We start from the raw sequence: 144,179 nt of genomic DNA, 5'->3' as shown, positions 1-144,179 counted from the left end.
CTAGAATCCTAAATTTTGTTTTGTTTTTCTCAGGTGATGCTAAGTTATATTTTTTCAACCCTAAGCTTAGCATTTCTTCAGCCGATTACATATAGTTCATCATGTAAGTTAATGGAATCAAAGAGATCTGATTTTCTCACATTTTAAATTTTAATATCTTATATCTGAACAAACTCACTTTGAATTGGATTCTCAAGGAAAAAGGTTTCTTTTTCTAGAGATTGTATTTTAGACCTTTTAAATGAAGGGTTAATTTGTTCCTATAGAAAAATAGATAACATAATCTACAGAAATCTCAGGCTTAACAAACTTGGAAAGATTTGTTATTATAATGTTTCAATGTTTCTGGGTGTTTGGGGTTCAGTAGAAAACCTCAGTCATACTTTGCCCAAAGCAAGTCTTAAATTTTTAATTATGCGTAATAAATCCAGGCATATTTAATCCATATATTTCATGATTCATTTACACTTCAATCACTACGTTGTTATTTTGAAGAACTATTTGATGTCTATAAGCCCTTTGAGGCTTTAATATATGCTTATAAAACCCAATGCCTCTCCATACACACACACACACACACACACACACACACACACACACACACACATGCTATTTGAAAATAGATCATTATATTTTGCTCAGGGGGAAAAAAATCAAATGCATATACTTGGGGTGTGGTTTTTGGCCTTTATACTGCACTTGGCTAGATATTATATAGTCAACTAAAAATCATTTCTATCTGACTTCTTTGTTTTTAAATACATTAAAGTTGAAATGTTTTAAATAATATTTTGGAGATTCATGGCTAACAAACTAGATGAAAAATGTGATTAAAGGTCTAGAAGAGAATTTATAAAACCTGCATCTCCGTGTATATCACCATGTATATCATAAAGAAACATTGCAAAAGTCCATCCACAGTTCTTAACTCTTTCCTGATATTTAGACCAAAATATCCAGCTGGCTGCTACACTTTTCCACAAGGGCATTCAAGTATAGCAGGACCATGTAGAGAACTGATTTGATTCTACCCTCATGTCCTTTCCCTCCAAAAAATCCTACACCCTTCTACCATCCCTTTCCAAAGAAAGCATTGCCTCCTTTGCAGGTTTCTAACCTGGGAAATTCTATTGACCATCAGCCCAGCTGCCTGCTTCAAAGCTGACGGAGTTATGAAGCAGGAAAGAATTCCCATTTCTTCTGGTCATTACCCACACTACGAAATCTTAGGACTTCTGTCTTCCATTGAGACCCAATACGTGTGTCTGAATTACTTTAATAACTGCCAAGTTTTCACTTTGTTTCTAGTCTTAATTTCATGTAGTCCATTTTTCCCACAGCTATTCAAATAATCATTCAAAACTGACTCTAATGACACCCCCTGGGGCCTTCAGAGTTCATTCAAATCCTGACTGTGACTCACAGGCTTCCCCAGGATCATCCCTCCACCTCCTGATCACCCTTCCTTGCATCTTTTTCTGTGCACTTCATGGGAACATAATGTTCTTTCATTTCCTTCTCTCACTTCCAACCTTCCCAAAGCCTGTCTTTTGCTTGGAATAAGTTATTGCCCTACCTTACTGAGGTATTTTTCATAAATCAAAAGAGTAAAGTTTCTCTGTGATTAGGGGAGAGGAGAGGAAGGAAGGATCTGAGAGAGGATGGGAGGGAGAAGCAAAGAAAGCTTATGAGAGAGGACACACAGGCTTTCTGTAGATCAATCCATAAAGCCACTGTCCTCTGGGAATGTTGATGTCAATGCTCCATTTTTAAAAAATAAATAATAAATCAGTGGTTGTTATAAAAATAAAGAGAGAGGATGGAATACCCATAATGAAAGTCAGTACACTGCATCAGGTTTGAAGGGCATGATGAAATGTCCTTCCAACCCTGAGAGTGTCATCAAACATAATAATAAAGCCAAAAGTCACTTTAGGTGACTCCTAGATGAACCCCTTTTTTTTCTAGAAGAAGAATTAAAAATATATGTGGTTATTGTTTATTTCCTTTTCTGCCTTTCTCTTTTGCCAAAACATAAGAAAATGTTACATTATCAACTTTGTCAGAAAGGTAGAGCATTATGGGAGTTTTAACCAAATTGTATATTAGGATCTTGCTTCAATATGATGTACACATTCAAAATCAAGTAATTTCCAACAGATCGATCGATTTACACAGTCAGATGAGCAGACCTATGGCACGGTTTGGTGACCATCTAGGGGCACACATTCTTCTTTGAGGAAGTCTTGCTACTTAGTTGCCCTCTTTAAAAGATGTAGAATATGCCACTGGTGATAGCACAGACTCCAAAGCTTCATGAGTCAGTGACTTTTGTTTCCCATCCCTAAGGAGAAAGATAAGGCGTCCTACCAACATTAAATACCAAGAGGAAAGACACTGAAAGTGGAAAGGAACGATCACTTGTTCTGGAAGAAAAGGACTTATACAAGAGAGGGAGATAGACAGAAAAGTGACGAATACTTAAAAAAGAAAAGAAAAAAAGCACAATTGGGTCCTACTAAGTACTTAGCAATAGTGTAAACAATAAAGTGACCTAAAAAGATTTTGAGACTCAGTTGTCTAATCTGTACCTAAGAATTTTAAAATCAGCTCTAAACATTTAGGCAAATGACTAAAACTCAAAATTAATAATGTCTATAATTTTTAAAAATTGTTTAAGTGTGAACAATGGTACACTTGTAAAGTACATAATAATTCACAATTCTCCCTGTGTCCACTCCTGAGAATGGGTGATTATAACTGATTTAAAAATATGCAGATATAGGTATTTTGATGCCCAGGTCAATGAACCAAGCTCCAAATTTGAAAATGAGAAAGATGAGAGCAATTTTAGAAGATATGTAAAAGAGAAAATTTCTCTGTACATCAACATTTCCCAAATATTCTTGAAGAAATTTATAGGAGTTTTGGAAAATATACACTTGAAGAATTGTAATCTTTTCTGGTCTATAGACACATTCATGAAAATTCTCCAGAAATGGGGGATTATTTCTCACTAACTTCTTGCCTCCCTAACAGTGAAAAGTCAAAGATGATTCCAAAAGCTATGAATTAATTCATGTGCATGTCACTAGCTTAAAACATCACCAAAACAAGGGCCTGGTTTGGGGATTCAGATAAAATAAAGAACTCAAATTTTATTTAATCTACTTTATGGGAATTTCTTTTCAGAGTAGAAAAAGTGAAAATATGTGCTTATCTTTAAAAAGTAAAGCAGTTTTGGAAGTGTATCTCTACATTACAGACACCTTCATCATGAAAGTATTTGCTTGTTATCCCCATTGTGAAGTCTTTTTTTTTTTTTTTGGTGGGGGGGGTGCTGTGGATCAAACCCAGGACCTTGTGCTTACAAGGCAAGCACTCTACCGACTGAGCTATCTACCCAGCCCCTGAAGTATTAAAGTAGTTTATTTAATAGTCTATTCAATAACATGGAAAAAAATACCCATTTCTGCCTCCATGAGATCAATGAAAAATATTCTCCCAATGTTGTAATCTCTTTACTGTAGTAAGTGGTAAGAAAAAAGTATTCTTCTTTTTCTCTTTATTCAGTGGCATAAACAACTTTAATTTTATGTAGCCATTTGGAGTCACTAACAACAGGCAGATTGAGGCTGTGGAGTCACAGCCAGGCCATCAGATGCTGTCTTTCTATCTGTCTCATAGCTGGAAATCAGGAATCACAGCTCTGAATTATTGGTTCACTCTGGTCACTAAAATTGGTCTCCATATTATTCCTTTCCTGGTAGTCCCCAGGGCCAGTAGTTACACTAGGGGACTCCCTCAATGGCATCTTCACTAGTAGTCCCTTGACTCACATGGGAATATGCACCGGGACGCCCCTGCAGGTGTATGAAAAAGGTTCACTTTTCTGGTGTTCGAGGCTAACATCTTGACCTAATGAGTGCTTGTCTACCAGCTAGGAACCAGAGTCCCAAAGGCTTTGCAGATGCTGCTATTTGAAATATGACACACCAGGGACTTCATCATATCTTGCAGCTGATGCTCCCTTCTCCCTCTCAATTGGGTTCATCCAGAGTTTTGGAGAACCATGCATGTTAGACAGAAGTTCCGAGCCCAAGTTTCCCTCTGAAAAGGGAAAAGAGCAAACACTGGGATAGCACCTCTATTCTCAGGCGCATACCTCCTAATTATCTACAAAGCAAGTAAAACAACAATATAATTTATCATTCAAACCAGATATTTCGAGAATGAAATGAAGCACTCATAATACAGACATAGGAAAATGATGGAACTGCGTTCTTCTAACTTTACCTGGTGGGGAAAAGAAAAGTGACTTGTGAGTGAGGGGTATTTGAGGGAGGGGGCCATCACTTGGGCTGTGTGGAAGGCTTTTGTCATCGCCATCATATTTAACTAGGCAATCAACTCCTGCTCTTTGCACTGGTCATGTTCTGTGAAGTTACTGTGAACTCTGAATTGTGAACATCAATACATCGCTCTTAGGAGAACTACAGGGAAGCTTCCTGTGAGCCTCGGATCACATTTTCATCAACTAATACACACATGTCCTCGCTTTATGTGTGTTTCTGTGTATGACACCTCATTTAATATTTACTGATTTTTGAGGGGGTATGGGGAATTGAATTCAGGGATACTCAACCACTGAGCCACATCTCCAGTCCTATTTTGTATTTTATTTAGAGAAAGGGTCTCACTGAGTTGCTTAGCCCCTGGCTGTTGCTGAGATTGGCTTTGAACACAAGATCCTCCTACCTCAGCCTCCAGAGCTGCTGGGATTACAGATATGTGCCACTGCACCCTGCAATATTTACTGATTTCTTGACATTGAATTCCTGGCTGGTAGTGCCCTAATGCCTGAGCAGAGTAACGACACATACTTTCTGCATAGGACGCATCACAGTCTTCTTGTGCTTAGATCCTTAGAATACCAGTACTACATTATCCTGTAACTAGGGGGCAATTTAAATAGTGAAATCAGCAACAAAAAACACATAGTGAGGAAAATGTGGCACTAAATGGACCACAAAAAGGACACACTGTTTACAGTTGAGGGAAAAAGCAAGAACAAGGAGACATTCCACCTTGTTCAGCCTCAGCTGGGAACTTGCACTGTGGGTGACTCAAGTTTTTCTCCTGCCCTGCATGTGTTCTTGAAAGAATTTGAAAGCACTGTGACTACTGATTGCAGTTTACAAATAAAGTTTGGAAAATAGGCAAATGTATAACTATGAAATCCAAAAATGATGAGAATTGACTGTAAGTTTTTGGTTGATTCCAACATGCATCTTTAAAACTAGATTCAGCAAGTAGATTTCAAGTGGCTTCCAAGAGGTAGATTTGAAATGGAGAACAAATGACCTCGGGAAATAGAGATAAAAGGTGATTTTCAAGCTGTTTATCAACCAGTAATGAGCAAGAGATGCAGGTTCTCGGCATCCTCACCAAATTTGGGATTCATTATGATAGGTACATGGTGACATGTCACAGGGATTTTAATTTGCATTTCCCTAGTCATTAACACGATGAAGTTTCTTAAACAATTAAATATACAACTGTCATATGACCCAGTACTTGTACCCCTGAGCATGTACCCAGAGAAATGAAAACTTAAATTCACAAAACAACTGTCCATAAATGTCCATGATGGTTTCATTATAATAGCCCCCAAACTGGAAACAACCTAAATGTCCCTTGGTGGGTAAAGAGTTAAACAAACTGTGATCTAATTTGCCATGATTTATTACTTACTAAAAAGGAACAAACCAGGCTAGGAATATGGCTTAGTCTCTGGATTTCATTTCTAGCACCACAAAGATAAAATAAAATAAAAAGGAACAAACTACTGTTATAGTCAGTATATATCGGTCTAAATCTCCAAAGAATTATGCTAACTGAAAAAAGCCAATTTCAAAAAGGTACCTGCTTTATAATATATATAAAGTATATATTATACTTTATATAGTGTCCCTACAGTAGAGAAATTATGGAAATGGAAGACAGGGCTGAGGTGGGAATGCAGGCCTGAAGGAAGTAGGTGTGGCTATAAAGGGCAACAGGAGGAACCCCACAGTAGTGGAAAAGTCTGTATCTGGAAGTACCAGTGTGGATGTCCTGCTCGTGATTTGTATTACTGCTCTCCAAGATGTGACCATGGGGCAGGCTGGTTCCATGGTACGCGATTCCTCTCTATTCTTGAGATTATTGACACCTCTGGCAAAGGTCACTGCCTTTCATTGGGAACACATTCTTTAAATGTGTACATTTCAAGATTTATGAGAAGCTTATATGCTCATAGTCAAGCAGATGTATATGTATTACACAAAATAATCATCAAACTGGTGAAGAAAAGACAAAAAAAAAAAAAAAAGAAAGAATCCAAGTCAGTAATTTAAAAAAGTATAGACCAATGAGTTGATTGACTTCAGGGGTTTTTCCCCACTTTTGAAGCAGATATGCTGACATCCTGTATACAGATCCTGAAATGATTATTCAAAGTGCAAATTAATGTCACACCCCACACATTCAGACCTCTCTGGCTTTGGTTCTTTGGTCCTCTCACTCATGTGCTCATCAAAGTCATTTTGTAATGGGAGTAATGGAACTTTGGTACCTAGGGAAGACCAATGAACATTCTGCAGAATACTACTTTTTAGCCATAGAAAAAAAAATTTAAAAACAGGTGGGTGGCTTTGAATGTAAGTAGGGGGAAAAACAAATTCTAAGAACTCAGAAGGTTTGGTACCCATTTGGAAAGACATGAGCTAATTTTAGATGTGAAGAGGATGTGGTGGTTAACGTGAAGCCTAAAGCCATATAAATCCAAATGCAGCACTTTCAAATGCACTCTTGGGCGTTACCATGCTACTATCAAAATATGGTGGGGTAAAGAAAATTACTCTCCATTTTTTACCTGAAAATGTCAAATTATAAGTGGAAGATATAGTCTATTAAGCTGATAGAGAAAACGATCTCAAATTTTATTGATAAAATTACTTAATGGGTGAAATGTTAAAAACAATTACCTAAGAGAATCATGTGTGTCAAACATTGAGCAAGGCTGACTCCTAAATGTCAAACAGGTGTAATGGAAATAGAATTATTTTTTTGAGTCTTAGTAGTTTCAAAAGATTCTGCCAACTCACAGTCATTGGTTTATCACAGATGAGACTCTGGAGCTGTCGACTCAAGTAATTGTTTTCTTAAAAAAAAGGTGACAACTCAAGAAAGCCTCTCTAGTGTGTGCCCACCGTGTGGCAGTGATGTGTCCGCAAGCTTGGCTTTCATGTCCTTAACCCCTTTCCATCCTTTCCCACCACTAACCAGCTCAAGGTCACAGCCTAATCCTGCTATGCTTTCAGTTTATTTTAAACAGATTTCAATCTGATAATAAAAATTAAGAGATGTTTTATACACTTTAAAAGGAACATGGAAAAATTACAACTTACCATAAGGAGACAGACCTAGATTTTCAACTGCAAATACTCTTAGGCTCTTGTTCATCTGTAAAATACGTAAAATAATTAGCATTCAAATTGTTTTGAGAATTAATAACACTAGAGATGAAGTTTGGTGAATGTTACAAATCACAACATTGTGCATATGTGATTCTGTGTATAAGGAGACTATTACTGTTGGTCTATGATGGTACTTTGGTTCTTATTGAAATCACAGATTAGGGCTTCATAAATTATAGGTTAAAAATTGCAGAAAAACAAAGCAACTAGGAGCGTACCCAGTAAATACTACCCAGGTCTTCAACTGAGATTCTTCTTGGCAGAATTTTGTTCACAAAGCTGAGTGCTTCTTTGACCACAAATTTCTTCGGGCTATCTCTTTACAGTCACTTGGTTTATCAGGCTAGATGGTTAACATATTCAAAATATTAACATATTCACTATTCTCACAAGAAGTGATAATTTTATAGCACTATCTAATTTATTATCGTGAAGTAGGAGGTGAAAACTTATTTTTTTATTCTCATGTTTTTACTTAATATTCTCTAGGGAAAGATTCTACCAAAAATCCTTTCTTGGAAGCATTTCAAACAATTAATAGGAAAATGAATAATATCACATTTGTAGTGAAAAGTTGGACTTACCCTCAAAGTATCTGCCCTGAGGGGTCTGTGACTCAGTCAAAAATATATAACTTTGAGTTTTACATTCTCTGTTTGATCTGTAGCATAAATAATCATTATACATTTGCATTTATAAAATATACTTTCTTCATAATTCTGTTAAGTCTTAACTTTATTAGATAAGCCGTTTTTACTGAACTTAACACATGCACTTGGCTTAAATTTTTCAGTTTAATATCTCCTTCAACTTCTCTCTCCACATCTCTCACTCACTGTCTTTCATTCCTCATAGTAGAGATGTGTAACTGTCAATCTTAAAAATCACCTTCCTTGCCATATTCCTCATGGAAGTGTTGATCTGGCATCTAGGATTGTGGGGAAACCAGGATGACCCTTCACTAGAAGCAATGTCCTCTCTCAGTTATCTCTGTTAAGACAGAGAATTACTTGAATCCTTGTCCTGCTAGAGCAATAGGAGGTAAATTATATATTAAGTCTATTTCCTACGGGAAAAGAGATTGAATGGAAAAGGAAGTATTTTTGATACATGATTCTGCTATTTCAAATTATTATTTTCCTGAGAAAGCCAGTGGACTAGTTATTTTACAGGAAAAGCCTGTAACTTGAAAAGCATAAGAACTAAAAAAAAGAAGAAAATTTGTAATTAAAATTTGGAATGAAAGAAATGACAAATTAGCGGAGAAGCAAAAACAAAAGATTTTGACACCAACCAACCCCAGCCAATTGTGCTGTACAGACAATAGATTAGCTTCTGGGTTTTGAGACTGGAGTTCTTGACCATTTCATTTGGAGACCGGCAGGGTAGTTTCTTAAGTGCTTTTCTTAGGTTCTTAAAAGTCTGCAGAGGTTTCTTCTGACAGATCTACCAGAGGAGTTACTTTTATGCTGTTTTTGGTACTCTTTCAGTATACCCATTTAACTAAAAAAAAAAAAAAAAAAAAAAAAAAAATCCCTAAGCCCTTGGGGACCAGAAACATGGGGGTTTTATTCTCAAACAATTTATGTCACTGCTGTTCATGTTTAAATATTGCCATTAGTCTATTGCTCCCTGTTTTATCAGACTCTTAGTGGATAAAGATTAATTTCTTAGAGAGCATTATACAAAACTGATTGAAAGATGAGATAGTTTATATAACCACCATTTTCCTGGCAGGATGAATTCCCAAGCAGAGGGACTCTGATTTGACAAAAGGCTCATGGCAGTCAACAGCATATTAATATTCAATCATATTCCCAACTTGAGTAGAAACTGTTAGGACTTGAATATCAAGAACACGTGCCATGCTAAGATTTGATGATTGACATTTCAACAGTTTTTGTGAGTGATTCACCTTTCATTTTAGAGAAAACACCTTCTCTGCTAAATTAGAAGTCAGGTTTTCACATGTTTTTCATTATTTTTTTTTCATAATACTTCCGTAAAGGCAACACCAATTAGTCATAATACCCTTTAAAGCTTTGCTTTTGGGGCCCTCTTCCTTCAATGAAATGGCCTGTTGACTAAGAGACACTCTGTGCCTTTGTTTACCCTCAGAAAAGATAGCCCTCACTTATGAAGTGCTTAGACAGTCTTTCCTGGAACATTCTTTATGAAGTGCAAAGGATTCTCATTTGCATTTTCTACTGTTGGGGTGAGGCGATATGTCAGGTATTGAGTTTACAGTGGTAATGGGAACTCAGTTCTTTTCTAAACTCGAGGGAGACTCTCAATCATGAAGTGGCAGAGTGACTCCACTGGAATAAAACAGAGTTATCAGGATACTCTGTCTGGGCATTTCAATGACTCTGCTGGTGACAGCTTGTCTGCTGCCTGGCGGTGTCAAGAAAGAGCACTTTTTCTGGGGAATCACTGTGCTGGTATTGCTTTCATCTGCCAAAGTCTATATCCTGTTAAGGAGAGCCACTTCACACTTCATTACAGACAAAGGTACCTTGGAAAAGAGCACCGGTAATTTTTTTTTTTTTTTGAGAGGAACATTTTAATCATTTAAAATAGATATTTGTTTCCACCACCCAAAGAAAACCAACACTAGCCATTAACATCTCTTAGCTTAATTGTGGCCAGATCTCTTCTATTTTCACTTGAGTGCTCACAAAGCACGTATGTTTGAAATTGACAGGACTCAAATATATCTTCAGGACCTAATAAACACGACTAGTAGTAAGTTCATGTATATCAGGTTCAATAGACTAACTTGAGAGGTCTGAGGTGCCCGGTTGGGAACTTGGGAGAAAGTCTTAGGAACACATAACCTTTTTTTTAAAAAAAGGCTTCTTTTGCATGGAGGAAAACTAAATTTCATTCGATTCAGAAACGGTGACCCAATTCAATCTTATCTGAGGTGCAGAACAGCTTATTTCACTTGTTTTTGACAAATGGCACATTTTGTTATCCTACAAGGTTAATGAGAGGAAGTCAAGATTATAATGAGAACTACGGATGATAAATACCACAATAAAGTCTTTTCGTTTTTGTGGTGATTTGACCTAAAGAAAAAGATTCAGAATTTTCATAAAAATCTATACTTAATGAGATAATAAGATCTATCAATGGTAATTGTAAGAAAAAGCCAGTCTCTGAAGAGTCTCTGCATTATTTTTGTAGCAGAGACATTGGCTGAGTTAGGTAATCCACCATGCAAATAGACATTTAAATTCTTACTCCATGTAAAAGAAATCCCAGAGGAATTAAGTTCTTTGTACATACCATCATTCAAATAGAAGATAAAATAAGGAGAGGAGAAAAAAAGAGAATATGGACATGAGATATTCTGGTCTTAGAAGACCATTTATTTGGTTAAGGGGCCAGAATGCTTCTTATGATTTCTGCATGTGATTAATTTGAAAGCAGATGTTTTGCTGAGTTATGTCTGTCTACTTAACCTAAAATTCCAGTTCACACTCAGTGACATGGAAGGAAGCAATACCTGAAGGCACCAGAAGGTGACATTATCCCCCCTGGTGGGCCACAGCAGGACTGGAAGCCACTTATCTAAGAGGACTCAAATACAAGTCCTGAAACATAGTCACAGAAGCTGTAAGGTTTCTACCTCTGACTGACCATCTGTGGGTGGACGGATATCTCAGTATTCCAAAATATTACATAAACATTTGAAAAGAGAAGGAGGGCCAGTGTATAATTGCCCCAACCTCCATAGTGAAGCTTTAGCTTAATTCTTCTTTACTCACATCTCATTTCTTTCTTTCATTGTTTGCAAACAAGGAACAAATTCATGACTAGGTCCTAGAAGGAAAACTGAACCTGGTTTTGTGGAATCTGATGAATGAAGCTGTGAGGAGCAGTAGGAATGGGGAACCCTGCTGAACATTCTTCCTTGGCATATCTCATAAAGATGCCCTTGTTTTAGATGGAAATTAGCCACAACGTCCTTATACTCTAATATATAAGACAGAATTATTGTGGACTATGTCTTGTCCACTAGAGTGAGAGGATGTATTCAAAGGAGTGGTAAATTGGATTACACACAATGAAATGAGTAAAAATATAAATGAATCTATCACATATCTTGCATTTATGAGCAAATGCTATTATTAAGTGAAAGCTCAATCAAAGAGAGCAAGGATGAGTGAAGAAGGAAGTCAACTTGCATAATACTTAAGAGAAAAAAGAGTTTAAGTTACCAACAATCACATCAACCCTGTTAAACTCCGACATATATGGAAATAAAATATCCAAATCCAACTAAATTATCCAATTCCAATGATTAACCTGAAATTAAACCATCTCTAGGTATGTCAAATGTATCCTAAGTATGTGTGTTGTCGTCTTACCTTTCAAGAGGGCAAAATTTATTTGAGTGTTTGTGTTTTTATATGCTCTTTTTATTATGATTTATTTTAGTAGAATGTTGAACTAGTATTCAAAATTATTTCAGGGACAAACCAAAGCAAATTTATCAGTGGAAGAATCTGTGCCAAATAGTCATTAAAGCAAACCAAAAATGAATAAATAAATAAAGTTCTAGTGGACAATTATTCTAGTTGATTTCCAATTTTATAACCACTGTTATTTCCATGCTTCATATTGCTGAGTCAAAAGTTATATTATTCAACCAATTTACTTTTATATCTGTTGTATCTTTCATTATTTTTATAATTTTCAAATCGGAAAAATACATACTTTAAATTGACACTTTCATTGAAATGTAGAGGGATATAGAATACTTAACATATGCATATGTACTTATGTTTGATTACTTAAATATACTAAGTTATACGCACATATTCAAAATTTTTTAACATAACATTAAATCACATTATTTAGGAGTAACATTACACTATTTAATACCAAGTTCATATCTTAGTGCAGTTCTTTTTGAAAAGAAGGCATGAAAAATACATTTCAATAATTTTCAATGCAATTTCAAACCCATTAAAAAGATCAGCGCAGTCATAATGCTACATGTCTGAATACTGAACCATATGGATAGAAAAAAAATTTTGCTACACAGGTACAGAAAACACCGGCAAAATGAGTGAACTAAATTCTCAGCAGCATTTACGAGAGGGATTCTTTACCTGTGTCAAGAGAATTCAGATTAAATACATACACATGCATATTCACAAACAGGACTGCATTATCTTTTTTTTAACATTAAGATTTTGTCTACCTATCTACCAACCTAACTCCCTATCTACCTGATAATGTCAGATATGAATTCACAATAAATAAAAAAAAAAATTTGAAATATGTGTAGGATTTCAAAACTAGTAGACCTTAACTTTTATTCAATGTTATTGTCAATTTTAAAATAATCTTACCTAGGACTTCTATTTTTAAAAGGAGAAAAGAATCACAGAGAAAAAAGACACACTTAACAATGAAGTTCCAAAAAGTGAGCCAACTTCCCCTGGGACAATTTTCTTTCAGTAGATCATTACTGGAATTTTGATGAGTCAGACATTGAAGTCTCTAATACATGAGCATTGGTTAGTAAGATCGGAGTTATTTTTAAAACTCTTTGCTATCCTAGGTTATATACACCGTTTCCCTGTGTAACTGTGTATTTGCAGAGCAAGTTTATTAAATAGTAAATAGGAGTCATTTTAATAACTATGTAGTTATTACTATTCCATTTATTTATTTTAAAGTTGCTCAAAAAGTAGTATTACGTAGAATAGTCCCAGTAACATTGCTATTTCTACCTTTGATAATCTGTGTTGGATCCAATTAATTAAAACGGTCTCCAGTCGACTGACATGTTTTCAGATTATGCAATGTGCTTCTAGATTACTGTTTCTTATGCGTGCACAAACTTGGCTTCTGTTCTCTTCCAGCCCTACCTGTTTCTTCTTTGAAGTCATTGCCTTGTTAATCAAATGAAGGAAGAATACTTCTAAAAGTAGGGCATCATGGATGTGCTAGCCACTTACCCCCCACTTTTTTTGGGTGTGCTCTGAATGGCAGAAAGAGCTTCCTAATCTACAGGGAACATCACTGGCTCATGTTCTAGGTCCTATTCCTACATCCCACACAGCTTTGTTGCCCCTATTTTATGGGAGAGCTGTTTGCTAAGTCTCCTGAAAGCTCTACAACATTTCCCAAATGAAAACTGGGTACTAGTCCATGCCCCTGAGAACCTTTCTGCTCATTCACTGCACTAACTCCTACTGTATACCTTGTATGCAATGATTGCTGTGCAGACGGCCAGCGATGAAGAATACCTAACAAAAATAAGCAAACTACCGTTCCTGTCTTCCAGAAGTTCACAGGTTGGTGAAGGCAAGACACCAAACCAGTGAACCAAGTTTAATAGCTAAAGAATTGAATTTGTCTACTAGCTGTGTGACTGTGGGCAAACTACTTTACCTCCCTGCACAGAGATTCTTCATCTGTAAAATCCAGGTGACATCCGTTCTCATCCTGTGTGTTTGCTGTAAGGATTCATCTAGCTTATGCAATTAGTACAGTCCGTGGCATGGAATTGGCTCTCAGCAATGCTGTGATGCTGTGATGTCATAGGCACACACATGGATAATTCACACGTAACTGCAAGGCCAAAGGAGGGGTAGTCCCTTACATAAAGACATCGAGAGATTACCTCTGGTGGTTGCTCAGGAAGACCTGGGGATGCAACTACTATTTAATTTGCAAAGAGTGATTAGAACTGAAAATATACTTGCACCTTGCTTCATGGGGAAAGAAACCATTAACCACCTGATTTAAACTCTCCGTTGATGAAGTTAAGTGGCCAGGATTCCTCAGAATGCCATTTTATTAGTACCCCAGAAGCAGCAGAGTCCAGATTAGAGAACGATGCTAATACATCTTTTGTCATTGGCTCCTTCTCACAGGTGCCTCCTTTACCATTCAATCATATACGATACTTAGGAAGATAAATGAACTCAAGGAAAGCAGGAAACAAGACTGCAGTTTTTTAATCTGTCACAGTTCTTCCCCCTCTTCAAAGTTGATTTGACAACTGCATTTATTTCTCATTCCAATTGCTACAGGTTAATAATATTGTGTTATCAGGAAACATTTATCTTGGGGAAGAAAGTTATCCTAATACAACAGATAACTTATCCAAGGACAAACAGAAAGGGGCCTGCGTCTAGAGGGTAATGCTAATGTCTGGCGTGCTATAAAAATAAATGAAATCTGATTAACACTATTGCAGGGAAGAATAAGTCACCATTTCTATGAAATATTATTTTCCTGATTGGAACCATTTCCATCTTTTGTCAGCTTAAAACATTGTATTAAAGATGAGATGACTTTAAAACTGTGACAGATATCTCCAGCCCTATGATTATAAATGGTGTTATAGACTTGTAATCCTGAGGGTTTAGTCTAAAGTATTTTCTCCATAAATTGAAAGAGAAACACACTAAGAATTCAGAAGATTTTAATTAAAGTTGTTCAAAAAAATTTAATGGGAATTTTAAAAGCCAGCTCACTAAGTATTTTTGATAATGCATTTAATTTATAGAAGAAATTTCTTAGCAAATTTGGCAATTCCAAAAGAAACCATATAGGCATGATATATATTTTCATGAACGCATTGTTATTAATTTTCCTGCTTTTCCTAGTCCACAAAGGTCAGCTCATTTTTAGTTCCTTTCAAATATGTATTATTAAATCGTCACTTAAAAAATGGTAACGACTGCCTTTAAAAGGAAGAAAACAAGCCACAAAGGGTTAGCCAACATTGTTTATTGTCCTAACCATGCACTAACTTCATTTAAAAAATTCATTAGTGTATTAAGTGAAAATAGTTTGAGTCTCAAGAAGGAATGTCGGGGCAGGATTTATTTTGAATTGGACAGTTGAAACACACATAGTATAAAATCACTTATTCTTGTTTTTCTATAAAGTTGCTTGCAGCATTGGACAGCATCTCTCAAAATGTCACTCAATTCAGCAGCACGAAAGCAGAGCAATGCAGAAGAGAGCATGAGGTTGGATTGACAAAAAAAATTAAATTAAAAATTAAAAATCAGACAGGTTGTTTATAGTTCTGATGCAGGTGTGGAATCAGTAATAAATCAATCTACTAATAATGATAATGGCTTCTGTTTTTGCAGATCCTTTCTTTATGAAGCCCAATGTGTTTTAAAAATATGATTCTGTTCATTCGAAACACATCCCTGTGATTAGAAAGGGTGCAGGTTTAATTAACTCTCTTTTATGGATGAGGAAACTCACAATGCCCTCTGTTGACAGGCTAGGATTGCAATATGCTGGATTCAATATCCTTTTCTACTATTTAATAAGGGTAGGTAAGGCAACAGTAGATCCCAACTGGTGACCAAGACGTGTCTCAAAGGGGGACAGCAAAGGGAGGGCAAAGAATGTCATTACAGAAGCTGCATTGTGGTAGCAGCCTACCCGCTGCTGGGCTTCTGAGGCAATCTTCCAATGCGTAAGAAAATGTTGACATTTTTGCATTGGAAAACCTGAAGAATGTGTTTAAGAAAAAAAACGACCAAAAAGTGGTAACTGGGTTATTTGAGATGTTCTCAAGCTTTCATGTGCACAAACCAACAGGGAAGAGTTATATTGTTATAAATCTCAAGTTGTAATTTTTGCCTTCCGGAAGGAGATATACACATGGTGAAAACTGGACATTCTGGTCACTAAGGCTTCAAGTGTCTCTTAAGTTTCTTAACAAAGCGGAAGAGGATAAAATAGACTCAGAAGGTGGAAAGAAGGCATGGCTGCCTATTGGTGCCCTTTGCTCATTCTGAGGGAATTTGTACTCTTCATCCCCAATAAATGCCTTCCTTTGTGCCAGACTTTCAACAAGAAACCACTGCATCGGGAAGACATTCAAGTCTTTCTGTCTTTATTTAGTTTGTTTCAGTGTTGTTTCCTCTTTTTTCCTGTGCTTATGAAACAGGATTGTTTCTGAAACTTCTGTTGATAATATACAATTTATATTCCTGTGTGTCTGTGAAGTGGGAGAAAGGACACAAAGCAGAGGTAAATTGACTACTCTTTTGATGTGGAAAGTGAAGAAGGACAACTTCCAAACTGGACCAGGTAGCTCTCTCCTCCCCTAACCCCAGCACCAATCTCCAGGTTCAGAATTGATTCTTCAGATCAACTTGTGTATTTATTTTTATTGAATAGCTCTTACATGTCAGGCAGCCTTCTAGGGGCTGAGATACAGCTGCCAACAGAGCAGACGTGGCCTTTGCTTTATGGTTTAGGAGTCTGAGTATGATGTAGCATTTTGCCAATAGAATGAGTCCTAAACCCTAAAGGTTATCAGCTCTCATTCTGAATATCTGGAATGACCTGTAAATTGCACAATGTTAATAAATTGTTTTTTATAACAAGGTAGTAGACCAGGTCTTCAATTCCAAGCCACGTTAGGAAAATGGTCCAGTGAAAGATGACTTCCTTCTCATATTCTATTGTGAAGACAATCAATATGGTGCTAGCCAGAGAAAATATACCAGTGAAGAAATGGACACTCATATTTTTAAGGGACATTCTTTTAGTTCTGTAGAAAATATAAAATTATTCCACCAAATTTTGGGGGAACAGGCCTGTACATTTCTATTATGGTGACACTTTTGGAGAAAGATACTGAGGTTGCAAGAAAAAGACCCCCTGGTGACACTTGTACTGCAGTCCCCACCACTTCCTTCGTTGTCTAGTACGGCTCTTGTAAAAGTCCTTTCAGGTCATCATAATAAATCTCCTATTTTTAGGTAGCAGTTGGTTTAGAAACATTCTTTTTTTTTTTTTTTCTGCAATAACTCAAGACAAAAAAAGGAAACAGAAGTTGGGAGTCGGGTGGGATATCAGTGGAGGACTAATCAGGAAACAGAATCTACTTGAGAATTTGAAATGGATATTAGGCTGAGGAATTTTTCACAGGGTGATACGAAAGTTCAAAAGCAAACCTGAATAGTGAGATGACCCAGAGTTTATCAAAGCGGCAGTGACCATCACCTCCAGGCTGCAAGGACAGAAGGAGGATGTGGTATTCATGAGGCCAGAGGCCCAGGGCTGCCCTAGGGGGCTGGCACGGTGGCAAACCTGTTAGGCAAGAGGTGGAGTCACAGAACAGGGTCCCGTTGTCGTTGTCATGGAAAGCAGAGGGGAAGAGGTGTATAGATCAGTTTCTTCTCACCTTCTTTATCCCGGGTTCCCCACTAGAGTTCCCAGGTGAAGGGAGTGGGTAGATGGGAATTCCACCTGTGACATGCAGCAGAACACGGGAATAACAAGTCACGGGTCTACGGGCAGACAAGCTCGGAACTGGCACCCAAAGGGTTAGCAAAACAAACTCCTCAGCGTTAGAGACATCTGCACAGACAGCTGAGAAAAGGAGCTTTAAAATATTTCAGGAGAGTCTGGGGTGAGTGGACTTCGGGAATATGGGTCATCTCTGTAGCTTCCACTAATTTTAGTTCTATAGAAAATATAAAATTATTCCACCTCAACCACTCTTAAAAATAAAACTAATTACAAATATTATTTTAAAATTTGACAAAAAAATTACCTGGCATGTTCAGAGAATAAACTGAGGATAAGATGAAGATGTAAAATATCAGCAGCTCTGTACACCAAAAATAAGTCAGAAACCATGATTTTTAAAAAAAAATTACAGTTAGTTAAAAGATAAAAGACTTTTCACATTACCTTCACAAACTTTTTTTTTTCCACTTTTTAAATACCCAGGGGATATAAACAATGAGAAAAACACTACAAAGTGTTTATGAGGCAGCGTGAAAACGGATTTTAATGAGTACAGATAAACATGTAGTGTCTGGATGGTAACACTCAAAATGATAAATATGCTTTTTGTCACAAATGATTGTGAATCAATACAAATCTGAAGTAAAATGCCAACGCTGGCATTATTTCTTTTCTTTGAATTTTTTGTTTTGTTCGTAGAACTTATAAAATTTACTTATGAATCATGTGGAAGAAAAAAGAAAAGAGAACAGGTCGGTCATGTTTATAAATATCAGAGTGATAAAGTATAATAATATAAAATGTTAACAAATATCCCAAAGCTGCGGTCACTAACATAGTAAGATTTTCTTGCAAGAGTAAAGTGGTACATCAATGGAACCAAATGAAAAAACACAGGCACACACCTCTATACACACAGGCAAGCAAAACATTTAATAATTTAAAATCGCATGACATATTACTAAGAAGGTGCACGATCATTCCATAAATGGCATTGAGCATGATAGAATTTTGAATATATCATACTTACATTGAATGAGAAAATCCAGGATGTCAAATTGTATTATACATGTTTATGTATTTTTAAAAATAATTATGTATGTGAAAAATTGAAAAAAAAATCAAATATCTCATTAGCCCTTAACACTGTCAGCTCCTTTCCACATTTATTTAGTCTAATCACATGTACAATCATATGGCTTAAACAGATTATGGGATAGTTCTTAACACAGACAGATACTCAGGTCAGAGCCAGGGTTTGGATCCCAGAATCCACTCCAGCATCTGTGCTCCCAAACACTGTAACGGAGTCCTGACTCAATTGGTGAGGTGGCATGCATGTCGATTGAGGAATTTCAGCTCCTACGAGTTCTATAAATTACATTTTTTCATCCTTGCCTGTGATCACTCAATTGGCTATGTAAAGTAGTGTGATAGGTGCTCGCATTATTTTTCTGATTCAGGGAAAGTCTTTTCAAGCAGTAGGTTTTCACATAGAGGTCAGTAATTTCCCCCAGTCCAGGTGTGCTTCTACAGACTTCCACTTGTCCTTGAGCTCTTGCTGGCTATCACCCTTGCTTCCAGAAAGTTGAGTTATTTGTGTGCTGTAGACTGTGAAATCAGAGACAGTCCGTTTCTATGGGAACCAGCTTTATTTAATCCAAGAGGGCAGTGAAGAGTAATTTGTGAATGTTACAGAGTGAGGAAAAAGTTAGCCACACATCATATCCTCAGTTTGAAACGCCATTTCTTTCACTTCCTTTTTCCCCTTCAGAAACTCCTTTTAATCCTGTGTAGCTCGGGGAATGGCAACATCTTTACCTGACAGACTTAATAAACTCTCTCCTTATCCATCCTCACAATATCTAAAACCATAGAACGGTTTCTCCTCACAGAAAGCAGGTAGGTACGTGCTTCCTTGACCCTCTGAGTAGAAATTTCAATGGAATATATAGAATGAATTACTTTAATAGTAGGCCCCTGATGCTTTGGGAGCAAGTGGGAAGAAATAAGAATTGGTAATTAATTATGAAAGTTAATATTATTCTTCTTATCTTTATTTCTGGATGTCTGTGTTTACCCAGTTACCAGATTTCAATTGTAATTTAAGAATTAGGGAGAAAATTATATTTCTTATGCTAACTTTATATGCTCCTGTTCACTGTTGGGCCTTCAAAATAATATGAAGAGCAATATTTTCTCTCTAGCCTACATTTTTTTCAAACTAACTTGATGTGTCTTTTTAATTTTGAAATTAAAAAGTGGTTTTGAAATCTGAATTGTTTATTACAAAAATTTTAAACTTTTATAATAAATAATATAGGCTCCTATAGAAACTGATATTTGACTAAATATTTCATTATTGCTCCAAAACAATACTTTATGTGTATTCAGTTATTAAAAAGATTTATTTTTTGAAGAAAAACTCTATCTGCTCTATCAAAGAAAGAAACACAAGGAGGTATCATAATCTAAACATTTTCTGAAATTAAGGGGATTTGTGAGATGTGTAATGCTTTCTAACTGTTTCAGGAATCAAAAGCATCATCAAAAATGTAGAAGAAATTTTTTTAAGAAAAATTATTTTCCAAGTATCCTTTCTATAAATTTTATTCAATTTAGTTTAATGATTTAAAAGAAGTGTAAATTTATCATGGCATGAAATAAGAGTACAAATTATCTTATCAGGAGATGAAATTCAGTCTTAGTTTAGAGTAACAGAATAATAGAAAAGAGTAGAAATATGTCAGATGACTCATAAATGGAATTAGATGTGAAAATTTCAATATTAAGGGCTATATAAATATAAAGAGAGTTATGCAGAAACCCTCCAAATGAACATGTTTATTAAACACACATATATAATTATGCTTCAAGATTTTCTAATAGCTCTGAGAATTAATGATTGTCCACAATGTATAAAACTTCCCAAATTTTAAATTGCTCTGTGATATGTTTTATAGTTGTTCAAAAGGATGAGTCAATTATTCTACTTTTACATAAATCCATACCTACATTATCAGAGAGTTGTACATGTTTTTCAAATTTTTCTTGTCTTTCTGCTTTAAGAAAGCACTTGGAAAGATATCTGGCTTTAGTATGATCAGGCTGTAGTACTATCCTGTTTGGATGTTGTCCCAAGGGATTTAATTACCAAAGAGCCTCAAGCATATTTGTTTTTACATTATTGGTTTGGCAAATGAGTAGCACCATGTTTTAATAAACAAGATTGCATTTCTTTCCTCATTTTAGGACTTGAGACAGCAAAGTATGGTTTTCAGGTCCAAGTTTATGCTAATATTTCATAAATCAATAATGTTTGCCAATGTTCTACTTATACAGCGACAGCATAGAGCCTGGTACACATTAAACAATCATAAAAGTCAACCAATAACTATTAATGGACATATACTGGAAAATTAAGAAATGTTATTTGAGAAAGGATGACCATTTAAGACTATACTCTCAAAGATTTCAATTTGTGATATTCATATTGACTTACAGTAAACTCAAATTATGTTCAGTAGGACCAACTTTAGATTTTCTTGATTTTTTTAGTATTGTTGTAGGGTTGCTCTTGCTTTGTAGCATTTGTATTCTTAGGTTGTATACAAATTTAATTAGCCTTACTATCTAGCCACATTCAATGTGGTCTATGGCTATCCTTCTAATTATCTTCTTACAACCATTATCAGACTTTTAAATTTTCTTTGATGTCAGTTTGAAAAGTGACAATACATTTAGGGTTAACTAATATTTTAGCCATTTTGATTACACACTTTGCCTTTTCACCTTCTAGAAATCACATGACCCTCACTTAAGACCTATGCATAATTACCTATCCAATTTTCTTATCTCCCTCTTCCTTCATATGTTTTTTTTCTTCCCGTAAAGTTCCTGAGTGCAATGTAACTGTGGTCACTGACAAAGTCACGGTAACCTTGTGAGGACTCTGCCCATAGTCTTCACAAGATAACCAATTAATGACTTATTGCTTTAATCTCAGTGTCATGTCCTTCCTAAAACCATCATTGTGCCTTTTTTATTCTTTAACTCTTAATTAATTTGGCCAATTTTGCTTTCATTCATTATTTAAGACAGAATAAAATCACATGAGTAATTTAATTCATAACTTCTTTATGTAGATAGTTCATTGACATGTATGTGATAGTTTTCTCTTATGAAAATATTATTAAATTCAGAATCTTTCCAGTTTTTGAAAGGAATATGATCATATTATATGAAAAAAAAGTTAAATTTTACAGCAATAGGAAGAAATTTTAGACAATACAATTGGAAGATTTTTCAGTTGAATCTTTTACACTCAAGAAAGTTCTAGAATTTCTTAGGGCAAGCTATAATTCAGTGGTTCTAAAAATTATGAAACTTGGGATTCTCCAAGAATTCCTTAAGTGTATTCAAGTTCAAAAATATTTTCATGGTATTGAAATATCACTTACCATTTTCATGGTTTAATTTTTGCCCTAAAGCTGCACAGCAACAGGGAATAACTTCTGAGCATTAGCCTGCACTAAACTGGGGTAGATATGGAACTCATTTCAGATTGTCCTAGATAGAGCAAAAAAAGTTTTCATTTGATTAAAAATTTTCCCTGTATACATCTTTTTAATATCATGTGTGACAAAATGGAACATATTCATAAAGCACTCTGCTTATTTGGAACAAGATAATAATATCCTAGAGAAGATCGTGCATGATTTTTTGAGTTGTGAACTAAACTAGCCACACTTGTTCATGTAAACAATTTTTACTGGGAAGAATGACTGACAGACAAAATGTGGTCTTGTTAGACATTTTCTCAAAATAGCAAGAAATCAAGCCTTCTACTTTAAGAGACCATTAACAATATTTATTGTCCATAACAAAATATTAGTTTTCCAGTAAAACTTAGAATTTTTGGAAACTTGTTTCTGATACGAGTAACTTGATAGATCCTTAATGTTTAGTGACTTTTCTGATGCAATTGGAGACAAAAATAATACCACACAACTTTTTGATATGAGTAATCACTTGGAATATAACTCAGTGAAACCATACTCTTCAAAGGAAATAATACTTGGTATTACAAAATTATGAATGCGTAAAAGTGGAAGTCGAACCAAGGAATTTCAATGTAATGGGTATGATTTCAAATTTCACACTCCAAATAACCTTCAATAACCTAGCAATTGACTAATGTGGAGGTTGTAGCAAAAAAGATATCCACAGTTATGTAAAGTTGTCAATTAAAATATTGTTCTTTTCTAATTACATACTTTTAATTGGAACAAATTAAAAATAAATTATATTTAAAAAAAAATCATTGTGAAGTTGGATTTTCTTCACATCTTTCTTCAAGTATTTCAGTCAAAACAGCATATCCCAAAATAGTGAATGCAGAAACACAGAAGAGAAATTCTGCTGTTCCTCGGTAGACCGGCCATCGAAGAGATTTGTAGCAATGCAAAAACTGCCATACTTCTGGTGGAATTTTGTTTGTTTGAGATAAGTTTCTATAAGAAATACATCTTTAAAACTTTACCTTCAAATTAAATCCCAATTCTGACCAGATCTTACCACCTCTCTGGCTATCATCACAGCCCAAGACATTACTTCTGACCTGGATAATGTCCATCAATCTCTGAACTAACCTCCCTTTCTCCATGGCTGGCCCCTGAACCATTCAGAGTAGGTCAGATTATACCGCAACCACAAATATTGCCACAGGATCTCATAAAATTGTGTGTGTGTGTGTGTGTGTGTGTGTGTGCATAATATAGTTATATAGACGGCATACATATATACATAAATATTATATATAATTTTACGGACACCCACACACACATTGTTTTATCTTTGATCCTATACACCCATCACAGATCAGCTGAGGATTCTCCTCCTTTCCTCTTCATTTTGAGATCCAAGCACTGGAGCAGCCACAATCTCATAAACTAGTCTCCATGGAAAAAAATAATGCTCTCATGAATCTCACAACAGCGATTAAATGGTGCTCCAGCAAGAAGTGGCAGGTATAACTCTGCTCTCAAATTCTGGCCATAACGAGAAAACTGACCCGACCCAACCACCTGCAAGCCAGGACTAGTGATCTTTGCATATGCCCAAAAGGCAAAGAGCCATACATTTTTGAGGAACAGTCTGAGAATAAATGTTTCCTAGTTTTAAATTCAAGAAACGAAAGGTAAGTTGTTATTGGGACAAAACAACCAAACTTTTCAAATAGTTGTTTTTAACTGTTTTGCTATTTGTTCTAATTCGTTGTACATGACAGTAGAATGCATTTATACATTTTGCTAGATCATACATCCATTACATCAATCCACTCTGAATACTCTTTTCTCGTTCCAAGAAATTCTTTATCTTTTGAATGTATACCTTTAAGCAATCATAAAACAATATATTTTCTTAAATGTGTAAGATGACATGGGTGCCTCTGAAATTGACTAGAAAAAGTGCTGTGTGTTTTGAAATTTATAGTTAATTTAAGATTTTATGATTATAAAGTAGTTATATGAAACCTTAGTCTCTCATGGCATTCATGCTTAACATATGCGTGTGTTTGTGTGTGTGTAGACAACCTGATTAAGAAATACATACCATAAAATTCATGCCTTGTAGTCATGCAGTTTAATGAATTTTAGTAAATGTATACATTTGTTTAAACCATTAACACAATCGGTTTTAGAACACATCTATAACCTTATGAAAGTTTTATCTAAACCTTTGTATTCATTCTGTGCTTATACTCCAAGCAGCAGGCAGACTCTGATCTGCTTTCTGTTTCTATAATGTTGGTTTTTTCCCTAGGAATTTTAGATATCTTGGTATCCTCCTGCATATAAAAACAAAGTAATGGATCCCCAAAGTTATCAACATATATTTCAAAGCAACAGTAAATAGCTGTCTTCAGCATCAATTGAGAACAAAATAAAGAGAAATAGACTCACCCAGGTGGAATTTTTATTAAACATAAAAGGAACTTCCTAACCCCTAGGGAAATCTTCTAGAGGATTAAGTAAGATAATTAAGAAACTTTTGTGAAAAATGTTGGTTATATTTCAAGAAAGGCTGAAAAACAGTCATATCTGAAATGCAGGTCTCCTTCAATTTTTTAGCCATTGTATGATATCCAGAGTCATTTTTTCCACACAAGTTTTATGACTTGAATTCTTGCTGGATAAGAGGAAACCTGCCATGAATCACTGAATCCATACCTGCTCTCGCTCAGAATCTTAGTACTGTTTTTTTTTTTTTTTCCCAAACGTGAAATGAATGCGTGAAAGAAACCTCTTATGTTACCAAAATGTCTCCACTTGTTTTGACCACAGTGTCTTAACTAGCTTCCTTTACAGGAAAGAAAATTTTGAGCTTCAGGTAACTTGAAGCTGTATTATCTGTTACTAATGTCTCCTCCTTAAAAAGTTATATTTTCTTCTTTTTTTTTATTATTGTAAACAAATGGGATACATGTTGTTTCTCTGTTTGTACATGGCGTAAAGGCATACCATTTGTGTAATCATAAATTTACATAGGGTAATGTTGTTTGATTCATTCTGTTATTTTTTCCCTTCCCCCCACCCTCCCACCCCTCTTTTCCCTCTATACAGTAAAAGTTATATTTTCTTATGTTATATAGATGTATGGACCATAATATACCATAATATGCTTCTTTCGGTGGATAAGCATCCCATAGTACATGAAACAGATATTCAGAAGAAATGTGAACTGTTACTGTGTTACTGTCATCTGATCTGCATTAGAGAACCTGGATTCAGAGAGAGGGAGAGAGAGAGAGAGAGAGAGAGAGTTAAAGAGGGGACAATGTGGAATTCTTTAGAATAAGTTTAGTGCAGTCTTTAAGATACTGTTATTTACTGTCTGTTTTACAAAATATCACTCACTGATATTTGTCAAATGAACTTACTTAAATGAGAACAAGGGATGAGCAGAAGTTCGGGGGTAGGTATTTGATTATTTCCATTATCATAAATTTTATAGTACTTTGTTTATTTTAGTGAGTTTTTAAATCTCTCCTTCCCTCCTTCCCTGGTTTCTCCCTTCCCCTCACTCTCTTTTTCTCTCATTTATTCTCTTTTTACAATTTTTCTCTCTCCAAGAACATGAGAGTGTTCCAGGAAAAGGTATCAGTTTCCTATCAGTTACTGGTGTAGCCAATGGGAGGGTAAATTGTCATCAAATGGCACCTGTCGAGGAGTCCATGGAAGCGCATGTGACACTGTGCTGGATGAAGACATCCTCCTTTGACTCAAAGTCATCTTTCTCAAAACTGACACGTTCATGGTGAGCTGGTGCCAAGACAAATGCAAGCAGAACTATAGCCTGGAAATACTTAAACATATTATTTGAATTCTCAGAAGTATCGTTTTTACTTAAAGTAAACATTGGCATGCAAAGCCAATAGTCTGAGTAATCCGGTCTTGAAGTGTAACTTTATTTGTTATGGGGATTTGCTCAGGGAAGAGAAGGGGAAAAAAATAAACCCAACCCTTCTGCATCTAGTGCAGAGAGAAAAACGGTTGTTTCTGCAACAACGGAGACATTCTTTGAGGCCATGTAAGTGACACAGCCTCCAGCTCCTTCTAACCAGTCTCAACTAACATTTGATTTAATTGTTTTTAGCAAAATGCTCCATTGCACAGGCATGCGGGATGATTATTGCTGGCCTCTTTATTAGCAGATGGATACTGAGCTCTAGCAGTGAGAATCCCACTCAACATCCAGACAGCTGAGCCGGGGTGGCTCCCCATTCAAAGCAATGAGCTCCCCTGATTCTCAGTCTCCCATCTTGAAGTGACGGAGTGATGAGCCATTATAACCAGATGTTATGCATTTGGGGTCCACGGTGTGAATGTTGTGCCAACCCTCTGTAATTTGTAAATGAACTTGTTTACGAATGCACGTGTCGCTTTACTGTTTGGGGGTGAAGCATTCTTCAACTTTAAAAGATCCACAAAGAGATCTTTGACTCCAAGTTAGTTTCTTAGGAGAGAATTGTAGTGGGTACCTGTCTATCCTTGTTTCAACGGGATCCTCCTCATCTCATGGCTCCCGGTAGCCTAGGGAACAGGCCCAAAACACTAATTTCACACTGTAACCCTTAAAACGTGCCCCATTCCCAGTCCCAGGCTCTTCTGCACTCCCAGCACACATCTGGGATCCTCACTGTACTAAGAGCAACTGAATGTAGGGTTTGTTTTTGCATTGTAGACATGCTATAAAGCATTCCTGAAAATACCGTTATCCATTTTGACTGACTAGATTATTTTAACAATTCCTCAAGCTTATTTTTTTTTTGAAATTTCCTGATTCAGAGCAATCACTGATATATATGCTAGCTCGTTATCTTTCTAATAGGAGTCCTTATTAGATTCTTAGGGGTTTACTTTCCTCATGTCCCTAACTTGAAAGTTGTTAGTGTCCAAGGTTTTAGTCCTCAGGACTCTTTTCTTTTCTATCCGTAGTTTGCACCCACAGATATTCTCCAGACTCATGGTTTCAAGCCCTTTCTACAAGTTTGTGATGCTTACACTTCCAGCCCCAACCTATCTCCTTATTGTAGAATTGAAATTCTATTGCTTCTTTCCGTCATCTCTTAGATGTCTACTCAGCATCTCAAACTCTTGTGTCTAGTCACTCTCTTTTTGACTTGCTCTGGCAAACACTTTGTAGTCACTTTTGATGACTCTCATCCCCACATCCAATACATCTGTACCTCATGGTAGCTCTAGTTTCAAACTACATCCCAAGTCAGATCCCTCTTCCCTAACTCCACCAGCAAGACTGGTTCAAACTATCATCATTTCTTGCCTGGATGATGGCAACTGTCTTCTAACTAGTCTCTGCTTCTCATTTTGCCATCTTCAGTTTATTTTCAAGAGAGCAGCCATGTGACCTTATGAAATGTAAGTCACATCACCCACACCTGTTTAAAATATCTTGCTGCATTCCTGTGACTATCAATATAAAGCTAAAGACATTTGTGGAACCCACTTATTTCTCTGACCCACCCGTTACAACTTCTACCTTCACATGACATCTCAGAAACTTTTTTTCAAGATCAAACTGTAGCAAACCATTTGTAAATTTTTAAAAGATGCAAGTCTGAAAATAGAATATGCTGGCATCGATTACAGAGTTGTGATGTCAGAACATAATTTTCTGCACTCAGGAAAGTCATTCCTTCTCACAGTAGCAGACAGTCTGTGAGACACAATTCTTCCTCTGTAATCACCAGTTGCAGAGACAGTATGGAGCTGGTAAGGGCCTCCAAGATGGAAAAATTCGACAGTAGAAGAAGTGGTTCATTCCCACTTTCCATGCTACTGATGGCAACTGGTTGCTCTTGGAAGTAACCCAATCGTGAGTAGAAGAGTTGACGTCATTCTATGGATGAAGTCCACAAGATAGAGATGGAATAAAACAGGCCCTCCAAGTCCCTGAATTAAATGAGCTCCATTAGGTAAGCATCACTTTAGAGTGCCTTCCTCTGATATTGTGCAATAGTGATCTTGTCTAACATGTTTGTATTGTCATTGGCCAGCACAGAAATAAGCAGAAGGGAGTAAGTGACACATTTGTAGTAATGACTGCTGGCAATGGGCACGAAGATTCTGTGGCCAGAAAATCCAGCTTAGAGTCGGAGATCTAGGTTTATTCCAGGTGCAACTTACTGTGTGGTCTCAATATGTTGCCTTTCCTGTCTGCACATCAATCTCCTCATCTGTTCTTTATTATAAAAAGCAAAAGGGAAAACAACATATAGTGCTTTGTAAAATATAAATCATTGTGTAAATGCCAAATGAGCCATAGTGCAAGTTTTATTAAAATCAAAACAGAATAGTTTTAAGAAACCTGGTTACACACCAAATTGAATTCTTAAACATTAATGATTGTAAACTAGAATACATACCTTTGAGTATTTAGTTTATTTATTTATTTTTCAATTAAAATATTTTGTATTTTTACAGACACATTTTGATTCATTGTACACAAATGGGGTACAACTTTACATTCTATGGTTGTACACAATGTAGATTCACACCATTCATGTAATCATACATACAAATAGGGCAATACTGTCTGTTTCATTCTACTGTTTTTCCATCCCCACCCCCTCCCACCTCTTTTTCCTCTACACCATTCAAAGTTCCTTCAACTGTGGTATATATACACAATGGAATATTACTCAGCCATAAAGAAGAATAAAATTATGGCATTTGCTGGTAAACGGATGAAGTTGGAAAATATCATGCTAAGTGAAATAGGCCAAGCCCCAAAAAACCAAAGGTCAAATGTTTTCTCTGATAAGTTCCTGGCAATATATAATGAGGGGAGTGATGGGGGGAAGAGAAGAATGAAAATTTAGTTTTATCGATTGAGTCATCTGTAAGAAGACCCTGTTTGCCAAACCCTTAACTGCTGGACTAGGGACAATTCTCAAACAGAAATCAGAGGAGTAAAATACTTCTTGTCCTTAGTCTATGCAAGCTGACTCCTGATAATGAGTACACTCTTTTGGTGTACTCACAAGTTATGGATTAATACTTTATTATACATCGTTTGCCTGAATTGACGTCAGGCTTAAATGAATTGACATTTACCTTTTCTCCTTGTGCATCTTTTCATTAGTCAATTTCTAGCTTTCTAGTACTTTCTACATGGCCCGCAATTTTTTAAAAATTGTTAAAGTTTATTTTGAAAATTCACTGTAAATTTTCAAAATACAGGACATCATTTAAAAGAACATTTTTGTAATTTGGAATTTTAATTGGGTATTAGTATGGGGTAGGCTGCTGACTATTAAACAATCCCCACATCTCGGTGACTGAATATAATCAATACTTATTTATAACTCATGCAAATTCTGATGTGAATATAGTCAGCTGACTCTACTGAGGGCTTTCCCTTTAAAGGTGACTTGGGGACCCAGCTCCCATAATATTCACCTTGCCAATTTCAGTTTATTTGGGTACAACTCTTCCTGAATTAATTCTTACAACTTTTCTCCTTTTTTATGTTCATCATGGAAGCAAATCCTTCTGTCTTCTGCATGTGCACTCCTGAAAACCAAGGTCTCTATGCAACCACATGGGTTCTTGTATATTTGTTTTAATTTTTCTTCATAACTGCCTGTTGCCCCAGAGATATTCTCACCATCATGCTCATTTCCACATGTCAAACTACCGTCTTTTTGTGTTCAGAATCTAGACTGCAGTAGCAAATTCTTTCATGGTTTTCCTCTACCCTCTGCAATATGTTCTTCCTGGTCCTGATGAGTTATACTGTCCCTTGGCTATGAATCACATGGCCTTTAGCTATGTATATATTAACTCATACATACCACGTGCCACACTATCTGAAAACCCAGCAATTCTCTTCCCAGGTATTGCATATACAGGATTTCTATTTTTATAGAAAGACTGTATGGCCACCTATAATTTCCCATTGCTGGAAAGTTCTTCAGAAGGGCTTCTTCATCCTCCATGGAAATATAACATATCTCCTGTGAACACATAGGCCCGTTTTTATGCTGGCAGGTTTATGTCCCTTACAAGTTACTGGGGCATCAGAGTTAGAGACAGTCTTCGGGCAATGGAAATACTATACACAGAATGGATTCCATTGGGGTGGAAATGTTTCCCTACTGAGCAATAATACATCATCACTCTCAATATATATTTGCAAGACACTTTGAGATCCTTTGGAAAGTTATATAGGTAAAGAGGACTTTTTTTCTGGAATCATTGAAAAATCAAAACATTGTTTAAAGTGTCATGTGTTCTTAACAAAAAAACACAGTTGAAAATAGTAAGCATTTTAATGGCTGCTTTTGAATTGAGCTGTTCCTTAGCAGTAGAGCAACAGTGCTGAAATAGTGCTCTTTTGTTTTCCCAGGTGTTAGAAATCCCTCCCGGCTTCCCTGGTTCTATGTTTACTCCATCCTTTGGATCATTAATAATGACAGTAAATAAAACCCAACCTCAGAAACTGCTTCTTTTAATCTGACAGGCACTCACTAAGCAGTCACGCCTTGAAATGAAGAAATACCTGCAGCTAGTGCCTCCTGCATTTCTCATGAAGTAACTAAGCTCTGTAGCAATACAATTTATTTTTATTTAATTGTTAAGGAAGAGGCTTGGTAAAGAAATCCACAGTCCCCCGGCCTGGCAGCCTTGGGCACTCTATGTCAATGCCACCCGCTCTCGTTCTGCTTGCTGCTTGGTTCTTAGATGTGAACTCGGTTTAGCTTTGTTTGCTTTAAACGTTATCGTAAGACATACATTTTAGGGAAAACAGAAAAAATTAGATCATTGGAAAGAGAAATGTTCCCACCACCCAGAGAAAATGCAATCTATCAATTTTGTAGACTTCATCGAAGTTTTCTGTGCATAGAATGATAGGAAGACTTTGTAAATACACAATTTCCTTCCCTACATGAGGATTGTCTGATTTTTTTCCCCATTTGGATTAATAAAGAGTAAACTCTTCATAATAACAGGCAATTAGTCACCAGCAACTCCATTAAGAAACAGAACCTCAGCAATACTATTCAGGCTCCTTCCTGGACTGGTTCCCTGCATGGTCAGGAATTTGGCATTTCTTTTAACCTTGTTGCATTGTATTCTTTAGTGTTTTACAAAATATGATTGAATATCTACATAATATATTATTTTTGCTCGCTCTTAAACTTTAAAGGAAAATTTTATGACCTGAATTATGTCCCCCAAAATTCATATGTTAAAACCTTAACCTCAAATGTACCTACGTGGACATAAGTTCTTCAGGATGTAATGAACGCTAGAGGAGGTCACAAGGTTGGGGAACTAATCTGGCAGGATTATGGCCTTATGTTGGTGGGAGTGTATACTAATACAGTGGCTATGGAGAACAGTATGTATATGCCTCAAAAACCTTAAAATAAATTTACCATATGATCCAGCTATCCCACTTCTGAGTATATACTCCCAGGAAATGAGATCAGCATATCAAAAAGATACTTTTATTTCTAGCTTCTTAAACAACTTTTTAAAGTTACTTTATTAAATTATTTCTAAGATGATATTCAGAATAGCTAAGATATGGAATCCACCTAGATGCTCATTAGTGAATGAATGGAAAAAGAAAATGTGGAATATATGTGCAAAGAAGTAGTATTCAACCATAAAATGAACTATCTACTGTCATTTTCAGCAACATGGATGGAACTGGAGGAAACTATGTTGAGAGAAATAAGTCCAACACAGAAAGATAAATACTGTGTTCACTCTCTCTCCCATGTGCATATTTTTAAAGAAAAAGTCAATAGGAATGAATTGGTAGTGTGGAGGTGGGTGAAGAGAGGTTGGTACCAAAACAGGGTTAGAGAGAGATCAAGAGTTCCAGTGTTTTACAGTGCAGAGGGGTAACTATCTGTTATGGTTTGGATGTGAAACGTCCCCCAAAAGCTAACGTATGAGACAATGAAAGAAGGTTTGGAGAAGAAATGAGTGGGTTATAGCCTTAACCTGATCAGTGAATTAATCCATGATGGGATTAACTGAATGGTAACTACAAGCCTTGTAATGTTAATTACTTTGGTTTGATCAGTGCATACTACATACATGTATTAAAAATTTCATAGCATGCCTCATAAACATATGATTATTATGCATTAATTAAAAACTTTAAAAAGTTGTCTAAGGAGACGGGAATGATAACTACTTGATTTGAACATTACACACTGTGTAACTGTGTACATGTATTGAATTATCGCACTGCACCCTATAAATATGTACAATTAGAATAATAATTTTAAAAGCATACATGTCCCCTTCCCACTCTATGTGAGGACACAGTGAGAAGGTCTCTGTCTGCAAGCCAGGCAGCACTTCCAGGAACCGAATCAGCTGGTACCTTGATGCTGGGCTTCCCAGTCTCCAGAGCTTTGAGAAAATTTTCTGGTGTTTAAGTCGCCAAATATAAGGTATTTTGTTCAACAGCCCAAGTAGACAGGAAAGAGGACGGGACTTGAATGGTTTTTGCAGCTTGTTCACTCAACACCTTGTATTTCATGCCAACACTGTAATATCACATATGTGGATGTCCACAGCTGTAGCTCAATCTTAACATCTGTATCAAATTCAGTTTTTCCATCTGAAAGTTATTTTCAGTATTCTACTTTATAAACATTTTGCAAATCTTCCCCTTAATCAATATCTTTACCCATACTTGGTATTACTATATTTTTGCCCATCTAGATAGAGTGAAATTTTATCACTTTGTTACCTTAATATTGTTAATATGTTAATGTTAAATTTGCATATTTCATATTTTTAGCTGACTATGCATCTTTATAGCAGTTTATTGGTCACTTACTTTTTCCTGGAACTATCTATGTATTTTATATCTTTTCTACTAACCCTTTTGGTTTATTTTTATTGATATCTACTATTTCCTATTCTTTCCCTATATTTGTTAGCTTTATGTAATAAAAATATTTCCCCAATTCTCTTTATGCTCTCGATATGATCTTTTTTGGTGAACAGATTTAAAAATTTATAGTCCGATTAATCAAGATTACCCTCATAGTTAATAATTTTGCTTTATATATTTAAGATACTGCCAACCCAGAAAGCTAAAATATGTTTTCTATTGTAAGGTAGAGAATATATTCTCTTTTACCCCAGATAGAAGTGGTTTTGCCTTGCGCCATGTACTGAGTAGTTCATTCCTTCCTACTGATCTGCAACACCGTGTTTTTGGTACACCTAATCACTTCACTGCTCACTCTTTCTATGTTGTCTCTCTCTTTCTTGAAGGCTCATTCTCTTAAATAATGTAGATTTATAACAAACCTTCCTATGTTGTAGGGTAGTTACAGCTGCTTCTTAGGAAAATGAGTCTATTTTTGGTTCATATTAATTTTAGAATCAGTATGTAGAGTCCCATTGGGGAAAATCTGTTGAGCATTTTATTAGGATTTCATTGAAACTATAGATCAATTTGGGAAAGGACTGATCTATTTATAAAATTAAACAACCCTTTCCATGTACATTGGTGGTACTATTGGGGCACATACTGGAAATTGAACCCAGGGGTGTTCTAGCAATGAACTACATCCTTAGTCCTTATTTTATTTTGAAATAATGTGTTTTTGTTTATATATATGTTTGCAGTACTAGGGATTGAACTCAGGGTTTTACTAAACTGCAAAGCTGCCCTCAAACTTGAAATCCTCCTGCCTCAGTCTCTAAAGTAACTTGTATTACAGGCACTCACCACTGTGCCCAGCTCTAAAATGGTAATTTCTAGATAAGTTTATTTTTAAAATTTCAAACTTGCAATCAGTAATTGGTCTTACAGTCACTTCCAACAGTGAGTGAGATTTCCTTAAACCCTAACACTAAGGTTACTATTTTAATCAGTGTTCAATCAAGAAGAAAAAAGTATCTCCCTTTTGTCTAAATTATAATGAATTTGATTGTGTATGAGGACAAAGTTTTGTAATTATTATTCATTCTGTTCTTTTTAAAAATTATTCTAACTATGTCTGTTTACATTATGTGTGCACTCTTTAAACTTGTATTTTCTTTTTTATATTGCCCTGTAATGCCTATTTATATTAAGAGAGTATGCTTACTTATCTGACATTGCTATGGTTTAGATTTGAGGTATCTCCAAAAGCTAATATGTGAAATAATGTAAGAAAGTTTAGAAGTGAAATGATTGGGTTATGAGCACCTTACCCCCATCAGTGCATTGATCCCCTGATGGGATTAACTGAGTGGTAACTATAGGCAGGTAGGGTGTGGCTGGAGGAGGTGGTCACTGGGGCCATGACTTTGGGGTATATCTTTTATCCATGGTGAAGGAGTCTCTCTCTCTCTCTCCTTCTCTCTCTCTCTCTCTCTCTGCTTCTTGGTGCCATGTCCCGAGCCTCTTTCCTCCACCACACACTTCCTCCTTGATGTTCTGCCACATATTGAACCCACAGCAATGGAGTTGGCTGTCTATGGAATGAGACTTCTGAAATTGAGAGCCCCCAAATAAACTTTTCTTCCTCTGATTGTTTTTGTCAGGTCTTTTGCTCCCAGTGGCTAAACAACTGACTAAAAGAGACACTAAGAAGTATTATATTGCAAAAGATACCATAAACAGAAGAGAAATACTTTTGGAGGAATATTTGCAAAGAAAACATTATGATGAGAATTATGATATATATTATAAAGAATATATGGTAGTCTACCTAGGAAAGGACAACCCAATAAGAATCTGAATGTAAATTAATAAAAGAGCAAACTTAGATATACAAATTTTTTATATATTTTGTTATTTTATTTTGAGACAGGGTCTCACTAATTTGCTTAGGGCCTTGCTAAGTTGTTGAGGCTGGCTTTGAACTTTTGATTCTCTTGTCTCAGCTTCCTAAGTTGATGGAATTATAGACATGCACCTTTGCACCTGGGTATATATATTTTTTCCTTCCAAAACCAATATACTTTATTATTGTTAATTTTTTAGTTTAAACCAAAACAATGTTAAAATGATGAATACTTTCAAGTAAGAAAGCTCTGTATCTAGACATCTGGACACAATGGTGACTGTACTTCTAAACCACATTATTAAGTACACTCATATATACTCATTAAAACTGGGTTATTTAAAATACACAAGAATATGACAGCAACATAAACAGAATAGGAATGTCGAGGATTTCTGTTAGAAATAGTGTGAACATAACCAGAGTAGGGGGTGCAGAAGAATGTACTCTCTTCAAGTTCATAAGTAATCAAACAGAAATTAATGCAACTAATATTTTATACCAAACTATTTAGAATAATACAAAGAAAACATATCTGGATTGATAGGTATTAAAAAGTGAGCACTCATCTCTCACAAGTGTTCATGTGAATGATTAGAATCATTTAGAAGAATATCTGGCTACATTATTAAATTTTTAATATTTACCATATATATTTATTGTGGATTTATTATCATTTGAATTGGAAATATGCCCCTCAAAGCTCACGTGTTGACAGCATGGTGTCCAAGGCAGTAAGTTTCAGAGATGGGGATTTTGCGCAATGATAGGATCATGAGGGCTCTGATCTCATGATTGGATTAAACCTTTGATAATTGGATGGATACTGGGAGGTGGGACCCAGTTGGGGGAAATAGGTCACTAGAGGAATGTCTTGAAAGATTTAGTTTTTCCCCAGCCAACCCCATCTTCCTTCCCTTCTCTCTCTGCTTTCAGCTTCCTTGAGCTGAGCACTTCCACCATGCCCTTCTACCATGCTGTTCTGCCTCACTTCAGACCCAAAGGAATGGAGGTGGCCTGCCATGGACTAAATCCTCTGAAATCAGGAGTCAAAATAAATGTTTCCTCTAAGTTGTTACTTTCTAGTATTTTGATCATAAGGATAAAAAACCAATGTTGGGGCTGAGAGATAGCTCAGTTGGTAGAGTGCTTGCCTCACAAGCACAAGGCCCTGGGTTCAATCCCCAGCACCGCAAAAAAAAAAAAAAAAAAAAAAAACAATGTTGTGTGTTACGGTTTAGATATTAGGTATCCTCCAAAAGCTCATGTGTGAGACAATAAAGAACTTTCAGAGGTAAAATAGATTATGAGTTGTGACTAAATCACTGGGCTAATCCAGAGATATGAATGAAATGGATGTTAACTCTAGGCAGGTAGGGTGTGGTTAGAGGAGGTATATCACCAGGGACATACCTTTGAGATTTTTATATTGTTCCTGGTGAGTAGAGCTCTCACTACTTCCTGATTTCCATGTCCTGAGCTGCTTTCCTCTGCCACACTCTTCCGCCATGATGTTCTGCCTCACCTCAAGTCCAGAGCTATGGAGTCAGCCATTCAAGAACTGAGACCTCTGAAACCATGAGTCAAATACACTTTTCTTTCTCTAGTTCTTTTTGTTGGATCTTTGGTCACAAGGACAAAGAAGCTGACTAACACAGTTGTATTGCTTTTCCCAAGAAGACATTGGAATTCTAAAGCACAGTCCTTCTGAATTGGATTTAATGTGGAAATAAAGCATTTGCAGATGTAATTAAAATGTAAATTAAGAAGAAGCCACACTGTGGTGGTTTGGGGTGGTAATCCAACTTGACTGGTGTCCTTACCACAGAAGACAAGAAGCACAGAGTACAACCCAGGGGAAAGTGCCATGTGACGGTGGACACACAGTGGGCAGTTCTGTTGCCATTGCAGTTCAAGAAATGCCACAGAGGGATAGCCATCACCAGAAGGGAAGATCTCAGGATGACATTGCCTAGCCACTATCTTGATTTCAGACTTCTGGTATCCAGCACTGTGGGAGAATAAGTGTTTTCTTGGCACTTCGCTATTGCAAATACAAAATTTGACCCATGAATCTCACCTAAGGAACCTCTTTCATTAAAAAAAGAGAAGTGTTTAATTATACACACACACACACACACACACACACACACACACACACAATATGATTATTGCAGTCTTGATAGGAACAGTAAAATGAGCAAATAACCCAAACATGGATCAAACCATCCAGAAGAAAAAATTATGATGAATACACATTCCGAAATATCATGAGGTCATGTCAAGTCAAAAATTCATTATTATATTAGGTGGATCATAAGGATTTGCACAATATAGTTTAGTGAAAGAAGTCAAGATTCTGAAATCCATGAATATTCTGACATCTCTTTCAGAAAATAAAAACTTTCATATGATGTAATAGCATATTTTTGTGTATGGTGAATATCTGTGGTACCTGTGGTGTGTGTATATTTGCAGTGTGTATAGATATGGTGTGTTGTGTGTGTTGTGCATGTGGTTGCATGTGGTGTAGGGGGTGTATGCAAGTGTGTGGTGTAGTGCTTGTGTGGTTTGTGGTATGTGTGTTGGAGGGAGGGTCGATGGGTATTCTTTTCTAGAGTTACGAGTTGAAAAAAAGGAATTTTCAGGCTCTCTGGGATTTTGCATTTTCTCCATTTTTCAGTTCTGGAAAGTGACCCTCAGGTTATAGTGACCCCATCATATCAGGGAACAGTTCTGAGGTGGCAAGATTTTATTTTGTTCTGGTTTTTCCTAAATTTCCACCTGCAACCAGTGCTGAACTGCTGTTGGCACATAGTAAATACCCAATAAATATTTATGAAAGTGAATAATATGGCTTATTCTCTACAGAGTAGAGAAGAAATTCCTAAAAAAAAAATCTATGGTTTATGAATGCCTCAAGTAGTTCCTAAGTTAATGGGGTTTTACCAATTTTTCTTTTCCCTGTTTTGGTATTTCCTTCCTTATTTGTGAGAGGGCATGCAAGTGTTGTCCGCTCCTACGTCACCATCTTTCATTGAAATTCATCTTCCTGTGTTCAGTGCCTTCAGAATGACACACTTAGTGTGAAATGTAATGCCTTACTTACTTTACCTTTGCTAAAAATTCCTCTGCATATTCTTCTGCTAATATAAGTACCACTGCTTAACCCCAATACTTCCCAAGTGCACACGACATTTGAGAGCTATTTCTGGGAGCAGTAAGATATATGAAGGTAGCACAGATTGCTTTCTCATGGCCTCCACGACAGGACTGAACGAGGGTTAGTCAGGGCTCACAAATGTCCAGCTTCCGCACAATCCCCTCCCATAGGGAGCAACAGAGGCACCTGTGGCTGCCCAGGGTCTCATCTCACTGAGCTGCAGCCACAACAGCACTGCTGCTAGTTGACAATGTCTGTGGAAAATAAGCTTAACCTTTATATTTTAAGGACAATTTAATTTACACAGATTTTGTGAGAGGTGAAGTAACTGAGACTAGCACTGCTCTGTGACCACATGTGGCAGTTCCTTTGCATATTCTGTTACCAAATCATTGTATGACGTCACATCAGTTCTGCAGAAGGTTGAGTCTCACTGAAGTGGACCAAAGTCATCTACTCTTGGGTGGTCCTTTGCAAACTCAAGCTGAGAATCATTGCCCAACACGGAAACGAATGCGTGAATAAAAACAATCTGGAAAGACTTCCTAACCTTCATTCATGAAATTGGACATATGATTTGACAACAATTTAGAGACCGGGGAAATAAATTTTGAAATATTTACTGATTATTATGAGTTTGCTTGCCTGCAACCCCAAATTTCCAGGTGGAATTAGTGCTTTCTCCCAATTTCGGTAATCAATTTTAAAAGGAAAACTGATATGGAAAATAGATGCAGAATAAGACTTTAACCTTGGCAACATTGCAGAAAATGTGTGACGTTAGGACTCTGCAAAAATGTTTATCAAACTTTGAAACAATTCTTTTACATATTCCCACTGAATTGTACTTTTTATCCCATTCTTTTATTGTTCTTTTCTAGCAACCTTCAAAAACCTGATGGCAATTCTTAATCTATCAGAATCTTCATTTTAATAGTGTTATGATTATGGATAAATTAAATGTAAATACAAGACCTAAAGTATGGTAAATACACTTCTCTCACAAAGAGTAGACATAGTGCCAGGTTTCAGGTATACTGCAAAATCAAAAGTTAATGTGTGTGTGTGTGTGTGTGTGTGTGTGTGTGTGTGTGTGTATTTATGTGAATATACTCTATTGACTAATCAAATGTGTATATGGGTATGTATACTTTGAGATTATTTTATACAGTGATATTGAGTTCAGAAAAATATATATTACAACATCCATAATACTAACTAAAATAGAAGAAAATCATAACACCCTATCAACAACAGAATACGTGTTGAACACATATTTTTTTCCATTGCTTAGAGGAAGAAAAAGGAAATAAATTTATATTTTAAAAATTCAATGTGATAATCCTGTCATGGAGACACACAGGTGGCCAGGGCATCAATGTAACCCAAATTCACACATTTAAAATTCCGAGACCAAGACTGATCACTGAATCCATGAGAGGCGAAGAGTGGGTGTGAGTTAGTGGTGATCAAGGTCAAGCGAATACATAAGTTATGTTTCTTAATTTTGAACATGATTTTGATTTCAGTATTCATAGAACAAGTCAGTTTCCTATCCCCTCCACCAAACTAAATGGAAAACAATGTGAATAGGTCAGAAATTTTCCATCAAGACCTGGGAGTTGGTTAAAGAAAACCGTTAGAAATGATTTTGTTCCCTTCAGGTAGTTTTTGTCACGGTTCTCAGTAATTGAAATTTTTCTATGCTTGTTAAAGAATCATTAAAATAGCCACTTCTTCATCAATTAGAATCTTGCTGCCAGATTGTGTGACATTTCATGAACCAGCTTTAATTTGTTACACATTGTTCTCAGAAGGTGAGATGAGATTTCAGGGGCTTGTGTGGTAGTTGAGAGACGTATTTTACACGACCACTCCTGGTTCCTTTCTAGTAATTCAAGTAGAGCTGCATGATCTTGATTAGTTAATCTTTCTACATCAGCATTTTCAGATAGTACTTCATAAAATTTTCACTACAATTAAAAATGCAATTAAAATGGATTATCTAAATCAAAGTCAATCTTTAATTACTGCATACTGTCTAGATCTTTACTTCGTGATAGAAGAGATAAAATTCTAACAATTGCCGTGCTAATGCCTTCATTATTAAAAACATAATAATACCAGTCTTTTGAGGTTCATCTCATTTCCTATCAGTTCTTTTTTCAGGTTGTCATCGAGAAGTTTGCTTCCTTTAACAACCATGCCTACTTAGTCCTGAGCAGGTCTTTATGTGTTTCCCCTGAGAAAATTTTATCATGCAAAGTTCACCTAATTAATCCAACTCCTTTCACACAAAGCAAACGAGTGCCTCAATTCAGACTTTTTCTGGGCTTTTTAAAAAATTTCCCCTTTCTTCTGCCATTTTTTACTCTTGCAAAAACAATTAATAAAAATGTTTTAAATAAAAGGAAATCCTTGGTAATTCCACTCACTGCTACATTGAGTCTACTTTACAAGTTGCATCTTGTTTCTTTAAGCCACGCATTATTACGCATGCAACTTTTGCATTCTTCCTTTTTTTTTTTTTTTTTTTTGGCAGTGCTAATATGGGATAATAAAGTAAAATCTTGTGGACCTGAGAGTCGAAGGACCCTAGTTTCAATGTTCAATAGCATCTATAAGTAACATACCTGTGGAGAAGTTACCAAGTTATATGAGCCTTCATTCCTTCACCTGTAATACAAGGGAAACAAAGTACATACCTTCAGACATTGTAAAACTTAGAAATTATTTACATAAATTTCCAGTTGCATAGTAGGTGACCAACCGAGAGAGGTTATTTGTATTATGTCATACATTTTCCATGTTATTATCTAGACTTTATGACTATCGAGATAACATCTTAACCTAAGCATGTATAAATGCTGATCCATCAAAAATCCTAATTGGTGGACTCTGACATTAAAGATGGTGGCTTTCTAACTTCTTGATATTTGCATGTAAGTGTTGAGCTACTATTTTAAAGCATCTAACCCATATCTGATGTTAAGGACATGTAATCATGAAATGTCTTCTATAAAACACCTAAAAGGATATGGCATTGCATCAATCCTTTTATAAAGGCAATTAAACTAAACTAATCTTTACCTCTGGCAACCTAAATCCCAGCCAACATTGAAGCAGACTGAGTTATTAAGAGATAACAATAAATAGCTAATAAATTGTTAAATATTATCTCTGTATTTAATAAAAGACCAAAAGATTCTGTTGTGATTAAGGGCAGGAAAGTCATTTCTGGACCTGCATCTCAGAGATAACCCTGACTTCTCCATGACAGAGAGAAGTCTTACCCAGCAATATGGAAATTCTAAATACCTCCTGTTGTGTTCAAGACAGAAAAGTGGAGTAACCTGGGGGTAATACAGCTTATACAAAAAGAGGAACGAAAACTTCAAGCTAAGATGAACACTATGAGGGAAACGGTCTGGTTCCTGCAGTGTTGCAAATGACATGGTGATAATCAAAGGCGAGGGTGTCTATGTGGTTTGCGGTGACTACAAGAAGACCAACACCAACATGGGGCAGAATGAGTGGACAGAGCAGTTACAATCACCGGGATGCATCTAGAGCTGTGCAGTCTATAAACTGTAACCTTGACCTGGTCCAAGTTCACAATGCCAGTGAGTTGATGGCTAGTCTTTCCTGGACTGAATAGGTCTGTTGGTGTGGAATGGGGTGTGGAGGGTTACCCATGCCTTTGATGCCAAAGAATGGCTTTATCCATTGCAGTATTGGATTGTCACCCCATATGAGATAGTTGCCTGAGAGCCAAGCTGGCCACAAGCTAAGCATTCCCTACCTCTTCAGGTTCACTGCTTTTGCCCACACAGAAGAAATGAAACTTGTTTACTCTCAAATGCGATATTTTAGTAGTAAACATGAACTCTTTCATTTGCTTCCAAACAGCTTACCATTCATCACCACCCATCACCATATCAGCAGCTGTTCTGTTTTAAATGTGGTCTGCCTGGGGCTACCTCATGTTTATTGTATCTAGATTGGATCTAGAAAGAAGAACTTTAATTCTCTTGTAGGCATTGTTCTGATAACAAAAATCTTTGTTTCAAATTTTCTGCATCTTCATGAAAGTTTTTTTCCCCTAAGTCGTGGACCATGAAGTCTGTTACATCACATATAAAGATCTTTGGCAAAAGATTAAAGGTATGAAGTTATATGTCTAAACACATGAGCTTCAGAGAAGCAGGATGAGCGAGTGATCATCTGGTCGTACCAAGCATAAAGCAACTCCAATTTATGTTATTCAAAAATGTGGAATGTAGCATGATGCAGTAATTGGAAGAATTTATTATATTCTCGTCAAGTATGACATCTGTCCTGTCCATATTCCCTCTCTCTCTTTTTCATGGATTAAGAGTGAGGCTGAATTTGCCAAATATCCAGTTATTACTTTGAACTCAATTTTCAAGTTTAAGCTATTTAGAAAATCAAAATAGTACTTATAGTACAATAATCATATAGTTTGGGGGTTAGTAGAACATTTCCCCAGAGATCTGAACATCAGTTCCATTTTTTATATGAGACAAACACTTTCCTTACTTTACTTTCTGTCTACATGGTCTTTGGAATATTTTTAAAGACATTAGTATTTTCATTTGTCCAGATAAAGGTTTTGTTGAAAAATATTTTTCTCACTCTCACTGTTTATTTAAAGGAAAATATAAAGTCCCTTAAAACTTTTGAATCGTATAATCTACTTGTTTACACATCGCCTGAAGTCAACTGCACATGAATTTGTCAGTTTCTTCCATTTGGAATCCTGGGCATAATAAATGTTTTATCAGCTTTTTCACTTCTGTGACTAAATGACCCAACCAGCACAACTGTAGAGGAGGAAAAGTTTATTTGAGGGCTCACAGTTTCAGAGGTCTTAGTCCATAGAAGGTCGACTCCATTCCTGAGTGCTTGAGATGAGCCTGAATATCATGGCAGAAGAGTGTGGCAGAGGGAAGCAGCTCATATCTGGTGATCACCATGATCAGGAAGCAGAGAGAGAGAGTGCACTCCCCAGATACCCCCATGCCCCGATACCCACCTCCTCCAGCCACGTCCTACCACTTCAGTTAAGACTCTCATAACCCAATCATTTCTCCTCTGAACCTTCCTGATGGTCTCACATGTGTGCTTTTGGGAGACACCTCACATCCAAACTGTAACAATAACTGTAGGAGAGACCAATGGGAAACCCAATACTATGGTTGTACATCTAAGTAAAGAGATAATTAAACGGGAGAATTCTGAATAAACTACTTATTATTCCACCTTTAGTCCTAATTATTATTTGATTTTTTTAATCTAGATGTACTTATTAGAAGTGATATACGAATTGAATTTTTAGAAAAACCATTTGATCTCTAAGAAAAGTCAGTATTGTACAAGTGTGTGGCTTTGTAAAGCAAACATCCCCCCTTGCCTTTTTGTTTCTATGTAATATTTTATAATTATAATTTTCTTTTGAGAAATATAAGTAGATTCTGGATCCTTCTCTCTACCTGCACTTTTCTCTAGGGAATCTCACCAAGTCCTGTTGCTTTAAATAGTAGCAGCTGATCATTGACATCCAAAGTTTCATCTCCCTGAATTCTACCCTGATCAATAGAATTTATCCATGACCATATCCTTGGGGATGCTTAATAGGATTCACCAATTTGACATGCTAAGGTGGAGTTTGGGGCATTTCACTCACTAAAACCTATTTCATCCCATCAAACCAGTTGCTCAAGCAAAACCTGGGTGGTAATGTTGATCTCTCCTTTTGTCTCTTCCTTCTCTCCCCCATTCCTTCCACCCACATGTAAGTTTACCTGCAACAGGTATCCTGACAACTTTCCCTTCCATCTGGTCAAAATCTATTGGAAATCACCATTACCATTCTTCTTGGACAACTATAACAGCTTTCTTACTGGTCTCCTGAATGTTCCTATTATTTTCCTCATGCTTTATTTCTAAATACAATATGTATTACAAATTACACACACACACACACACACACCATGGCCATCTCACCTTTCAGCCATGGCTGTTAATTCAGCAATGGGGAATGAAGAAAAGACAAACAGACATGCACAGGGAGTAAAAGGTGGGGCCAGGTGGTTCAGCCAATGCCTAATGGGGCAAGACTGACCCAGAGCTAGCTCAGCATGTTTATTATATAAACATCAAAAGGTTATTTGTGGGAAAGCTTTAACAAAGCAGGCAATCTTAAGAACACAGGACTGGCAGGTCATTAGGGTCATTTTGTTTTGATCAGAATCCTCTATCCCTGGGAGTTGGTGTCTGAACTCAAAGCCTCCACTGATAACACTGGCCTTTGCACAGAGTTTTCTCTGGCAGGTGTCACCATAGCAACCAGGCCATCTGGACCTGCACTTTTGCACAGGCAGCTCCCAGCACAAATGCAGCCACAAGTGAATCAGAGGCCAAGATTTAAATCACCTCTCTTTCTCTCTCTCTCTCTCTGTATGTGTGTGTGTATATATATATTAGCATGCTGTTAAAATGAAAGGATTGGAGAACTTCTTTTTGATGAAATACAACTAGTAAAGAGACAGGGGTACATGTTTAAACTTTGATGATTATCAGTAAATGTCTCTAAACATCCTCTGAAGCCATGTTGGAGAACAGAGTATAAATGCATTGACAAATTAAATACAGACATACCCAAATGAAACTGCTAAGGATGGAAAGTGAAAATCAAAGAAAATTTATTAGTTTCTTGCTACAATTCATAGCAAGATTTCTTCTGATACTGCAGAATCATTTTATACAATTCCTCACAAAAGAAATCAGAAAACTGGCAAATTGCAGAGTTAGGAGAAGTAAATTACAGGATAATTCTAAAATTTCTTGTATTAAAACACAGAAATTGCCCAAAGGACAAAGTCCTAAAAGAAGACAAGGACATTCATAGGGAAGGTTCTTACTGGCTAAATCTAGGAATCTAGAAATTTGAGTATTAAAATGACAAAATGAGGTGGTAACACACTGATAAAGCAAGCAGACATGGCCCCCTGCTGATAATGATTAAACAAATATAGGCACATAGACTTTGAAGCATATATACATACATATATATATATATATGTATATATATATATATATATAAAACAAATAAGACATGAAAGGTGTTTTCTGAAATGTAATGCTAATTAATAAATGTAGAAGAAAAATTGTCATTTTGAAAACCTTTAAATAATTACCAAAGTAGGAGTCAGCAAATATAAAAATTGTATATGAAGGGGGATGGGAAAGTCACTTTTAATTCCCAATGTTTTCTGATTTAGTGTAATAAATACAGAAATTAATGACAATATTATAAAAGTAAAAAAGAAGGGACATCATTTTGACATTAAAAAGAAGAAAAGGAAAGAAAGGAAAGGAGTAGAAAAGAACAAAAGGAATAATAAAAAAAGAAAGAATCTCTCTTGAATCAAAGATGAAGGTCCAAATCAAAATTGCTGAATATTTAGAAAACAGTGACTACAAGATCCAAAGAGATACAAGAAAAGCATAGATCATCAGAAATATCATAGGATTAAGTCAATAAGAGAAATTTTAATGTTCAAATTCAAAAGCTAGAATAAAATCAACAAAAGAAAGGAAAAGGAAAGTATTAGTAAAGATAAAAGATGATAAATCCAAAGGATTTTTGTGGGTAAATATAAAATAAAATGACTAACTACTTTCACAGAGAAGAAAAAAGAAAAGAGAAATGAACAAATGCAAAAATTATAAACAGGGAGAATGACCTCAGAAACAGAGTAATCAAATGTATTCTAGACCTGGATAAAACTAACATTTTATAAGATTATGTAATTTTTTCAACACAAAAGGGATCTGAAATCTAAATAGACCAGATTTCAGAGATGATGTGAAAACTAATAGGAGGGACTATCTCATTGGAAAAGATAAGCATGAGAAATGTCTTAAGTGCAACTGTAACAATCATTTAAAAAATAAATGATTGCAAATCTAATTTAAAAGATTCAGAGCATAAGAAAGAAGAAAATACGAAAGCATGTAAAACATCAAAGTTTGGTGGATCGATTAAAACATTTATAGTCAAACCAACAGAAATGAAAAGTGACTTGTGACTATTAATGAAACATTAAGTAAATGATAAATTAGATTCTAGGAAAATGTTAAAAGAACCACATATGTCCAATTGGAGTCCATTCTTATCAAGAATATGTTGATATTAATAAGTCCTTCAATGCAATTGATCTGGGGGAGTCTTGAGAAGAAAAATCACATGCTGATTTCCACAGACAAAGAATATGCAATAATCATTCTGGCTTTTAAAAAAATGGGTACATTTTTAACATGCCAAAGGCCAGCACCATGCTTACCTAGAGTGGAAAACAAAACGAGGATAACTGCTATTATTCTCTTAGCAGCTTTTTTAAAAATTCTTTTGATAAGGTAAGAAAAAGAAAAGATGGAGATAAAAATATTTTATAAGAAATCAATAATCTCATATAATGTTCAGAAATATACCTGGAAAATCTAAAATAACTAAAAAATAATTTCAGATAATAATAATCTTTGTTCAGAAATGTTACTTATCAAGTTGAGCAAGTCCCCCTCTATTCTTATTTTATTGGGGTAATAAAATATCCCCATATAGGGATAAAATTCTGTACGAAGATATAATGCTGTTACTTTTCTTCTTTAACAAGTAAATATGATGGATAAAATAGCTTGATTTTCAAATATTGATCTGGCTTTGTATCCCTGGAGAAAACTTCACTTGGTCATGGCGAACAATTCTTTTTATATGTTGCTGAATTCTATTTGCTAATATTTTTAAAAGCATTTTGCAGACGTATTTCTGAGTGATATTTGTCTTATTTGACACTGTTTTCAATTTTGGCATTGGAATAACACAGCTTCACAGCTTCATAAAATGGATTAAAATGTGCTCCCTTCTCTTTGTTTTATGAAATATATTGTATAAAATTAGTGCTTATTGTTCTTTAAGTGTTCAGTAGATTTCTCCAGTGAAATTATCTGGGAAGGGAAATTTACCTTCTGTGAATGTTTAAATTGTGAGTGCAATTTCTTAATAATTACAGGATATGCAAATGATCTCTTTTGTATTTGATGAGGTATAGTAATATGTGTTTTGCTTTTTTGATGAATTTTTCTTTGTCATGTAAGTTGTCACCTTTATGTTTGCAAACTTGATTTTGGTATTTCCCTAGGATTGTTGTTATGTCTTCTGGGTGTGTAGTGACAACCCTGATACATTCCAGGCATTGGGAATCTCTCTCTCTCTCTCTCTCTCTCTCTCTCTCTCTCCCTCTCCCTCTCTCTCTCTCTCTCTCTCTCTCTCTCTCTCTCTCTCTCTCTCTCTGTGTTAATCTTTCTATAGGTTTGTCTAAGTCAATTTTATTGATTTTCAAATAAGAAGCTCTTTGTTTCACTGATTCTCTGTATTGTGTTTCTGTTTTCAATTTCAGTGAATTCCTCTTTTATTTTTGTATTCCCTTCAACATGCTTTGTGTTTTAGTTTACTCTTTTTTTTTTTTTCTTTCATAGTTTCTTCAGATGGGAGCTGACAGGATGAATTTGGGACTGTTCTTCCTTTCTATTGTAGATATCTAATGCTATAAATATTCTTCTTAGCATGTGTTGGTTGTGCCCACAAAGTTTGATAAGTTATACTTTAATTTTCTTTGACCTCTATATTTTTTATTTACCTGAGACTTCCTGGTTGACCGATGGACGATTAAGAAATGGATTGTTTCTCCTCCAGGAGTTTAGAAATTAGTGAGTTTTCTCAGTCAGTTCAGAGTTGGGTCATGTTGCAAGAAATATACTCCTCAATGTCAAATAAAATAATCATGATAATACAGTGTTAGTGTAAAGGTATCCATGTTATTGTTGGACTGAAATTTTAAAATCTAGAAATAAATCATTAAACTTTTAGGCAACTGATTTTTCAAAACCGTACCAAAACAATTTGGCAGAGAAAGGATAGATTTTTTTTTTTAAGTAAATGGTTCTGGAATAGTTACATCTATATGTTAAAAAATTATATAGACAATTTAAAAATGGGCAAAGAGTCAGGTAGTCTATTTAGCCAAAGAAGTAATACACATGGCTAATAAGCATATGAAAAGATGCTCAACATCATGAAAAATTAGAGAAGCACAAGCTAAAATCACAGAGAGACCAGTATGCACTCCCTGAAGTAACTATAATCAGAATGTCCAGCCATGGTTTGAGTGGTTGAGGGCATGCAGTGAAACTTGAATTTTCATATATAGGCAGGGGGAACATTTTGAAAATAACTTGATAGTTAATAAAACTTAAAAATTACACTCATGGGTATGAACCCATAAGAAATGAAGCATACACATAGATTCGAGTATGAATTGCAATATTATTTATAATACATTCAAACTGACAATAGTCCATATGTTCATTACCAAAGGATAGACAAAACATGGTCTATCCAGATAATGGAATGATACTCATAAATAAAAGGAACCAGCTTGATATAGTCTACAATGTGAATGGAAATCAAAAAGAATCCAGACAAAAATATTATGTAGTTTGTGATTCTACATTTTAGAAATTTCTAAGACAAAATTTATAGGAACAGAATGCAGATCAGTAGTTATCTGGGGCTGGAGATAAGGAACAAATATTTACCCAAGTATTTACTTCAATATTATTGTTAATAATCTCAAACTGGAAATAATCAAAATGTCTAATACTTAATATATTCATTTTATCTCCAATGTGATTATCATATGCTTATATAAATACTTATACTTTTGTATCTATTTTGTTACTTAGCACTTGTTTAGCAATAAACACTTAAAAACCATTGAATGAATAGTGAATGATTAACATCTGTGCATGTGTGTATACACACACACACACACACACACACACACACACACGCACATGGACATTTTGAGGATTTATAACCAGTTAAGTTGAACTTTTGGATTTGAGTGTAATGCTAAACATTCTAATATGGTAGTTTCACTTATAGTGTCTAAAGTACTTTAACTATTTGAACAGGAGAATAAATCTGTCTAATAATTTTGCAGGAAAATTGGTCAATATGCCAAAAGCATTCAAAGTGGAATTCTCCTCCTCGGAATAATTATTCTCAGGTTATTTCAGAAACTAGGCAAACTTACAAGTCTATGAGTTTTCACTGTATTCTAGTTTATGAAAGCATACATTCTAATTGTTTGGTAAAGGACTTGATGTAATGTATATTAAATCCACTTAATTTAATATTAATCACCTGTTAATTATATCAAACTGTCAACTTTCAACTCTAGATGGATGTTAATGAACATCACAAATTTTGTAAGATCAAAAGAGAATTGTTTTGATCTAAACCCTGCAATTCTGTTCATCCTCTAGTTTTTCTCCTTTCAGAAAGAGGTCCCACCTTATTTCCAGCTTCTGTGCCCACAGCACTGTTACCTAACATGCTCACCACCAGCCACACATGCTGTTGAGCACTTGAATCGTGTGGTTCATGAAATTAGGATGTGTTGTAAATGTACAATATAAGCAAGATTTCAAGAGTTGAGTAGACTGCTCCAAAATTGGAAATAATATTAACTATCTCATTGATGTTTATATTGATTACACATTAAAATTATAATATTTTAGCAAGGTGAATTAAATAAGATGCATCATTAAAATTAGTTTCATGTGCTCCCTTTACTTTTTTAAATCGACTACTGAAGACAAATGAGGTACGTGGCTCATGTTTTCCTATTTTACTGTGTTGATCTGTAGCCTACATTAATTCTTCTGTTTTTCTTCAGACCACACCCTCCCACTCCAAGCCATCAACGAGTCCTGTGTCATCATTCTCCAAAAGATAATGTGAGCCTTCCTGTCTCCGCTGTGGTCACCACAGCCTGGCCACTGTGGTCTCTGCTCCTGCCCACAAGAGAGGCCTACCTGATTTCAAAGTTTATCCTTCAGTTTTGCTGTCATAAAATCTGTGTACAGCAGTCAGAATGATTTTTTTTAACACAAAAGCATTCCAGTCTTTATGATTTTCTATCACATTGAGGATAAACTTTAAATTAATTTACTTGGGATTTAAAACCCTATAAATTTTGTCATCACATACAAATCTCACATCCATTTTTATAAAACCCCTGCCCCTCCCCAAGATTTTAGGAATTTACCTCAATGTTCCCTCTGCCTAGAGTTTTATTTGCATAACAATGATCTGCCAACATTTGCAGCCACTAATTATTTCTGTTCTCACCCAAATCTTATAATTCTATTGTCATGAGATTGAAGATGGACATCCCAAACCAAAGAAACTATCCAATTTTTCTCTATTACATTACTGTACATCATCTACTTTATATAATTCGACATTTTTAAATTCTTGTTTATTTGTATATTTTATTGTATTTGATTCCTCACTAGAGTATCAATCCATGAAAACGGTTACCCTTTGCTTTTTAGGTATCTGGAAAGTCTTGTAGAGTAACTGGCACACAGCAGGCTCGAGAAAGAAATGAACCCAGTAGGTAGTTAAGAAAGTTGTGTCTAATGGGTACTTACCCACATGAAGTTTATTGTTGCATTTAAAAAGGTTTATAAAACTGCATTGGATTATCTCATGTTTAAAAAAAATGGATATACACATGGGTGATCATCTATATGTATGATTATGAGAAGAAATGAGGGAAGAAAAGGAGGAAGGGGATATAAGAAAATCATACAGTCAAAATGGGGACAAGAAGTGGTTATCACTGAATGTTAAAATAGCTGGTTCTTTATTTTCTTCTTTAAACTTCTCTGTCCTTTCTACTTTGGGGAAACTGGGGCTTAAGAGAATGTATCTATTACTTTTAAGACTAAAACAACTAAATTAAAGCAAAAACATACTTACAGCTAAATCACTAATAATTCCAACCTCACAAAATTTCTTCCCAATATGTAAAGCCATAATTATTCATTAGATCATGTGTTCTCTGTTCAGTTTTGAGAAACAAGCATCCATATTCCCTATACAACAGTCTTACTTCTCAACAAAGATTTAGAAAATAAGTCGTATCTTTTATTTAAGCTGCAATGTATTGATTTAGCATATTGTACAACAGTTTTCATGACATAGGCTTTCACTAATTACTGCCTAATTAGAGATTATTTAATTTGGTTTTGAGCCTTTCTCAACTTGCTACATGCTTGTTTTAGACACTTGAGATATTATCCATTCATCTAAATGCTATTATACAGATAAATACCATATGTAATTTGTCATATCAAGTTGGTTTTGCATCAATCATGGTATTATAAAACTTGCCAGTATTATAAGAAATAGAGAGCTGATTTTAAAAGAGTGTATTATCATTTGGAAACTATATGGTTCCACTACTATAGTCATGAGGAAAAAAAGGATGTTAAAATCAAGACAGAATATTGGACAACAGTTAGGACATTTTGAACTCAATGTAAACTGAAATTCTTTACCCCACAAATAAGCTACTGGTCCAAAACTCATAACATCAAACAATTTTTCAAATGAGAAGTAACAGTGAATATTCATTTGAAAATAAAGACAGAATTTAAGCAGGTAGGATTTAATTAACCAAACTGGAACATAGCCAGACCTCTACAGCTAACATCTCTGCTCATTAATAGATAACATTATTCCTGCCCTGCTAAACCCAATGTCAGAAACAGAAAACATCCTTGCTTCCCTTCCTCACTGGTAAATATCCAAAATTAAATAGGATATTAAAATGCAAGCATCTCAAATTTTTTAAAAAGTGTTTCTCTGTAAAAGAGGTATAGCCACTTTTCCACTATTACACTGCTACCACTGGGAAAAAATTATGTATCAGTAATAACATTAGCTGCCACTCTTTAAAATATAAAATTGAAGGATTTGGTAGTTATCACATGCTATGGTGGTCTTGTCACATTGTGCCTAAACAGCTCTTTCCTGTTTTTCTTCTCCAAATAGCACCCTATTTTCTAAAGAACTGCTTTTCCCCAGACCAGTGAATCACTGTGCTGCATCCCTACCCAGAATGATAATCCATGAAGCCCAATCCAAGGTAAGTTATTCCCCAAGATCTTTCAAACAGCATGTTGAAGAGTGATCTTTTTGTCTTTGTTGGAGAGACTCTGAAGGTGTGTCTCCACAGAACTGCTGATGATCATCCTAGCTTCAAGAGGGAGTTCATATGAAAGGATCATTCTGACCCAAAAAGAGGAGTTGAGACAATACCCAAAGAGACAGAGTCAGGTTGGGCATTTGAAGGTGTGATTCTGGTCCCTGAAGTCTCAGGAGCTGCTTTTCTTCCCGCCATCCCACTTCCTTGTGATTTAGTTATGCCTATAATCCTGCTAACTGTTGCTACATCTCCCTTCCCCTTCCCCTGAAAAAGCTACTCTCTGTTTAAGCTAATTTGATATTGTCAGATGTAATCTAAAAATCTTTATCACTTACAAAGGACAAAGGATAGATTAGTAATGAGTTCATTTCTGTTTTTTTTTCTTTCAGATATGCATGTCAGTAGACTGTATTTTGATGTATTATACATACAATTATTCCAATTAGGATCCCGTTCTTGTGGTTGAACGTGATGTGGAGTTACACCGGTTGCGTGTCCATACATGAACATAGGAAAGTTATGCCCGATTCATTCCACTGTCTTTCCCATTCCCATATCCCCTCCCTTCCCTTCATCCCCTTTTGTCTAATCCAATAGAAAATTCATTTCTATTTTTGAACATGAATAATATGCTGGCCCAGTTTGGAGACTGTGCAATTGTTGTGCTTCAGGATTTCATGGGAACACCTATCACATACAAGTAGCCACTTGTACTTTGCAGTTTTTTCCCACCTAATCCTATTCAAGTTATCTCAAGGTCTTGACAAGAACCCAAATATAATGTCCTTATTCAGAAATGTTCCTAAATTTAAAAAAATCAGACCAAGACTTCTGAGGAATGCTTGCAAATACCACATGCATACATGCTAGGTGAGGTGGAAATTAACGCACTTCAGTGAAAGTGTTACTAAGTAGCCTTAAAATCCTATCTTTTTAAATCTGTCATTTGTAAATAGTTTGATATCCTGAGAATTATCAAATATTCATGAATTACATACAATTAGATCCCATGTATAAGTTCTCCACCTAAGACTATTTAGAGAAAGTTAAGGAAATATCGCTAATGTGAGAAAAAAATGACTTTGAGTGTAGACCAACATCATTCTTTTATTCAGTAAATGCTTATTTCATGCCCTCTGTATGGCAGATATTATTAAAGGTACTGAGTTAGAGCAGAGAACAAAGTCATACTCTTATAGTATTGATATTCTGAAACAGTGCTATCTAATACAAATATATGAGAATACAAATGCAAGAAGTATTTCATAATATATGGAGATTCCTGCGAAAACTTGGAATGAAAACACCATTTGACCCAGCTATTCCGCTTCTTGGCATATACCCAAAGGACTTAAAATCAGCATACTATACTGACTCAGTCACATCAATGTTTATAGCAGCTCAATTCACAATAGCTAAATTGTGAAACCAACCTAGATGCTCTTCAATAGAAGAATGGATAAACAAACTGTGGTACATATACACACAAGGGAATATTACTCAGTCTTAAAGAAGAATAAAATTATGACATTTGCAGGTAAATGAATTGAGTTGGAGAATATCATGCTAAGCAAGATAAGCCAATCCCAAAAAACCAAAGGCCAAATGTTTTATCTGATAAGTGGATGCTGATACATAATAGGGGGTGGGGATGGGAAAGGGAAGAATGGAGGAACTTGGATTGTGCAGAGAGAAATGAGGAATGTGGGAAAGATGGTAGAATGAGACAGACATCATATCCTATATACATGTATGACTGCATAAATATTGTGACTCTACATTGTGTACAACCAGAGAAATGAAAAGTTGTACTCCATTTGTGCACAATGAATGGAATGCATTCTGCTGTCATGTGTAACTAAATAGAAGAAATAAAAAAAGAATGCCTTCGAGGCATCCAAACCATAATATTATATGAAACATGGAATATTTTATAGCACAACTGAAATCAATAGCTGGGTCTACACTTCTTAAGTTTCTCCATACTGTGTAGTTATGATTTAGTATGCACTTCATAAACATGTAGGATTTTAAAAAGTACAAAATGAAATCTAAGCCAGAATCCTAAAGCCTAGGATATCTGGAGAATATTGGTTCAGGCTTCCAGACTATTATGTGGAGTGTTCAGATTGGCAGAAATGCAGTGCTAAATAGCAACACAAATTACCAAATCATCTCACCTTTTCTACTGTGTGTGTATATGTTGAAACACATTCCAACTACCTGGTTAGCAGCTGGGTGAAAAAATATTCTGACACATAAAGCTAATAAATTTTACAGTACATAGTGTGTGCTATGGCTCCTGAATTCTAAACACCCATATACTTTGTGTAGCCCGGGATGCCTCATCTGGCTGAGAACTTTGCTGTTCATTTATCAGAAAACTAAAGGGAATTCTGGCTTTGATATTTTCTTCCAAAGATTAACTTATAAAAGGAAAAATACTACCCATTTTAAATAATTATCACCATAAAATATTTATAGGTATAAGACATGTGGATATGCCTTGAGGACTTTATTATGAGAAAATTTTAATAGTGTTTAATAGACACAAATGGTAACATTGTATCAGCTGCCTTCAGGCATAGGTAAAAACTTTACTGAAAAATTCCCATTTTCCTAATTATTATCATGATATACAGACTGGAGCTTCTCTTCGATGTTTTTAGGCTAATTTGCACACTAAGGTTTCATGCTAGAGCAATACATGAAATCCTGATTTGCTTCCTCTTTCTTTTTAATGTCTAAATTTTCCATATTGATTTTCTGAAAAATGTTAGCTAATCCACAGAGATAAGTTTCTGTGCAGGACCGGTATGAACTCAAGCATGGTGAAATGCTATTGCTCATCTTCTGATTTCACAGACAACTTAATGAGAGTCACATGAAAGTACAGGATCCTTTTTCACAAAGAAAAACTGTTCCAACAAATTGGAATAATCTCTGCATCTATGAATATAAGGATTTGGTTCATAGTGTTAAGAAGCATTGACTTTATGCTTTCAAAACATTAGGATCACTGCTGACATATAACCATCAGCAAATGTTAGATTGTTGTTCTTATTATCATTTGCATCATCATTATAATTGTTTTAACAAGGTTTCGATTGGTTTTAGTACAACTTTAATTTGTTCTAATGTAGGTATGTTAATATTATCCATTATGATTTCTTTCTTAGAGTGCTGTCTGCAGAGTAGCACCACCAAATTAGGTTTTAATTGAACACCAAAGATGATATCCCATAAGCTTCTATTTTCCTAAGTGTAAAGAAGTATGGTTTCAATCACATCATTCTTCGTTTGCAGTATTGTCTGGAAATGAGCTTTACAGCTGGAGCACACTGGCTTGACATAAGAAAAAAAATCATAAAATGGTTTTTGATGGGTCTTTGCAAAATATAACCAATTATTGATTTGAAATCCTGCTTAGCCACAACAGAATACTCTGTAATCAATTACATTTGGGGGTTTAACCTATAGATAGAAGACATGAAAAAGCTGAGTTAATGACTTTTTCAACTGGCCAAATGATATCCCTGGGGGGCAAAATGTAATCCTCAGGACTGTCAGTGATTTCCAATTGTTGCGGCCACACTTGCTACTGGGGGCAGAGCTTCCTATTGCTGAGCCAAGGAGCTACTCTAGACCATCACTTATGTTTCTGCAATAAAAGACCAATGCCAGCCATTTTTTCTCTCCCTTCCAAATACCACTGATCTTCCTATTTCCATGGTAACCGACTCCTGCTGGCATGATCAAGAAAAAACTGATTTGGGATTTTAATTAATTGCTTAGAAATGGAAATGTAACAGGGACTGGCAGTTCAACTAAGCACATTTTGCAAAGTGAATAAAAATAGAGTTTCTGAAATACTTGAAATTGTTTCAGTGGCTGTAGCACATCTTTTGCTCGACACCTTAATTTATTCCATTCTCCAAAATAAATCTGCCAGATGTACTAAGCCATTTTGTCAACACAAATCATTTTGGCAAATACTTTAATCCCTCTTCTAAACAAAATGCATTATAATTTAAAAAATCTAACCCATCAGTGTGAACCCACTGGGTCCCATCTGAGAATACTCCTGAGAATTTAGTAGATCCTGTTTAAAGGAGCTGTCATCTCCTACTGGTAAAGGCAAGGCCCTGTGCTTGTTGCGTGCTTAGGAATAAATTCCTTGAATCCCCCTATTCCAGTGACTCCTACCTTTTGTAAAAACCAACACCATTAAAGATAACCTTTCAGCACAGAGATTAAGAGCATGGTCTCTGCAACCAGACTAAATAAGTCCAAAACGTTGCTCCTTGATTTACAACTATTTGTAACCCCCTAACTAAGTTTCTTAACCAGAGAGCTCAGTTTCCTCAAAAGTAAAATGCAAAGTTGCTGTGAAGATTACATATGTTAATAAAAGGAAAAGTCTTCAAAAAGGCAAAGAAAATAGTAGAACACAGATATAATAAACATGTTATTATTAATATTTGTGTCTTTTAGTCTACTTATATGCAAAATCTAACTTGGATTTCTTATAATACTTGCTTTTAAATGCCACCTTTGAACTATAACGTATCAAGAACTGTTTAAAGTTGTTTTTCATTACAAGGTACTATCCATCTTTTCTTTAGAGAAATGTAAGTTTCTGCTGGAACATTCATAAACCAATGCCATCTAGGATCATATAAATGATTACTAAAGATTTCAATGTAAAATTTTCTTCAGTAAAAGGAAGTTATGTAACTCCAAATTATTTTTGGAACAAGCATCACCTGCTTGATTAGCACATGTTTTAAATACACAAAGACAATACATTCTCATAGTCATGAAGAGGAAAATACTAGGAATGATGTGAATATTATTTATTGTTGTCAGCTGATGGAATTAGCTGATTCAATGCTGCATTAATCCATTTTCTGTTATTACGAAGAAATTCCCAAGGTTCTGTAATTTATAAAGAAAAAGACTCATTTAGATCATAGTTTTAAAAGCAAGAAAGCCATATGGCATTGTGTCTGCATCTCGTTGCATGACATCATGGCGGATTGTGTCATGGTACGACCAAATACCAGAGGGAATGGTCATGTGGTAAGACAAGAAGGCAGAGAGAGGGGAGTGACCAGTCTTGCTCTTCTTATAACAGTCCTATGGAAGAAAGAACCAACATACCATGAGAACTACATCAATTTTTCCTGGGTCATTACTCCCAATGACCTTCTACCAGGTTCCATGTTTGAAAGGTCCTATCACCTCTCAGCATCCACACTGAGGAATGAACTCCCAATACATACTATACACTTGAGGAACACATTACCTACAAACCATAGAGGATGTTCTTCTGCATGTAGAATTGCCATAGCACATTTATGTTAATGTGGTTTCAGAAATCTATAGAACATAGATCAAAGACAACTCAATGTGTTCACAATTATTTGGAAGAGCAATTCTATTTGAATATAGCCTTTTCCACCTCTTTACTGAGACTTTTGAGTGCCAGTTATTCTGTCTTTATAATGACTGTTGTTATTAAACAATAATAACAGGTTTATATGAAGCTAGGCACTGTAAGGATGAATAGGAGGGTGAATGAGGTGCTATGCTCACTATGAAAGTGCAGGTGAGATCCCTTGACTATTGAAGGAATGCTCACAAATATTGTAGGCAACTGAACTAAGAGAAACCAGATTAGTAAGTGTTAGATGTGAGTTAATTATGGAACAAATCAGTCATTCAAATATTGGCTTCATCCTTCAAGTAATCTTTCAGAGTAAATTCCGTTCATTTGCAAGGATTTCTCTGACCACAGATATCAGGGAAATGTCCTAGCTAGAATGTTCTCTCAGCATCTCATACCTGCCGCTGTAGAATATTCATCACACTTGTAATAGCTTGTCCAATGTGGCTTTTTCTTACTAAATTATTTCTGTGAAGCTAGAGACCATTCTGTATAGTTCATGTTTGCATCCTGAACACACTGGAAGAGAATGAGGAGGGACCGAAATTGGAAATCTCCAGGTAAGGTTGGTATGAAGGAAGACTTAAGACTCCCAGGTCACAGTGATGATAAACTTTTTTTTTTTTCTTTTGCGGTGCTGGGGATTGAACCCAGGGCCTCGTGCCTGCGAGGCAAGCACTCTACCACCTGAGCCATATCCCCGGTCCCAGTGATAAGCTTTTGAATCTCAACTTTCCAAAAACTTAATTATTTTTGAAAGAATGCAAGTGGTATCTATTCATCTTTCCATTTGTCTTTTAAAAACAGCTTTAGTAAAACTATAATTGAGATATGATTAGCAGTGCATGTTTAAAGTGCGCAGTTTGACATTTTGATATGTGTATGCACTCGTCATACGATCACCCAAAGTGTTTCCTTCCACCACTTTGTAAACTCTCTTCATTCCTTATCCTCATCCCCAGGTAACCGTTGATTTATTTTCCATCATTAGAAATAAATTTGCATTTTCTTTCATTCAATGTAATTGAGAGTCTTCAAAATTACATATAACAACAACCCATTTCTTTTTTATTGCTAAGTAATATTCAACTGTATAGATATACCACACTTTAGTTTATATATTATATGTGGCTGACTGTTCAGGTTGTTTCCACTTTGGGCTCTTATCACTAATGTTTTTATGGAGATTCATGCCCAAGTCCTAAAACATATATTTTCAATTCTTTTAGGTAAATATCTAGGACTGAAATGGCTGGGATATGTTGTAAGACTGTGTTTAGAAACGGCAAAATTGTTTTCCAAGGTAATTGTACCTTTTTTAAAATCTTAATATTTAAAACATGTAATTTAAAATAGTATCTTTCTGAGATTTATGTGTCCAACTTCCAATGTTACTCAGTTCGTCTTATACCAAAGAAAAACAAAAATGTGTATCAATCATCTGCATTATTTTATTAATTTTTATTAAATTCTTTTTTTAAAATTCCAAACAAAAGTTTGAAAGAGCAAATTTTATTGGGGACTATGTGCTTAAATACCTTTAAAGTATCACCACCACAATTATCTACTTCATGATGTGTGTTTTGGCTTCCTCTATATTAAATAACAGAAGTGCTCTGTGAGTCAGTTTTGGTAGCAAACATTCATAACACATAATAGTTGCATTATTTAATATGGTAAATTAATATATGATGATTAGCTGATGAATCTAACTGCAGTATACTGAAGCAAATGAAATAAGAGGTTTTTTGTTTTTGCTTTTTTTTTAAAAAACCAATGTTAGTAGTCCTATTCAATGCCTGGTAATCTAGACGTTTCGCCTCTCTAATGTGGAGGTACAGGACACAGCTTAGGAAGAATTTCAAAGCAAAGAGAACACATTGTGATGATTGATGCAGATGATAATAAGTCTAATAAAATTCAAAAAGATTCAGAACAGATGTCATCATGGACGCCAAGCTGTAGCCAACTGGTAGGAAATACACAATCAAGACATTCCAAGAAGCTGAATCAGCCTACTTGTGTGAGCTCACTGGTAAAATAGGTTTGCTCACTTAGCCGATGTCCAGTTCAAGGTGCTCATCTTCATCTTTTTCTTTATTGGCGTGGGCAAGGTCACTGCCAGAGAATGGACAGTGATAATACTTAATGTCAAAAGATGTTCCATCTTCAAAGCAAGGAAACCGCCCTTCAGAGAATAACTCCCTAGCAAAGTGGAGAAATATTCCAAAAGATACACCAGGATTTCTTTATGTGTTCATAGTTTGTGAAAGAAGGTAAACAAAGTGAACTAGAGCCTTCAACTCTAGTTGAAGAAACTCGAGTTGAAAGAAAGCAGTTCCTGGAAAGACTGGGCAGTGTAATTCCCAGCAAAACCTCTGTGTTGGCCACTGTTTAATGAAGAACACAGAAGTTTGTTGACCAGAGACACTGGATGTGAACTCAGGCTCAGCTCTGTTATTCCCTGAAGCAAGAGCAAATGCATATAGACATTACCAGATAAGGCAGTTAAACCTGAAAAAGTTTCAGTGGGGGCAAACCTGGACAAGGTGAATGAGATGTCCACATGTAAATGATTCTGGAAAGTAATAAAAAATAGATTCGGTGTTTTTAATAGTAGTTGTTTTAACATTTTCGATGTTAGGATTAACAAATCAGTTTTGCGTGCACACTCAGTATACTTTAAAAACTATCATACCTTAGTTGAAAGAAAAATAAAACCTTTAAATGACAACATCAATAACTAAAAAATGGCAAATATTAAAGAAATAGAAATTAACCAATAAGATGATGGTTACCGAAAAACAAACAAAAAATCAAGAGGTGAATTATGTCTAGAAATGACAGCAAAAGCATTTGAAGACATCAAAGTATTTTAAATTCATAATCTGAGTTAAAAACTCCACACAAAATGACTCAGACAAGACTAAATATATTTCACAGTGTGTGCTTATGTGTGTATATGTGTGCATATAGTGCATATATATAGATATGTACACATACATATGCACACAAACTAACCTCCACACTACAAATAAGTAACTCCTACCTTGGTTTTATCACACTATTTGCCCTATCCATGATGAGCTGTGAACTTTTGATAAAGTTATGATCATATGAATTAATATTTTTCACTCTATACTTATTTCCCATTATGTCCTGACATAGCTTTCAGTTTCACTCTGCCCTTGACTTGGCTTCTGAAGTTCTTTTTACATTTCTTGTTTGTTTTCCTGGAGGGGGTTCAACCTACTAGGAACCATTGCCTTTTACAGGAAGGGTGTTTGCATGTGCATTTGTGGGTTGGAGAAGGAAGTGAACAGGGGTGTCCGAAGAGAGGGAAGAAGAAAAAGGAGCTAATAGTTTGCAACATTGCTGTATCCCAAGCTTTGTACCAGACTGGATGAATAGCTCGAACGTCTGCCTATAAAGTTATACTTGAAAATGCTTGAGTGTTTTTCTCTTTCTAGAATCTTCAATTGACCTGCACTCTCTCCTGTGCCTGGTAAAATAGAATGGGCCTAAATATAACTCAGGACTCAAACACTCAGGGATTTCTTCTTCATTGTATTTACTCCTTCACAAAATCACACATTTTCTACCAGAATTAGCCTATTGTTTGTAATGAAGAAAATGCCTTTGCTATTATTTTTCTTTTTATGTATTCAACTCTTTTCCCTCTAGCAAATCTTTTGAAAGTCAAAGGAAGGGATTTTCCTCTTCGGATAATCTATAACCTACTATGAGAGAAGGCTTGTCAGGTCAAAGTCCTTTAGAACCACAGGTTTGGGCAGCATGGGTTTTTGGGTTCCTCCAGTCCCGATTGGCATTCTTGGTCTCTCTTGTCTGTTTCCTCAGTTTGCATTGATAAACTTGAGGTCCCTTCAAGGTGTCTGCTAAGGTGACTGAATCAGGAAAAATCTCCAATTTTCACTCCAGATTATTTGTAAAGCTCTTGCCATTTTCTCCAAGTACAACTTTCAAATTTATGCAAAAGTATCTATTATGCTATGGATTACTGACTTTACCATTTAGCATTAATTTTAAGGTGTGATATTCTATGATACTGCATTCAAAAGTCTTATCTGATGTTATCTTTTAATCTTCACATTTAAAAAAATATTAAAAAGTTGGCTCTACCTGGAATTAATAACTAAAATTCAATATACTCCTACAAGATATAAATGTATTAGTCTCCCTGAGAAAGATCAAACTAATTTAAGAACTGCCCACATATTGAGAACAGTTCACAGAAACTCACCAGCTGCTTCTTGATGTAAGATAGGATCTCCTGCTTCAGTGTATGTGATGAATGCCAATTAAAACATTGCATACCTTGAGGACATTAATATGTAGCAAAAGAAAATGACTGATGGGAAGGTCAAAATAGACTTGGCAAAAGAAAAGTAGTATCCAATAAAGAATAACCTGTGTTATCTTCTACAACAAACCATCACCATCCTAAAAATTATTATAGGAAAATGGATAATGATATGGGGCTCTTTTCCAACTGTCAAGTTTTCCTGATAGTCAATTTCTGAATATGAGCAAAGTTTCTTAAGGAAAAAACTTCATTCCCCATTTCTACTCGGGCAAGTCAGTCAGGTGTCTTGGTTCCAGAAGGAAGGCAGACCAAGAGTCTAATAGAAGACCAAGGGTGAAGGGTGGAGATGGTTCTGTTGCTAACTGGGGTAGATGAGTTCATAGTCTATTTAAAGAGTTTCCAACAGCCACCAAATGCACTGGCATTCTGAAAACAAATTATTCACATCCATGTTCAGTCTTCTTTGAAATAATCGAAAATGTATATGTTCTGTGATTTTTTTTTTTTTTTTTTATGAAGTCTTTCCCATCAGCACATGAACCTTTGGAAAATAACCACATGTACTTAAGCAATTGGTTCTTTGTTTACACAGTTGGAGCAGTGGGTGGGCTATTCCTTTTTTTTTTTTTTTTTTTTTTTTTTAGGGGAGAAAAGGCAGGCTGAGAAGTGAACACCTCTGACTGCTCCTGTATTTGGAGGCTCCTCTCCCCAGGGCTGTGTTCTCCTGGCTGGGCAGACCTGTTGATCAAGCTGCTTAGCTGTAATTACTCCAGACAGCTTTTTGGCTCACAGTGTTGTTTCATAGGCTTCATAAATCATACAAATTATTACCGCAATAGAAAACTATAATTACCCACAAACCCTGACATGCCAAAATGTGTATTAATTAGATAAGGTAATAAATACTTTACTGCACATAGCCATAATCATTACCTCAAAAGTGACATACAGAGATATGCCATCTTGATATTCTATAGCAAATGATTCCATACAATGTTCAGTTTATAACAGAATTGTTATCTAATTTGATTAATTAGTGAATGCTTTTGTGAGGTGTTTCAAATATGAGAAATGATCTAGATCTGTTAAGTTTCAAACTAAATGCTATGATCAAATAAGATCCAAGGGACAATTTGCAGGAGGATTTCCTGTGGGAATAATTTATAAAGGTGAATGTTTCTTCATTCTCTATTTGGGTTGACATAGGAAATCTTTTTAAGAATGATACTTACTTCTGAAATTTTGCTCATTCCATTTCTATAATCTTTGAAATAGCTTATTCGTTGTTTGAAAAGTGAGGAAAGTTTCTTTGTGGGAGAAACGAGTAGAATGTTTCTAGAATACACATGAAGCAAGCCTGAAATTTCAATGTGAAGAAATTTCAAGAGCAGATATGAATGAACATACTGGATATACATGCTCTCATATAAATACGCAGTGGATTACACATTGTTCTTACTTTTTAGAAAATGTACTTTCAGAATTAGTAGGTAATACCTGGTGGAGGGTGACAATTATTCAAGTCCATATTGTACTACAGTTTGTTCAACTCAGCCTACTGTCCTTCAGCTCAGTCTTTTCAATATACACAGAAAAACAGCAAAAAGGGATCTTGATTTTATGTTATAAATATTGTGGATCACAATATCATTCTATGTATCTTCAATGGATTCACTTGACACCTTACATTAAAATAAAGTTTCAGGCTAAAATAAAGGGAAAACATTAAATTTTGTAGAGCCAAGATATAAGGCAACTTAACTATGGCTTGATTAAATCTGTTCCAAAAATCATTAACACTGGTGATTTTAAGTGGTGATATTCTCAAGGGAACTTACTAGGAAGAAATGAGTTGTCTATATTTTCCTATTTAGATGACTATCTCTGTGAATCATGTAAAAATGAATTCAAAGACAATTGAGTCACCTGTCCTAATTTTACCAATATTGGGAAATTATTAGGGAGTGTCATATGAAAGGGAAATCATATTGAAGATAACATGCCAGCTGTCCCACTGTAGAGTCTTCTTAAAAATAATAAAAAGATGTCCTCTCTTGGAGAAACTTAAAGTAGTACAGCTTGAATGCGATCAAATGGCATGCATCCTGGAGGAACGAGGTGAATTAAATGACTTTTGTACTTTTTCTAGTAATGGTGCCATTATAGCATGATAATGTTGAGGCAACATAAATAATAAAGACGCTACTAACTCAAACTGGAAAAGAGTACTAAAAATATTATGAAATCTGGAGAAACAACTATTTTTAAATAAAATTTTGCTAGAAGGTGTTATAGGGATCAATTTCTTAAAAACTCTTTAGTACATCCCAGAAAAGGCAAAATACTAGAAAGAATCAAAACAGTCAATTTGACAGCAGAACGTCTCAACATTCTACATATACTGACAAACTATAAATATACAAAGCAAATTAGGAAATTTCAAGTTTATTATGCATTTTGTAAGTGAAGATAAAAGAATATATAGATCTGAGTCAGTTTTATGGTCAAATATCTCTGCTTAGATCATCCTATGGTAAGTATCTTGTTGTCTGTGGTAGAAGGAACAATCCAGAAGAAATCCCTAAAGAAAAATACTACTGATGGTTCCAACTTCTGATTCTGGGATTAAGTCAGGTTAGGTTAGTCACAACAACCTTCATACTGAAAACCGAGAAGATGCCAAATAACTTGCTAAATTTTTGTCTTTAGAAGTGTCAGAGAGCCATGAGATTATGAAATCACCAGGGCAGAATCTTAGAGCAGTAATCCTGAGGAGTGAACATTGAACTGAGAATAAGTGTTCACATAAGAGAATTTGAACTTCAGGGCAAGAGGGGCAGAAATTAAATTTTTGCACTCATCCAATATTTGACCTAATAGGAGACATCCATCCCTACCCTAAACTGGATACATAAAGAGCTACATCCTTATGGAAAAACAAAATGTAAAACAAAAGCAAGTCAGTCTCCTGATTCCTGGAGAAATACAAGTTTTCTTGCCACTGGGGAGAAAAGGAGGAAATCATAGTATACCAATTCCAAGCACAATCGACTCTTTTTTTTGACATACTATTTCCTGAAGTTGTGAAATTGAAAATTATGCCTGGAGATTTCAACATAGGGTTGAGTTCACACTTTTTCAGTGATCCCATTTACTGTCACAGGAAAAATAATTAATTCAATCAGTCTACCAATCTCTTGCTCCATGGATAGTCCTAAAATGCCTTCTCTACACAATATGCTATGGGACACCAAAAAAAGAGGGACCTACTGGTCTTCTCAAAATGATCTCTCGTTTTTCAACATTTAGACCCAATTGTATCAAAGCATGGGGATACTTAAAATATCATTGAGAAATTAGCCTTGCTTAATGGAATTAATCCTATTAACTTTAGGAATCACCTGGGTTCTCACACCTGCCGTAGTTGCTGCCCATTAGACTGGACATTCATAGGGATTGATGGAAAACCCAGATATAGTAATAAAATTCATAGAATTCAAGTGATCCAAGAAAAGATGACCCTTCCAAACATATTTACAACAGGAAGTAGTTAGGAACTGCCCAGAATTTGGGCTTATAATTGAAGACCTTTGTTATAAGTTTTAATAGATGATTCAAGAAAATGTGAAATTTTAGAAATTTAAAAGAGCAACAATTTCATCTTAATAGAAACATAAATTGTGCGATTAAACATGTATAATTTAAGCATCTAATCTGTGTCAAATACAATGCTAGACAGACCAGTAATAGTTACAGAAGACAAGAAAAGTGTATTTCCCAAATATAATTGCCTATTTGAAACAGGTTTATGTAACAGAAACTTTTGTTATTCTACCTCATAGTTACTAAATTATTGAGACAATTTCAGTTTCAATTAAATAATTATTTATCATGTGCCTATTTTGTTCACTGCTATATCCTCTGCATGTGCTACAATATTTGGTGCACAGGAAATAACTCCCTATATAATGAAGGAATGAATAACTGAATGAAAAATGAAAAAATAAAAGGAAAGTTTCCTTTGAAAAATGGCAGGTACCTTAAACCTTTACAAACTTATTATTCTATTAGAAGACATACAGTAAAGAAAGTTGTCATTACTTAAACACCACCTGATGCTGGCTAATATTGTGGTTCTTTACTTTTAATTATGGTAACTCTAAATGATTATCTATTTCATAATATAATAACTGGTAATTGCTGAAATGATTCATGATTTCTCACGAAGTTTATTTTTTTCTTCCTTTGGGCTTAAAATAAAAACAGCAAGAGATGGAAATAAAGAAAGAAGAGAGACATAGGTTGTCATTCCGTTTTATGTGAACTGAAAGGTTTATAGTGAGGAGCTGTTGGATGCAATTTCAGTAAGCAAGGATTTTGTAGAGAGATTAGATCAGTTACAAATTGCTAAATCTGATGGCTTAGATAAAAATTTTACCAGAGGCTTTAAAAGAAGTAGAACATGTTTTGGGGAGAAGCAATTGCCTTCTGGAGAACTGCACATAGTATATATTTTTCAAAGCAAATTAAATGTGGAGAGATTGTGCAACTAGATTCCCCAATTATAATGAAATGATTGCATTTTCAACTAGAACAGGCAAATCACCTTTGTGTGTGCATATGTATAGATGCAGAGATAGATCCAGGTAAACATCTTACCCTTTCTTCTTTTCTAAGGACCTACATGCCATGCAAAATTACTAATATGCTAAAGATCTAGCACACAAAAGGCCTTGTATTATTGTTTATTTTGTTTTTCTTCATCTCTTCTGTCCTTTGCTTGGAAATAATCTTTAAGGTGATCTCTCATCTCACCCATCAAATGTGCGGGAATAACAAGAATATACTTCTTTAGGTCTCTCTGAGATTTCAAGCATTCAATTGCATTGTGTTTGGTTCAGGAATTGTTTAAAATGTTGGAAATGTCACACTGTGAAGACAACCTCTCCTTGAATTCTTATTGATGTGTGTGTGCATGTGTGTGTGTGTGTTGTTAATGAATAGGACAGGCACAAAAGAGACTGCCATAGAAGTCCAAAATCCTCCTCTTCCCAAAGAGTAACCAATTATGTATACATCTTAAAATAAAATGTCATTCAAATTGATCAATTTATCCTCAACTCACAAGAATGCCTGACTTCCTGAAACTATGTACAATTTTTGTATTGCAATATTTTAGTTTTTACCTTGACAGTTAAAATGCATTTATTGTCATGAAAAATGTAACCTTTATGTATACAAAGCTTTTCAAAAACTACATTGATCTTAAGGAATGCTTGGAAACTTCTCATTAGCAAACTAGAGCTATTGAGGATTCTTATCATTAAAGACAAATATTTTATAATAGAGAATTTCAGTTGTGTTTGAAATTCAAGAAAGCATACTAAATATGTTAAATGTCTTGCAAAGAAACTCAGTGTCCTTCTCTAGCTGAAGACAATGGGCCAACACCTTAAGCCCTCTTTCACCATTTTTGGTGTTATGATACAAACATAGCCCAGTCTGCAGCTCACATGTATTCAACATAGACCATCTCTACGCACAGGGTCAGAGTTGATAAATTTAAATATAAAAAAAAAATTTTTTTAATTAAATTTAAAAAAAAGCTAAGTTAAAAAATAGGAATTTCATTAAAATTTTTATTAAAAAATTTCATAAAGGTGTTTAGAAAACACTTGAGGCACTTTTCTGGGTCTTCCAAATCTTCCGAGTCTGGAGAAAAGGAGCCTAGGTGACACATCCTTATCATTCACTGGGACATCAGAAGTTAATTGCAGTGGTAAATACACAGAGTAACAGTACAAAACCAAGTATCCTTTTTTACCCCAAGGGGATTTTTGGTTTTCTTATTTTTCAGTAGTTAATGTTTTTAAAAAGCTAAAACTGGGGGAAAAAATAAATAAAAAAACTTACAGGGAGGAAAAAAAAAACCAAAACCCCTGTAAGTCCAGATGGTCTGTTTCATTTTTGTTTGAATTAGCTAATCCTTGTGGATAAGTTTTTTTAATATGAAAATCTCTTCTTAGACTAAGATACGCTCTTACGGCTTCAGTTCAGGTTTTCCCCAGGATATAATTAGAAACTGAAGGGACTTGCTTATTTAAGTTGTTAATTCTTCCTGTAGATCATTGGTATTAGCTATGCCAAAATAGGAAATATGTAGAGTCAGTTCATTTTGTATATAATACTGATAAAATGCTTAGCACAAGTGTCACAGATTCACAACATGCCTGTTTTTCTAGAAGTGACTGAGTATCCCAGAGATCAGCTAAGAATTCTCTGGTGCAAAGGGTTAATGTCAGTCACCCACTTAAGAATCAGCGGAATTTTTGTATTGCTTCCATTTCGGTTCCTTTCAACATAGAATGTTTTCCTACTCCTGCACTAGGGCTACTGGGCACAACAAATAAACATGAAAAAAAAAAAAAAAAAAAAAAGACAGAACTCGGATTGCCAAGGGAAGGTGAAGACAAAGTTCATTAAGATCCAGTGTGCCTATTGTGATGGCAGAACCATTTAGTCCTGGACTTGGGAAGAAGTCAGGGCACCCAGGTAAACACACGCCAACAGAAATCAAACCAGGTCATTCAGTTGCATCACACAAAGGAGCTGCTGGAGTATATAAAATCATTTCTGGTTTGGCCAGGAAACTTCTAGGTTCCCTGCTGAGGCGAGAATGGATTATAAGAATTGTCCTGCCAAGGGGCTCAGTGGATGCCACAGAGAGGTGTTAAAAGGATTAATCAAGCTTGAGAAAGGGATGAGAATCTATATCTAGATGAAAGAATGACAACGTGTCAGTCCCCTGGCATATTTGGCAAAAGATGATCAGAAAGAAGCCGATTTCACCAGTTAAGTCAGTGCAGGTGTTTTGCAGTATGGCTACTTCTTGGATTAAATTCAAAATTTATTGTGGAACAGTTCCACAAGTGTCCTCCACCTGTACTCTTTCTTCTCCCTGGTGAAATCAGCTTAGAAAATCCCAATGTGCAGATGGAGTCCCTGCTTCCTCTGCATGTGGTGAGCCCTCTTTATATAGAACTCAGAGGCTGAGCTAAGTTAGTCCCAGTGGGGAGTCACTTTGCCAACGTTACTGTCTCAGTCTCAATACCCTTTCCAATCTAGTTGCAAATACAAAAATTTGGACTTTTGCAAAATCAGCAGGAGAGAGTCTCACCTAAGGGTGAGGCAAATTGAAATTAAGATTGTGAAACAGATGCCTTGAGCATTAATCAGAAATGTTTGAAAAGAGAAAGTGGGAGTAAGGAAGACTTGAGGCAAAAGGACTCTTTAGTTGTGTCAGGCTCTTTGGCAAGAACTGTCACATGCTCCAAAAATCAGGTCATGGGAGTTGGGAGTGGTGTCTCATATACAAGGAGATTTGGGGGACACGGTACCCTCAGAAACAGAGAGACTATTTGTAGACGTAACATGGACCAACAGTCTGATCTGGATTGTGTAAATTACTTCTCATCAAAAGCTCAAATATCTATCAAAGTAATGATTTCTGTTTTTACTCATGACATCCTTGTGAAGTAAAGAAGGCCTGACACTATTGTACTAGTTTTCAAGAAAGAGAAATTTAGTCCCAGAGTGATTTAGTAATTACTCCATGCTTACACAGTGAATCAAGTGCTAACCAAACCCAGCTGGCTCACAGTTCAATGCTGTCACTACGGAGAAAGGATTTTGAGACTGAGGAAGAAAAAATGTCCCAGAGTAAAAATTATGTTCCTTTTCCTAATCTCTATAACTTTAATCTGCATAGTCACTGATCTTTAATGTGACTTCTGCTTTTTTTCCATAGCTCTACTTCCCACTTGAAAATGTTTCCTTATAATTGTACTTAAAATCAATTGATACTTTAAAAATGTTATGAAGTAGGAAAATCCTGAATAAGTGGTGAAACCAGTAAGTTAGTTTGGAGACAGAAAGGATATTCATGTAGTGTCAATGTCTGTCTTCCCAACTGACACCTTAATCTCAAAGGGGGAAATACTGACCATGTAACTGAGAAACCAGGTGGCTACCTCCTTAGTCAAGAGACTAAAATAAACCCATCAGGAAAAGAATACCCACATCAAGTGCCTCCTAACAGAGAACCCCAGGACCGACACCATACCACACCTGTGGTACAATTGCTCCCCCCCCAAAATATGTGACTTGAGTCATATCGTGAGGAAACACTAGATCAACCCAAATCAAGAACCATCATACAAAATAACTGACCTTCAATCTTTAAAAAAATTAAGGCCAGGAAACACAAAACACTGGGAACTATTCTAGATTCAATGAGACTACAGTCTCATAAAGGTAAACACAATGTGGGCTCCTGGACTGGATCCTTTAAAGAATGGTATTTGGACAATTGAAGAATTTGAATCCAGATTGTGAATTAGATAATACATTGTATTCATTAAATTTTCTGATGTTAATAATTGTAGAGTGGTTATATAAGGTAGTATTCTTGTTTTTGTTAGTGTGCACAGAATTATTTAGTAGTAAAAGGTCATAAGGGCACCTTCTTTTTACTCTTAAATGGTTCATATTTCTTTTTTAAAGTAAAGAGAGGATGCTAAGGCAAAAGTATAAAGAATTGATCAAGATATTTATTTATTTGTTGGATATCTCCAGTCCAGGAAATCCTCATAAGGCTTGAGACATTCCAAAAATTGCTACCAACTCCCTAATATGCCTCCAAAATTATCCTATGCATTGTAGCTATATTAGTAAGCAAAACGGATGGAGCTATCTTAAGAAATTGAAAATGCTTACCTACTCTCCAAAGGAGATCCTTAATACGGAATTTTCCATTTCAAATAAGATATAATGTAGGACAGAGACCAGAGTCCCTTTTTTCAAGGCCAATACCCTGATTTCAAATTCCAAAAATAAAACCAAGTAACTGAATCAACAGAACACACAGAGGTCTTAACCTTATGGCCTGTTCATCTCTTGGTCCGGAGTTTCTCTGTCAAGTGGCAGCTAGTGTTTTATATTTTCTCCCCTCACTAAGGAGGATTAGTTTGATTGTTAGAGTGTGTAAGAGCTATTTGACCGTGGTTCCTATCATGTCCTCAATCTTGAGGCTGTACAGTACTCGACTGGAAGAAGGTGGCACATAAATTTATATGCCCCTCCTTCACTTGCTCAGCTCTGTACATAATCAGAAATAATTTATAAAAGTGTTGATTTCTGGATAATTTTAAAAATAAAAAAAATTTTTTTATAATAAATAAAAGATACCACGTAGGCATTATTCACTCTAAAGTCCAAACTCTGCTCTGGTCCTAAGTGGCCTTGAGTCAAAGCCCCAGTTTTGAAGCTGCTTCTTGGCATTGATGCTTATCTGTTGTAAGATGATTAGATAAAAATTTTGAATTAAATGGTGGCAACTAAATATACGAACCTGCTATTATTTTGACCCATGAGTTATTTATTCATTTTGGTAACCATTTAAACTAATTTCTGGACATGTACCAGGTATGTGTTTATGCCACTGTTTACTAAATGTCCACAAGGCAGTAAAATGCTTTTAGTGCAATGGAAATCATTTTTTTTGAGTGTTTTCTTCTACAAAACACTCAAAAGGAATGCTTGTAAGTGCAGACAATTTAGGTAAAGTATCATTAAGCCAGATGTGCAATATTTATGCATACCTTTGTCAAAAAAATTTTGTCAAAATGAGATGCAGGATTGTTACTATTATCCTTCAACTAGTATTTATTGAGTGCCTTGCAAGTGACAAGAACTTATCTAAATGCAGGAACATAAAAATTTATGGTACTACACTATTATCATGGGACTTAGAATTCAGTGAAATAATTGCTGTTTTGTTTTAATTCAATAAATATTTTTAAGCGATTACTATAAATACTATTCTAAATGCTACACTTATGAGAATGAGTACTATTCTAAACCTTTATCAATTTTAAAATTATACTCATAAAAATGTTAGGAGGTTTGAAGTATAAATATTTCCATTTGCAGATGTGTGAAGTGAGGTACAAAACAGTGAAGCAACTTCCTCAAGATCAGAGAGCTAGAAAATAACAGAAGTTGAACCAAGGGGTTGGGTTGAAATTTCACTCTCTAATTGCTGCAGTGTTGCTTCTTAGGAGGATGATCCTCATCACCATGGCCTTCATCATCATCATCACTCCCAGCATTTATTAAGGGCCAGGGGTCAAACATGGTGCTAGGCATTTTACACACCTTTTCTCAATAATATCTCAAGGAATCTCATTAATATCTCAATAAACTTACAAGGCAGTTTTACAAATGTGGACACCTCATTCCAGAAAGCTTGAGTAATGCCTCCAGGAACCCAGAGTTGGTAAATGGATGGACTAGAATTGAAACTTGATCTCTCTTGAATGAATCATCATGATGATGGTAAGACAGGACACCACAGTCTGAATGAAGCATGGAACATAGTGCTTTCAGTAGAGGAAGAGTAAGTGTTCAATAAACGCTTTGAGAATGGAGGAAAACCATTTCTCAAAATCCAAGGACTTTCCTTGAATGGTGACTCACATGTTACCTCTCCTCTTCTTGTGTTGCTTTTGGAAAGCATTTACTGTGTGTGCCATATAACACAGCATCCTTTATTATAGCTTCTCGTTCTTTAATTATACCTGGCCAGTATGCTTTTAGTTATTTCAGTCGTAGTTGTCCTAAACATGTTTTTATTTTTCAGAGGCATATCATGGTGTTAGAATCTATGCAGAATTTAGTCTACATTAAAAAAAAAAAAAAAAAAGACTTGAGAACTTATGGAATTCCCACTTTATGGATCATAAGAGATCCTTAATTGTTGAGTCTTTCCTAGAAAGTATGAACATACTGTCCTGTTGCTCACCTGAAAGAGTTAACTGCCCTCTGGGAAGAAACACAGGGACCAGAGGACTTTCCTTCATCTTTGACTCCACACTGAAGTCATCAGTCTTACTTGATACCTGCTTCAGATTCTCATCACAGATAGTTCTCTCTCTCTCTGTCTCTCTCTCCCTCTTCTTAAATTTTTATTTTCATTCTTCCTACTTTTTAGTGAACCAGGAAAATTCCCTCAAATGGCAACCATAGTCACACAGGTCTTATGAAAACAACTGTCTTTAATCTTAAAGTTCAGGAAGAACTTGACCCAGCTAATCAATTACAAAACAGTGAAGAAGTGTTCCAGGGAACAGAACAGACAAAGTGGAATGAAATAAAACATGACTATAAAAACTTTACAATGCAAAGTTGGATTTGTCAAATGATGGAAAAAACAAGAAGAAAAATGTTCTATAAAGGCACCCAAGAGGTGAATAGTATCAATAGTATACCTAGATAAAGTGTACCTCCTCTCCTGTCTGGCCCTCCTCTCTCAGCCTCTCAGTTTCTCTGTGAGGACCACTACTTACCTTTCTATTTCCCCAACTTCATACAGATATCAAAATATTGAGGAACATCAAAGAGAAGAGGACATGAGCAACTCAAGGAAGTTAATTGGAAGATGAAGAGCAACATTTCTGATATTTGGACTGTCAAGTTCTCTAAGTTCACAGAAAGTAAGAAACTGAATTTCCCTATGTGGAGATATTTTTAGAAAACAAAAACGAACCTCAAGTGACTCAGCTAAGACTGAACATAAAATACACATCTGTGTTCAGAAATCAAATTGAATTCTTTGACTGCCAAGCCACTGGTATTTTGGACTAGATTGAAATAAAAGTAACAATTGACTTAATTTAATAATTATAATGCCTAAATAGTACTTTATAAGTCTTATGTCACTTAGTGATAGCAGGATGAAGTAGGTGTTATCTTGCTTGCACTTTACTGAGGAGTGATATCAGGCACAGAGAGATAAAATGACTTTTCCATGGTCTCACTGAGTAACTGGAAGAATAGGAGCCAGAATCCCAGCAGTTTAATTTTTGAATCTGCAAAATGGATCTCCACAACCCCTAACATACATACATCCCAACGCCACCCATAATGGCCACACACCCTATACCATAATTATAAAGGCTATAAATATCTCAAAACTTAAGGGAATTCTACTATAGCCTTCCCAGTACTTCTCAAATGAGAAGAAATGACCTTACCTACGGAATTATTTCCAGCTGCAATTTTAAATGGGATCAAAAACCAAAGTAATATAAAGATCTTTAATTTACATTTATAAAAAATATATTTCAACTTCCTCACACATGTGTATGTATTTATTATATATAACTAAATTGCCTGATAACAGAAGGATGCTAACAGTGTGGAAGAAGTGTAAGTGGGAAAATGTTGCATTAGTCTGGTTCTTTAATTACAAGCTGTTTGCACTGGGGGTTGCATATTGATGCCTCTGTGTGTGTGTGTGTGTGTGTGTGTGTGTGTGTACAGGATGATTCTGGATATTAAATTTGTGAATAGGAAAAAAATAATAATTATAAAGGATAGAATGCTTGAGGGTGTCCATCACCATTTCTTCCCAGTTTGCTGCTCTTCTATTCTAATTGAGATTTTGCTATCCTGTTTCCATCTCCTTTAATCAAAAGAGGAATGTTCCAGAAGCTCTCTTATGTTACACCTTCCCTCTTTGCCTCCAGCTGCTCAGTCATAATTCACCATGCAGGAATCACTGAGGAATTCTAGACTGCATCTCACCTCCAAGGGCAGCACAGAACTGGCCTTGTGGTAAACAAAGAAAGCAAACTAGGGAAAATTTATAGAAAAAAACTGCTTTGGTGATGAAATAATTAGAGATGAAATAATTCATTTAGAGATGAAATAATGAAGGCCTGTTTACTGAAGAAACCTGAATAACATCCAGATGCCAAACACTCGAAGTTCTTGAAGAATAAATATAACTCTTCAACATATTGCCAGAAGTTAATCTGTTTTGGAATTCAGCATTATTTCCTAGAAATATGAATTCAGTATGTCACAAGTATTTATTCAGTCATACAATAAATATTATACCTGCTTTTTGCAAGATGCTAAAGTTGCAATTACGAGCAGGTCTAAGGCCCTGTCTACCAAAGTTCATGGTCTTATTGGGAGGAAGAAGTTACATAAGTGGGAGAAAGACAGAGGAACACAAAGGTTAACAATACAGTTAAATTTAGAGTGATAAGAAAGAAATCTTTAGATATTGTGTGGTTGAAAGAGGACACTCTTAGTTATGACAAGGGACAGAAAAAACAAAAAGATACCTGGGGAATCTTCACAGAGGGCAAATACAGTGTAAATCTTGAAAAATGAACAGGGAACTACCCATCGAGTATGGATGGGAAGATGGAAGATGGACAATGCCCAGAAAAGTAATTTAAAATCCAATTCACTATCTCTGTATGTGTAAGGTAATATTTGTTGAATGCTTATTTTTGAATGTGATTTGGTGGATGTTATTGGGAACATTAGTTGAATCAATATTTATGGACAATTTCCTGTCTCTGGAATGTTAGTCAAGGGAAAGGTGGCTCTCTCATAACCATCAGGCCTGTCACCTTCAGATAAAGGAATATTGTAAAGACTGTTGATTACTGAAGTCTACATCCATTGAAACTCCTGCCATGATCATAACAGATCATGTATCTCATCCATCATCGCTTAAAAGTTGTATAATCAATCTTATCTATAAATCTACAAAATAATGAAAGGTTTATCAAGTCAAATCTATCCGGCCTCTCCCCACTAATTACTGCCTCTCACCTCATCTATGAGAACTAGACCAACCAAGAAGATCACTGCAACTGGGTGGCAGTACATTTTAACTCTTAAGGGACACTTGGTCTCAATGAACTCAAAGATATGGAAAGAAAGTATGGGCACAATTTAACTTAATATGAAAAAAATATAAACCATCACTTATGTGACCCTTGCCTTCTTGTATCTTCTAATTCTACCATGGGGCCTGAGAGGGTTGTGACTCAACTAAATAAACATTGGCATTGTGTAATATGTTAGAAACAGGATTCTTGGATAAGTTCTGTAGCAGATTGGTGGTGGTGAAGGTACCAGAACAGTGGAGAGAGGATACACTATTGAAACATCAGGATCAGGGTACATCTCACTGAGACTTGAAGAGGTTCAAGGGCATTAGCTCTAGGAACATGTAAGTAAGCATCGTCTGAGTAGAGGGAAAACTTAGGGCAAGACACTGAGATGGTTGTGTGCCTGGCTTATTTAAGGAATAGCAAGTATGCCATCATGGTTGGAGCAGAATAAAAGAGGAAAAGTCACAAGGAGGTGATATGGGGGATGGCAGAACACATAGGTCTAGTGGCCATTGAAAAGACGTTTTCTTTTTTTCTGAATGATAGAGGTAGGCTGGGCAGGGCTTTAAACTTTGATGACATGATCAGATCCAAGTTTTAATAACCTCTCTCTGGATGCTCTTTTGAGAATAAGGGTGGAATATGGAAGGTACACAGCTGGCCAACCAGTCAACAAGCTGCTGTAGTTTACAGCTGAGACATGACATTTTGATGGGGAACCTGAATGACATAAGTGGAGGTAGCAAGAAATGTTTGAATTCTGGATCAATTTAAAGGTAGAATCAACAGGTGTGTAAACTTGCAGATACTTCCAGACTCTATACTTGAAGGCAAAGAGGTTCCCATACCTTAAGGACAGTTCTCCTGAGAAGGTATACATGTGAGACAGGGATTGGAAGCCACTCAGATGGAAGGTAGAAGACAGGACTGAAGAAGAATGTCAGAGAATCGACATTATGGACAGCAAATCCAACACCAAACAGGTAGTTGACTCAGAAGGTGGAGTGTTCAGAAGAGTCTGGGCCAGAATTGCATACTTCAGAATGATCAAAATGTTTAAATGTATTCTACTGTCATGTACAACTAATTAGAACAAATAAAATAAAAGAAACTTAAAAACCAGATATATAGAAACATGAGAATAGATGGGTCCATCAATGGAATGAGTATAGATGGAGATTAGAAGGTCAAAGACTGGCACTGAGAACTGTCAGCACTGAACAGTTAGTGAGGAAGAGCATCAGGAAATGAGATAGAAATAGGACTGTCAGTGAAGCCAGGAGTAGAAGTAAGAAATTGTAGCATTGTGTAAGTCAAGTGGAAAACAAGGTGCACTAAGGAAGAGGGAGTGACCACCTGTGTTAAATGCTGTAGAAAGGACCGAAAAGACACCAGCTGAGAGATGACCATTGGATTTGGAAATATGGAAGTCATGATTGACCTTCGTGTGGGTAGTTCCAGTGGAACAGTGTAGGAAAAAGCCAGCTTGAAATATGTTGAAAAGAAAGGGGGACTAGAAGAATGGGGAACCGGTGAATTTAGATGGCATTTCTAGGGATTTGCTAAAAAGGGAGAAAATGGATTGGGTGGTAATGCCAGGGCAAAGGGGAAAAAGAAAGGATTTTTTTTATTAAGTAAAAAGATAAGAGACATTCCAGCCTGTATGCACACTAGAGGAGATGATTCAATAGAGATGCTGCGTCGTCTCTTAGAGGAATTTTCTGCTTCACAAGGATGGTTTGAGAGACACTTTCTGTAACTCATGATAAAGGAGAATCCACAGGAGCCCACAGAAACTTGAACAGTGGTTCACAAGGTGAACAAAAGCCATGCCTAGAACTGAACCTGACTTATATAATGCCCACAATCCCCTCAAGGTGATCCCTTTAATAGTTGATTTTTCTGCTGGTTAAACTGCTTTTAAATTTCAAGTAAATGACAGTCACTTTTTCCTCTATCAAGGGTTTATGCTTGTTATTCAAAAGCAAGTTGTAGGTGATTTGCAATGGTAGATGGTCCATACTGGGGATAGATAGAAACTAAATATAATAATAATCAAATACACATTTTAAAAATTTTAGTATTTTAGGGTTCATTATGCCAATCAAATATCCTGAAATAACCTGATGTAATATTAATGCAATATTTTGTGGAATATTTAAGAGTGTCTCTGGCTTCTTCCCATGCAGTCTCCTAAAATCCCCTCCCCCAACAAAAATATCTCCAGATATTGCCTAATATTTCCATTGGAACAAAAATCTTCACCCAGGTTGTATGTCACTGATCTATATTAAATTGGGAAAACTTTCAAAGAAGTCTCTCTATTGTCCACTGTGCAAATTAAAAAAAATAAAACTGGAGAATTCAATTTGCCAATGCAGATGTCCAAATTGAACGGCCAAAAGTTAATGGAACTAAAGAAAAAGTTGAAGTCATACTTACATGCAGACTGAAATTCTCTTACAAATTTTTTCTATAGCAAAAGATTTTTGAAGATACAATTACATAGACAGTACAGGTCTATTGCTTAAATTGAAATTACCTTATGAATCTGTAAAAATTGTAATATAGAAAATTAAGCACATTGTAAAAAAAAAAAAAAAGAAAGAAAACGGTACTCCCTACTTTCTAAAACTGAACAAATCCAATCTGGCCATATTTCATGAATCATCTGTTTACTGAAAATTCATTGAACATCCCTTATGTGTGAATCCCTGCTCTATGCCCTACGGTGGAAAGAAGCATAAATTGTGATAGATAATTAGGAAGAAAGTAAATAACTTGAGAGAAAATAAATGTGCTACCACGAGGGAGCACTTGATCAATTGCCTTATGAGTAATAAAGAAAGCATAGTAATTAGGAGTTCCAAAGAAGAGAAGATATTTGAGAGTTGGACAGTTGGAAGGTTGTTGAAGAGGTGTGACTCGGGTTACCTATGGAATAATTAGGAGATAAGCATTGGAAGAAATCTTGGAAATAATAGGTGAACCCAGGGAAAGCTAAGTGACAAATTCTATGGGAATTTGGAAGAGAATGGGTAAACACCTAGAATGGATTGATGCAAAAAATTCATGAGAAATGAAGTTGAAAATGCAGGTGAATTTAGATTGCAAAGTTCTGAGCTGAAGTTAAGCTAAAGAAGTTTGTCTTAGGGATTATATTTTTATACAAGATTTGTTTGGGAGCCGTGGAGTACAATGAACACTGATTCTCAGATGATTAAACTGGAACCCAACCATTGTATGGAACTTATTACAATAATTATTCCCAGAAGACTCAGAAGATAGAGTGACCAAGCAGGAGTATAGTCTAGAACATAACACAGAAATGAGATTTTTTAGCTTAGAATGGCAAATAAACTATGACCAGTCAAAGAATGTGTGCCTGATGGAGTGGAGAGAGGCAGCACACATTCATTTCAGCAATTATAATCATATTGTCTCTTATCAATACCTAATAGAACTGATTGTGGTCACACAGTCATAAAGATGGTTCCAATCAATGATCAGACTAGTGATTGCCACCAAGTAATCAGTCAAGCTTCTCTGCTTCTCCATTCTAGTTAGCTTTCTTGATATTGTTGAGTCACCTTTGGGATTTTTTTTCTTCTCTTTTTCTTTCTTTGTACTTGAGCCTGTCCTCAGGTGCTCTATAGCATGGTGTGCAGTGGGAGCCTTTCCTAACAGCACCCTCTGTGTTATCAATTAACTTAGCTCTAGGGAGTGTGACTCAGAGGCGTTATCTATACAAAGAACAGGGAAATGACGGACTGAGACCATTATCTGATTCAAAGAATCCACTACCATAAGTGACAGAACCTAAATGAACTAACTGGTACCTGTAAATCAGCTTGAAGTCTCAGGAGAATGGCCTCCATACTCGACATCGCTTTATCATTTTGTTGTAGATTATTCCCGTTCTTCTTCCTGTCCGTGGATAGTTTATCTTTCTTCCTGCCCAACATTGATTCTTCCACTTTAGACAGAATGACTAGATGACGATCAGACAACATTGCAATATCTAAATAACTCTGATGAAGGGAGATGTTGAATAGTTAAGATGGGAATTTGATCTATATTGTCCAGGATATTTTGTGTCTCTACAGATAATATTGAGTGTGAATTTCCTAAACTTAAGAGAGATAATCAAAAATATGATGCAGATAATGGTATTATCGGCAAGGTCTGAAATACCTTAGATTGGATTAGAGAAGTGCCACATGGTTCCAAGGGCTCAGGAAAGCCCCTCAGGCCACCCAAAATAAATGTCCCATCTGCTTACCGATGCCTGAAATTACATAGGAAAAGTTTCGTTTCTTAGCCCAAAGCATTCAATTCCTGTTAAAATGCAAATCTCTTAGGTATGGCAATATTCTAACTTGTTGACATACCCTGGAAAAAAAGAAAAGACTTCCAAAACATGTCTTTAGATTTTGAAAAGGAGAGAGTATGAGGTCATTGGACCCAGGGAGGGGTACAAGGATACAACCTTAATGGAGAGAGGTGTGGAGAAGAGTGAGAAAGGGGGATAAAAGGGACAAGAAGAATGCAGACTACATCCAGCAGCATGGAAAAATAACTTATTATCTTTTCTGGATCTGAGAGTTGATATTGCTAGCCAAGAACGTGCTTCTCTTACCAAATTATATCCTGTTTCAGGTGTTGCAGTAGTCAAAGTAAGTACATCTCTGCACATTTGTGACTACACTGGGAAGTAATTCTTTTAACCTCTTAAAGATGATTGTGATACATCTTTCCTAGTTTGGAATTTGACATATGGAAATTACCTTAATCTACCCCCTATGGTGGTGATTTGCAGGATTTCTCTTTTAAACATAGCTGTGCAAATCTAGTAATTTGCTTGGAAAATAACAATTGTTTTGGTCAAGCACAATATAAACAGAATTATATTATTGACCTGATTTAGATTTGCTTAAACATACTAATATTGATAAACTTTCAATATCCTAAATACACGTCACAAAAATCATTTAGAATTAAATGAGAAATTAGAAAATTTTGAATTCTCATTTAGCATTAAATGAGAAAACAATAGCAAAAATAATTTACTTTTCATGCCATGTTCCTGCTAAATTATCACCTAAATATCTACTCAAAATTTTTAAAAATTATGAAATATAGTCTTATCACTTTCAAAGCAGAAACAAAACTTGTTATTCTGTCATGTCAGTTACAAAGACTTAAGCTGATATTATAGCTCAATACATAAGAATTCTGAAGATTTGGAGGATCTCCAATTTATTCTCTTTATTTAAACAAAGAAGAAAACTGAATCAGAGAGGCTAACAATGGATCCGAAAACTTCTCCAAAGAAATTCCTTGATGTAATTTCCTAATTCCCTCCAGAGTTAATACTTTATCATAGTGTTATGCCCCATTAAAAATGGCAAATATACTTAAGCCCTTAGCTTTGGGTGAGTTTCAATGGAGATACCCATATGTTTACATTTTTATGAAACTTGGGGAAAAACTAGTGAACATTCCTCAGGTGGGACAATCCAGAAGAAAGAATGGAGTTTCCAATTGGTATTAATTACTCAGGAAATTGAGGTCCAAAGAGGTCAAGTGGCCAAATTTCATACAATTACTCAATGGTAAAGTTGGAAATAGCACCATAAACTTCTGTTTAATCAACTGAGCAGCCTCTTTAGATGTGAAACATGCCGAGAGCTATGTGCTGGTCCACAGGTGGAAGGCCAGGGAAGGGTGGAGTTCTAAGGACAGGAAACCTCGGATGGAGTTGAGAGGCAAGAATGGCTTGTGAGAAAGTAGGTCACCCTGACCAAAAGTGTCCCCTGATATTAGTTCACGTACGTTCCTCATTTTTTTTTTTAAATTTTAACAGACTGCATTCTGATTCATTGTACACAAATGGGGTACATCTTTTCGTTTCTATGGTTGTACATGATGTAGATTCACACTATTCGTGTAATCATACATGTACATAGGGTCATGATGTCTGTCTCATTCCACCAGTTCTCAACTCCCGGCCCTCATTTCCCTCTACATAATCTAAAGTTTCTCCTGTTTTACATGACCATGATGCGAAGGCAGTGGTTGACTATGAGCAAGTAGTAATTCCAATAATGAGAGAGAGTGAGGAGGTTAAAAAGGAAATGGGAAAAACAACATGCTGTGGGAATTAAACAAATCAGACTTTCATTAAAACACCAAACCTTTTCAGACTATTAACATGTATTCCTAGACAAGTTACTCTCTCACAATGCAGATGAAAAGCAACTCTTTTGTGACTGTGGTTTACTAGAAAAGCACATAATCCCTTCTTCCTCAAGGATTTGAGTAGATTTCCCCCTCTCTCCCCAAACAAAAGCCCACATTCTCTCATGGATTAATAATCAGGTCACATCATCTTTCTATCCTCCACCCTACTTCTAGCACTGAGCAGAAAGCCTGCACATAGTAGGGTCTTAATAAATGTTTGTCAAAGAAATTTTTAAAATGACCATACGGACAAAGTGATTCAACCCAAACCATTACTTTAATTGTGTGTGTGTGTGTGTGTGTGTGTGTGTGTGTGTAGTACGGAAGATCAGTGCCAGGGCCTCATGCATGCAAAGCAGGTACTTCACTGCAGAGCCACAAACTATTACAAAACTATTACTATTAAAACTGTTACTTTATCGATCCCCAGCACCAAAAAAAAAAAAAAACAAAAAAACTGTTACTTTAAAAAATGAACATTTCTGAGTGGTTACTTAATAGCTCACAAAGAAGGGCAAGAAGAAAAAGGATACACCATGGCACTCTAAGATACAATACAATTAGCAAAACATTTCTCAAATTTGATCAGCATACATGTATACCGAAAGAAGCTAGCCACCTTCGGCATTTCTCTGGAGATAGACATCAAGCGTCTACTATTGAAAGGCAGATGTCAAGTGATATCATTCACCAGTCTCAGTGAATGAGGTAACATGAGACGGGAGGTAAGAGGATGGTGAGATAAACCGTAAACAGAAATCAGAACAATCTAGATTAAAATTTCTCCTTTTCATGTGCTATCTACAAACTTCAAGCTGCTTATTTAAAGCTTCTGAAAATTAAGTGTGATGCCTCAAATGTGAGACTAGTATTAAATATATGATGGTCGTGAAAGTTAAAAGAAATAATGCAGACGGGCCACCTATGAAAATGCCTTTTGTAGAATGAATACTGAAGACTGCTCTCTTTCCTCTATGTTCGTCACTGGCAGTAGTACACCCATATATTACAGCAGGCAACACACAGCTTCTGTGCTCTCTGAACAGAACAGTTGACCCCAAAACAAAAGCCCTTCAGTTGTGCTCGGACATGTTGGCTGGCTGTAGCCTGGCTGCTTGAGAACTTTCCATCTTAGCTCTATCTTATCCAAAATCATTGGACAAGATGCAGTGGTACAACCCTGTAATCCCAGAGACTTGGGAGGCTGAGGCAGGAGGATGGCAAGTTTGAGGGCAGCCTCAGAAACTTAGTAAGGCCCTAAGCAACTCAGTGAGACCCTGTACCAAAATAAAGAAATAAAATAAAAAGGGCTAGGGATGTGACTTAGTGATAAAGTGCCCTGGGTTCAATCCCCTGTACCCAAAATAAATAAATAATAGTCATTCATTGGACCACTGAAATGAAAGTGGATATTTCCATAAAGGTATAGGCACTTTATCTCTCCCAAAGGGCATGACACTAGGAGAAACCAGTATGGCCCACCACATCCGTGGGATCTGTATTTTCACTACGCAACTGCTGACAGAAAATGAGGGCAGTTTGGTAAAGATCGGTCCCATATTCATCAATCTGGCTTCCCTTTTTCTGAGGCATAACCTGGAATATGGTGCTCAGCCTCTCTTTAAATGACACATGGCTCAGAAACGTGTTCTCAGTCATTTCCAACTGCTGGAACACGAAGCAGAAGCTCCACAAACCTTTCTCCAAATCTCCATGCTCCTTCTCTGTCAGCCAACTGTTACAGACAAGCATGGTGACTTTGAAAGTCATCAGGATGAAGGAGACTGACTTATGAATTGATTTAGATACAGCTGTCCAGTAGTCTGGACATGACCAAGAAGTGAGAGACAGTTGCGACTTTACACAAGTTTAGGAGGAAATTTCCTTTAGGAGGGAGATATTTTCACTACTCAAGTTTAAGTATGACTGAAAAAGCTATCGGAGCAAAAAAGGACTGTCTGCTTGAGAACTCGAGCTAGAAGATGTAGGAGACACACTCAGTTTGGCTCTTTTATCAGTGTTTACTGAGGTGCAAGGAGCAGCACAAAAGCAAAATGATTTGAAGAAGTCAAAAACACCCCCAGTGTCTAAATACCTCCTCAATTTCCTTGCAGTGGGCCCTACCTTGCCAGGTCAAGATGGTAAGGGAAGAGGGAAATAAGTCTCTGGAGGAAATGTCCTTGCATTTTAATTCCCCCATTTGGTAGGAGCCAAATACCTATCTATTGACTACAAAGATGAATGTGAATGACTCTCCACCAAAGATGTGTCAGTGTTTATCCTCAAACAGCTGTTGGTATTCATGGATGAATAAGGTGACACCTGTACTCACTGGGATGCCAATGACATTCTGAGAACAATGAAATTCATGTGGTGGGGGATTCTAACAATGGTATAGTCCAGGTGGGGCAGGGGATGGGCAGCTGCAGTGGAGTCTCTTCCTAGCCCAGGGGCATCAGTCAGGGACAAAGAGGCAGATCTCAGAAGAAATGACTCTCCAGAGGAGAGAGTTACAGACAGCAAAGGTGAACTCCTTTAAAATGCTGTGTCCAAATGGCCCTCCAGCAGAGGCTGACTGCAATGAACAAACCAAAATAAATCAAATAAGCCCCAAGTTAGGATAGCACGACATTGAACTTGGTATTAACATTAATTATATTGCACTTTACTGGTATGGAAAGCAAAGAAATGATAGAGATTTCTTTAGAAATATATCTTAGACAAAATCATTTAGTCTTACACTTCGAATCTAAGAATTTAGAATTTAAATATATTTGCTTTCCCATCTGGAAAATGCAATTAAAATAACCGTCAACAAATTACCATGTGGAGTTGATGAACTTACAAATGCCAGATGTTACAGTCTCTATGGGACAAATATAGTGCAGTGCCGACTACTTATATTCCAAGGAAATAAGGAATGCTTTATTTCCATGTACATTTTTGCAGATAGGAAACATGCAGCTGTTTATTTTCCCCATATTATTTGTGGCTAGAGAAAGTTATCAACACACCAAATGCAATAGGTCACTCTCCAAACTTGATTAGTTTCTGCTTTAGCAACAAGTCCTTGAACTATGGAAATTCTATAAGCCAGTCAATTTGTTCTCAGAAGCAATTCCAAAATGAATCGGTTGGAGGCACAGATGTAAAAGATTCAAACTCTGAACTGAATCCAAAAATATTACAATAATCACTTTCATTTTGTCAGATTCGGCTGACCGCTTTTGATGACTCTATGCCTTTCCCAGAATCTGTGATCAGCTATGACTCTAATACATAATGACAAGTGGTGATAATTAGCTCCTCAATACTGAATTACACCAGTGTCTAGCATTTTCATTATTCAGTAGTGCAGGCGGGGATGGAGAACCACGGCGACCAACCGTGCCTCCATCTCCACCTGCACCCTCATCCTTTGCATGCCTCCACGGCTTCGGTCACTTTCTAAGCATCGGATTGGAGGTCTATCTGCCCCTGTTCTCTCTGCTCTCTCTTCCATCCCTCTGTACCTGCTATCACCTCTTCCTACTTAGAGTAGCCTCTTTTCCTCTTTGATTACTGCCCACTAGTTCTTGAAATTTTCTCCTGGGGGACATTCTTTGAGCAAACACACTACCTCCTGCCACAGTTTTGCCATAGACAAAGCACAACAAGCAGTAATTAATTATTATTTTGGCATGTTTTACTATAAGCTCTTCAAAGGTTCCAATATATTTCATTTGAATTGCTTTGAGTGAACTAATGAAAGGTAGCAGAAAATCGAATCTTAGGTTAGCCTCAAGTATGCTAATGAACTCCTTAATAAACTGATATAAAATTATTGGATTACCATATGCATCTTTGATAAGATTGGGGACCCTCAGAGATTACTCACTGTCCAATATCCCTCATACAGAACACACAAATATTGGATAGTTTAATGTGCTCACATATTTTTTCAGATGTAATGTCATTCTACTAATTGTGGTACAGAAAATAAGCCAATTTTCCACCCCTCCTGCCTACCTACTGCATTAATTCACTGATTCATTTCAATATTGTATTCAATTTTCCCTTTGGTAAATATACTTCTACAAATCTTACACCAGAAAATGGACATGATTTTTGATGCTCCCATCTTTATAAAAACATTTCTCGAACCCCAAATATTGAAGCATTCTTGAGAAACAGAATCAGAAAAGTGAGTCACATTAATTTCTATGCAATTATTGATTGCATTCACCTTTGTATTTAACCAATTTTATCATACGTTCAAAGCACTTTGTAATATTCATATATTATTAAGATGTAGAGTAACACAATTATGAACAAGAAATGCCGTCCTTTTTTATCATGGAGTTTGTACATCAAATATATGTAGAGAGAAGTGAGCACAACTATACACCATAGTTGGTAGCTCTAAAAACATGTGAAAATTAATGCAAATTAGGGAATGCTTCCATCTCTAATGTCTTAGCAATAATATCAATGAGTAGAAGACAGGAATGGAGGTAGGAAAACTAACTAGAGAGTTGTTTTGGTAATTTGGGTGAGGTAGGAATGACTGGATTTACTATTCATTTGAAAGGTAGAAAGGACAGACTTAGAAAAGTGAGAGGAAACAGATTCTGGGTAAATTAGTATTGCTTTTCATTACAACCCCAAATGAGAAAGCATGCTTTTTTGTTGGGGTGTGTAGGGAGAAGAGTTGACAGGTTTAGTTTTGAACATATTAATATAATACTTGGGAAGCATCCAAATGGAGTTATCCAATGTAAAGTGTGATATATGAATTTGAAGGTTTACAGTTGAAATGACCAGTTTATGAAAATTAATTAAAACCATTAGTCTGAATGTGATCTCTTGAGGAGAGGGTACAGTGGAATTCTTTGACTGCAGAAATACTTTTTAAATGGCATACATACATTAAAGTTCACTCTTTTTGTTGTAAAGTTGTATGAGTCTAGACGAATATATACTGTCATATATTGGTCAAAACAGTATCACAAGAAACAGTTTCTCTATTCTAAAAAATCCTCTGTGCATCAACTATTTGACCCATTTCCTGCAGAGCTCTGGAAACCACTGATTGCTTTACCCTCTCTATAATTTTGCCTTTTCCTGAAAACCATATAAATAGGCTCACATGGTCTCTTCAGACTGGCTTCTTTCAATTAGCAATAAGCATTAATAATTCACCCATACCTTTTCAAAGCTTCATAGCTAATTTATTTTTATCGCTGAATAGAACTCTACCATATGAATATACATCAGTTTGTTTACCCATTCACATAGAAAAAGACTTGTCATTTCCAGTTTTTGATGATTACTAATGAACTGCTATAAACATTGGCATGTGTATTTTCATGTGGACATATGTTTTCATATCAGTTAGGTAAATACCTAGATACAGGATTACTGACTTTTATGTTAAGACAATGATTAACTTTATCAAAAATTGCCAAACTCTCTTCCAACATACATTCCAACTAACAGTGAATGACACTTCCTATTACTCTTCATTCTTGCCAGCAATTGGTATGATAACTAGAGGGAATGAGAGAGTTAGCCACTCTGATAGGTGTGTAGTGGTGTCTCATTGCTGTGATAATATGCCCTTCTCTGATGGTTAATAATTAAGCATCACTTCACATACTTATTTGACATCTGTATACCTTTTGTGAGATATCTCAGATTTTTGTCCTTCTTTTAAATTAGGTTGTTTATTTTCTTATTATTGGATTGTAAGAGATCTTTGCATAGTTTGGATGCAAATTTTTCATCAAGCATCAGTTTTACAAAAATTTCTTCTAGTCTATGACTTGTCTGATTGTTTTATTAGTGTAAGACAAAATATTTTAATTTTTGTTAAGTTTAATTTATCAATTTTTTCTCTAAAGGATTGTGCTTTTGGTGTTCTGTCTAAAAATTCATCATTGACCCTAAGGTCACACAGATATTATCCTGTTTTTTATCTGAAAGTGTTATGGTTTTGTCTTTTATATTTAAGTCTATTATCCATATATAAGGTCTGTATAAGGTCTGTCTACATTCTTCTGTTTATGTACAGGTATTTAATTATTCCAGCACCATATTCTTGAAATATTGTCCTTTTCCTAGTGAATTATCTTTACTCCTTTATCAAAGATCAGTTGGTTATGTCTCTTTATGGACCCTTTCTTTTGTTATATTTCAATGTGTCCATTCATCTACCTTTAAATTAAGTCTTTAAGTGGGATAATGGGAATCCTCCAACTTTATTCTTCTTCAGATTATCAGATTACATTAACTATCCTTGGTCTTTTGCCTTATAGTATAAATTTACAGTCAGTTTGTTGATTTTTAAATAAAGCTTACTGGGATTTTTACTGGAATTGCATTGAATGTATAAATGAAATTGGAAAGATTTGACATCTTAACAATATTGAAAGTCCCAACTTATGAACATGGAATATTGTTCCATTTATTTAGTACCTTCTTTTCACTTACATCAATATTTTATAATTTTCTTCATATGGATTCTGTACATACTTTGTTGATTTCTACCAAATTATTCCAATTTTTGGTGCTATTTTAAGTGCTACTTTTAACATTTCTTTAAATTCAATTGTTCATTTTTATCCATCAGTTGAGTAGCTATCTTGCTCCCTTGCTGTATTTCTTAATTCCACAAATATTTTGTAGATTCTTTGGGATTTTTTAATTCGACATAAATAATCATGCCATATGAATGAAATATTTCAGTTTTTCTTACTATTTTAGGTAAATTTTATTTTATTTTTCTTGTATTAAATAGCTTGGGTTTCCAGGACAATGTCATTTAGGAGTGATAAAAGTGGACAATATTGCCCTTTTCTCTATTTCCAAGGGAAAGCGTTTCTCCATTAAGTTTGATGTTACTTGCAAGTTATTGTAGATATCTTACTCAAGTTGAAAAATTCCACTCTGTTCCTATATTCTTAGTTTTTTATCACATGTGTATTAGGTTTTGCCTAATGTTTTTTGAAAGTAATTGTTATAATCATATTGTTTTTCTTTTTTAGTTACTGATAAGGTTTCTCTCTTTCTCTCTCTCTCTTTTCTTTCTTTCTTTCTTTCTTTCTTTCTTTCTTTCTTTCTTTCTTTCTTTCTTTCTTTTATAGTTTAGAGTAGGCTCTACATGGATTTTGAGGATATTTATCTGACTTGAGCTTTCTGAATCAGTGATTTTGCATCTGTCATTAATTTTGAAGTATTCTTGACCATTATTTTTAAAAAACTCTTCAGTTTTATTCCTTTTTCTTCCCTTTCTGCCATTATAGTTACATGTATGGTACATGTTTGGGAATTTTCCCACAGTTCTTGAACATTCTGAATTTTTATCATAATACTTTTCTCTTTGCATTTCAGTATGGTAAATTTCTATTAAGCTGTCTTCCAAGTTGACTGACTCTTTCCTTAGTTGTGTGAGGTCTACTGATGAGTTACCAAGTGTATTCTTTATTTCTGTTATACCATTTTATCATAATATCTAACATTTCCTTTTAATTCCTTTCCACCTTTCTGCTTACAGTATCTTTGCATTTTAAAAATTTTCCATTGAAGTTTTTAATATATTAATGATACATATTTTACTGTCACTATAATTTAAATATTGGTTTCATATCTGAGTTAGTCAGTTTTTGATGATTTTCCTCAGATGGTGATGTTTGTTGCCTTACTTGTGACTTGTAATTTTGAGTTAAAAATCAGACATCTCGATTGTGTAATATGAATTGAGATAACTTATGCTTTATTATGAGGATTTTCAGTAATCTGGTTGAGTTGAGTTCAATATTCATTGCAGCTATCAATACCAGATGTGTCAAATTCATGTAGCATTCTTCTTTCCATTTCCCCTCTTCACTATGGGCTTCCTTAAATACTTTACCTCAGAGATGCTGGGTCGTGCAAAGTTTTTCAATTTCAATCCATTATTATCATATCGAAGTCCATGGGTGTGAAGGAAGGAGTGGGGAAGACGGAGATTTCCTAACCTTTTTCTTACATCTGTGTTTCAGGAGTCTATGTCTCAGAGCTGTGATTCCCATAAGTGTTTTTCCAGAGGTAAGCCTTTTTATTTTTCTTAGGCACCTCCCTGGTTAAAACTTGCCAATCATTTTCCTTAAAGCCTAAATTACCCACTTTAACTTTATTTCTCCCCATATGAACCAGGAAGGCCAGAAGTGTGTGGATTGAGTGGAATGCCCTTCTCACTTTTAAATGAAACTCTGGAAAAGTCTTTCATCCTGCAGTGATCCTTTGTGATGCAGTTCACTCTGAAATTTCCTCAAAATGATTATTCTACCTTCTGCCCTGACATCAAATGGTTATCTTTCTTTGTTTATCACCAGGAGAAACTGGAGGTTAATTCCACAAAAGAAATGAGACTCTCTTAAATCTGTGATGTTTCATTTTCACATAAACCCCTGCCCATCCTCCAGAAATTCATCAAAATTACTGTTTCTATCAGTTTCTGATTCCAGGAGACCTGTCAATCAGTGGCTCTCAGCTGCATCTCCCTGGACAAGTCAGAGTAATGATTCACCCTGAGACCTTGGTTCTCCTATGGGTCCAGGAAAAGTCAATACTTTTTTGTTTTGTACTAACTTTATTCATTTAAGAATTAGCATTATTTCTTTGAAGCTCTTTTCATGTCAGAGCTGAAACTAGAATTATCCTTCTTTATTTTTCTACCAGATCATTTATCTCAGCATACGAGGTTTTGCAATCTCCAATGACGCCATGTCATTCATAACTTTGTTTTTTCTTGCTTTTCTCATTCAAATTTCTAAAAGATTTGTGTCATCTTGTCTTTACTTCATCTTCCATTCACCTCGCCAGGTCTCATTTCCCACCCACCAAATTACTCCAATGGCTTCTAATTAAACTATCGATAATCTCTGTTTTGTCAACACACAACTTATACTGGAGTTATTATATTCCTCATTATCTCTCTCACAAGTGATATATGACCATTGATTCTTTGCTTCTTTCTCTCTCTGGACTTCCATCAGTATTATTCCATCACTATTCTTCTATTCTCATCTATTTTTTCTAATAGTTTCTCTCCATGAGTTCCTCCATTGTTTATCCTTTAGATTCTGGAAATTCCAGGGTTTGTTGTTGTTACCTTCCCCTCTGTTTCTGGAAATTGACTTATTTAAGAAGTTTTGTCTGCACTCATTGCTCCTAATATGTGATAATTATCAAGTCCACATCTTTAATATGATTTCTTCTGACAAACTCATTTCTAACTTCTTGTCCAACATATTTTATTGGATGTCTCAGAGGTACGTCAAATTTTTCATTTCTAACAATGTACATTTTTTTATTGACTCGTCTAAGTTATGCATGACAGTAGAGTCTATCTTGACATGTTTATACAACACATAGAGCATATCTTATTCCAATTAGGCTCTGAGTCTTGTGGATGATGGTGGGATTCACTGTGGTATATTCATATAAGTACATAGGAAAGTTATGTCAGTTTCTTTCCACTGTCTTTCCTATTCCTATCCTCCCTCCCTTCCCTTCATTTCCCTTTGTCTAATCCAATGAACTTCTATTCGTCCCCACCCTTATTGTGGGTTAGCTTCCACCTATCAAGGAAACATTTGCCTTTTGTTTCTTTGGGATTCGTTTATTTCACTTAGCATGGTAGTCTCCAGATCCATCCATTTACTGGCAAATGTCATAAAGTCATTCTTCTTTTAGAGCTGAATAATATTTTGTTGTATACAGGTACCACAAATTCTTGATCCATTCATCTGTTGTGGGCATCTCAGTTGGCTCCATAGCTTAGTTACTGTGATTATGATGCTATAAACACTGATGTGGCTGCATCACTATAGTATGCTGATTTTAAATCCTTTGGATATATACAGAGGAATGGGATAACTGTGTCAAATGGTGCTTCCATTCCTTTTTTGTTTGTTTGTTTTTGTTTTTGTTTTTTGAGGAATCTCTATACTGCTTTCTAGAGTAGTTGCACTAATTTGCACTCCCACCAACAATCTATGAGTGTACCCTTTTCCCCACATCATCTCCAACATGTATGGATACTTGTATTCTTGATAATTGCCATTCTGACTGGGATGAGTTGAAATGTCAAAGTAGGTTTAATTTGCATTTCTGTAATTGCTAGGTATGTGGACTATTTTTTCAGATATTTGTTGACTGTTTGAATTTATTCTTTTGAGAAGTGTCTGTTTAGTGCCTTTGCCCATTATTTATTGGGTTACAGTATTGTTAAGTTTTTTGAGTACTTTATATATCTGGAAACTAATGGTGTATCTGAGGTGCAGATGGCAAAGATTTTCTCCCCTTCTGCTGGCTCTCACTTCATGCTTTGAAGTGAGATTGTTTCCTTTGCTGTGAATAAACATTTTAGTTAGATGCCATCCCATTTATTGATTTTTTATTTTGCTTCTTGCACTTTAGGAGTCCTGTTAAGGAAGTTGATTCCTTAGTCAACATATTAGAGTGTTGGATCTATATTTTCTTCTAGTAGGCATAGGGTCTTTGGTCTAATGCCTAGGTCCTTGATCCACTTCGAGTTTTGTACAGAGTGAGAGACAGGGGTTAAATTTCATTCTACCACATGTGGATTTCCAACTTTCCCAGTACCATTTGTTGAAGAAAATATCTTTTCTCCATTGTATGTTTTGGCATCCTTGCCTAGTATGAGATAACTGACTTTATTTGGGCTTGTCTTTTTGTCTCCTACTCTGTTTCAATGATCTTCCTGCTGTGTTGGTGCCAATACCATGCTTTTCTGTTACTACAGCTTTGTAGTATAATTTTAAGGTTTGATATTGTGATGCCTCCTGCTTCACTTTTCTTTCTAAGAATTTCTTTTGTCATTCTGGATCTCTTATTTCCCAAATGAATTTCAGGACTTTTTTTCCTATTTTTATGAAGAACATCATTGGAATTTTAATAGGAATTGTATAGCATTTTTTGTAGTATTGACACTTTGACAATATTAATTCTGCTTATCCAAGAATATGGGAGATCTTTCCACCTTCTAAGGTCTTCTTCCTTTAGTTTTCTATAGATTTCATTGTTGAGATCTTTCACCTCATTTGTTGGATTAATTCCAAAGGGTTTTTTGTTTGCTTGTTTTTAAATGGGACCATTTTCTTAATTTTTCTTTCAGCTGATTCATCATTGGTATGTAGGAATGTGATTGATTTATTGGTTTTAGTTTTATATCCTACTACTTTGCTAAATTTATTTGTGAGTTCTAAAAATTTTTCTGGTGGAGTTTTCTTGGGTCTTCTAATTATAGGATCATGTCAGCAAAATAAAGACAGTTTGAGCTCTTCTTTTCCATATCTCTTTAATTTATTTACTTTGACTAATTTCTCTGGCTAGGGTTTCAAGGACTATGTTGAATAGAAATGGTAACAGAGGGCATCCCTGTCTCGTTCCAGTTTTTAGAGAGAATGCTTTCAATTTTTCTCCATTTAGAATGATGTTAGCTTGGGTTTGTCATATATAGCTTTTATAATGTTGAGATGTTTCCTCTATTCTTATTTTTTCTAGTATTTTAAACATGACTGTATGTTGTATTTTGTCAAGTGATTTCTCTGCATCTATTGAGATAATCATGTGATTCTTGTTTTTAAGTCTATTTGGTAAATTATATTTATTAATTTCCATATGTTAAACCAACCTTGCATCCCTGGGATGAACCCCATTTGTTCATGTGTACTATCTTTTAAATGTTTTTGTATGCAATTTGAAAGTATTTTATTAAGCATTTTTGCATCTAACTTCATCAGGCTATTGGTCTGAAGTTTTGTTTCCTTGATGAGTCTTTGTCTGGTTTTGGTATCAGTGTACTATCAGCTTCATAGAATGAGTTTGGAAGGTTTTGTTCCTTTTCTATAGGAATAATGTTTTGATAGTTAAGTCACAAGGTCAAGCACAATGTCCAAAATAATAAATACCTATTGTACTTATTTATGTTGTAATAGAAATATGGATAAATATATATGTAAATGAACATATTAATCACATATATACTTTTGCATTATTAGTGTCTTATTACTCAATTAACATGTTATTAATATATCATAATTTGCAGAATGACCCCCATTGAAAATTAGAGCTTGGTATGCTTATTTCCAGTTTGAGGTTTGGGCTAGGAACTAAGAGAGGGGGTCATGATTTGTATTAATGTTTTACATTTGTTTATTTGTTATTCTCTGAATAGTTTCACATACATTATTCCATGAAGTTCCTATGGAAGCAATTCACTGTTACTCTACATTGAACACTTTTTTAGTTAATATTCTTATTTTCTTCTCTATGCTTTGCAATACATTGCCACATGATAAAAAGGAATCAAATAAATTGGGCCTACATAGGAGTCTCACAATTTCTTGTTACAGTAGGGGAACATTATTAGCTCTATGTAAATTATCATTCCAACCATTAGAAAAGATTTGCATAATTACAGTATAATTTTAATATATTTACACTTAACATTGCAATTGAATTAGGAAATTCTGATGAAAAATTATGATATGTTTATGAGAATTTTGCCTACGCTTTGATATTTCCTACAGGGTTTATATACCTCTTAGTTCTTTAAAAGGTATCATACATGAACAAGTTTGTTGATCTAAGATAAATAAGTGCGCCTGAAGGTGGGATGAAGATGTGATTAGTAGTAATTTTTAACATTGACCTGAAATAATAATTACCTAATGAGTTGCTCAAGAAAGTTACATCGTCCTTAAAACAAATAGTTGGTTCTCAAGGACACTGTGGATTTTGTTTTAAAATGTAATCACTCAGCACTTACTAACTCCAGAATTTCTTGAAGGTTGAAGATCATGCTTCTCTGGATATCAGGGTCATCTCTGGGTTGATCTTAGGTCCAATTGAACTTAGATGGAGTTCATCACTTTCTTTCTAAAATACAAACAAGCAAGGGGATTTTCACTTTGTTATAGGCATGAAATGTCAACAATGTTTCATGGTTGAAAACAATGAATACTGAAGGATAACCAAAAAATTAAGAAGTGCTTTCAAAAGGTAACTAATCCTATGGTCAATATCCTTCTAATATGTTAACTCGAAGAGCAGGGGGAAAAAAAAAAAAAAAAAAACTCAAGCAAACCCTAGAGATGATTGCAAATGAGGAGATTACATACTCAAGACTAGAAAGTTAAAAACAGAGAAATTGCAGATGGATCTTGAGAGTTTAAGATGTAAAAGAAAATCAAGTGAATGAGATTTAATTTAGATAGACAAAGTGCCTTTATAAGAAGAATAATGCCAACGGGATTTATAAATCAAGTGAATACCAATTAGAAGCCAAAATAGAAGACAAGGACCACAAAAAAGTAGAGTTTTAATGTCAAAGGATATAACTGAAGATTTATATTTTGGACAAATTTCACTATTTTTGAATAAAAGAGTAGATAATTTCTGAAGCAGGTTTTTATTCTTTATATACAAAATGAAACATCTACACTTGAAAGGGGGAGTATATTTCTAGCAAAATATGCTCACTCGGGAATCAGAATAATTCAACTTAATTCAATAAACATACATTAAGGGCTTATTGTTCTGGGGGCATCAGGATAAATACCAAGAGTTAAAAGATGAATAAAATATGCTCACTACCCTTGATGAGTTTAGAGTCTGTTGAGGGGAAAACATAATTAATGTATTCTTATAAATATTAACTGAATTATATATACTATGTGACAACAGAATTCAGAAGACGAGGGAACAGTAGCTATAAACGTAAACTTGACTCCCCTGAATCACATTTGCCTTAGCATTGTCAGGGGCACGCCATTCCAGGCTTTGTGGAACAGCAAGTTTTGAAAGGAGCTAGAAACAAACAAAACCCTGTAAATAAAACATTACCAGTGATTAACCATTGACACAAAACTAAGAAAATACAAGAAATTTCACAACTTGTTTTTCCTTTGTGATAGAACAAAGTCTGTCACAAATTATTAGGCACACATAACATCACAATTGAAGGAACTTCTTTTCTAATGTAAATTTGGGAATTTTGCATATGAAGTAGAGAGGACCTGATTTATCCTACACCTAGAACAGTCTAGAAATGGTGCAAATAAATAACAGTTTTTAGGGCACTGGACTTCTAACAAGGCTGTAACATGCCCCAAGAGAGACAGAAAAACTGGTCCACATACTGTCTGGGTGGAATTTTCTGAATGATCAGGAAACCAAAGTTCCAGAACCTGCTGCTCTCCTTGGACTACGGAGAACATTTGTTATCTTCACTGTGGTTTCTCTTCCCCTTCCTCCACCAGAGGCAGGAGTGTGGATCCTGAATCACCATGATGAAAACCTGGTGAGGTTCCTGGAGATACAAGTTGCCAAAGTGTGACTTCCCAAGTCAACACTGTACACTAAGGGGCTTCCCACTGTCTAGCTAATTCAACCTCTAACAGTTTGCCAGTGTTACCACTTATTTTTTCCTACTAGACACTGCCAAGTTGGCTTCTATTCCCAGGAAGCACATCTTGGCTTTGATAATCTGGATTTACCTGCCACTCAAGATTTCAGGATGGAAGTTTGCTCTGAGAACTCAGCTCTCTGATGAATTCAAGAAATTCCCTTCACTTTCAGTTTCTTCAACTTTTTCTTGGTGTAAGAATGGGAGTGACAACCTCCAAATTCTTTAGTCATCAGACTTAAACCCAGAAGTCAGAAACTGACATTTAAAAAATGCAGTTTAGAAGTGCTGGGGATGTAGCTCAGTGGTAGAGCTCTTGCCTAGCATGCACTAACTCTGGGTTCAGTCCTCAATACAGAAAAAAAAAAAAAAAATCTAAAAATATGACATACTTGGGGATAAATCTGACAAAAGATACCCAGTACCTCTAAACTAAAAACAGTGAAATTTTGCTATGAAAAATTATAAAATACCAAAATATTAGCAAAATATTAGAAACCATATACCATATTCATGTGCCAGAAGACAATATCGTTTAGATTTAACTGCTCAACAAATCAATTATTTGTCAACAATAAAAATTTCAGAAAGGGTTTTCTTTTCCTTTTCTTTATAAATTGACAATTTAATTCTAAAATTCATTTGGAAATACAAATGAATAGAGTAGTTTTAGAGTATTCAAATCATGTCAAGTGCTTTATTAAGCTAATTTTAGTTATTCCAAACACACTTTTCAGTATGTTTACATTATCATGACTCTTTTTCTTATATTTTGATTAAATAAAATTATATATTTCTTAATTTGTGATATTTGAAAGGTGATGGGTGGGGTATGCCTTCTTCAGAGACCAATTTAATTAGGCTCTCTAGTCTTAATTTACTGCTAAATTCCCCTTTGGCTTTCAAATTTCATGAGAGGTATTGTGAGGTACTCAAAGACAGAAAAAGCCCATTTCTCTCCACTTTATAGGCTACGCCTTCATGGGCATGGTCAAAACAATCTTGATCATGAGCATAAAGGAAAATAACACAACTTCATTTTAAAACTTATTTAAAGCTACATTAATTGAGATATTTTGGTACTGGTATTAAGAAAGACATTGAGATCAAGGAATAGTGTGGAACATGGAACACATTCCAGAAATAGACCTGCACTCACACAGACCAGTGAAGTTCGACAGATCTGGAAAGTCAATTCAGCAAAAAAGAATGGTCTTTCCTTCAAGAGTATTGGAACAGCTAAATTTCTACATGTGAACTAATGAACTTCAATCCATACCTTGCACCATACATGAAAACTAGCTCAAAATAGATTACAGACCTAAATATAAACCCCAAACTAAAAGCCTGTAGGAGAAAAGATAGAAAAAAATCTTTGTGACTTTAGCTTTGAGCAAAGCTATCTTAGGACATCAAAACTTCAATCATAGTAAAAGCTGATACATTGGATTCCATCCCATTTAAAACTGCTTCTCTATAAAAGACACTAAACTCAAACATAAGGATATATCACAGACTGAGAGAAGATGTTTGCAAATGTTATGCTTTATGAAGGACTTGTATGCAATATACATAGCAAATCGTCAAACTCAATGATATGAAGACAAACATCCCAATAAGTAATAGACACATTTTTCATGGACACTTCTCCAAAGACAATATAAGAATGACAATCAGCTATGAAAATATGCTCAAGTTGTTATCCATTAGGGAAATGAAAACTTAGAATATTGTGATATCCTTCTAAATAACTGTTAGAATGGCTAAGATTTAAAAAACCATTTGAGCATAACAAGGTTTGACAGTCATATTGAAGAAAGGAATGCTCATGCACTAGGGTATCAAAACAAAAATGGTTCAGTCTCTATGGGAAATAGCTTGACAGCATCTTAAGAAGGTGGACACACACTTATCATATGACCCAGACATTCAAATCTAGGTATTTGTGCAAGAGAGATCACAACACATCCACACAAACACTTGTATGCAAATGATCAAAGCAGGGCTTCGATTTTGTTTTTGTTTTTGTTTGTTTGTTTGTAATCAGACTAGAAACAACACAAAAGTTCTTAAAACGGCAACTGAATAAATATATTTGCATTTCCATATAGTAGTATACTACTAATCAATAAAAAAGAAATGAACTCATGATACATGCAGCAAATGACAACATGAATGAACTTTAAAATGATTTTAGTTGGTGAAAGGAATCCAATAAAAAGTATACCAAACTGTATTATTTCACTTACATAATGTTTCAGAAAATGTGTATTCATCTGTAGTGACAGATAATAGGTCAGTCATCACCAGGAAATGGAGAGAGAGCAAAGAAGAGGAATTACAAATGTTGAGTATTAGTTTTGGGGTTGATGAATGTGTTTGCTCTCTTAACTACAGGTGCATATATCCAAACTTATTAAATTAGACAGTGCATAGATGTGCAGAATGTCTTATGCCAAATTATCTCTAAGTAAAACTGATCATTTGAAAAGCATATGCAAGGGTGACAAATTTTAAGACATTTTAAGAAGAGATCTGTGTAAGTTTGATTCTTCATTGAGGACAGTTTAGTCATTTTGGGGGTTTTAGTTGGGGAATGATGCTATCAGGAAAAATTAATGACATCACATGAAGAGCATTTTAAAAGAAAGAAGACAAATATTCCAATTAAAAAAACAGCAAACAATAGCTTTAAATATTTCACAGTTCATTCAAAGACCACACAGGTATATAAACACAAGCTCAGGTTTGAGGAGAGCACTTGATTAGATCACATGGTCATTTGAAAACATGTTCATCATGATTTTGATAAGATGTATAAATAACTGATTATTTTTTTCTTTTTGAGTGCTGCTCTGACCCTCATTAAAGAGAATAAGAGGCACACAGACAGGTACATCAACTTCTGTTTCTTGTATCTCAATTGTTCTGAGGTGACCTCTATTTACTTTTTAGACACAAGGCATGATGGTTTTCTGACTTGTCAACTCCACTACGCTACTGTTCTTAATTATTAAATCAAACACTAATCTGGGTGTTGTAAACATGTTTTGCAAATGCACTTGACGTCTATGACCACTTGATGGGAAGTGAGAAAGATTAGTATGGATAATTTAAATGGGACCAATTCAGTTAGTTGACATGCTATGAGCGGCACTGAGGCTTCCCTAAAGAATAGATTCCACCTGTGAATGGCCACCTTGCCATGCCTAGAGTTCTAGCTTGTCTCCCTGGTGACCTGCTGTGCAGGTGTCAACCTTGCCCACCTAGACTCCACAATAGGACAAGCCAGTTCCTGCAATAACCTGCTGGTCTGCTTCTGTGGTTGAACTCTGATATACAGAGCACTCTGAAATAAACTCACTTCTCTAAGGACAATTTTCCCTGTCCTGTCCTGTCTCACACCATCTTCTCCAGGCTGAATGGGTGGCTCTCTCCTATGCACATATTGTCATAGCCAATGCTTCTTCACATAGTCCTTTTCCTTATTTGATTGTGAGCTTTTAGATATTTATCCTTTCCCCGTTGGCATCTAACAAATTCCTGTTAGAATTTTCTTGACAATAATACAAATTTATGTATTAAATAGATTACTCCACATGTCTGTCCAATATTTACTGGGGGAATCACTTTCACTTTTTGCAGCAATATTATCTGTGTATACAGGGGCCAAGATTATTGTTCTTCCCCATTTTGACAATCATAATCTAAATTTTAAACGATCAATCTAAATTCAAATTATCTATGCCAGCAGGCTACAGTTACTTAATTCTGAGCTAAAGCACATAGTGTTCTCAAGACACCTGTGTTAGTATTCATTCCAAAAACACACATAACACAACATATTGCCAAGGACTTGCTACAACATAAATTTTGGAACATTCCTGTATGGATTCCAGGTCACTATGTAGTTCTTACTTTGTTAATGGTAAACTTTGCCTTTGAACTTTGCCACAACAATGCAATCTCAAGTTTTCAAAAACATTTAAGCAGCAGTTGTGAAAACTGGGAAGAGCCCAAAGGCATTTTTATGCCACCCAATAAACATTCATCTTATAGGACTTCTTATTTCACTTTCTGGAGATGGTGACTGACAGAGGAGCAGCCACAAATGAGCTAAACGGCTCCTTCGGTTGTGGAACTGTGACTACCCATCAGCCAACCCTTCTGCTTGTCAGTCCAATCACAGTTGAACTTCCAGCTTGCTTATTCATTGAAGCCAGCACACCTTTGGCATAAGGCAGAGGGGGTTTTGCTGTTCAATTAATATCTGGAGAATACTAGGAGGGAAATTTTATTTGCAATGAATTTGTCCCTCCATACATATTCTTATGAACTAATAATGAGGAAAATCCAAGCCTTTACCATCTGATCTGCGAGGCATTAAAAAACAAGACAGCAGCAATGAAAACCTTTTACACTTTATTCCATTTATCTTTCACTCAGATCCAATTCAGTGTGTGTGTATGTGTGTGTGTGTGTGTGTTTGTGTGTGTGTGTGTGTGTGTTATTTCTGTGGCATTTGCTGGATTGAGACACTTATAAATTCTCAGAGGTGCACAGCAACATGGAAATCAATAGGAATTTTCAATGTTGTATTTCGAAAAGTAAAAATCCAGCAGAGTGTATTTCTCCAGAGCTTATCTGGGAAAAGTTGGTCAAATCTCTCTGTCATCGATGTCACATCTGAAAATCTCTACATTACTGTAATTGCCTTAAGAGCTCTTAACAGCAAAAATACCCAAGAAGCAGTTAAGTACTGAGTATCTCAAAAGCACATCCAAAGAGATTGTGCTTTGTCTTTTTATTACACTTTGTTCTGAGGTCTTTCAAAATAATTGGCAATTTATTTATTTAAACCTGCCCTATCACACAATTAGAAAAAGCTATCATTTTCCCATGTTCCTGCCACGATGATAGTTGTTCTACAGAGACTCACCTGATTTTGAAGCTTTATTTATTTTTAATCTATGCAAGTCAAATAACTCAGGTTATTTTTTGCACAATAATCGAGATTGATATTTGTTAACACCAGGAAGTAATTCATAGAGATCTACAAAAGATCATAACCCTATCTTGCTGAATTCTATATATTTCTTACGGTTTTCAGAAAGGATAATACTGCACCCCAAGTGTTTCATATGTATGTTCTGAATCTTAAGTGGAAATTTGTTTTTACTTTAATGTATGTGTCTTGTCAGCTTTTCAATGTTCAAACTAAGCAAACTCAAAACTATCCAGGTGCTGGGCATAGTGGCGCACAACTGTTATCCAGGCAGCTCAGGAAGCTGAGACAGGAGGATCTCGAGTTCAAAGGCAGCCTCAGCAAAAGTGAGGTACTAAATAACTCAGTGAGACCCTGTCTCTAAATAAAATACAAAATAAGGCACAGTGACTGAGTGCCCCTGGGTTCAATTCCCAGTAACCCAAAACAAAATAAAACTATCCAGGTACCACTGTATCCAACCAACCAAGAAAACTGTTTGCAGTCTTACTGAGTATAGATTCTTAGGGGAAGAGAGCATGCTGGTTATCAGCAAACTAAAGAAAGAATGGTAAGATCTCTGCCCCCTGGCTTTAGGAGTCCAAGTCAGAAAGCCATATAACAAAAGCCCAGGGAGCCTTTAAATATTTCACCATCAAAGATGACTTTGGAGCACAGAATAAATTGACTTGACCGTGAATTCCAATTTCTAACCTTCTATTTAAATAGGTTTCTCTGTGTTAGCAGTGACAGCAAATATCAACAATTTGCCTTTTCTGAGACCATTTCTTTTTATTTTTAATATTTTTTTCTTCTTGAATTTTCTCCCTTTTGCCCAAACAATTCTGTGTCCTGACCTACACACGTTTTCTTAGCTCTTTCTCACACACCCATTGTGTTAAATACTGACTATCTCCAGTGGACATAGCATTTTATTAAAGGCTACAAATACATGGCTCAAAATAGAGAGATTTCACCTTTGACTCCCAGGAACTTAGCTTATAACTGAAGATTCCTGATAGAAATCATTAATAAAAGCTGAAGCAACAGGATATATTCCCAACTCAGTTTGGCTTCTTGTCATTAGTGGTGTAGTGGACAAAACACCAAGATAGACAAATAATTTTAAGAACTCCCCAGTGGGGAAAGAAAGTCCCCCTACTACGTCATGTGTTGTTATCCTTCTGCACAAATACAAATACTGACCTGAATCCTATTAAACAAGTTAAGACACTCCCCATCTCCCAACATACACACACACACACACACAGTTTACCAAACACTTGTTCAGGTCAATTAGTGCTAAATTTCCAGCTGCCTGATAAATCCTTGGTGACTGGGTATCACAACAAGCATTTCTATGGGGCCAGAGACTCACCTAATACCAAGCACATAAAAAGTACACAGCAAGAGAATGGAGAAAAAAGAACTTACTCTTCTGAATGAAATTTAAATATCCATCCTCTATTCTAACCTTTTCCTTCTCCCTAAATTTGGCATCACTGTTGCTGCATGAAAACATTTGCCCACATGAGCGCGCACACACACACACACACACACACACACACACACACATACATCCTGCATCCACAGGTGTATTTAAAATAAATTGCGTAGATTTGCAGAAAGGGAGGTAATTGGGTGTTTATATTATGGATCATATATAATTCTGCAGAAGAGCCCATTGGAAAAAGGAGTTGTGAGAAATAGTTTAAAATGATGGAGTGACCAGTCTTCTCGATAGGATGAGGGACCTAGTTCCAGGTACTTCTTCTTCATTTCCTTTCTTATCAGTGGAGTTTTTCAATCAACCTAATCTACCAGAACATTTCTCCTAGGCTACTGAGATATATTTGCAGGAAACAACTTTCCCCTCACCGAAAGAAATAGGTTTAACTCCTTCATTCCTTGAATTCTGTAATTCAGGGGAAAAGTAAGTTTTCCATAAGGTATTTAAAGGAGGAAAGAGAGATGAATCTATGTGGAAAATTAGGTGAAGGAGTGGAAAATTGCATCTACCTCATAAGTCCAACTACACAGAGATAGATTCCTCCATGAAAACCTGGGAATTTCATTTTAGAATGGCACTTGCAAAGTCAGCAGCGATACTTAACAATGTCTTTCCTGCTGCAAGCACATTTTTTTTGCCCCAATAATAAGAGATAATTTGGACCCATTCTCCTTTTCATTTAATGCTGTCCATTTCCATTGCATTTCTCCTACCTCTTTTCCCACACGAGAGATGATTGTATTACTTCTGGAAGATGATGAATCACTTCAACAAGAAATACGTGGCATCTGGTTAAGGGTCTTTCTAGCATATAAATTAAGCGTGAATGACAGCTGGGTCAAAAATTTCCTTTGAAATGGGTCCCTGTGCGGCAGGTAGAATCAAGTATTCCTACTTTATTGGCAGGAGGTGTTTCCAGGTCAGATGAAGTCTCTAGCTTTTGTTACAGAGAAGAGGGTCAGTTGGCCACACCACTGAAAATAATTGATGAGATAAAAAGAGAGATACGTGAGGAAAATGAAAAGATGTATTTAATAACTATGCTGAGATGGGTGGTAATACTATGGTACTATGGTAATACTGAATGATGCCACAAAAAATACTTACCATAATCAATGAAAGCTGCAATAAATAAATAAAATGCCACCATTCAGTTCATTTAAGACATTCTGGTCAGTCCCCATTAAGAAAATTTCCCAGGAGGCAAAAAAAAAAAAATTAGAAAAAGATTCTTTTTTTCCATTTCTAATTTATGTGATATATTTCTGAGCTGGAAGATTTGTCTTATTCTTTTTTTTTTTTTTTCCAAAATCTGTCTCATAAGAAAAGTAGAATCCACATAAAAAAGATTTAATTTTTTGGAATCCCTTTGCTTTGTTTACAATTTTTAAACATTTTATTTGTGGTCACAACAATTACTTCTCTGTCAGGAAATTCAATTTATTTCATAGGGAAGTCAGCAAAGGAACAAAAACATCAAACAAGGGAAGATTCTCCAACATTCCACATGATGGCAGAAGATCTTTTCCTTATTAAGTAGTCAAAGCTTACAGGTTTGTATTATTCTATTAAATATAGCAAGATAAGCAATCTCCCATATTCTCTAAGCCATTTTAGAGTAATTTGTTCTCGGGACAAACCAGAAGGAACGATGTGTTTTCCTGTGTGAAAAACAAACAGCCAAAAAAAGAAAAAGAACGAAAGAAAAAGGAAAAGAGAAGCTAGAACAATCTTCCTAAAGTTTTCCTAAAATTAACACTGAGATCATGAAAAGTACCTTTCAAAGTCACGCTTAAAATGGGATCTTTTAGATCCCAAAGGTCGATGACTGTTTCGTCTGTTTATTGTTGTAAATCACAGAAACCAGTCGGGTGAACGCAGTCGTAGCAGGCTGACTGGTAAAATCCCCATGCAGATGGTGGATGTCTTCCAGAATGCTTTCTGCAGAAGAGCTTCCTCTGACTTGCAGGGTGACTCCAGTGCAGCAGAGGCTCAGGAGACAGTGACCTCTTGCATCGAGACCAGATTTCCAGGTACCACTGATCCAACAATTATCGGTCTTATAAAATACTGTTATTTCCAGTCTTCGGGCAACAATTTAGAACACATGGGTTGCAAAGCTGAGTTTCCCTATGGTTTGAAAACACAGCATTTCCCATAATGCTGTTTGACCACCTCATTGACTGACTACTCAAGTTTTCCTATTTGTTTATTTTCAGTGAGAAATGAAAGTGAGATAGATCCATGAGTTCCCTGCGCTCCTCACCTTCATAAGTCCAAGGATGGTCCCCTCTCATGTTTTGTGCTAATCAGAATGAAGTTCTGCATCAAAAAAGTAATGTGCACAATTTAATGTACATACCTGCATACAATCTTCACAAACTACTGAATGCATAAAACTGAACCAGGTAATGATTTACACATGCTTTTATTTAAGGATGGGAAGAAATCAACTCGAGATGAGAAATCAACCTTCCATTTTTATATTGCCTTAAGAGGGTTCAATGTATTCCTAGGTCTACGGTGACATTTAATCTTCAAATGCACCTTTATGTTGGAGCTATTATTTAAATCTCCCAAATTGTGTAAATGAGGATTGGCAGTTAACTTTTTTCTAACATTATAGAGCAATTTGAAAGGGGAGGAATTGAAATAAAAAATTTTAGCTCTTATTTCTACTGTTAAAAATTGAAGAGAAAAAATCACAACATGAGATTATAATATTGCTAAATGATGCTTTTAGTGTTATAAGAATATTTGGCCAAGTTAATTCCAAGTGAACTCACGGTGGGAATCAAGGTTATCTGATAGTCAATTGCTCCCACTTATCAATGCCACTTGGGAATGATTAAAGGCAAGAACTGAGAGACCCACAGTTTCTAAGGATGGGCTGGTCCTGAGTGTCCCTTGCTAGCGGGGTTGATACTCTTTCTCTCTTTTAAGACCATCTAAAGTTTCTTACATGAGACCAGAAAAGATCCATAATGAAATGGGGAGGTGCTCTCTGTTTCACAACACCAAGGGATCAATCTGGTAGAAAATCACATATTTTTGTCTAAATCTCCTTCAAGTATCATGGAAACATTGAACCAGTCTTGGTAGGTCCTCCAGGAACCTAAAGAACCCTCAATGTGGTGCAGAGGTGACCATTTTCAATATTTCACCATCAAAGAGAATAGATAGCATTATCTTACCTTCAATACAAGCCAAAGAGAAAAGACTTGGGGGAAAAAATAACCATTTGGCTACAAACAACAAAGCTATGGATACTTTAGTGACTATTTTCTAGTAGAAAACAACAGTTTATTTGGCTCAGCAACTATGCTGGCCAACTTTAATGTCATGTTAACAAAGTACTGACATAATGAATTATATGGAAACAGAGTACATAGTGTTAACAATAACTGCAACTTCTCTGAAGAGTATTGAAATTTTACAAAGGATACCTTCTCTGTGCGTTCCTATAAAGGAGTATACATACCAGGGGAGAAGAATCCTATTTGATATTTACATATTTATACATAAAAGGAAAGTTTACAGTTCACAAGTAATTAGAACAAACCATACTTCATCAAATACTTTTTGGCTTTATGTATTTGTTTAAATTAACTGAAGAAGTTCTTCCTACATTATTTCATGTACACTGCTAGATTTTTAAAACTAGAGATCCTTTAAAAACCATTCCATCACCATCCAAACCTGTATTTCCTGTTGAGGAATATATTACTAGTATCACTAAGTTTTGCTCCAAGTCTTCCAGAAGGTTAATGACCAGAATAGAGGCTACAACTGAATTCTCTTGATCCTGATCTTATTATCTTATCACTAGATTATTTTACACAAATTTCCAAGCTTATAACTTGCATGGCAAACTATCATATTGACATACTAGAGTCATAGAACTCAGAAACATTTACAGCAAGTCAAAAAATTATTGCAAAAAAGAAAAAGAAAAACCAACCTACCACCACTGGAACACAGGTTTCTGCCTGCCATGTGAAGACTTAAATATTTCTTTCAGACACTAATTCTCAAGAAAAAAGCAAACAAAAATAAAAGAGAAGGCCAGTGAGAAAATGAAAGGCAGAATATATTGAAATGTTTTTCAACCACTTATGATCAGAGAAGTACAATTTATGTGTGGAATTATAAAGGACCCTTTCTCCATGGCTAGGTCTAAGATTAGGAAAATTAGTCAAAGATTGGGTGACTTCACACTCTTTAAGGGAGTTTTCAAATTGAGCAGCTGAGAGATCACAAGGAAGCTTGTGCAGTTCATGTCTCTGAAGACCAAATAGCCTGATAATCCTGCCCCATGATCCTGCTGTGCAGAGGATAAAAGCCCATCAGAAAGTTTAGGCAACATGCGCAAGGTAGCTGGAAGTGGGTGTAGGGAGACTTACTTGTCTAGTTCCAAAATATTTCATGTCCTATATTGTAAAAAATCATGCACCCACATCAAGTCCCCTCTAGACAGTGTCCCCTGGGTTTGATTTTAAGTATAATTTCATAAATATTTTGAATAATTTTAATTTGAAATGAGCATGTTTACTTTTGTGTTTAAGAGATCTACAATAAGGCCTACATCGATTATTCAATGTTCCTCATGCCCTTCATCTTTCCTTTGTCTCACAACATTCAAATATTGCTTTGCCATATGAATTCATTACTAGAATATGCAGTACCAAAAAAGGGAACCCTACAGTCCTGTGATCATTTAAATTTTACAGTTTGGGACTTTGTCCAGCCTCGGTCTGTGTGTGTGTGTGTGTGTGTGTGTGTGTGTGCGCATGCATGTGTGCACGTGTTATTTGTTTATTTGTCTTTTGTTTTGTTTTTGAAGTCTGTAAAATAAAACTACATATTCCACTATTTGATGGTTTGATACAGGGAAGCAATAAGTAATTCTAACTTTTCTTAAATTCTTGAAGTATAGCTGATATTTCTAAATCCAAATTTTTATAAAGAGCAGGAAGGCAGTTATTAAGTCACTTTAAGCAAGTTTTAAAAAGCATTTCCATTAGAATTTATATATCTTGCCACATCTCTAATAAATTTCAAAAGGAATTTGATTTGTAAAACTGCTCTATTTCATTTTTGGGTATATTTGTATAATGTGAAGTAGGACTACATCTTTCATGACAATATTCATATTTGCTTTTATTTTACCTTGGGCAATGTTTGCAACTTTGAGTGATCTTCCTCAGCTTATTGATGAAAGCAGAAGGGAGGAAGAAGAGAGAAAAAATTTAAGACCTACAGGATTTTGCTCTTACGTATATTTAGTATTTTTGTTCCCAAATGCATTAGATGCCAAATTTCTTTCAAAAAATTTGTTAATAATTTGGTATTTTTTCTCAAGCTAAAAGAAGCAGAAGTGATTATAAACATTTGGATAGAGACTTTTAGACTTCTTCAAGAATGTTTCCATACCTTATGCCTCAGCAATATGGTGCATGATCATAATGACTCTATAAGAGTCATTAACCTAACTACAAAGAGATCAAGAGAGCTTTTGGATTCCCTAGCTTTAGTCAAAGGAGGTAATATGATATGCATACTAAAGATAATACAACTAAGGAACCATGCACAGAAGTAGATTGTACAACATTCCCAAATAACTTTCTTCCAGCTCTGACTTGGTTCATATGAATAAAGAGGGTGTGCATGTCAACAAACTATTTATTTAAGTAGAAATTAATAGAAATGAGTATCTTCAGACAGAATGAGGTCATCTAATTTAACTCTCTTGGTTTGCAAGATTGAAAAGTGAGTCAAAAAGTACGCAGAATAAAGAATAAAACCAAGGTCTCTTGATTTCCATTGGCTGCTTTTCTCTTTATGAAAAAATTTGAAATGGTATTTATTTATACAGGATTAAATACTATAACATGCATAAAAGCAGGTGGGTTTGGTGTTGAGTTCCACATCTCTTAATAAAACTATTACTCTGGTTTCTTTAGAATATATGGTCTATTCCATTTGTAATCCACCCATTTTTTTCTTTGTTATGATTTTATGACTGAATCCTGTCTTTCAAACAAGATTGTAAGACTTCTAGTTTTAGGACAAGGTATAAAATCAACTTGACACACTACTTTGTGCATGAAAGATGTTTAAAATTGGGTTTATTGACTGTGCTAATAAAAAGTCATTACATATTATATTGAATTTACAATAAGTAATTCAATTCTCAAAATATTTGGATTCAGAATCTCATAAAACATAAAATTATTTTAGGGAATTGAAAGAAAATGGAAAATAGTTTTGTGTTTGAAATCATTTTCCTACGTATTCTAAAGATTTTTAAAAAATTAATATTTAATATTTACCTTCAAAATAGAAAACAATGAGTCGCATGAGAAAATAAATGGCACTAAGTAAAAAGTAAGAAACCTCAGAGAATACTCTTTCAGAATAACCATTTTCCAAATAACAGTTTACCCCTTATCAGCAATATTGAAGAAACTCATTTTAATTAAAATATTTAAAAGTATATCATACATTACTTGGTCTTCTCACATACAGTGTTTTTAACAATCTAGCATCATCACTACAAGGCCCACATAATGTTGTTTCTTTTTTGATAATTATGTCTGTTCCCTTGAACTAAGATGTCATTTATCACTTGTGGCTCTCAGTGTAACTAACGTTAGATATATATTTCTCTCTAATGTCTTGATTCTACGATGCAGTTCATGGGTGAGGTTTGTTAGAATCAGGGGGAAGGTATGTACAAATAGGTTCTGAAGCCTGAAGGCTTTCTTTTAAGTAGCAAATGAATTTTTAATTCCTCTACTCTGTGGGTTGGCTGCTTGGCAACCAGTATTAAACAAATTCATCATTCTTCTCCATGTTCCAGATAAAAAAGGTTATGAATTATCAACTTCAGGGATAGTTGAACTATAAATCTATTGATCCCAAGTGTTTTAACTTATGCAAATTCTACCCACCTGATAAATATTTGTTTGTCATGTATTAGAGAAGTCATTCTACGTGATGGATTGGGATGTTGCTGCACTAGTTAACTTTCCTAATATTAATTCCTAAATCTTACCAAGTGTGATTACATTCCATGGGTATTGACCAAGAGCAGGAAATGGTAACAACACATCAGACAAGTAGGTATCATCTTACGAAACGGCCCCATAAGTGCTATCCAGCGGCTGATGACACTCTTTCCTTTACCCCTCCCAAACTCTCCAGTCTCCTTCATTTATAAACCTCACCTCCTTGCTTTGCTGCAAGTTGTTGGAATTGTTGACCTGCTGATGCATTTCCTCTACTCCTCTGTATTATGATTGGTTGGTAAAGAGCTAATGGAATTTGCTGCATTTTCCAGAGGACTCATAAATCCTTCATGGTCAGTATACAACACATGATAGAAGGTAAAGTTTGGAACACACTATTTTTACACCTAAGTATCAGTTCTTCCAGTTTCATTAATGGAGAGATTTTTCCTTCTTCACTGAATCAACTTCACGTATTGTCCAAAGTCTGTTCTCTCTAGATTTGTGGGTCTGTTTCTTGGCTTTCTACTCTGTTCTGTGATATTGTAACTTGTCAAGATATCAGAAATTGTGGTAGTCCACTTTTTTTTTTTTTAAATGAATATAATACTACCACTCAAGCTCAAAACAGTTCTTCTCTTCCACAGTTAATTCCAATAAACATGTTTTGAAGCACTGCCTTTAATTATTGGCCTCAGGGTCTGGATTTTTAAAAGTTATTTATATAATAAGTGCTTAATATTCCTGACATTGAGGGCTTGTCTTAAAACGCCTAATTTTCAACTCCTCTCTAGATACAAGTATGGGAACAGAATAATAATTTCCAAATAACACTTTTGTCTATGGAAAGCATTTGGGGAACTTTAGCTGCATATTCTCTTCATTCCTTCATAGTTCACTAGGAGGTAAATATGGACATTCCAATGGAGTTGATAAGCTGGAAAGAAGCTTAGAATAACATTGTTAAACATGTAACAGACCATGACTAAATGTTAGGATCTCAAAATAATTTTTAAAGATGTGTTCACTATAGAAAGTCATTCTCAATGATGCTCCGAAGACCACAGTTTATGAGGCAAATCCAGTTAGATTCAACACACATTTTTATAAATAGTATTATGTGCAGATTTTAAAACTCATTGTGTATCTGTTAACTCAATTACATGAGAACAAACATTTAGTACTTACCCTCAGATCTGGCTAATTCAGCATTTATTAAATATAAAGAAAATCTAGAAAAATTACATCTAGCTCTAAATATAAATCCAAAATGCATATAACATGTGGTATACCCCAAAACACATAGCTTTCTCTTATCCCCAAATGCCAGCTGAAGTCTTTTATTTTTATTAAAGTATTAAAACTTTTAGATATCTTGGGGAAAACATTGCATTTGAAATGGAACACATTAAAAATAAGCATACAATATCAGGCCACCCAACATTAGAGATATAAGATATTTTGGAAAGATACATTTTAGAAATGAAAGCACTGTGGACTTGGGTTATTAATCACCTTGATAAGGATGATAATACACTATAGTTAATAAATGGCTGGGACTGTTAACCATGCCTCCACACCAATGCTATTTCCATACTAAATAAAGGCAATGGTTTAATTGTTAATTATCACTGTGTCCAATGACACTGCGTAACACTTGGAATTACAAAGATTGGCAAAAACCCTCAAGAAGGTTGACAGGAAAGAAAAGGCAATGTACTCATAAGTATAGAAATATACATGATGCAAGGCACACATTTGCAAAAGTGTTACAAATCCAAGTGAGTTCAACTAACAAGGGAGAGGCGAAGGAAAAGGAAGGGGGAAACAGAAAGATGAGGGGAAAATAAAAACAAGATGGATTTCGGCATACACAACCAATGGAAGACTCTTCAATGGAAGACTCTTGGGAAGGTCTTGAGAAAATCCTTGAAAATGAAAATTTGAAAACTGAGAGTACAGAAGAAAAAGTAAGGAGAGAAGCGTTTCTGCCAGGAAATGAATCGTGTGCAAAGATGAAGAGTCCACACTGCCTGCACCTGAGACCTTCAGTCCCCTGCTCTGCTGCACTTTGAGGACCACTCTGTTCCCATCTAACCACTGCAGTTGTTGGATGCTACCAGCATGTCACCAATTGCACCTTGAGCAAGCCCTCATCCTTGCCTGCCCTTTCCTCCATTGCAATTCATTTGTGTCCAAGGGAGAAAAACAGAAACTTTCATTTTATTTTATTATATTCTATTATCTGCATTCTTAAGCAGGGTGTACCATACCCAACACTTTCTTTTTCTATTTTCCCTTAAATAAAGGTAGGAAAAGCTTTTAGTAAAAGTAATCCACATCCCAACTCTCATAACATTAAGATTATGGCCTGGCTACTTTCCAACTTCACCATGATAGAAAAAAAAGCACCCTCCAATTTAATAACTAAATTAATTTTTCCTCCCTCAACAGCATGTGCAATTATTAAAGTCAGAAAGATCTTGGCAGCCTCTTGCACTGGTAAATAAAACATTGCATTCTCATCATATGATTAATTAATGTTCCTGATTCAAGGAGATATGAAATCGCTTTACATTCCTTGTGTTATTGAATAACCTAACGTGCATTACTGCTAAGAAACTTTTTATATTCGTGCAGTTAAATTGTAAGAAATAAACCACAAAAAGCCTAACTTTATTCTGCAGCCCTGTGTGAGTTACAGAAAACAAATCTCAAGGAAGTTCATGACAGAGGAAAGGAAGAAAAGGAGAAAAAAAGGAAAGAAAGGGGGAAGGAAAATTTGAGCTGATCCATTGCCCATGGTTTTCAAATCTATTTAGTAATCTTATACCCAAGTCAGAAAAGATTTTTAAAAACTACAGTACCAAATTGTCAAGAAACTTTTATACATGATCCTGAGATGGTTCTATTTTGGGGTTCCTGTTACAACAACCAGGAAATGGTTTTCTTTGGATTTCAAGCACATAAATAGTTCTCCAGGTCCAAGTGAATATAAGCGTGATGCTTTAGGGGATTGCAATGGAACCACTATGGGATATGGGTGTATTCATCTCTTGCTTATGGAATATGCTGTACTCAATAAGAAAGGAGTGCTTTGTACCCTCTAGCAGTAATTGCAAAAATTGGAACAAATTTTTTAAAAGATAAATTTATGCCACACTTTCTACAATGTTTTCTTTTTTAAAGTTCCATATTGCGTTATTATAGTTACAGAATCCCTCCCTAAAGGAGCAAATGACGTTTTCACTATTAACCAACAGGACAAGCCACTCAGACACAGAACTATCACATATTCTGAGCTACCTCTTCTCCACCTCATTAGAGTTGGGATTTATACCTGCAGAGTGTAAGGGCATCCGTGTGTTCAAGAACAGGGCTGCTTGCCTCAGGTAAAAATTCATCCTACCCAGGAAACCCTCCCATCATCTCCAATGACTAACTCCCTACCAAAGATTAGTAGAGAAAGAAAATCAGGGAGAATGACAGAAACTGAAAAAAAAAAAAAAAAAAAAAAAGCCATAAATAGACAAGCACCAGTAGCCAGTAGCCAACCCATGTAATTTTAAAGGGAAAAAAAAATGCAGTTTTCTATTTTTAAACCACTTTCTTGTCTGTTTTCAATACTATATGTATCATAGAATCACTTTAATTTTGCTTTTTTTTTTTTAACCAAATAAAGATGCTCTCAAAGAGAAGAAAAGACCCATATGTAAGTAATAGGTAAGAAATAGACATTGACACTCCTGAATAATTCAGGAATCTACTGCAAAGATTTTGAGACTTGTACATCCACCAAACCCCAAGATTTAGGCCTTTATGTTGCTTTCTAGCTAAACTCCTGGAGTACTGATGAGGATTATTGAATTGAGCTTAAGTAATTGGAAAAGGTCACAAAAGGGAAAAAAATGACTGTATAAAACAATGACAGCCTCCATCCCCGCCGCACTCAGTTAAGCGCTTCCTCAAGAAAGCCCAGACTCTTGAAAGTACACGGGCTCCGTGGAATACAATGTTTCTTAAATATACTTTGCTTTTTATATCTATTTCCTTCTTATTCTCACATATTTTGTTTGCCTTTCCCCTTAAACATGGAACTTATATTTCTGTTCATTTTGGAATAGTTAATGTATTTTTATCACTCAGTGAATTTTAATTAAATATAAAAATAAAATGTAATCTGGAAATTTATATTCATTTTTGTCTATTTTTTTAATTTACATGGCCTTTCAAAAGTCAATTAAATGGAAAATTCTGACAACATTGTCCAGTGCTGGATCAGGAAATACAAAACTATTTTAAATTCAAACAGATTTGCTGTGTGACATGAGCTGAAATTTAACTATTCTTGACTTTATTAAAGAAAGTAGTTCTTATTTCACAGGAAAACCAAGAAGGCCTACACAATGATGGAAGAGACATTTTTCCTGGAGAAGTAACATGTATTCAAAACTCATGTTTATTAAAAATATAGGCAATATCATATTTAGGCTTTTCTCCCATTATCATCAAAAAGGTGTTTAAATTAAAATTGTAGCTTTCAAATGAGACCCAAGATATAGAAAATAAGCAAATCTGAATTCAAATTTGTGACACCATTAGTTATTCTTCTCCTGTAAAAAATGTGTAATGTTAGTGTCATGCATCAAATCAAAATATATGTTTTTGGTGGTACAAAGTGGTTCTGAGAAATCGAGTCTCATTAATAGCGTAAGTCATATTCATATTATGAAAACTTTGATTCAAATATAGTTTCCAGTCAACCAAAAAGAGTGCAGTGTTCGCTAAGAAAATAAGTTTAAAAAGCAAAATAAAAAGCCACTGGGAAGATTCCTGTTCCCTTTAGTATGCAGAAGGCACATCCTAGAAGTAGCTTCACCTGCCAGTTGTGATTAATTTGCTATTTCTTACAACGTCTCACTTTGATTATTAATGATAATGATTTGATTTATGAGTTCTGTTCACTGAATATTCTCAATTTCAAAAGATATACTCTTTGGGGGAAGAGGGAAAGGGAGAGAGGGATGGGGGAGCGCTGTTGTGGAGATAGCGACTCAGGTAAAGGAATAGGGCATCATTTACCTCTAGACACTGGTTCAAATCTATCTCCCCATGATTTCCTCAGGTGCACAAGGAAATCTAAAGGCCAGGGAAGAGATATTGCATATAATGAATGAGAGAGGGATATCGTGATCCCACCTCTGTTCCGAGGTTTTGTCTGTTTGTGTTATGGGAATGAACAACATTGAGGACCAGGGTTTCTGGATTGAAGGCTTTTCTCCCCGCAGAATGATAACACATAAACCCTGAGACTTGAATTGCATATTAGCATATTGTCATTCATGCATATATTAAGAAGCTGAGATTTTTAAGGCTGTATGAAAAGATGCTAGTTCTCAGAATAGAATTATAGGGAATTAAGGCAATTAGAACTCTGAGGGGCAATACACAGTGTTGTTAGAATATCGTACTCTCTACCAGCTGACCTCCTCGTTGATCATAGAAAAGAAAATTCAGTGGAAATTAATTTGGCACTTTTCATAATTGCAAAAATAACTCAGGAATAATTGATTTTTAAAGGTTGAAAATTACAAAGGCTCTCATCTTCCTTGAAAAATATCTTCTAGGAAAATAAGTGTAAGGAAGAGAAATAATGTAATCATCTTTGCCCAGATCTTACTCTCCCGGGGACTCCAAGGACCTCTCAGTGAACTATATTCATGGGGGCTTTATGAGCCTCTGGCCCCACTGAGTTTCTTAGTACAAGTATTATTAGTAACTAATCTTATTATTAGGAGTTTTCCAGGGGCTAGAAAACTTAGATATATACTCTTATTTAGTGCTCACCACAAACCAATGAGATAATTACCATTGTCCCCTTTCACAGATGAGAACATTAGGTTTCAGAGAAGTGAAGTGACTGCGCCAGATCACACAGTGAATAAGGGATTCACTCTCCTGGACCCTGTCTCTTTATCCTTTTGGTTGGACCTGTTAGGAACTCCACACTTTAAGACCATCCTTTGTCATCATGAATTCTAACCCCATGCAGACAAACTGCTAGCTCATAGCTTAAACTGAGTTCGCTGAGGCTCCCGGATCCTAGAAAAGGATCCCTCTGAGTCTGGAGCTTTGTAGAAATCTCCTCTCATATTCCAGAAGGGAAGTTCTGCTCCTAATGTGCTGCATGGCCAAACAAGAACCGAGTTTATGACTGCCAGAAGGTTAGTTCTCACCTGCGCAGTTTTTTAGAGATTCAGACTGAGGCCACTTTTTCAGAGACTGTGATTTATTCAGCTTGGGTTTGGTTCCCCAAATCTGCAATTTCAGTAAGTATCCCCCAAATCTGGATTCTTTTGGAATTGAAACAAAGTCCCTGGCAGGCTCTGCAAGGGCATCCCACTGACCTCTGCTTGCAGTCTCCCTTACACTTCTATGAAGAAGGACTGCAACAGATACCAGTGTGCTGAGTTGAATTGTTCGTGTCTCTAAAAGTGCTGCCCCACCCATTCTCCTGGTTTCAACTGCCCAGGGGATGTTGATGATTTCCAAATTTATTTACTCCATTCCAGACTCCTATGGAACTGCCAGGCAGACAGGTTCACTTGAGTATCAGACTGGAATCTCACAGATCATATTTCCAAAAATAGCCCATTTTCCTAAATGTCATCTTCCTTCTATACACCATCTTATGGCACTTTTATAAGTACCTTTTCCATCCGGAAATCCAAATATCTTCTTGGCATCCTTTCCCCTTACCACCTACGACAAACCAGCCACATTTATACCAATGTTTACTTTCCAAATGGTTCTCAATTCCATCTCGCATTCTCCATTTGGACAAGTAATGCTGCAACTTGGATCCTCACCCTCTCACCTGGACTCTGAGGATGGACTCTTATTCGTCTTTCTGTCTTCGTCATGGTCAGTCCCCAAACCATTCTCCTTAGTGGAACTGAGGGGATCTAATGTACTTTGCTGTCTGCCTTCCTGGGGCTCCCAGACTCTTAACCCCAGCCCTTGACCTTGCATCCTTCCCTGAGCTGGCCCTAAAACCACCACTTTGCACACCTTGCATAGTTACTAAACACTTGCACCTATGCATTCCAGGCCCCCATTTCAGCTGTCTCCTGTCTGAATTGCTCTTCCAACCTCTAATCCTGCTGAGAGCTCCTGCTTACCTCTTACAGTGCCCTCAAGAGGACAAACTTTAAAGTGGTGGAAGTACTATGGAGTCAAATTATCTAAAGTTCTCATTTTCTTAATCAGAAAAAAAAAAGTTAATTTTCTAAGTTTTAAAATTGCAGAAAAGACATAAAATTTAAAATTACACAATTACCTCACCTTGTTGTAGAAATTAAATATGGCATGGCTGAATTATAACAGCATGGCGTTCTTCTCTCTGCATTGCTGTGGAACTTGGGCACCGCATACACCTCTTGGTGCCTCCATTTCCAAGTCCATAAATGAAGTGGATTGAACTGGATTTACTCATCTCCAAACGCTTGTGGCGCACAGCCAAAGAACACTTACGGAAAATTTTGTGTTCAGATTTCCTCATTACAAGACAACTTCGTAGTCATCTTCTTTGTCCCTTATGATGACTCTGTTAAGTACATAAGAACATTTCCTACTTTACAAATGAGGGAACAGACTCGACATGTTTAGGTAACTGATTTTTGGTAACAGGGCAAATAAGTGTGACTTAGTTCATTTACAGACTAGCAGGATAATTCAGTGTTTCTGGCTCCTATCTCTTTACTGCAGGGCTTTGCAATAGGCCCATTAGTCACAGTGGATAATTCATATGTTGAACCTAGTTCTCAAAAACTAGAGGAAACTAAATAAAATAATGTAATATTATATATGTCTGTGTGTTTGTGTGTATATGTTTAAAGCAGCTTAAACTAAAATAGATTTACTTTGGTCTCATATTAATGACAATAGTGGATATTCAAAAACTGATGTTCCTCCCTGGTCTTCTGTGTTAATCAGATAGTTGTTTTTTATATTCCTGCCATATCTACTTTATAAGAAATTATATTAGGGAGATATGGTGGAGGAAATGGAAAGATGTTGGTGAAAAAGTACCATATTTCAGTTATGCAAAATGAGTAAGTTCTGAAGATGGGATGTACCTATGGGGACATACAATACTCCATTGTATACTTAAATTTTGCTGAAGCACATATGAGATGCTCTTGACACACACACACAAAGACAGAAGAGATGAGGTGGTGCATATATTCATTAGTTTGATAGTGGCAATCATTTCATAATGTATGTGGATACCAAAATCTCACACTGTACACTGGAAATATATACAATTTTTATTTATCAATTATATCTCAGTAAAGCTTGTGAGGGGAAAAACCAGATAAGAGAGAACATTTTGGTAGACTTCAGAAATACCCATTTGGAAGTCTTCTCTGAATTTATAACAAGGACATAGGAGGTTACATTGAGTCACAGGCTATCCCTTTGGTCAAGTGATCCAAAAGAACTTAGGTGCATGTAGGGAGTCAAGACACTTGTATAGAGATTTGCCCACCCAAGCCATGGGGGTATGAACATCCACCAGGATATAACAATAATTTTAGCAGTCTGAGTGGATGACCCGTTTGCTCATTACACCTCTCTCTATCCGCTTTGAAAAACCACTTACTCCTTACCATAAATCAAAGTATTGCTCCCTAGTTAGAGATCACATGCCAAACCCTGATGGTCAAATTCAAAAGGGTTATTTGGGGGCCCAAGTCCCAATCTCTGGATGGATAAGTTTGGGAAAAGTCCCCTGGTAGCTTTGACCATGAAGCAATTCCCTCCTTTCTCTCCGGTAGTTCTCAAAAGGAGCTATAAATATTCAGGGACTCAGCAGCCTGAAATAAAGAGGAACTGGCCAGATCAGCCCAGGTTGTTTCCGATCCTGCTAGAACAGGGTGCTGTGTGATACTTTAGCCCAGCTCTTGCAGACACCCCTGTGAATCAAGCCCAGCGTGGAGTATGCTCTGGGCATTCATCCATTGTGTTGCAATGTGGAGAATGCTCGGACAAGACTGCACCCACCCTGGGCAGCTTTCCTCAGTCATGGGGAACCAGGTTGCCAGGACCCCTAGACTTCTATAGTCCCTCACTGCCTATCTGTGAATAAAATAGGTGCTTCAGTATTAATTAGTATGAGTGTCCTGCCTCACTGGACTTGTGCACATGGCTTGATTCTGATACATGGTATTGGAGGGATATTTAGAGTCCTCTCCTGCAACTCTTCACTCACTGTAGTGAACCTGCCTTACAATAAAGGCTGCTGGTCACCTGACCCTGCTGCACATCCAATCACCATGATCACTTTGTTCTTATGGGGGTTGTGCCGATGACAAGCTCTGAGAGCTTCCAATATTGATCTCCAATTAGAATTATGTTCAGTAACATCACAAACAAACAAATAAAAATTACCTGAAGCCTAGATTCCTTTGCTTCCTAGCAGGAAGAAATGGGGGAAGGATGGTTCTTCAAGTAGATTCTTTCCCTCTCAATTCCTTTCAGTGGACACCCCACACTTCAGCCCTCATGTCATTGGCAGAATGTAGTCATCTGTGGCAAAGGAGGCTGAGAAACTTCTGCTCCTGCCAGGACAATAATGGAGATCTGGTTACCAAGAGGAATGAGTGGGTTTGTCTATAGGGAACTGGCCAACTCTCATATTTCAGTACAGTCCTGACTCCCTCTAATTTATCTTCAGTTGATCATTCAGTTCCTCACATGATTCAGAGTAGAATACTGAAGATAACAACTTCCAAAACTCTATTGTGACCCCTTCACAATTATCAAACCAAGCAAAACTCAGTTAAGAAACCTCAACCTAGTTACCAGATTAACTGTTCATTCCTTTAACTATCATCTACAACAACAGATCACCAAATAGGTAAAAACTGAGGGGACTCCAACAGTTGACAATGGAGCAGGTTATCAGGCAAGGTGGTTAAAATCAGGGAGACAACAGCAACCAGTGACCTTGTAAACTCTCAAATAAGACTGCTTTGTTTATTTGAAGCTCAAAGTAGATCATGGAGCAGAATTACTAGCACAGGGAGGAGCACAAGACATTTTTCTCCCGTGAAGCTGGGGAGGGAACCCAGGTCTCATGCATACTAAGCAAGAACTGTACCACTGAGCCACTCCCCAGCCTCCAAACACATTCTTGAATCTGGTGGTAAAATAATCCCTACAACAGTTCTAGACAAAATTGTGAATTAGGCTGATTTTGTCATCAGGATTCTTATGGTCTGTATGCTATCCTTTTTTTTTTTTTTTTTTTTTTTGCCTCTTTCTCTGGTGACAAATTATACTACCTCTAACTGCCCAGGAGTCCCTGTGCTCTGTCAGGCTAGAATCACACCTCTGGCCTAAAATTTGTCATTTCCTCTTTTTAGTACCTGACCAACTTCACTTCTCCTATTTCAGGAAATTTTAGCACATTGTCAAAATACAGAAGGAGGAACGTATGTGATCCCTTACGGTAAAAATTTCATGCAAGATCTTTTCCTTTTCTTCAGCAGATATATTTACATCTGGATGTAAAACAAGTTCTCTGAACCAACAGAGGTATATTTCAAGGTATAACTTCAGTCACCAACAATATATGGGAAAATATTTTCAATGTGGAGCCTGTCAACACCTGTTGTATTTCCTTACATAAATATAAATTTGAAATATTATTATTTGACTTTGCTTTCTTGATTGCCAAACTAATTATTTAGTTTTCTTTTCTTTAAAAATCCAAATGCTTGACAGAAAAGGATGTCAAAGGAGGGAAGAGATAAGGACTCTGATTTTTGTGCAGTCTCTCTTTCTCTCTCTCTTTCCTTTTATTTTCTAGCCCTTACATATCCAGAGATATGTCAAAATTTTGACAAACTCCCATATCACAACAATCAAAAGAAGATTGTGATGTTTTATATTTTTTAAATGTACTATTCATATTCAAGTTTCCATTACATGACTTTGATCATCCACAATTCTGAGAACACTGATCATCCTGTAAGAGTTTAAACAGAAAATTTAACACAGTAGGAATATATGATTAGGTGGACACAGAGCATCTCTGGGTCACCACGGAGTGCCAAGAAAAGGTTACTCCCCAGTCCCCTCCTTGGATCAAGTCCCTTCCAGGTTTCACCACTAACATTAGCCATTCCAGCAGCCACTTAAAATTAGATGTAAGTATACTTATTAGAAGTATGATTTCAGAATACAGAGACATCGATTTATTTCAAATATGGCAAGAATGAGGCTGATAGGACAACCTTCCTGCCTAAAACAAACCTCAGTGTGTGAAGTAAAACACAAGAACTTCTTCAGTAGGCTCCTCCTCCTCATCTGACTGCCTGGCCTTCAGGGAGGTTAGTAGGACCAATGCACTGGGCAGGAGTCTTTTAGGGCTCAGAAAATACTAGTAATAAGTGACTACCAGGGAATGTTGCTCACATTTTTGTTCAATTCATGATATATCTTTATATCACTTCACAAAATGTGGGGGACACAGCAACATGGGTGGGACAAAAACTAACTGATTTAATATAAAGTGCCTAGGGTATGAATATTCTATAACTGATCCAATCATAAATCCAGGACAAAAAAAAACACAAAGCACAGATTTTTTTTTTCCATCTGTTGAAGGAAAATCAAAGAGAATTTTTGAAGGGCAAGATCTCATTGCTGTACACTGGGAATTGAGCCTTCGTCACACTTAATGGGTGTTCTGTGCCAAGTTCCCGGGCCCCTGGGGGTGAAAATTTCCCCTAAAAAGACCTGGAAGGAATTCAAGGCTGCTAAAGACTTGAATAAAACTTGACTTAATGTGCATTGTACATTTTTATTACCTTGAGATGATATGTTATAATTACCTTCTTAAATCATGTGAGAAAAACTTAAACGCATTATTAACAAATGATAATAGTTCCAAACCAAACCAGTTTGGCACTGGTCTCTCCAGAGAAGAGAATAGAGTGGAGAGCAAACAGGCTAATAAAATGGCAAGCACGTTAGAATCAGGAATAAATGAAGTGCCTAATTCTCCCCCAAACCGTAGACTACCAGAAGCACATGAGTCTCTTCTGGAGCCACACAGAAGAAAGACAGAAATACATTTGAACTGTGCATGAAATTCTGAAGTATGATTTTTGGATGTTCCATAAGTAATTAGCCCCAATCTTATATATGTTTCCTAAAATAAGATGAATAGAGAAAAAAATCTGAGAATACTTACATTAACTTCTTAGAAGAAATTAACAAACTGAATCATTAGCGCAGCTGAAATGAGCAGAATCCACCTTTCAGAGTGTTTGGAAATAAAAGAAATGAATGCCAGTTTGCATTCCTTCCCTTACCTGATCTGACTTCCACCAAAGCTGAATATAAGAAATATAAATCTACATCGGTAAGAAGGATCGGCCTTAATTAAGAATGTACACATTCAATTACAACATTATGAAATGTTTCCAGAGAAGCAACTTTTTTGAAAGCCACAGAATTGAAAGTAAAGTTTGTAGCCAGAGGCATGTGGCCACCGTCTGCATTGAACTGACACTCAGAGATGAGGGTTGTGGATAGGGTGATTACGGCCTCCTCCCCTGGCGTTCTGCAGGCCGGAGCACATGCAGGAAGAGGCAGGTTTTCTCCAGGAGCCTCTGTGGGGAGTTCTGGAGAGGGCTGGCATCCAACTGGAGGTGAGGAACGGTAGGTGGAAGCTGGCTCTCCCAGTGCTGAATTGAAGATCAAAACAGATTTTGTTTTGGCAAATGTCTTTTAAAACTAAAAACCTCAGAGTACTTAAAAAGTATCCCTCAGCAGTATCTGAAGTTCCATGGACTGGTAGACATTTTGCAGCAGCTTGCAATATTAAATTCTGGCAGAAAGTGACTGACAGGGTTAATAAGGCTATGTGGTTGCACAGGAGCCTAAAGCATAGCAGATGGTTTATATGAAGAAGGAGGAGAAAGGAAAGGCCTCCCACCTTTCTTTCGTTTTAAAATTACTTTGACTATATATACACAAGTCTAAACACTGTTGTGTGCATCAAAATATTAGAAATGTGAATCAATTACACATCATCTCCCAGATTTTCTAAATTTTGGTGTAATGAATGAGATAGGAACAAAGACCATTGAATGATGACAACATATCCTATGTAAGAATGTGTTCTTTTTTATGATTTTATATTATAAATGTTAGGAATTTCCCAATACTTCACAGGGTAAAGAAGGTTGACAATGCAATTTTTAATCCTCTCAAACCAATATATGAGGACATTGTGCTGATATTTCTGTACTATCTAGGAGATAACAAAAAATATTTCCTAATTTCTTCTATATGCCTTAAAACTTATGGTCAATTCTGGATGGTCAGAACAGACCTCTAAAATAATCAAGTAAGATAACATCTCATGCATATCTATGCAGAGAAGTCAGGACTGTAATCTCTCAGAATAGGCAATAAAATATGCTATCACAATACATTCCAACTGTCGCTAGTTCAGAGTCTCCAGCAATCATCTGCACAATCTAGAACGTCAATTAAAATGCAACCACATTTTGTATTTAATTTACTAATAACCGTATTCCTGACGTAGACATGAACCAATTCATCTAAAAGTTCAAAAGGGCCCATTAAGAACCTACCACCAGCCCTAAACTGTGATCATTCTGAATCTACATACTTTTGCTGACAAAGTATACAAATTTCACTTTTAGATGACATTACAGCAATGCCACAAACTGTTACAGTTTAAAAAATAAATTTTGTATATCATAATTGACAAAATGTATATATGTATGGTGTGTCATGTTTTCAAATATGTATGCATTGTGAAATTATTAACTCAAGCAAAGTAACATATCCATCACTTTACCTATCATTTTGTGTGTGTGGGAAGGATACTTAAAATCTGCCCTCAGCAAATTTCAAATATATAATATGTTATAATTAATTATTGTCAGTATGCTCTACAAAAGAATCCAGAGCTTATTCTTCACAAATGAAACTTTGTATCCTTTGGAAAACTTCTCCCCATGCCCTTTCCCTACCCTGGGTAACAGCCTTTCTAGGCTCTGCTTTAAGAGTTCAACATTTTAGATTCTACATATAAGTGAGACCATGCAGTGTTGCAAATTTTATGTAGCATAATGTCGTCCAAATTCATCCATATTGTGACATATGGCAATTTTAATTTTCTTGAACTTCAGTTTTACCAAAATCATTGTCAATGTCTTACAAAAAGTCATGAGGCAACTGGATATAGAAAAAGTGAAAGGAATTCTAGTTTGAGTTCTTCCTTAGACTAAGTATATAAGAAAAACTCATGTCAGCATTCCTTAGATAAGGTGGTTAATTAAGCATCTATAGATACTTTTCCTGCATTCCAAAAACAGAAATGTACTTGACCTTTTTATAAATAGTTATTAATATGAGTAAATATATATGCATACTTAAAACAAATAAATCAGTTCAAAAGAAGAAAAAATTCCAGAACTTATAAATTTGAAAATAAAATGTCTTACCAGTAAATAAGAGCTCAATTCTTGAGACCCACAGTGGGGTTAAGACCATCAGGTTGAAGTTTTTGGAACTAAAGCAGTAGGTTTAACATGAGATAAGGAAAAGGAACTGATCTCCATTTATAAGTGTGGAATGCAGAAACCTACTGTTTTGTTTTGTTTTAATTTTTTAGAAGTAAGAATTCAGAATATCTTCAACCAAGAGTCCAAGGTCAAGGTTTAATAACTACTCAAAAACCAAGAATGTGTCTTTACAGTGAAGGCTTGGATACATCTTATTTGATCTATAAGAATCAGATTCTTTTTGTAAAAGTATAGGGACTCCTTGGTGAAATATAACATTAAAATCTAGTTTGAAATCTCTACCTCTTGCAATACATAGATATTATTATAAACCTCTCCTAAAGCAACGCTATACCAACGGTGATCAATGGAAAGAGAACTTTCATGGAAGGTGGACTCATAAAGAACCATTAGAAAATACATGAGATATTCTAGCATCAGAAATGTAAGTGGACAGACTCAACAAATAAAAGAAATGACAAGTAAGGAACTATAGATAATATCAAGAGCTCACAAGAGTTTCAAAACAAGTATTTTTAAATATTCAGGAATATAGAGCAAAATATAGCATCCACCAATCAAGAAATGGTATTTATGGAGCAAGATTAAACTGATAAAAGAAACATGTAGAATCTTAGAAATGAAAGGAAGAAATGGTGAGATTGGGTATTTTAATTTGGTTCTCAACTTTAAAGGTAATATTTGGAACATTTTACTCATTTATTATTTGCTTTCAGTATGTGTACTTTATTAAGTTAAAGATATTCCCTTTATTTCTAGCTTGTTTAATTTTTTTAAATCAAGGATTCATGTTGAAATTTAATGTTTTCCTACAACATGGAGATTATCAGATGACTTTTTTATTTCCATCTCTTAATGTTAAATTCTTATAAATTTTTGAATTTGAAGTTTACTTACATTCCTGGGCTAAATCCTGCTTTATTTACTATGCATTTTTTCATATGCCATTAGATTCCATTTTAATTTTTACTTACAATTTTACCTCTATATTTTAAGTGCAATATTGACCAATACTATTTCCCTTTGATTAACATCTCTCCCTTCTCTGTATGAAACAAGTTCTGTAAGATAGGGAAAAATATATATCAATGATTGTTAAAAGTAACCTAGAACTTCTCTTGAGTTTAGTGCTTTGATGTAGATAGATTTTGTTTTTTAACCACTGAATTTTTTTTTTTTTTAACTACTAACTTTCTTTAGTAGCCATTTTGAACTTTTCCTTTCCCTGGTAAATTCTTAGTTTTCTAGAAACTAGTTTCAAGATCTGACATGAACTTATTTCTAGGAGTCTGTTTCATAGTTATATCTCCTTTTTCAGTGTTGACATTCTTACTCATGATTTTTCTCTTTGTTCTTAGGAAGTGCTTTCTTCTTCATTTATTAATATTTCCAAAAACACTTCTTTTGTGTTATCTTTAGTTGATTTTTTTTGGTGTTTCATTTTCTTTATTTCTACTCTTACTTTGCTTCTACTCATTTTGGTTTTTCTCTTATTTGAGCCAACTTTTCTGAATTGAACATTCAGCTCATTGACTTATTTTCCTTAATGTTTTCTAAAAAATGAAGCTAACGTTATGTGTCATATTTGAAATAAAACATATCTTTATCTTACAAGCTTTAGCCTGGAATGTTTTTATTCTCATTCCATTCCAATACTTTGTACATGTCATTATGATTTCCTCACAAACTCATAAATAACTCATAAATTTAGAAGTATGTTGGCTTTTGTTTACAAAAGCTTGTGTTGTTTGTTGGACAAAGGATATTACCTTTGTGTTGCTGATTTCTAATGTGCGACTCTACTGGTAGAAAATGTAGAATAAACTTGATAATTTTTAAAATTCTCTTCTTCATGTTGTAGTAAATGCTCTACCATCAGAAATAATTCTTTGTTGAGAAGAATTAGTATACATACATGTATGATCTGTTTTCCTTTTTTTTTTTTTGTATGCTTAATCACTTTGGTATCCTTACCCTATCAGTTCCTGCGACAGATCTATGAAAATATTCCATCATGTGGGTTTTTAATTGCTTTTAATTTCCTTCATATTTTACTTCAGAAATATTGATATTCTTTTGAGACTCACACACATTCTAGATTTTTTTTACTAAAAAGTTGTTTCTTTTATATAAAAATTGCATTACCAAATTATGCTTTTTTGTAAAAAAATTTTATTATTCAAAGTATATCACATTTCTCTTGGTCATATCTTTATTAATCTCTTTACTTTCATTTGTTCCTTGTCCCTATATGTTAGGTCATTATTTTTGCATAACTGATTTATTTTTAATCTGATATGATAATCTTTGTCTCTCCACTGCAGAAGTTAGTCTCAGTACATCACATGCATATAAATATATATATGTACATATATATATAAAACATTTGTTTAACTATGCCATAATCTCTACTTTTTATCACTGTGGTTGCTTTATCTTTTCTTAATATTTTTCTTTCTCCTATTTATTCTCCTACTTTTCTACAAATTATACTGCTATGCCATTTTGTTTATTTCTTATTGATGGTTATTCTTTGTGCTCTGTCCTGAAAATATCTTAAAAATCACTCATATAAATGTCAGTATTCACATATGAAAAATTAGGAAGTTGTTCAAGTCCTGTTCATTTGTATATAGTCTCATTTTACTAAGGTGGAGAAAATAGGCCAATGAGCTTAAAGCAGCTTTATCCAGAGTTTTGGGGTTTTATAATTTCACTTACTGCTTCAAAAAGGAAAAAGAGAGTTCCAGAAGAGGGCCATGGTCCTACTGCTTTGCCAAATACTGCTGCACTCTTAGTATTTCTTAGCAAATTTCTGTGTTCGATTTCACTTAAAGAGAAAAACTACATAAAAAACAGGCTGACAAAATTAAAAAGAAACAGGAAACATAGCAGTACAAGAAAAGTAAGAAAGAGCAAAGGAGAATAAAAGGAGAACAAAGGAGAAGAAAAAGAGAAGAAAATTTGTGGAACAGACTGGCATGCAAATTATAGGGAATCCTGAAAGAGGATAGATAACCAAAAGAAATAGAAAGATCTGGAAATCATTAGAGAAAAATTCTGAAAATGACTTGCTACTGTGAAAGTTGAGAACCCAGAAAAATAAATGGATTAAAACCACATCAAGGGATAAAATTTCAGAACACAGTAGATAAAGATGCTATTCTGCAAGTCTCCTGAGAGTTAAGCAGGAATCGGCTTATTTCTCTTCAGAAATTTTAACAGAAATACCAGATACAACAATAAGCAATAAGTGAAGTAATGCTTTCAGAATTCCAGAGGGAAAATACTTCCAAATTAGAATTTTATATCCAGCCAAACTATCATTTGCTTGTCAGTATAAAATAAGGTATTCTCCAATATTGATGTCTTTGTAGCAACTCCCCTTTATGAACAGAATAAATGCACTTGTTCAAACCAAGACAGTAAATTTTAAAACAGGGAAATACAGAAAAAAAGAGCTAAAACACAAAAGTTATTTGGGATATGAAAAGATGATAAAGGTTGTTATGGGATTGAAGACACTGTAGCAGGTTGACTCGAGATACACAGTTGTCAAACTGCTATTGGTAAGAATTTCATTGCTATGAATCTGCTAACAAAATGTCTAGGTGAGCCTGCACCAGGTCCTTATTCTTTCTTATTTTATCTTCATCCTCTGCTGATGAGTTTCTTGCTCATAGCTCCATACCTTTCTCCTTGGGCATAGAGAACGGAGAAAAAAAATTTCTTTCCACACCATTCCAGAAATATATTACTTTGACCTACTCCTGAGAGTTGAAGGTAGAAATGACAGAGTAAGTTTATAGGGAGAAAATTGAAGCTATTTGTTAATAGGATTTCCAGTACTTGATCTAGCATCAAAAACAACAATCAGGTAGGTAAATTCTGCCCACTCCCTATCCCAAGTCTCATATATAACCTTTCCATCACAGAGGGGCTCTTATAGCTTCAAAACAGCCCAAATCAGAGTACATGAAACTTTCTTATGGGACTCTGAAAGCTAGATATATTATAATATTAATTTGTTTTATATAGATAGATTTGTACTTGGTAATCATTTTTTCGAAACTAAACAAATATCATACAGACATATATGCTCCATGCAAATCAAGTGGTCCTCTTGCATTGAAAGGAGCATATAATTATGAAAAATAAAGAGATTTTTTAAGTACTCTTAATATTTTAATTATTAATCTCAATAAGGCACATGTAGATTTTTCTATGATCTTTAAATTTTATATATTGTATTCTCTATTGAATTATGATATGTGTCTCAATTAAATTATTAAAAATGTGATACAAGTTGGAGGGTCAAAAGCCAAAAAGAAAAAAGAAAAAAAATATTACTTCATATAATCACATTTGGTTACTACCTCTTGAGTTATTCGACCTTTTTCTGTTAATATATTTACCAATCTCATTTTTAGTGAGCGGCTTCATTGATGATGCACTAATATGCAATATGGAAAGTTCCAATTTGGTGACTAAACCCAAGAATAAAAGTACCATTTCTCCTTTTTATTTAATTATGTGGAAAATGGAGGAAAATTAAATTTTGGAGAATAAAGCAATTATCATTTATGGCTTACGTATTGAAATCAACTCTATAGGTAAGTAATTATAGGTTAGAAAGACAGCTACAAAGGTGTTTTAGGTAAATCATAATTCAAGAATTCTTATATTGTAATTAAATGGCACAATATTATGAAATTATAATTTTTATGTCTGGGTAATGAAAATGCAATAAAAAGTTTAATTAGCAAAAATGCAGTGGATAAGAAGATAATGGAAACAAACTCCAGGATAATATAATCATGCTTTATATCATGAATGTATATTTAAATCACCATCAAGAGCAAGAGTTAGTTAAGAATAATCAAGGAACATTGTTATAGAAATATATTAATGCGATAATTTCTTTTTAATTATTTTTAAACATTATATCCAAGCATCTTAATGCATTTTCTATTGCCAATTAACTCTGCAGTAAGGCAGGCATTTCCCTTTCTTCCTATTATGATCTTGCTAAACTGAGTCAAAGAGGAAAAAACTGTCTACCAATTTTACAGAGCAGTACAGTGGCTAACACAGGAAAACCCATGTCATTCCCCTAGACATTTGTCCTGAACTGTATACTTTGAAAGCGCTAATGAGTCCCCAACATACCAAATGTGGTGATGTATTTAAAGATTATAATGGGTTGCTGATATTGAGCACCACCCAATCAAGTTCAATTAATCATCTAAGCATCTTTCACATAGTTACTTTACTTAACTGGTACACTCCAATTCACCATTATGTAAAATTGTAAATCATATCATGCCATATTCATGTTTCAAAAATTTAAAATTGTATAAATTCAAATATTGGGAATTTTTGGTCTTTTTTCCTCCATTGAAAATTTTCAGTTCAAAACTATTTCTAAATGATCTCGCTGATAAGCGGATGAGGACATATAATGGGGGGTGGGAGGGGTTAGCATTAGGTTTAGGGTTAGGTTTAGGGTTAGGGATAAGGAGAGCGGTAAGAATGAAGGAAAGAAGGACTGTATAGAGGGAAAAGAGGGGTGGGAGGGGTGGGAGGGGTGGGGGGGAAGGGAAAAAAATAATCAAACATCATTGCCCTATGTAAACGTATGATTACACAAATGGTATGCCTTGACTCTATGTACAAATAGAGAAACAACATGTATCCCATTTGTACACAATAAAAAAAAAAAAAAAACTATTTCTAAACTTGTCCAATGGTACTACTGCTAGCGGATAACCCTCAGGAATACTAAATGTATCAAAGTCAACTACTAATCTTTACTCAAAGTTTACTATAGTCAAAAACTCTACTTAAAGCCTTATGTCCTCTGTTCACTCCTCAAAATAATTCAGTAGGTTAAATACCCTCGCTATCCCTATTTCCAAAATATTAAGAGTGTAAGTAACTTGTCAAAATTTACACAGGGGTCAAGGAGAAAAAAATCAGGCAGCCAATGACTTGAGGGAGAAAAGGCTATTTTTGTATTTCAAAAGCTTGATTTTTGTTTTGACTGTTAAATGCTGAAGACTCAAATTATAGAGTTTATATCATAAGACGAACAGCGATGGGAGCACACAAAGAAATAAGAGTGTTTTTCCTACACTGAGAAAACAGTGTTAGCTGGCCTGGGGAAAGAGAACAGAGAAATCTCAGTTGGGAGAAGGGGTCCAAGGCTGGTGTAGGACTACGTTCTCTTCCCAGCCTCCAGCCTCTGCTTTGGACGAAGTCCTAGGGAAGTTAAATCAATAAAACCTAAGGCACGCATAGGAGAGATAAAACAGAATGGTTTGTGCCTTACTTTCTGAGCAGTAACCTCTGTCAGAAATACTGATCTTAGGCCCAATATTAAAATAGCAATGGCTGAGAGAAGAGTGAGTAGACCCAGTAGAGGCTAGAGGGCCTATGGGTCTATGCACCCTCTGTGCAGTGAGTAAGCCTCTGAAAATTCCATATGTATGTCCAAGAGGGACAGGAAAGGGCTGAGAGCAGCATTCAGCTGAGAGAGGCTTCAAGATGGCGGACAGTAAAAGAATCTAACTAGTGTACACAGCACAGATAATCAATATGGTGGATGTACTGTAATTACAGACACGGCTGAGGGGACGCAGCAGGAGCAGATGGGACAATGCACACCTGGACACCAGCATAACTGTCACCCAGGAAGATGCCCTCCTCTCTTTCCTTCCATAGATAACTGAGAAGAAACAGGAGTTAAGGTTGGTGGAGGGAAGAATCCCCCTTTGACTAACCACTCACAGAGTAAATATTTAAATAGAAGGCAGTTGAATTAAAAATCACGAAGATTATATTTTTCAGGGCTGGGGTTGTAGCTCAGTGGCAGAGTTCTTGCCTAACATGTGTGAGGCACTGGGTTTGATTATTAGCACCATATAAAATAAACAAATAAAGGTATGCTGTCCTTTAACTATAAGAAATTTTTTTAAAAGATTTTATTTTTCTGTTTCTGAGTTGAAGTATTTTTCTGTTTCTGAGTTCCTGAAATAGGGAATTCTGTGGCCTGATAACATGTTTACTTATTAAAAAGAAAAAAAAATTCTCTGATTTTTCTTTTCTCACCTTCATATCAAATTTCTTACTATTTTCTCCCAAATTCCTCCTTCTTTCAGAGCCATGTTTACAATAATGGATCTCTTGACTTCTATTATTCTGTCTCCCACCTTGTCTTTCTCACTCACCATAAATTAGCATTTACAAATATGGGAAACCATTTTCTTTTCTTTACAATTTATTGTTGTATACCATCAGAGCAGAGGCCTGCGTTCCTCTTACAACACGAAGGCATAGTTTTTAAACACAATTCAGCATCTTCTTCCTTGTGTATTAAAAACATGTAAAGGAATACAAAACAGGTCGGTCTCCTATTAAAAGAAGTCAGAAAGTTTCAGAAACAATTTATAAAATACATATGGATCTGTATAGACAGCAATCTCTAAAATCTGAACTTTCACATTAGAAGAGGCACAGTTTGGGAACAAACTTTAAAAAAAAACAGCCTGTAAAGACAGAAATGCATAAGATCCATACAGACATCCTAATGTCCAAGAAAAATAGCAATTGATCGTCTCTAGGAGGACACAGATTTGTATAATATTGAATCACATAAATATTGCCTGATTTGATAAGAAGGATTTAAACCAAAAAGCCAAAAAAAAAAAAAAAAAAGGTGGGGGGAACCCAGATGCTATTGAGAATTTCAGGTATATCCTAAAATACGACAACCACATTAGGAAATTTGCCTACTAATCAAAACCTGGCTAAGATCACGTACATAAATCAAATTCTTTATAACAAATACCATTCTAAATATCTATCAATATTTATATACATAGACATATTGTCTATTGTTTCCAGTTCTCTGGAAGAATCTGATTAATACAGACTGAAATCATGATGTTAGATAGAGACATCACTCGCACACAGCAGGGTAGTTTGGAAGACTGTCCAGGAGAGAATGACGGGTAGGGTAGAACGTGAATGGACCTATAACCTAAGCATAATGTTCTCTGGAAATAGGGCAGAAGGCTAAGGAGAAACCACAGGAAAGCTTTGTAAAAGAAGAATGTAAAAATCAAGTGGTCCATCCAAAAGATGTTCCTAAGAACAGATGAGATAAAACTCTAGAACTTACCATTGAAATATGACTAGAAAGAGCCTAGACTCCATTTCTGTTTAACATTTATCCAAGAATCTCATAGAAATAGTTTCCAAATATAAATATAAAATCATCTCATAGTTTGTATTCTACCAGGAAATATAATGGGGTCTCCAGGGAAGAGAAGTCATGAACAATATAATAAAGGAGAGCAAGAAATTCTGGTTTCAAAATATGTCCTCATGTTACCCCAACACTCTTACATTTTCATTTACGTGTGTGTGTATGTATGCGCGTGTGCTGTGAAGATGGAGATTGAGCTCAGGGCTTAAATCTACCTACCTTAGAAATATATTATCTTGTACACAACATTTTAATTCCACAATTAGATATAATAAGTAAAAGTTCAAAACATGTGATAAGATGATAATATTTTATGTTTCTTAGTATCTTTAGCATTTACTAAATGCTTTTTATCAGCATCATCTCCCTTTATAAATTAAATAGGGCAAATATTAATAGCTCCATTTGTTGAATGATTGAAAGCTGAGATTTCATGCAGTGTAAGCAATCATCCCAAGGTTACAAAGCTAGTAATTCAAAAAGCTGCAGCCAAACACTGTCTCCACATACTTTAATTTTATACACCCCACTCACTTACTAAAATGTGCATGACTAGAAGCAGACATGATCATTTTGAAGTCAGGGAGATATTTAGACACACACTTTGGTTCCTGAGTACTCCAGAAGAAATAGATACCTTTCAAAGGTGACTCAGGAATACCAGTGGATAATACCAACATGTCTGCTTAAGCAACTGTGACCTAAGTATCTCCTTGGATATATATGAATCACCGCCCACAGGAAATACAAATTGCCAACCACAGAAAATAAATCTAAGGAGACCTCCAAGAATGAAGACAAAGTTCTGACACAGTTAGTTCTATCAGTAACATTAATATGGGTCTACTTGGAGAGGATATTATACTTTTTAGACTTAGGCCAACTTCAGATAAAATAGCCAGTACTTCAGTTGGCCAATGCTCCTTTTTTTTATTTTGGAGCTATCCAAGGTACTCAACTGACACCAGCATTCAGCTGACCAAGCCCAGCAAATGAGGCAAATAACTTTCCATTTTTCTTTCACCACAACTTTTATTAAGTGAAACAGCACAGTAAAACACGCCACACACACACACACACACACACACACACACACACACAACTGTACATTATATTTTCTATTCTCTTACTTTATTGAAAAGAAAAAACTTCTGGCATTGCCCACTAAATTGATTTCATAACTTACTAACAGAACCTGGTTCACAGTGTGGAAAATACACTAAACAGGACTGTTAATAACCAAGGTTATAGGTTATGTCTTACTGTCACATTCTTACTTGTCACACCTGTTTCTGTTATTTTGCTCTGGAGGTATGCTCAGTTCTGCTGCTCTTACCACATCTTTTCAATATCATACTACTGCCAAGTCCCTTTGCAAACTGTGTTCAAACTGTTCGACCTCCAGTGTGTGTCCCCCATGACCAAACACCATGTGCCCTCGGCCAAAGACAGACAGTGAGGTTAGAAGGAGCACAGGGTAGGGAAGAGAACTGAAATCTGAACTGGAGGTGCTCCTTCTAAAGGGAAACCCCCCCACAGAGGAGCAAAGGCACCAAGCACAGCTAACTTTTCCCACCATTTTTCTCTATTTTGCCCTCATGTTTCCTTCTTTCATCTCCTTTAGCAACACGAGAGCAAATTTATGTTATAAACAACTCTGTTGTCTCTGACTGCTTTTTGCCTGCTGGAAATTTTACAAATGTCACCTACTCTAAGCTTTACAATAACTAAAATTGTATCTGTAACAGTACCTTCATTTTCATAGTAGAAACTTAGCTCCTGGCAGGTTACATAACTTTCCTGTGATGAAACAGAGTGTGATGGAAGCTGTTAGCTGAGGATATTAATATACACATGGGAATTGTTTAGAAGTCCATTACATAGTGCAAAGTTCAAGAAAATGAGCAGTTTAGATACAACACTATAAACTAGCATGTATTAAGCAAGTAAATAATAATGAACCATCCATAATTACTTAAAAAGCTATTAAACCCTTAATTGTTGTGTTATTGCTCAATTTAATCACTGAGTGACATTATTTTAACAACCTTAGGTATAAGATAAACAATCTTAAATAATCTCCTAATAAGAAACTAAAGTATGTGTCTATTGCAACTACAGTACAAGAATTTGAAGTAAATACCATTTATTCTGAGCATAGCAGTGATCACCTTAACTTACTCAATTTTAATCAATGAAACAATAAGATAACAAAAAAACAAAACAAAAACAGTTTAACCCCTCCCCCTTGTTCTTCCTGAAAGTTTTCAGAAATGGTCAGTGAATATTTGTGCCATTAAAATTAGGAGCAGCAAGAATATTTAGAAGTAGAAATGACTCCATGGTGATTTAAGGTCCATAAGAAACTTAAGGAATGTTAAAGCAAGAGAACAGGGGTCTATACTTTTCTGAAACTGTTAACGAGATCATTATTATAAGTATTTATAAAGCAATCAAATAATAAGATATAAAGGTAAACAATAATCATGGCAGTTACTATGTCATGACAATGCATTTTACTGTCTTTCATAGGGAAGAAGTTTCTAGAAGTAGATAACTTTGAGAAGATCTGAAGAGTCACTGAAGTGCAAAATAAAAGGTTTGAACACAGGAGTCAAGGGGAAAGGATAATCATTGGAGTTCTGGACAAAAAAGGAAGCTCTCAGCAACTGGGAGAGCCTTCATATCAACTCACATGCATTGTAAGGAAGAGCCTGGAAAATTTCCATTCCCACTCTTAAAAATGCTTTACTTGCCTTTAAATGATTTACATTAAACATATGTAAAGAATGTCAAGAGCAAGGCTGCTGCTTAAATATCACCAGAGACCACATGAAGGGAAAAGATTCTCCCCAAAGCTCCCAGTCAGAATGGAAGTGCATGTGGTACTGAAGGGAAATGGGTGATCGGATCTCTTCTGTCTTGGGTATGTTCCAAGGTCAGGCAGAACAGCAAATTCCTTTACTTTCTAGCACCTGAGTCTTCCAGAATTATGTTTCCGTGTAACAGAACTTTATCACACTACTGTGATGACAACACAGTTTCACATTTGTTGTGTCCTTCCATGACTTCAGCAACGATATACCTCTTGCCTGAGATCTAAGATGAGTAGAACACTCTGAGGGAAACAGAAGTTCATCTGCCCTTCAGAAACACATTGTCTACAGACCCCAGCTGTGTCCTCCCACGGAGAAGTCCAACCACAGAGCTCCACACGTAGCTCAGTCAGAGAACATGTACTTAATGTGCGTGAGGCCCTCAGTTCAGTCCCAACACCAAATAGATAAATAAAAGGTCAATTACCCATTGTCCTATGTTTATTTTTTAAAAAAAGACTCAAAATCAAACCAAAACAGCATATAGGGCTTGAAGAGAGAGATGATTAAGACTATAGAGAAACCTACCAACTGAAACCATGTTAACTGAAAAAATTATGTAAATTGCTCATTTTTCAAACTCTCTGACATCATTTAAATAAAAAATAATAATGGCAGCAAATTGGTTTTATGATCCATATCACCTCATAAATTTCCTATTTCAGGACCTCTCTAACTACTTCACAGGAGTATCTGTGCTGTACCAGTGGACTGAGATAATCTACCAAAAAGCCCTTTTGGAATAAGTAGCAAAAAGGTGATAATGGATACTGATTTTCAATTTTTTTCAACCTTGGGTGGTGTATCTGCATTGCATTCCAGTAAAAAGAAATACATTTGGCTTAACATATGTCGTTTTTTCAGTTATCGTAATTTTGTGAATATTACATTGGCTCTCTCCACATCATCTGGGTGCAGTCCATGTGCTCTGGGTGAACTGGAGAGCAGGCCACAGAACCTACCCTCTGGGCTCTGCCCTTAACATTTTATTTTGCCTTCCAAGTCTAAGTATTTCAGAAAAATTTTTGAAATACTAAAAAAGAAAATATTTCACAATATTTCTGCGATTCTCAATGAAAAAAGTACATAGATCTAATCAGAAATTAAATTGAATAACACTTTCATTTTCCACCTGAAGCAACGAAAGTCTCAGACTGCAATTTCTTTTTAAGATTTTGAAGGTATCACACAAAACAAAATATGCACAGAAATAAGAGAAGCAGAAAAACAGAGATCTTCCTAAATAAGCTCATTGTAGCTCCTATTTTGATAAGTTCACTAAGAGGTGAATATTAAGAAAGAAAATTAGAGGGTGTTTCATCCAGTCAGGGAAATCAAGTCTCCTAAGAGTTCACAAAAAGCTTTATCTCCTAGAGGAAAAATTCTCAAGTATGGTTAATATCTCTGACCATTTTTCTACTTTGAGATTTCAATGTATGCATTTGTCATCAGTGGTTATTTAGTCAAAATATTTCAATCTCTTTCATATGAAAACACGAATTTAGACATCATAACTTCGAGGTACGTTATAAGGCGCATTGCACAAGATATAACCCAGGGGCTCCAGATGCCCAAATCCATGTGCAGACAGGCTGCTTTTATAGCACACCTGCAGCCAAATGAGTCCCAACACACGGGAAAGCCGCCCTCCCACTTATACTATCTTCCTGAAGCAAGTCCTTTTCTTACTAACGATGACTGGAAATAATGGTGTTTATTATCTGTCAAGTACTTACATGCACGATCTCAACTTACCTTTTAACCAAACTTATGAGATTAGTTCTACTATTAAATGACCCTTGGATCCTACAGTTACCAAACTGGACTTCAACCTTTAGGTCTCCAAGAATATAACTTATAAAATAATATGCTCTGCTACTTCTCTTTGGAGGCAGAAATCTGAATGAGTGTTTTAAAATGATTGAGTTATAAATAATGAAAAATAATGTAAGATCAATAAACAGGAAGATAGTACAGCGAACAGTCTAAACATTGGGAAATATTTTACTAACATTGTTAAAGATTAATAATGTAATTATGTACAGTCAACAATGAAAAAATAATATAAAGTACACACAAGTACAAAAAAAATATAAAAAGCCAGTGAGTATTTATCCATGGGTATTGTATCAGAGAAGAATGTAATTAATATTTTTCATCTCATATTTTATGATAGTAGAATTGTTATTTTTATCTGACAAGTTGTCCAGGAATGTCAATCTAAATAAAAGAAAATATAAGCATCTCAATCCAGCATCCCAATCCTTTAGTAAAATTAAATAAAATTGTATATACGTATTTACACACACACATTTTAAAAAGCTTTGCTTACATATATTTTTATTAAGAAACTCTATGTCATCAGTATTTCTAAATGTATTACCAAATAAGTAAGAGATTTTAGATAATTTTCAGTTCACAGTACAATTCTTTGAAATTAACCCACAAATTGGTTTTACCTCATATTTATATTTTATCAGACCCATCTTTCTGACGTAGGCATTTCTTTTCTTGGGATTCTTATAAAGATAGTTATCGGGCACAGAGTACATGCTAGCCTTTGGTGGTTTTAATCTCAGTTTAACATCTTTGTGTTTAGTACATTTCTTTTCTTTCATCTGATCATGTACACGCTAAGATGTCAAAACTAAAGTCTTCTAACAAGCCAGTCATAGGTCCCAGGCAATGTGTAAAACCCTTCAAGGTTTAAAATTTAGTTTAAACAAGAAAAACTAGAAATTTAATCACACTGGGAAACTATGCTATCAAATATTAATGTGTGAAATTTAAGGTTGGGTCCACTGTAAAATATTCTTTTTACTGTAGTTTGAATCAAATGTATCATCTACTGAAAGGAGGCAGGAAAAAGACACAAAATTTATTAGATTGCCTTGTCAATTCTCAGTACAATTCATATTTCAATTGAAGTGTGATTCAAGGGAAACCTTTCTTGGTTATTAGACTTTCTCACAAAGGATTTTGCATTAATGTGCCTGTAAACAATAAGACTTACCTTGAACAGAGTTTTCTGGAAAATGGCCTGGTTCACGCATTTATAAGCAAAGCTACATTGTATTACATTTTCTCTCTTCACAGTGTTTTTTCCATAAATAGCTTACAGGGTGTTCCCATATTGATTTAAGGATGGAATTTCACATAACTTCAAACACCTCAACAATAAAGATACAATAGCATTTACCCAGAGTTAAGACTTCAGAGTGCTTGGAGCCAGCAACTGTAAAATTCATGGGAAATTCTCTTTGAAGAGCTGGTAACAGAACTTCAGACCTTCCAACAGACAGCTCATTACTGCAGACTTGTCTATGTAAATTGTATACTGACTTTAGGCCCTCAGGGGGAGGGTTTTTCTGTTTTTTGTCTCTGGTACTAACCTAGTATAACTTGCCATATAACTGCCCTCTTGCCAGTAATGTTAATGATGGTGATTATTAGTAATAACTCTGAGTAATGAGGTTTTCTTCCTTGTACTCAAAATAATTGCTCCATGTAAATCCACAGCAATTTTTACGGTATGCTAAAGATTAGTAACATTAGAAACTTGGCAAATCTTACTTATGGAGGCATTTTACCTAATGATCTAATCCATCAGTTCCCAGGCTTAACGGCCTTGAGACTCACTTAGTACTGAGAGATCTCCTTTTCTCACAGAAGCACTAAGAAACAACTTAGTCACCAAGCTACATTTTAAGGAGCTTTATAAGAAATTGTCTTGAAAACACAAGCTCTGATTTTAGCAAGGGAACACTGTGAGGGTGGAAATACATAAAACAGTCCCATAGACTGATCTATACCTTAATTAATCCCTAATTACATATGATTTCATTTCAGAAGAAACTTTTATTATATTTTGATGTTGGAAGCAACTCTAGACTAATTTCTAATAATGCTAAACTTGCAATCATTTTATCAAAATCATGTGACGGCTCGCATGACAACGTCAACAAGGAGCTAGAGATAGAAACTATGCCATTGTTTTTCTCGATAGCATCACTTCTAACATGTTCCAGAACCTCCCATTAAAAAGAAAGAACACATACATTGAGAAAGGTACTCAATGTGTTGATATTGGTCTTTCCACTGAATTTTCCTAACGTGACAATCATTTCATCCTGAGAAACATAGAACCACTGGTTTCAATGAAGAGCAAAGGAAGAGGAAGGGCAGACAATGACACTTGTCATTCTGTTACTTGGTGCTGTTAATAAACAAGGCTTGTCAGAGATGCAAAATGAAGTTCATGTTCCAGAAGATTTCTTCTTTGTCCAAAGTAATGTGGATCAGTTAGATCCTGTCAAAACATAGGAAGACAGCATAGGTAATTCTCCACAAGCTTTCTTATCTCGTTAAGGGACCTGCAGAACAAACTGGAGTCTAAGTACAGATGGGTAGTCCTTTGGTGAGTCCACCTATGTCGTGTGTGGGTTTCCCATCTATATTGGGGTTTTTGTCTGTTTGCCTGTCCCTATTCAAGCACCATTTCACTTTATCTGTTATAACATTATAGCAAGTCCTGATATTCAGAAGAGAGCATCATCCTTAGTTTTTATTCTCCTTTCCCCCGTTAAATTTTTCCTTGCCTCTTCCAGACCATTTTTGCTCAATTCATTAAATGTCATGCAACACTCTCTTTGAATCTTTATTAGAATTGTAGAATATTTCAACTAGAATGTTCAATATGAGATTTGGGGTTTACTTAATGAACATTGTATATACCTATTTATTTATAATAATTCAAAAACTTTGACTTCAATAATGAGCTCTAATATTTCTTTGTTTTCTACTTCATCAATTTCTTATGCTTTTTCCTTTATAATATACCTTCTTTAATATGACAAGTTTTCCTAATTGAACATATTTATTTTCAGTATTTTTAATATTTTGAAGGCTAGTTAATTATTTCTAAGTATAACTTGCAATTCATCCAATAAGTTGTATTCCATGTGTTTTCTTACAGATCTAACTAAAATATTTAATAGATTCCATTGTGATTTCCTTTTAACTCATGTCTTATATGTTTTAAATATATAGGGTTTTTCTTCTCCTTTAATTGTTAATTTCAAATTTATTTATTCTCTTTTGCAAGGATACTGAGGTGCACAGCCCCATGTATTCTGTCAATTTGGGAAGCACTCTATGAAGAAGTGTCCTACAGAAGTTAAGAAACCTGCCAATCAGACTTCATTAAGTTCCTAATAAGAGGATGTAGTTCTTAGAAAAAAAATTCACATAAATGTTTGAGAAAAGTTTCAATTTTAAGGTTTTTTTTTTTTATTTAAAAATACTTTTCCAGCTACTGAAATTGGTTCATCATAGCCAGTGAAATACAAAGATTAAAGTCTGTGTATCTTTCTACAACTTTTCCAGGATTATGCAAGCACATACAAGTATAGGTACTTAGTGTTCTTCACAAATTGATTATATGTATAGTGTATTAAAATCTTTCATAATGCATATGTGTATTTTGGAGGGTACATAGCTCTCATTCAACCTCTTTTAAATAGTGTCATGACACTCTACAAATCGGTATATACAATTTTATTACCTATTTTATTGATGGACAGGTGGAAGGTTTGTAAGGTTTAAGGAAATTATATTTAAATTATTAAATTTTTCCTATTAGAATCTATGTAGCCAGTTCAATTTCTATTAACTTGTTATTTACTTTCTTTTTAGATTTCATTCCATCTCTACTCTCCAGTTATAATGGGCATCTCACCTCACATATCTGTCCCATTTCTCTATGAAAAACCAGTGGACTAGGGGAAATAATTTTTAAAAGCATGTTTCAGAACAATATGTGAGAATTCTCTAAAACCTTTCAACCTAGAGTTGAAGGAATTCTTTTTAAATGTATAATGGTGATTCAAAATGGGATTTTTCCAAGAATAATTATTTTTGACCTGTCAAATTAGACCATTTCAAATTTATTAGGAAATTGCAATGAGGGTAATCTGCATTATGCAATTTTCCCATATAATTTCTCAAATAAAGCATATACTCTGGAGGCAGGGAAGGCATAAGATTCTAACTGTTGATCCAGAAGAAAGGGAAAAGTGTCTCACTTGACTCTACAGCTTTTTAAAAACACTCCTGAAAACTAAATACAGTTAAATTCTGATTAACTAAAAAATAATACCTTAGCTATAAATTCTTCAACCTCTTGATCTTCATTACTTAATACTAACATTTTCCTGAGTCCTTTTGTAAGATTCTTCTAAAGTATTATATCTAGGAGCATGCATAGAGAATGGCTTCAGATTTTAAAATAAGTTTACACAGAAATGGCAATATTTTATGAATGGTTACCTTAAGTTTTGTGTTAACCCACAGATACCATGTGAGTCTGGAAATAAAGAGAAAGATATTAGAATGGAAAAGAAAAATGACAGATACTTAACTTCACATATTTGAGAAATAAAATGTCATTAACTAACAATGAATTTGAAAAAACAATAATATAAATTCAGAGAAGATATTCATATTCTTTAATTTAGTCAAGCTATAATTATAAAATGAGAACATTGGCTCTTTTGAGGTAATGTTAAAGCTGTCCTGGGCTCTCTGTCACTTGGACCAATGGATCTATTCATTCCAAGACTTGATTTCCTGGGCAGTTTAGCATACCATTACTTGAAGGTAATTGTTGAGAGGATACTCTGTTACAAAAGCTACCGAACTCTCCATCATTTCAGTGCAGGTTAGGTGCCCTGAATAAAGGATCCTGTTTCCCCAGTGTCCTTCATTATGTTTGACTCTTCACACAATTGTGTGATTGTATACTGCTAAATAGTTATTTGGTGGTAATGGTGCATTTCAAATTGGTGACTCAAATAACAAGAATGGAAGGAGAAAAAGGAGTGAGTCTGATCTTTGCCAAGCTATACACCTGCAAGTTTCAACTGAGTCAATCTGGGAACAGAATCCCATAGTAATAATTTCAAGATCTTTTGCAATGACTGTATGAAGCAGTTCTGTGAAGAGAATATTTGAAAACGATGTAGATATTCCACACCTGAACCCTGTCTGTTTACCTAAACTTCCTCCTAGATAAGTAACCTCTTTCTCAATCCTTTTCCGTACATGTAGCTCTTTGAATTGTGGAAGTGAGCAAGAGCCTTACCCACTTTTCTCAAAGAGGGAATGTGATCTGGATGGGTATCTCTTTAAATTGTGTCTTCCCAGTTGAAGAGAGAAGAAAGGACATTTTCCCACAGTGGATGCAGAAATATTGCCCCTCTCAGCATATGAGGTGCAACACATTGTAGAGATGATCTGGTAGGAAATGTGTATTTTGTGTTTGCCTTCTTGTTAAATTACCCTGCATTTGATTTTGTAGATTATTCTATAATTAGCAGATGTTATGCAATTTGGAAAGTAGCATGAAATGCATATTGCCTTAAACAAGTGAGTCTTGAGTCTTAAAGATTTTTTTCATGTCTTTTGGTGGGATTTTATCTATATATGAATTTCTATCTATGGGAGTTAAAGTTAAAACCACTAAAAACCCATTTTGTAGTCTACACAATTGTCTAGCAACAAAATTATTGAGAACAGGGTGTGTTTCACAGAACCCTGTCATTTTTTGAAGTCTAGCAAGACTGAAGATATAGAATGAAAAATAATCTTTTTAAAATTTTCAGACTAAGACATGGATGTGATTTCATCACGAGTTGATTCATATATTTCATCGGTATCATTATCAATGTCTGCCAATCAAATCTTAAACCTTCTGAATCAGTTTATGCACTAGTCAATTCAACTTACCAGCCTTTATCTGACTGACAGATTAGGAGCTTTGGCTTCACCAATTCATATGTTAGGAACCATGTTGTAAAGTATCAAATAGCCTCTTCTTGTTAACATCTGAACATAGAATTCCAATTATTCATCCAATTTAACATATTTCCATTTACATCAAAATTTGAAATGCCTTCCTGTGTATTAGCAAGTTGTTTTGAATCACCAAAATGCAGTTTTATTTCCTCTTCTCGGTCTGTCTACAAAGATATGGCAGTGAGTCACGCATAGAAAGCTCATTTATACTGGCGTGTTACACAGTTTCCCAAAAATGTACTCAACTGCAAATGTTTCCCCCAGCTTCTGGAACAATCATGTTGGCCAGAACAATGGTGCAGCTGTGTCCTAAAGTTCAGTCACCTGAAGAAGTGACATCATACATTGCCCAGAGATGAATTTATATGCTGAAAATTAAGAAAT

At 35.4% G+C, this 144,179-nt stretch overlaps 1 long non-coding RNA gene across 6 annotated transcripts; it reads right to left on the bottom strand.

Moving 5' to 3' along the window:
* Positions 1-39,623: 39,623 nt before the first annotated feature.
* Positions 39,624-122,716, bottom strand: LOC124961087 (uncharacterized). Of its 6 annotated transcripts, XR_007104233.1 has the most exons (7): positions 122,426-122,716; positions 119,614-119,783; positions 117,505-117,766; positions 103,864-104,124; positions 95,019-95,128; positions 40,915-40,957; positions 39,624-40,254 (listed from the first exon to the last, which is right to left on the bottom strand). It is a non-coding gene; the product is annotated as an uncharacterized LOC124961087 (long non-coding RNA). The 6 variants fall into 6 exon arrangements; XR_007104232.1 differs by lacking the exon at positions 103,864-104,124; XR_007104235.1 differs by lacking the exons at positions 39,624-40,254; positions 40,915-40,957 and adding an exon at positions 57,434-57,567.
* Positions 122,717-144,179: the final 21,463 nt, after the last annotated feature.

The sequence above is a fragment of the Sciurus carolinensis genome, chromosome 12 (genome assembly GCF_902686445.1).
Source record: "Sciurus carolinensis chromosome 12, mSciCar1.2, whole genome shotgun sequence".
In the NCBI taxonomy this organism is placed as follows: domain Eukaryota; kingdom Metazoa; phylum Chordata; class Mammalia; order Rodentia; family Sciuridae; genus Sciurus; species Sciurus carolinensis.
This window is presented reverse-complemented; position numbering and strand designations above follow the sequence as displayed.